The sequence below is a fragment of the Cryptomeria japonica genome, chromosome 4 (assembly GCF_030272615.1).
Source record: "Cryptomeria japonica chromosome 4, Sugi_1.0, whole genome shotgun sequence".
NCBI classification, from domain to species: domain Eukaryota; kingdom Viridiplantae; phylum Streptophyta; class Pinopsida; order Cupressales; family Cupressaceae; genus Cryptomeria; species Cryptomeria japonica.
The window spans coordinates 232644722-232788900 of NC_081408.1; the positions used below are offsets into that span (position 1 = coordinate 232644722).

A 144179-nucleotide genomic window follows, 5' to 3' on the forward strand; every position below is an offset into this window, starting at 1 on the left:
ACAATCATAAGCCTTTAGTACTCATCCACTTTTTCCACACATCCATTCCCTTTTGGAGATACATCATGGACCTTTAATGTAGCTTCCTCGAGGGACTTTGTTATCAAGGATGCTAAAACTTCTTTAGGTAACACACATATGGGCCTTTGTAGTCCACATGCTAGTAATTCTATCTCAGTTCCTTGATCAAGGAAGACAATCACTCGAGCTACACATCATTCAGTCAAGGAACGACACAACTACAATCATAAGGTAAAGCCTCGCACATTTGAGGTGGGTGACTTAGTTCTCAGAAAAAATCCCAAAAATCAGCAAGACAAAGAGAAGAAGGGCAAGTTCGAACCAAATTGGCTTGGTCCTTATATCATCACAATAGTCTATGGTTCAGGTGCATATCAAATTTCAACATCAGAAGGCGAACCTTTGGAGGATCCTATCAACAACATGCACCTTCGCAGGTTTTACACATAGCTCTTCATAATATTCTAATTAAAAAATACAAAAAAAAATCAAAAAATATAAAAAAAGCAAAAATACAAAAAAAAAAATCATTACTTCGTGAAAACCTAGCAAACAGGCGCTTTGTGACACAAAAAAATAAAAAAAATAAAAAAAGTAAAGAAAAACATTTCGTCCAATGGTGAAAACCACTTTGGTAGCGCCCTGGGCAAGTACCATGGCGAAAACCGGGTTACTGGCGCCATGCGTAGAGACATTGCTCCTCCCTCCTTAAGGATTCCATTTCATCCTTTCACTTTGCACACACTCACAACCTATCCATCCATAATAAACTTACCCATTCCCATCATAGCTTGTTATTGATCTACCTAAGATTGGTTAGTCATTCATAATAATCCCTCATTTTCACCCCTTTCCATCCATAATAAATCGGCTCCTATCTGTGGCTAAGGCAAATCCTAAGTCTAGTGATGGGTGTGGAATGGAGCGCATCACATGTTTCAAGGAGTACAGTTTCTTTCAATTTTCTTCAGTCTATCTGCGCACACTCAACAATACAACAACATTTGCATCGCCAATTCGCAATAAAGTTTCATCTTCTCCATAATAAAGTTTCAGTTTCATGGATTCAGTCAGTTTGAGATGAGACACAGCAGCAACAATGGGCTTCAACAAATCAAATCTTTCAATAGACTCAGACAACATTATCGTTCAGTGCTATCTATCTTTTTGTGAAAGTAAACATTGTGACTACAATCAAATAGACTTATACAAGTGACAAGAGACACTAAACTTGAGGACTACAGTGGATGTTGTTGTCGAGTCTTGGTTTTCTTTTGATTTTATCTTTTGGTGACATGTCTTTTATCTTTTCCGGGATGTCTTTGACTAGAGATTTTATCTCCAGGATGTCTTTGACTAGAAAGGCAAGCATGGGGCATCATCACCTATTTTTCTTTGTTGTTTGTGGATTGTCTCTTAGTATGCTATGACTTGTCCAAGGATATGAGGACACTATGAGTCTAGTATGAACTGGGGCATTCTTTGTTTGCGACTATCTTATCTCTATGCAAACGGGTACAATAACTTTCTGGGTCGAACATATGCCTCGATTGTCATAGCCTATTTGCCATAATAACGCTCAATGATGATAACGCACAAGAAGCTCTTTCACTTTCATGACTTATATCTTTCATCCCCCTTTCTTGATTGACCTCCATCGTCCTTCTTGAGTCCATGTAGCCCACTATCACATGTCTGAGTATAATGACATGCCAAAAATATTTGCATTTCATGTAGTTTGCACCTGGATTACCACATATTAGCATTTCATACATACATATAGATATCACAATTGCATCACATCCTGCACACAACACATGTTAGCACATTTTACATTCTCATCATGTAAATAGTTATTTGCATTATCATATTCATCTACATTTCATACATTCACATTGGCATAACATATTAAAAACATAAAGGAAAAAAATATTGCATTTCATCATGTACATATTTGCATCCATATCATAAGCATCACATAGAAACATACATCACATAGGTACACATGCATATAGCTACCACAAGGATGAATCATCTCATATATATAATCATAAGTGTCATGATACAATTATGTCAAAATACATATGGCTACAATCACCCGAAGGTGTCATCATACAAAATAGTACAAAATCGATACATAGGGAGCCCTCTAAGGCTACGATGAACTCCCTCCCTTGGAGCCGGCTGGCCTCGATGGAGTCTGAGCCCTAGAAGGACCTACCCTAAGATCACCTCTCTTGTCCCCTCTATTTGGTGGTGGTGGAGGACCCATGACCCCACCGCTAGACGCCTGTCTCTTGTCTCTCCCTCTATTGGTCATCGCAGTCCGTGATGGTCTACGAAAGCTCCTCGCTCGCTGATCTGGTGGCACCACTCCGTAGTGCAAGTCTCTCCAGTAGGCTATCTCCTCCCCTGCCCATAAAACATAGGCGTATCAGGCCCCTGTGTCCTCTGCTACCTGCCTCCCTGCCCTCAGTGCTATCTTAGCCTCTGTATAACACTAAATAGCCTAATCCCTCTCCTGCTCAGTATCCCTCAACTGTCTCTTGAGCCTAGTTGTCTCCCTCTCTAGATGTTGGATCTCATTTGTCTGTCCCTGACAAATCTCCCTCAAGGATAGTAACTCATCCTCCTCCTCTCCCCCCTCACCCTATCTCTGTGGCTACTCTAGTCTCTATCCCTGTCTAGGAGCTTGTACCTATCTGGGAACCTGTGCTGCTAGCACCTGTAATGGCAATCTACCTCTACCCCTCACTACATGAGCCTCTCTCCTTGGAGCCACTCTCCTCTCTACCATTGCACCCTGCCTCTGCCGTCGACCTCTCCCTCCATCATCCCCACTATCATCCCCATCACCTCCACCATCACCCTCTATCGGCTCCCTCGGATCCATCAGCCGTGGAAACGGATGCTCTGCCTAATATGCAGTATACTTTGCATCTAGCCCTGCATCCTCTACATCTGGCCATATGTCCCAAGGCATGGGAACCATCTCCTGTAGTTGTGTCACTACCTCATCATATGAAAGCAATGGCCCCAAATACACCTGATCCCTCACTGTACGTGCATACATCCCTGAACCCCGTGGCATCGGTTGTATCCTGCTGAACTACCCACATACCCTATCTATAAACTATCACTCAATAACATATGGAGTCCACCCAATCAGATACCTGCTCTGAAATACATAAGACAACTCCACTGTATCATCCTCCAACTCCTCATAGTCCCGGTATGGCCTCCATACCACACTATCTATTTCATCGATAACCAGGCGCTAGTACTCTAGCCTCCCAATCTGTGGCTGAGAAGTAATCGTATCATACAAGTGTACATAACTACGCCCATGTCCTCTACCTCTAAAGTGTATCAGTCGTGTAACCGACAGATGCTCGTATGCCCACACATGTAGCAATGTCACTCCGCATCCCAATCCTGCTGATCCGTGATACACAAACTGATGTAGCTCATAATACAAGTGTGCCAGCAGACACGGTCCCCATGCAAACCTGGTGTGCTATGTCACCAATGTCTCTAGTGTACTCCCCCATCCCACAACCAACCCTCGTGTCACCCTATCCAGACAAAGGAAACCACTGATCACTCCTGCCAGCACCACCGGTAGCGCCAATCTTGTCGTTATCATGGTATCCCAAGCCACATGTCCAGCCCTCATCTCCAGTCCTGGATCCTGAAACACTCATCTCAGTACATCCTTGTCTCCCTCTTGATCATAAGGAACTAACTCCCTAATGATCGGTATCCTCAGTATCCTATATACATCCTCTAAGGTGATTGTCATCTCACCCATCGACAAATGAAAAGTGCATGTCTCTGAGTGCCATCTCTCAGCTAAAGTAGTTAGCAACCCCATGTTTGCCCGAAACTCAGGCACATACGAAATATGTCGCAAGCCCATAGCCTGAACTGCTGCTCTCTCCTCGAGTGTCAGCTCTGCTCGCAAACTCTGAGTCGATGGGAATCTCTCTCGTGACTCCAGCATAGGTAAGTCCTCCTGCAGTCAAGCAAATCAATTGTGTCAATCATAGTAGTACTCCCTGTTCATCACAAAGTACTACTTCCTATTCTAGTGGCACTCCATGTTCATCACAAAGTGTTGCTTTTTATCCTAGTGGTACTCCCTATTCATCATAAAGTACTGCTTTCTATCCTAGTAGTATTCCCTGTTCATCACAAAGTGCTTCTCTTTTTAGTACTCCTTGTTCATCACAAAGTACTGCTTCCTATTCTAGTGGCACTCCCTGTTCATCACAAAGTGTTGCTTTTTATCCTAGTGGCATTCCCTGTTCATCACAAAGTGTTGCTTTGATCCTATCTTTTAGGGCACCTACTTGAGTGTATCCTCTTGAGTAGCTTATCCAATTGACAACGTATGTTCTATCACAAAATTGTCAATTTCAGCCTAATCCGATTGGCAACGTATGTTCTATCACAAAATTGTCAATTTCTATGGTACTCCCTCTTCATCACAAAGTACCTTGATCTATCCTATCCTAGGGCCTCTTCTTGAGTGTATCCTCTTGAGTAGTTTCCTAATTGGCAATGTATGTTCTATCACAAAATTGTTAATCCTAGCCCTATTTGTTATCCTAGTCTTCCCTAGAGGACCTGCTTGAGTGTATCCTCTCAGCAGCTTATCCAATCGACAACGTATGTTCATCACATAATTGCCGATTTGTCCTTAAAGACATAGACACACTCGCATTGAACATAGATGCTATTGCAACCATAGACACACCTAGCACAAACACAGACGCGCCTAGCCTACCCAAACGCGCCTGGCACCAACACAGACGCACCTTGGCGTTTTTGCCCCCGCTTGACATTTTTTTGCGACCTACCTAAAGCGCATTTATTACCCTACCTAGCATGCATTTATGACAACAATTAATGCAACAAAATACAAGGAGGTTTTGTGGTACCTACTGGCTCTTCTGCATCTGCTAGCCTCTGAAATCGGCGAACGCGATCAAATCTATGCACCAATGCCATCGCTAATGACTGTTGACTGCTCTCTGCTTTCTCTGCACTCTAATCTCTTATATGTGTGGATAACAATGAGGATGTTTTCCCTCGTAGTCTATCTTATAGACTACCCTAGCCCTAGTCTCCCGAGTCATTCTTCTTTATCCTGTGACTTTGTCACTCTATCCTCTCCGGTCAGTCCTTTCTAGCCTTTCTTTCTTATCGAGAGATTGTCTGTGATCTCTTCAGACATTTTCATCCAATCTCTCGAGGGGGCATATCATTCCCGTCTTGAGGCAACTTTGTATCAGTTCGTCTTATCTTCTTTGAAACAACGCGACAAACTGCATTGTCTCAAAGAGGGGAAAAATATAGACACCTAGAAATGTCTTGTCTAATTAAATAAATATCTTTATTTGTTTAATTATTTTATCCTAATTCTTCTATTAATTAAATAAATATTTATTTATTTAATTAATTCGTTAACCCTCTTCTAGCCTTATTTCTCATTTAAATAAATACATTTATTTATTTAAATTATCCTTTCCTAAATTAAATAAATAATTTTATTTATTTAATTGATCCCATTTCCTCTATTAATTAAATAAATCTTTATTTATTTAATTAATTCATTAACCTTTTCTACCCATTACACATGTCATTCATCTCTTAATTCCTACACTACCTACCCTCTCATTATTTTCTTATTTCCTCTACCTACCCTCTAATCCTAGCCGACCATTTATCTTTTACACCTCTTAATCTTATCCCTCCATTTTCTATAGTGTCTTCTATATAAGGAGATGCTTCCTTCATTATCAACCCTAATCTATTCTAATCAAGTCTTCTAGCATTCGAACTTTCATATGCGATGAAGCCTACTTGCAACCACATTTCCGTTCTTTGTTGATCTCTTGTGCACATATAAAATCCGAGAGCAAATATATCAAACAAGATCAATGAAGATAGGAAAAATGGAGATCCAAACCCTAGTGGACATGTGATGGTATAATCTTTGTGATTTTATTTGATTTGCATTGTCTTAGGTAATCTTCATATGTTATGGTGGATATTTGTTGTTGTTAGGCTAGGGTTTTTGTGGTTGAATTCATTTAGTCTTTCAATATTGTTCTTATCCACTTTTACCATAAACAAAAGCTATTTGCATGTTTCTTGAATTTTGTGCTTACAAAAAAATTAAAGTTTATTAGATGGATGTAAAATCAACATTTTTGAATGGAGATCTAGAAGAATAAATTTACATAGAGCAACTGGATGGATTTAGATTGATAGTAGATCCAGATATGGTGTGCAGATTGAAGAAGGCTTTGCATCGACTTAAACAGGCACTTAGAGCCTAGTATGCAAGATTGGGTAGGTATTTGCTTCAACAAAATTTCAAGAATGGTACAACATATTGTAATATTTACTTCAAGATTGATGAAGATAAGTAGTTGATTGTTATAGTTTATGTTGATGATATTATATTTGGAGGAAATGATGATCGATGTAAAAAAATTTCTAAGGAGATGTAGAATGAATTTGAGATGTCAATGATTGGCGAGTTGTCTTTCTTTCTTGGGTTGCAAGTTATTCAATCAAAAGATAGTTTTTATTTCCTAGAGCAAGTATGTGAAGGAAATGTTGAAGAAGTTTTGTTTTGATGATTGCAAACCAGTTACAACTCCTTTAACTATTGGATGTGAGTTGAGAAAAGATGACGAGTCTCTAGAAGTTGAATAGAAGAAGCACAAATCAATGATTGGTGGATTGTTGTATTTGACTACGTCTAGACTAGATATCATGCAAGCCGTATGTTTGGTAGCTAGATTTCGGGTGAATCTGAAGATGACACATGAGCAAGTTGTGAAAAGAATTTTTTAGATACTTGAAAGGTACTATGGATTTGGACTTTGGTACAAAAAGGTGGAGATTTTATGTTGAAATCCTATATTGATGTAGATTAGGTTGGAAGTGTTGATGATCAGAAGCGTACTAGTGGTGGTGCATTCTTTTTGGGGGGTAGATTGGTTTCCTAGTTCAGTAAGAAACAAGACTCAGTTTCCCTATCTATTGTTGAAGTAGAGTATATTGTATTGACATCTTGTTGTACTCAGGTGATGTGGATAGACAAACTCTTAAGGATATCAAAGTAACATATGATGAAGTAATTCTTATTTTTTGTGACAATACAAGTGCAATAATTTTTTATCATGCATTTAAGAACAAAGCGTATTTCTATCAGATATCATTACCTAAGAAAGAAAGTAAGAAGGAAGTTTGATCGAAATTCATTTTACGAAAGAGGAGGTTGTAGATATTTTCAGTAATGCATTGACAAAGGATACATTTGAGTTTCTTCATAGGAAGCTTGGGGTCATTGCCCCTCCTTCTTCTAGCTAGGTGCATTATGGGGACAAATCTTTCTAGGAGGAGCTTTCATGCCTATTTCTTTTTCCTAGATTGATGTTGTGGTTGCTCTCAAGAGGAGCAGTGGTGTGTGTAGTGTTGTTATGACCTTTGTCCTTGATGGATAAGGGGGAGAGATTGAGTTAGTTCTAGCAAAGAAATATTGATTGAGCAAATTGAGTTTGGGAGAGATAGTGCATAAATGTGATGTTTATCTTTGGAGATATATTGAGCGATATTATTATTCTTTGAGGTGTAGGTGTAATCAAGTGTTGCCATCCATGACAAAGGGGGAGATTGTTGGAAGTATGCATTGATGTGTTGTGGTTCTCATTGATGTCAATCTTGTTCTAGATTGATCCAAAATGTCTATGGTGCAGAGTTATCTTGCTATGTTATTGGTGCGATTGTTCTATTGGTTGTTTCGAAGGTGTTTGGGTCTAGAATATGTTGTCAATGTTGAGTAGTGTTGTTATATTCAGTTGATATAGTTTCAGTATCATGGATATGATGGTTCTTTTGTCTGGAAACATCTTTGTGTTCTTCTATTGTTGTGGCATTGATCATTGCTAGTTGTGAAATTCTATGTAAGATCTATCCTTTGGTCCAGATATAATTTGTGGAAGTGTGTTTGATATGTTATGGGTCTCACCATAGCATGTGGAGATCTAGATTTGAGTTATTTGCATTGGAGAGTGTGTTTTGACTGTTGATTACTTATATGGATTCATAGTGTGTGGAAATGTTGTTGGTTATGTTCTGGTGATTGCGGATTAGTGAATTGATCTTTGGAAGATGTGTTTTGGTTCTCTCTTTCCCCTAGAGTGGATTAGTGTGTGTATTTTTGTTCGAAAAGTTTATTTTGGTTCAGGATGACTTGGTTTAAGTCTTGATGATCTATCTTGTATATAAGGATGAATGTGATTGAGTTAAGCAAGGTGATGAGGTGTGGAGTGTAGATGCATGATGCGAAGATAGTCAATAAAGTTAGGTGAAGAGCAGAAGAAGAGTTTTTTTCAAATGTTATGCAAGTTGTGTTGAGATTGTGATGGGGATTTGAGACAGAGTGTTGTCAGTTGAGATTAGAGTTGTTTGTTGATGTTGTTTTCTTGATGGAGAGTTCAAGGACAACTTCATGTTCAGGAGATCCTTCTTTTCATATCATTTTATGTATCTTTCCCTAAGTGTAGTTAGCTTCAGGTTTTGCAAGTCCTCTCTGTATCTTTCCCCATGAGAAATTAGCCTTGGTGTGCAAGTTCAGAGCAATGAGCTCTTCTCTTTGTAACCTGATATACAAAGTAGATATATTTTGTGGGTAGGTGCTCATCGTAGTTTTTCCCTGTTTGGATTTTCCACGTATAAATCTTGGTGTTCATGTGTTGGATGTGTGTTGTTGATTAATTGTTTGTTTGGACCGATTCAACCACCCTCCCAGTCTTGACTTGTGTTCAACAATTAAGCCTCTCTATCCAACCACTTTTGATAAAACCTTAGATGGTGTTTAACTAGAAAATACCATCTGGATAGAATTTTTTTTTCTCATAAAAAGCACAACCACCTAACAGATAATTTTTGATAACACATGCTAGGACATGAATCACAACCTTGAAACATCATGTTCCCCTTTTCCACATTTTTTGGTCTAAATTTCATAATTCCTACCATCAACATTCTTCTTGAGCCAAATTTGGTACAAGTTCTTCCCCTTCATCCCCAATACATCTATTTAAGATCCCAAAATTTTCTATAGTATAATTTAGTGTATGCTTCTATTGGGGTTTTGGCTTTCTATTGAGGACGGGCATGTCACAGACCTTTGGTTTAATAGAAGGGGGTAGGTTTTGGAATTGAGGGTTGTGAGTAATGTTCCTTCTTTTAGTCCTTTTTGTAGTTGGGACTAGTGTTATTGGGGGCTCTGATATTGAGTAAAACAATTTCATGTATGGTTGCTAAGAAAGAACTCCCTCATGTGTCCTCTCATCCCTTAAGAGAGTTGCTAGTTCACAATGAGGGAAATGCTTTAGACCTTATTATTTTTGAGGCTTGGATGGAAAGAGCCTTTGAACTCTTGTATTAGTCTCTAGTTGGGAGGTTCTTTGGTCATCAATTAAATACTGAGTTTATTCACAACTAGTTGTCTAGTTATTGGATTAGCCTTGTTCGTGTGATGACCTTGAAGAACATTTTCCTCCTCTTGTCCTTCGAGTCCATCGAAAATCCTTTTTTCTAAAGGTTGTTTTTTGGTTTTGATGCTACTAAGATTAGCATGGTTCCTATATGGGTTTGTCTCTTGTAGCTCCTATTGGAGTCTTGGGATGAAAGTATCATCCCTTGTTGATGCTATTGGTCAATTCATTTCTATTGATGTTATCAAAAAATATAGAACAATTTTTCTTTATGCTAGATTATGTGTTTGTGTTGACATTAAATCAAAGTTACTCGACAAAGTAAAGTTGTGCTCCAGAATGGATGTTTGGGAGAAAGAACTTTTATTTGAGACTTCTTAGTAGGATCACTTCTATAGGGATGATTATTTATCTTGTTTATGTCAAGCCATTCATGATTATGTGCATTCCGATGTGGTCATTAGGGAAGAGGTCTTTCCCTAGCCTCAATGTAATAGAAATAATCTTGATGCTATTAGTAGAGATGCTAAGGCTATTGAGAGCATCGATTCCCATTGTAAGGTCAAGAGGAAACTTACATATGAGAGGATTTCAATTATGTTTCCCACTTCAATTTTTTTTGAGATTGTTCATTCCCCCTCTTCCTATTTGAAGGTGTTTCTTGAAGATGGGATTCAAATTTCATCGAGGCTCATTTGTTGGTTTTTGTGTTCCCTCAGTCTTTGAGGGATTCTTTTGGTTTCATGCTATGACCAAAAGCATCTTTGTATTTTTATTGTTTTCCCCTTTCTCTCTTCTTGTTTTTTGTCATGGGTTCATGCCCTTCTTATTGGCATTTCCAATTGATTCCCCAAGATATCGTATGAATTAGCCAGATTCAATGTTTAGAATCTTGGATTAGTAGCCAATGAACAGGACTCAATTGAAAGATTGATGTCTTCTACAATTTTGGCTCTACAAGGTCAAGTGGATTCTCCCTACAATATTTTATGATCTACTTCATACTATACTCAAATATTAAATCTTACCAGTTGGTTCTCAATGAACATATACCAAGGAAGGCATACTTAACTTTGAATTTGGATCTATTTTTGGATTATTGAGCATTTACCAACAATTGAGAACAAGATTTATAACTTGAACTATTCCTAACAACATGAAAAGCAAATGGATTCTTTCTAATATATTGTTTTTGAACTAGACCTAGACAAATTTCCAGATCGATGCCTATTCTATGGTATGGAGTCCAACTGTAAAGACAAAAGATATTGAACTCTACCAATATAATGAAAATCAATGAAAATGATACACTAATTCTTTACATTAATGATTCCTTTGTGTGAATTTTATAGAATTTTTACTTTCAATCCACAAAATATGCAAATATTTACTGAGAAATGGTCAAAGCATTTAGTTCTTTCCTTGAAAGAAAGTAATAAACTTAACGCACGTTATACTAACATTGTAAAGATGAATCCCAAAAAATCCTTGATATTTATATTCATATAAACTTGTGTACACCCATGGAGACAATTCTGCAAAAAATTCATTCTCTTATTAGAACTTGACTTGATATGTCAATATATAAATGATAGAATTATGTTCTGCAAAATTGTTCTATGAAACTATTTTAAACACTATTCTATGATATTGACCCAAGACAAAATTCATAACCCTTTGCAATGGCCTTGTAATCCCAAACATAAAATAAGGGAGCAACAAGCATCGAGCCATGTACACATGTCAATTTATTCATTTGACAATCCTTAAAGACAAGAGAATATGCTATAGAGCATCTTGGCTAGCACATAAGACATAATGTAAGTTACATCACTTGAATGCAAATTAGAGGATATTGCAGTTGCAAAGTAGGCACAAACTTTGATGTAGATTCATAACCTGATCCAAAATATAACTTATCTTATCAACTCCCTCTTCACTTAATTTTATCTTTATGTTATTATTTTCTCTCATATTATTAAATAAAATAATATATTATATCCCAACCTAGAAGAAGCATACATCCTAGTTTTTCAACCAATGATTTAGCCTTTTGGGTTGTCATTTCTTTCAATCCTTTACAACTTCTTCCCATAATTGTGGAATCAATTGTGCATGCATGGCAGGAGTATATCCTTCACTTGTTGTTGTGTTTCTTCTCCTTTGAATTTTAGGAAAAAATTTCTAAATTCTTGAGTTTTAACAAACTCATCATTTGCAATAAATTTATCACTGGCTTTAACTCTCACATCATTAGACATCTGGTCAGAGAGTTAAAAAGTAATCTCCATTCTATCTTTACGTGGACCAACCACTACAATCAACAACTCCTTCACCAACTCTTCTCCACCTTAGGTTTCCTATCCCTCACTCTTATCCACAAAAAATCTAGCTTTTAGAGTGGGTTGTTGAGAGATTTGACACAAGGGTATCATATTTAGTGGGTCCTCCAGCCTCAAAGCATGTCTTGATGATGATGGGGTACTTGTGGAAAGAGTTGTTATTCTCCTAGCTGACATATTTGACAATAGTTTCCCTTCATTCATAATCATCAATTCAATACTCTTCACTTCATCTTCAACATACATGAAAGTACGTTGATATGAGGAATCGACCTCTATTATTAGTCTCTCTAACCTCCTTTGCACATGACACATATCAGGATAGTTTCTTATTCAATCCTTTGGTAAAAGAATTAATTCTCATAATCACTGAGGCGTTGCAAAAGCTTGGCATTAGGTATGAAATGTTTTAAAATTAATTTTCCTTTCACTTTCAACAAGTGGCAACTTGAAATAATCATGTTTAGTGTTAATAATACTATATCCTTCCTTGATTGTAACTCTAAAATCACCAAGACATAAATTAGCCGACAAGAAAAATGCTTTCCCATTCTTCCTGAAATGTAAATAATCAAATTCACTCATTTATCATACAATCTCCAAGAAAGCAACTTTGTTAGGAACTATTCTTGGCATTATGTGGGGAGTATCTTCAAATCTATACACTCTGATCATTGTGCAAGATTGGTATAAATAACAATCTCCCCAATTGTGATCAAACTTGACCCTTTCTTCATGGTCCTTTGGCCTCAAGAATTTCGTTATTATTCTAGACAACCTCCAATTAGAGGGATGCCCAAGGTCCTTGTAGATATCTTGATAACAAAAAATTCTTCAAAGTACATGTAATTTTCTTGCATGCATCCACTGTCCCAAATGCTCATCCACTCCTAGATTGGGCGTAAATGACCATCCTTATCACATGGTGTGAATCTAAGAGGTGGCAACCAAATACGCTTTTCCCATCCTCTATAAAATAGCATATGACATACAAGAGAATAACACTTAAAGTGGATAATTGGATTGTCCTTCTTTATAGCAACCAAAGCCTTATTCATATTGTCCTAAAAAAATGTAACATAGTCAAATGGCCCACTATTTTCATAACTCTGGACGTTTGCATTAAGCACCATGAAATCAACCAACATACATTTGGGCATTATACCCAAGCACTTGACATACCACATAATGTCTTTTAAAAATAGGCTTCAAACAAATTAGTAGGAAAAGGTGGCTTATCCACATGTAAAAACTTTTGTAGTTTGTCATTTTTCTTGGGTTTGTGGGCTGGGAGCCACTTCCTTTTATAATCAAACTCAAACCTTTAATACTCTCTGTTAAAAGGACCCAAATCAATAGGAATTTCATAGCCCAAAAAACATGGCAAATATAATCCTTTGTGAATTCAAGCATTACATCACCCTCATGTGTGTACATTATTTTATTTTTTGGCACATAATCTTTGACTAGTGCTTTGATCAACTCTACATTCACAAAGAAATTTGGTACCACCAACTTGGCTAACACTAGTCTCCAAAGGTTGCATACTAGGATCTTCTTGTACATCTTTCTATAATGGTACCTAAATAAGGCATAGCCATCAATCAACAATATGCCATCTTTACAACCTCTCTGAATGTCTTCCAATCTATCATGTTGTACATTAATCCCTTGTTGGTGTCTTTATCTTTGTGTAGAGATGGGTATTTGGTCAATTAGATCATCATAGAAGTCCCTATCTTTATTTTTCCTTTTTGCCCTTGCTTGACCTTTAGCAGATCCTTTGGACGAACTAGCCATTATGATACTAGGGTTTAAGATTTCAAGATCTGTACCTAATTTGGTTTTGTAGAAAACCTTAAAGGCTCCTTCTACTTGATTTCACAATTATTGGCAAATTTTGATAAAACTAGGGCTTGAATGATGATAACAATGATTCTCCATAATTTACCCTAAGTGAAAAGAATGGAAGCCCTAATTGTAGGAGGGGAAGCTACAATCCAATTTTTTTTTATTTGCCTTCTTCAATCACCACGAGCTTTGAACTTGCTTTGTGATTCAATTTGTGGTAAAGAACTGGAAAAAACTTGATTATATCTCTTTTAATTGGTACCATAAATGCCAATTCATGCAAGCAATAACACCGTCAATCAAGTCGTTGGATCGTTTGGATTTCAACCGTTGATCAAAAGGATCAACGAATATTGGTAGAGTTTAAATTTTCTTAAGCAATTTGACTCTTTGAAGTCATGTCATATCACTTGCTCATTAGATTGTTGAAACCATTTTGATGTCTTGTCGATGCCTTTAGCTCCAATGATGACTTTCTTCATAGCAAGAGATTCCTTGGTAGCACCATCGCTAGATTGTTGAAACCTTAGGAGGGCTCTATCGAAAGCATAAGCTCTGATGATGATTATAATTTATGCCACATAACATCCATCTAAGATTTGAAGTGTTTTCGTTGGATCACGAAAAGTCCAAAGAAGCTCCATCGACAATGCTAGCTTCAATGAAGAGAAGGATTTCACAAGCATAAAGTTATCGCTAGGTTGTTAGGACTTGAAAAGGACTTCAACAATATCATTAGCTTCTTCAAGATACCAAAAGAAAATGGGCCTACCATCCACTTAGATTTTCCCTTCCTTCATTAGTGAATCATTGGAGCTCAAAAAAGCTTTTCTCAATAGGCCAAGCTCTGTAAAGATATTCATTACCCCTAAAGAGTCATTGCCATATCGACATCGCTAGATCATTGAGGCTTGGAGAAGGTTTTGGTGAAGGAAAGATCTCCATTGATAATGCTACCACGTCACCTTCTTCTCTTTATTGATAGATCATGAGAACAAAAGGATAGTTCCATGGTCACTATAGCTTCGATGATAAATCAAATCACCATTCACCACTTCGCATTGCTAGATCCCTAGAATGCCAAAGGAGCTCCAATGATAGAAAAGATTCCAACAAAGTGCCAAGTTAGAGGGTCACATAAGACATTTCCTTTTGATCGCTGGATCATTGGGGCCTAAACAAAGCTTCATCAATAAAAAAGGTCCCAATGATAAATAAAAAACAAAGATGGAGGGGCTTGCAAGTTAAAACCATCTCTAAAGAACATGGAGAGATATGGTCAACTAGGAAAAGGGGGCCGCCAAGGGGCCACTAGCCATGATCATTAAATCTTTGAAAACAAAAAACTTGGGACTTAGGGAAATTAAGGATGATCGAGAAAATAAACAAGACCTAAGCAACACGAGTGGTCCCAACAATGAATAGAAACCCTTAGGTCATGACTAATGCAAAATTCGTAACCGAGAAATATCAATTAAATGTAAAATATAACATAGAGCCACAAACAATAAAGGGTTTAGAGATTTTCATATTCAAAAGGACAAAATCAGACCTAAAACCTAATCTGTTTTACCAATCCTAACAATTTCCACTTTATCTAATCAACACCTTTATTTTGTCTTAATCTTGAACACGTTGACTATACATCATTGAATATTTTATCTTTTGTGCAAATGTGAGATCTTATATCGTTCCAATTTATAATTAACATAACATAGGTTAGTAATAAGAAAAATAAGGCTCACCATTATGTTTACAGGGCCTAATTGATAACTAATTTATTTTCAAAAGAATTTATCAAAATTGCTCAAATATTTTGAGCATGCTATACTTTAATTATAGAAGAATTGATCAAGGTTATTTAAAGTCACTAGTTTTGAGTTGTATAACTTATGTGTGCTTTTGACTCTACAGGTTTTGCATAAGACCACCCTTCTAAGGTGAGTAGAGTTCAAATTGAGAAGAACTATCTCTTGTCATTTGACATGTTCACTCAACTTTCTCAATTATAGAAATTTACTTTGCTAGAAGATTGACAATAAACCCTAGATGCTTTGAGCAAAATTCTTTAATACACTTGTTAGGCAAAACTAGTGATTGATTGAAAGAGTGAACAACCCCATTCACCCTTCCAACTTGAGCCGACTAAACACATATTTAATGTAATATGCGCCATTTGCTAATATTTAATAACATTTAACATGTTTTTTAGTCATTTACTTATGTATTTCAAATTACTTCATTCTAGAGCATTGGAGCAATTAATAACATCATATTTTGATTTGGTGCAATAAAATAAGTAAAAAAATTGCATACTTATGTTCTTTCTTGCTATTTTGATCTTGTTGAATCATGACTGTTAAACTAGGAAAACTTGCCTCTCCATGATGAATAGTCAATTATTAATATATTTACAAATACCACCAAGCCCTAAGATATTTAGGAAGACCATAAGAAACTACTATAGACAAGATAAATTTAAATATAAAAATGACATTGATTGTTAAGGTTAAGTAGAAGCTAGAACATAAATTTGTGATCATAACTTTGTCTTAATCCTCTAATAAGGAGATCCAAAGAAACAAGAAACTTAAAAAACATTTGAAAAAAAACCAAAAAAACATTGTTTTTAGATGAACCATAACACAAATTCATTAATTAGCATTTGTTCTTTGTTATCACATTTATTTTACCAAAAATGAACAAATACTTATTAATAGACAACCAATTCTCCAACTAATAATTAACCTAAAATAAGTATATTTCTTAATTAGATATTAACCTTAAAAATAATAGTTTTAGTGAACCGTAACGTTCCAAAACATAATTTTGGTCGATTATTCCCTCGATTCCTGAACAACACTTTCAAATTGAATTTTTTGAAGACCACGAGACGTCTATATTTATATATAAATCTTATCCTGTGAGAGTCTGTCGTAAGCTCATCATGGACTGTTTGCGCTGCTTGAATTATCCCTGCCCGGCATATTCCGCGTTAAACTCTCCCACCCTTACAAAAACCTTCACGTATTCCTTAAGGCCTTATGCAAAATCCTCCACTGTACGCTGCGAAATGGATCCCCATCAAAGAGCTGCTGCACACAGACAGCAGCTATTCAATCGCATTGCCTCAAATTATGACTATGTAAGTTTTAATTTGTTCAAATTGTCAGACATTTAGCATTATGGGAAGTATATAGCATACATATGTAGCTGATGGACGTGGATGATATAACCAGTTGAATGATCTGCTAAGCCTCGGACAGCATGGAGTGTGGAAGCGAATGGCCGTTTCGTGGAGTGGGTATGCCACATTGTGCCCTGTTTTAGATTGTTTTACTTTAGTTTTTTAAATTAAATCACAAATAGGCTCAAGATTAAATCATCTATTCCATACGAAATTGTTCTAGTGGAAGCGGGGCTTTTCCTATCAAAGCGACAGCTATGGTCCAGCTACTAAGTTATCTAAGAAGAGTAGAAAACATGAAGATACATGGTTGGTCAAAAATAGTAGCCGAAGAGAAGCTAGAGAGAAGGAAGAATACATGGATGAAGTAAAACATTAAATTGATGAATAAATGGGATATTAGCATAAGAGACTGTCCAAATAACAATAAGGAAATAAAAAAGTACATGTAAGGAAAGTTTAGAGAAGGCATGTGGACAAGACAACTTAGGAGGAAAAATAAATATTATATCAAACATTTCAATCTTACACATCACCATACACAAAAGAATTACATAGGAATGGATATAAAATGGAAAGCAAAAATGTTAATTGCTCAGATTAGAACTAGTTCATATCAACTTAGATGTGAAACGGGAAGATATATGATACCTAAAGAGGAGAGGGCAGATAGAAAATGTAGATATTGCACCCAAGGGGTAGTGGAGACATAATGACATTACATCATGGAATGCCCAGCTTACAAGAATATCCAGATCCACTACATTGACATGCTAAATGTAAACACCTTGAGCAATCTATTTGAAGAAGAAAAGATAACAAGAGTTGCAAATTTCTCGATCAAGTTACATAGTTTAAGATCCAAGATGCAAAAGGAAAAGGAAAAGGAGTTTTAACAGACACAACTATTTGGTTTTTGCATACTCTTCTTTGCTGGCTACCTGTGGGTCCCATAGGCTGTTTGGCCTCATGGGCATTATTAAAAGCATTCATTCATTCTGACTCTTCATTTTCATTTTGTGACCGGGCTAAAAAAAGGTAGCCGTATCCTCTGGCCTATCCTTTTCAGGTACAACATTGTCAACTAGTACTAGTAGCATCTTTGAACAACTTCTGACCTCTGCAGACGATATGATTTTACCAAGCTTAGCCAAAAATTCAGCAAGGATTGTTGCCTTGGGGTGTAGGGTACTATTATCCTCCAACCCTTGTTCTCCAAGGTTACTCTTCTCAAGGTTAAAATGACCGGAATTTGGGCAACAAAAAATCTTTTTAAAATGATGCTAGGAGACCCTGCCCCAGCATTATAAGCACATCAGATTTGACCTGAGACAACTACTCAAATGAAAATATGGAAAATTTACAACAAAATTGGATCACATATACAGTTTCACTAGGATAGGTGGTCAGTTACTAGTAAGAAAGATGGCCACAGCTATTAACATGTCATTTTTTGAAAAAAATGGTAGTTGGATACATGTAGATGACAAAAAAGTATTGAGCATACATGATAAACATCAAGTTTTCACATTCCATTAGATTTCCTAGAAGCAATTTTTCTCCAAGTTTCAGGAAGGAGATACAGAGCATCAAAATTTTTCCTAAATTTTCTAGGAATGGCAAATATTTCTCTGAATTTTGGGGATGGGAAGGGGATGACTTGTAAACTAATAATAAAAATATTGAGCAGGAATAAGGACATCATCATTACCAAGGCAGGCAAAGGGAATGCCATGGTGATCATAAACAAATGTCATGAGAAAAATGAAGCAAGCCATCAATCAATCTTCCCTAGATGAAAACACTAAAAACATCTCATTCTGAATAAGACGATCACCTCTAGAATTTATGGCACACCTAAAATCCATAATCATAGATGATAGCACTAAAAACATCTCATTCTGAATAAGACGATCACCTCTAGAATTTATGTCACACCAAAAATTCATAATCATGATGGCCCATTTTTTACATCACCTACTCTTCAAATCAAAAACCTGCAGCCTTTCTCTCCAAGAAAACTACCTCACTTATAGGAAAGACAAGCTCCGTTGTCAAAGATTCCTCACATTTTGTTCAGTTCATCAAGGACAAAAGGGTTAGTGACAATGATATTCTTGTTAGTTTTGATGTTTTTTAATTCACCAAGGTCCTACATGATGCAGCTATAGAAATTCAAGACATGTTGAGACAGCTTCCTTGGTGGAGTTGTAGTTAAGGCCTACTTTTTTCACTTTTTAGGAAGTTGCCTGCAAACAATCCAATGCTGTTGTGTAATGTCCCTTATATTATATATATATATATATATATATATATATTCACTTTATGGATTACTTTAAACATTTCAGTACATTATTATTATTATTCACAAATTAATATTAAAAATGATTATAGACAGATTATTATTAATATGTGCACCACATATTATTATTAATAGAATTAATTTATTAATATGTGCATTACCTATATCAAACATGTTTATTAGAAAAGCACTGATCAAATTACCAAAGCATTAGGCTGTGTTTAAGAATAACAAATTTTAATTAGAAAAGGCACGACTCAAGGAGGAATCATATCCTTTAGGAAGGGTCATAGCCAGTCAAAGAAATCAAATACCTTTGACCACCTTACTCCAGCAAGACACACACGGGAAGTAAGGAGAAGAGAATACGGGAATATTAAGGAAGGGAAGGAAGTCTGACTGTTATCATCAGTCATCACACAGCACAGCTAATATTACTAACACAGGGAAATAGTAAGAGAGGAGAATACGGGAGAAAGAAGAGGTCAGCAGTCGTATTGACTGGGAAAACTCTACGGTATGAATGTGTAGATTGGTAATGATTTCATAAGATGCTGTTCAGTATTTTTGGTACAATTCAGTATGGTTAAAACCATAGTTGAATTACTTGCGATTCGGCTTGACTCGCCAAGTCCCTGGGAAAAAAACTCGGGGAAAACTCGGGAAAACTCGGCGAAAAACTCGGCAACTTAAAAACACACTTAAACTTAGTAAAAAATGCATTTTTTTTTGCAAAATTTATGAGAAGATGCATCCAATGAGTCAATAAATGATAACACAAAAGAAACAAGCTGATTCTAGATATATTTAAATGCAAAGTGTACAAAATCGCATCCTCATGAGGAATGCTGATGGCTGGAAGCAAAATAGTAAATAGTTTTTGTAAAACCAAAAGTAAATACATCATTACAAATTACAATTACAACTTCCTCTTCCTAGCTCTAGCTAAAAGCCTAAAACCATTTACTATTCCTCTTCCTCTGCCTAGTTTTGAGGGTGAGAAAAAGAGGGGTAGAGAGATAGGTCTAGATCTTGGTGGAGATCTACAAACGCACAATATTTGAAATTTCATCATTCATATTGATAGTTTCAAACTTTCAACTCTAAAATGTATAATACCAAGATTTCTTCAATGCTAATTATGTTGTTATATGGAGCCTAATCAAACTCGGAGGTTAAATTTTCCCTACTTCCATCAACGCAGTTTCCCCCTATATTTTTCGATGGGGGTTTGGGGGCAGCGCCCCTTGCATGCTCTCTGTCGCGATACAGGGCGGGGTCGAGGGGCAGCGCCCCGTGAGGCCAAAAATACTTTTATTATTTTATAAAGGTGTCGGGTGTTATAAAGTATAAGAAAGGAAAAAGACATATTGAAATGCCACTTATACTTAAATGTTATATTTCATGTGTATATTTTGATGAAGAGAATGAAACTGACTTGAAAAAACAAAAAATGATAATTTTTTGACATGTTTGGGCCTCTTTTTTTAGTCTAGTCGAGTTTTTTTAAAGAAACTCACCGAGTCTTTGCTGCAAGTTAAAGTCAGAAAAACTCATAGAGCTCAAAAACTCGGCGAGTTTTTGAAACTCGCCGAGTACTCTGCGAGTGTGCCATCTATGGTTAAAACAAATAACATTACTAATAAAATGTAATTGATACAACTCAATAGTGATACTGCTAATACAATCTAATATTACTAATATAATTCAATATTAATACTACTAATACAATTAACATTAGTACAATTTAATATTATTAACCTAGCACGGAGAATACAAGCGCTGCGATTTGGTATGGATGAATTAATATTATATATATATATATATATCTCACCAATATTCATGCACTTAAATTATAAATTATTATTGTTTTTCTAATGTTCATATAATTATAACTTATTCCCTTTGCATCCATGTACTTTATATTTTGTAACATATTTTATGTATACTTATAATGAGAATAATGCTCGAAGATCGTGATGTATAATTTGTATGTTTTATCATTGTTTGCAATTGTGATAGAAGGAAGGGACAAAATAGGGGGAATGGTGAGAGATTCCTCACTAGGCACAACGCCTCGTAAAGATGCTCAAGGACCATTGGTTAAGGACCACGGGGCCACCTCATGATGATGGTTAAGGACCATTGGTTAAGGACCACATGAGGCCAAGGAGGATAAGGTCCTAACCTTGGGCCTAGGGTTGAGGGTCAAAGGCACCCTATTGTAGTTTCCCTACTATCTCCACATTGATCAATTGTTGAAGTGAATCAATCATAAGAGATGAGAGGTTGATATGATGGAGTGGAACGGTGTAAAGCCCTCACTAGGTATGCCACCTCGTTATGATGGTTAAGGACCATCGGTTAAGGACCACATGAAGCCACAGAGGATAAGGTCTTGCTATTGGGCCTAGGGTAGAGGATGCTTGGGGCACCTCATTATGTCTTCCAACTCAACCATCGTTATGGTTGAGTTTCCATGTAATTGTTGATATTGGTTGTGTAGATCAATATATGCATATCCTAGCCCTAGAATTAAATATATTTCATAAGTTATATCTGCATTGTTGCCTATTCTCATTGTGGGTTTCGAAAAATAGGTTTATCTTATCTTATTCTTAAATGAAAATTATTTTCCTAATTATGTTTGCCCTTGTTTTATTTTGGATTTGTGAATTTAGGGTAAAGTAGAAGGTGACCCCAAAAAGGGGACATTACATGTTGTCATGGGGTCACTGACTTCTCTTGTTGCAGCCAACGCTTTCATTGAACATGTCAAAGAAACAACCTTTGACTCCTTGCCCTTTAGACCTAGGTGGTGGAAACACTATGTATATGATACCAACATTTGCTGGCAACATGGTTTGAACAAATTAGAAGAGTTGCATTCTTACTTAAACATCCTTATGGAAAGCATCAAGTTTACTAAAGAACTTGAACTAGATAACAAACTCCCTTTCCTTGACATTCTTCTCATTAGAAAACTAGATGGTTCTTTTGTTCACCAAGTTAATTAAAAAGCCACATACAGAGAGCTCTACCTACATGCATCTTCCCATCACCACCCTACTCAAAAAGCAGGTGTCCTCAAAACTATTGCTTCTAAATATATGATGAGGAATACATTGATCATGAGTTGCCCATTTGACCGGAGATTTCAAACTGAATGGGTACAAGACTGAACACATTTCTAGAGCTATTAAACAAACCAAAACTTGCACTGTACCTTGTTAGTGTTTTACTTTGTCTTTTGCAAGGCAACTCAAAAAAACTCTGTACAAGGGTAACTTCTTTTCAAATCAGGAGAAGAAGCTCTGTGTTATCTAATTAAATCTAAAACTAAGTTAAATTGACCCAAGGCTAAAAACTATAAATGTATTTTTGCAAACTTGTTTTTTAATTATTTCCTGTTTATAGCATTGATGTTGATATTGATGAAATTAACTTCTTCGCTGAGGTGTTCTTATTTTGAATTTTTGGCCTATGTGACGAAATTCACATTCTAAATTTGTGACTGAATGTACTCTGAATCAACTGTTTGAAAAATAGCATGAAGTTTGAATAATAGCAAGTTAGTGCCATATTTTCTATTGTGTGATGAATCTGATGATTATTCTTGAGATATCATATGCAAGCTTTTCCTGTGAACTTAATACACGTATCATAGGAAATGCCAATAGATCAGTGAAAATAGTTGATACAACAGATGAGTGTGATTGCTGACATAGTTTAATTAGTAAAAATGAAAAAAATCTGTCAGTGCAAAAGCTGTAGGATTATGAATATCTTGATTCCTTTCCAATGTTTTGATCCTTCAGAGCAAAAGATGGAGATATTGCCCTGGACATCTGTTGTGGGAGTGGTGATTTGACCTTTCTCCTGGCAGAAAAAGTCAGGCATAGAGGAAAGGTATGGTTGACAGAGCTCTTGTTTTGTAGAAATTCACTTGGATTATCTTACTGTTCCTCAAGATTGTGTGGGGATTCTTTATCAGTTTGATTATGGCATTTTGCAAGGACACTCAAACAAAACTTGATATGCTAGAAAGGTACAAGACAAACAAACCAAGTAAGTCTCAATGCTACCTAACTTCTTGAAAAAAGGAGAATAGATAATTTCAGATGAAGTGATCATTTGAAGATAATCATACAAATCATATACTCAGAACGAAAGTAACTGTTTAAGGAATATTTGCAATACAAATTATATTCTATAATCAACAAACTACAATTTGTCTCATGATCACCACTTGTAGACTATGAAATGGCCACACAATGCTCTGAAAAAATATAACGCCGTAGGTCTTTTTAGGCTAGTGGCTAGCAGGACAAAGTTAAACCTCTTGATACTTTTTTTAAGAAACAATTACTAAATGAAGAACATAACTCATGATAGCATAAAGAACTAGCAGACCATAATAATGAAAAGCGTAAGAGTAGAGAGATAAAGAAGACATTCAGTAATTAAAGCACAACTCATGAGATGCATAAAGAACTAACAGGTCATGATGATGGAAATTGTAAGAGTAGACATATTAAGAATTATGAAATCATGGACGCAGATCTGAGAGAACACACATAACATTAACATATCTTGTTGGATATCTTCCTCAATAAAACCTCTATGGAATACACATAACGTCAACATAATTTTCTGGATATCTCCCTCACTGAGACCTCTATGTCCAAATTGAAGTGGATTCCAAATAGAATTTCCTGTGATTATTTATAGCCTTATGAAAGTTGTTTTCCTGTCCTAAATGTGCTATCATAGTTGAATCTTCTCTATATCTCTCATTTCTTCTAAAGAAAGAGCAACACTTAATTATGGAAAGAAGCATATTAATGGAACCTATATTGATATCAAAGTTGTGTTTATACAATAAATGTGGAACAACCCTGTACTTTTTGAGGTGTTGTGAATGTTAATTCAGGCCAAAGAGGATTAAAAAATAACACGAATACTTCACTTTGTCAAGGAATTTGTCTTTTTCAAAATGATTGTATAAAGTTATAAACTCGTCTCAAAAACAAGCCCTATTATAAGCCTAGATCTTTGTATGGATACATATCCCTTCTAATACCAATTACTGATCATAAATGGAACAGATCAATTTGCATGGCAAGGTATATCATATAACCTTTTATATTGACATCCTATTTTTGATCACTTAAATCAAATTCTGTTATAGTAGTATGATCACTGTTCATTTTTTTTAGCATTTGCCTTGCTTCTTTTGTTGAAATATGTGGTTCACATGTGCCTGCAACTTGCATGGACTGTCCATGTCATGACTATCATGAGATTGGCTGGTGTCTCCTACACTCTACACTTGGGGTATACTAGGTTCTAGATCCTACCTTTACTTGGACTGCTCTTTGGTTTGCTAAGTTTCATTTAAGATGAATATCTGTAACTGCCATTCTCTTGGTCCTGATTGGAATTGTCTCATCTATGCATTTTTGACTTATAATGGTCATTTGATTTATGTTTGTCTTTAGTCTTTTGTAGAGTCTCCTATCTGTCACCAATGGTCTTGGTTTTTGCATATGGTGTCCTCTTGGGACTGCCTAGGGATATTTTAGGTTCTCCTAAGAATGTTTTAGTCATTCTTGATGTTTTAGTTACCCATATCATGACTATCATAGGTTTGTCTTGTATCACTTAGGGTCCACCTAGGTTAAATATGTTTTCCCTAGGGTTTGCTTTTCCTTGGGGTCTATTAGTTCTTGCCTAGGCTGAATGTTTGTGAATGTCATGGTTTCCATCTAGCCATGCTTAATGTCATGTGCGTGGTGTTTGTTTGCGTCTACTTAAGGTTGTGTGCCTAATGGTTGCTTGAGTGTACATAAAGCATAGGGACACATGCCCAATTTTTGTGTGGGGCATCCTAAGGTTGGGTGAACTGGATTTTTTCTTGGGCCATATTCTTTGACGTTATTCTTGTATCAGATACTTTGTTTTGTTTGGGTAGTCCTAGTTCTGTCTTATGTGTATGTATTGGACTTCCAAGGGCGATGTGTGGTATTTACTTTGACTCACCCAAGGTCATCTGCTTGGGATTTTCATGACCCCTGCTAGGGTCATGTGCATGTTGTATTTCCAAGGTTCCCAAGGACACATGCTTCACATTTTCTAGGGTTCTTATTAGGACCATGTACTTGACGTTCATTTAGGCCCTCCTAAGGCAATCTGCCCATTGTTTGCCTAGGTTCTCAAGTGGAGGATGCATTCACTTTTTGTACCTAGGTCTTTCTTATGATAAGTGCTCCACCTTAACACTAGACTACAACTTGATGCCCACATTAATACCCCAAGATAGATTTTACTGATTCCTAATATAGTTTTTATTGCACCCTAAGAGATTTATTGCTTTGTAGCTCCTATTATAATGCAACATGTCCTTTTCCCATGACACTTTGTTTATTCTTAGAATTCTTCTTAGCTGGAAACAATACTTTTCAATGTCCATCTATCATTATAGTGCCTCCTTTTTGAATTTCTTCATGGAGTGTAATTAATATGAGAAGAATATCTCTTTTGCAAGCTATGCAACTTCCTTAACTAAAGTTATAAGAGATTTTCATATTTAATATGTTTTGTTTTGTATTTGCTTCTGTTTTTCCCTAAAGCAAACAATTTAGGAGCAAACCACTCATGTAATTGCTACTTTTCAATGTTCATCTATCATTATAGTGCCTCCTTTTTGAATTTCTTCATGGAGTGTAATTATATATGAGAAGAATATCTCTTTTGCAAGCTATGCAACTTCCTTAACTAAAGTTATAAGAGATTTTCATTTTTAATATGTTTAGTTTTGTATTTGCTCCCGTTTTTCCCTAAAGCAAACAATTTAGAAGAAAACCACTCATGTAACTGTTACTTTGCTTTTGTTGGAGGGAAAATGTGCTATTTAATTGGGAGTATCTTTACTATACCTGTGCGACCTCCAAATTTGATACGTTAAAAAGCTAAGGCTTAAGCAATATGTGGCAGGTCAACCCAGGTGGAGGAAGTTGAAGTAGCACTAGAGCATCTACCATAGATATGTCAAGGAGGTTCCTTAAAGTTTAGCCAAATGAGGATAATGTAGACCAGATGACTTAAATAATTGAATTTAAAGAAGGATGAGCCAATTCATATGCAGGTATGAGCAGTGGAAAATTTTGTGATGTAGATTATATCTAGAACAAGGAAGAGGTAATCACCTTCGTGTAACGTAGACATACTTACATGGTCAATTCTACCCACGCTTTGCATGTCCCTTATGACAATCCCTCAATTGCCAATCATGTCACAATCTCTATGCTTAAGATATGAGCAGCAACTTTTCTCATTTTATGTTAGGTAAATTGCTTTGTGACATTTCGCCCAACAGTTTAAGTTGCCTAATCACCGTGTCTTTAGGGTTTAGCATAATTTTGTGACTTAGGATTGTCCTCTCTCATGTTGCATCTTATAGTCTCTTGACTCAATCTTAAGATGCCCTCAGATGCATTTCTTTGAGTGATGGATCCCCATGACCCAATTTTGATCACAGGACTGCACCCCATTTAAAAGGTAGATTCTGTGTCACAACTATGCGTCTGTGGAGAATCTATGATGTGTGATGCTACTACATTAAAGATTCCTAGAAAGGGTCAAAGGGCCACAAAACTCTGTATGGTTGGTGTCCTTTCAGTATCACAATGGCTAGGTCCTTGCTTTCCAGGTCTTTCCCACCTTTTTTTGGGGAGGATGAATCCATACTCTTCCTGGTTTTATTCCAGATACTTTTTATTTAACTTATTCTTTACCTGCCATTCACATATGTTATCACAATGCTTTATGATCAGCTTGCAACCTTTTTGTACTCAACAAAACCTATATCCAAGCATGGACAGTGTCAGATCTGATTGTTCTTTTTTTGAACTCAATATATCATTCTGCAGCTTTGCATCAATCATCCATACATACTGCAATTTCATAAAGCGAAAGACAACTGCATTCTTATTCTTCTGCTCCTAGCCTCAAGGGTCGTAGGGCTTCCTCCTTGATCTTATCTCATTCTGCACCAAAGCTACACTAGCTTTTCATTGTCCTTCTCCGTACCATTCTTCACTTATGATCTTGGACTGTCTAGTTGGTTATAGTGGTAGGGGATTGCTAGGAGCTCTTAAACATCCATTTTCTGAATCAGCTACATTGTTCTTCTCTCTTTCATGACTCAGCCATGTTATCTAGGATTCAGAGATGTGGTCTTAATCCACTTTGATTTTTGAGAGCATTATTGTTGGTAGAATTAGCTTTCAGGTAGATCTTCTCAAAGCTAATAGCATTGCTTTCTATTTTTTCAAATTTCTTTTGGGTTGAGTGTTGCTTGTATCCACTGCATCTCAGGATTTCTGAATTCTGAAACTACATTGTATTGAGTGATCACTTGGTATTTATAAATTGAAAAGGTGTATTTTCTTTTCTTGCTTTCTAAAAATTAAAAGAAAAGGAAAAGAAAATAGATGGGAAATACATTTTAGGTAGGCGAGGGTTTAATTATATTTATCTGCCTTTTTCTATCTTATTTTATTTTGTGAAAACACATAAAGGACTCTCTTTGGTTGGAAATTGACAGCTTTGTGAAGCCAAGGATCCTTCATACACCAAAAAGAAAAGCCTATGTTCATATAACAATACCAAAACTATAATCTGAGGCCAAACCCTAGCCTCTTTATGTGTTTTTTCTGTTTCCCATCTAATCTTGGGTTGGCCGGTTTTGATTTAGGTCCTGTCCAGTGCATCTGGTGGAGTTCTTTCTAGGACTTGCTTATTTTTTAGCCCCTATTCTCTTTAGCATAAGAGGTCTTGTTTTAAAACTCTATTTTTTACATTACAGATTGCAGTTATAAAACTTACACCTGAGCAACCCCCCACCCCTATTTAATGTGATGATTTTGATGAAGTTCACATATCTAAAGAAATTAGCACCTCTTTTCTTGCTCTCTATTGTGTGATAAATGCTGTACTGTCAGTGCCTATGAATTCTAATTTCTATCTAAAATAATTACTACAGATAAATTAGTATAAATATAGCACTGTTAATGTCAGGAGTTGATAACTATTTAGAATTGGCTCAGAAGCTTTCGCTTGTTATGTTTTCTGATGATACCGTCAATATAGTCAGTTCCATGAATTTTTTACTCCCTCATGCTGCCAAGATTTTCAGTCCTAGAATTTTAGCTGGAGGACTACACATTCACCGTTGTGATTCAAACCACATTTTGATTGGTTCTCTTTGATATATATTTTTAATGAGATTGACTCGCAACTCTCCCTGAAATGGATTGGTTACATCTGTTGCCACTTCTGCAGGGCAATAGCAGCTGAGATTTTTCAATTCTAGACATTGGATTCTTGTGATGCTGGATCGAGATTTCATATTTTTTAGTGGAGATGATCAGATTTACAGATACCTCAAACATGATATTTTGGGTGAGCGTTAGAGATGAGAGTGACTCAATCGATGGTCAGCCTTTGAGTTGATCTTTGATTGGAGAGTGTCTGCAATGATGGTTGGTGTTTGTACCCATATGAATTATCATATTGTGTGGCTAAAACTTCATTTTTTGAGAGCAAGTTATATTTCAAAACTTGTTTTGTTTGCCTTTAGTGCAAATGTTGTTTTTGTTGTCTTTCTCTATGCCCTTATAGAGACAATTGAAAATAAGTTCTATTATGCATTTGTCACATCGAAGGAAAGGCAGGAATTTTAAACGTTCAAAATCTTCAAGCAACATAAATCAATGGGCCAAGGATAGAAAATACAGATTTTTGGTAAAATGAAATTTGGTGACCAAGGACATAAGAATAGGTGTTTAAGTGCAAAGATCTGCATACACCTTCCAAGAGCACCTAGTTGAATAAAATGTAGACTTACAAGGTGAAGTTTGCATGAGAGTAGTTGAGCATGCATCATAAAGGAAAAGGGATAGATTTATTTTGCGTTGAGTTCTGCAACTATACCTGTTTTGCTAAGTTGAGCACCAAGTTTGTGAAACGTGCAAATACATAGTGAGGATGGTGTCAACATGAAGAAATCAGTTTGTCGAAAATGAAAAATTGCATAGGCTTTTAGAGGCATGCACCTTTGAGTGTGTAGGAAAAGGTTTTGAAAATCAGAAATCCGCAATGTGCATAATAATGGCTAAACATGCACCCTTCAATAACAGACCCAAGCTTTCAAGATCCAAAGAATGAGTAGAGAGTATTGTTGTGCACCTATCTAGGGCATAAAAAAACAAATTTTGTTTGTCAAGATTGCACCCTAACAGATATGTGTGTGGGAGAATATGGGAATCAAATAAGTTTTGTTTACCAAAATCATGATCATGCATGAAGTTCACACCTAACCATGGGAAAACAGACTTTTGCATGTTCAATTTGTGCACAGCATACAAGTGTGTCCTTGTATATAGGAAATGTTGACAAAATTTCAAAGTGAAATTCTAAGTACAGATGCATGTGCGTAGATAAAGAAAACAAAATTTTGAAATAAAATTCGTAAGTGTAGTGCATAGGGGCAAGCCCATATAAGGGTGCGACTGCATTTTAAATTTTTAAATCAAGTGAGAAATTTTATTCATAAAGGTGCACCATTGTAAAGGGGAAGATATGCTAATTGGGGCATGCTAATAAATGGCTGACTAGACTTGTTTAAACAGAAAAAACAAATCTATGTTTGGAGGACATGACACTACGAGGTATCATCATTCTTAACTACATGAGGAATTGGAAGGTAACTTGGGTATGGATATTGATAATTTCAGTTGAGGGTTATTTCCTTGTTAGGAAATGCTTTGAGTTGCATCATTCTTGCATGAAATTTTGTCTTGAGTTTTGGAGTTGGCCAACAAGTAGAACATTTCATACTTTATCTGAGTTGATGAATGGTATTGCATGCCTTTCATTTTTAGTTGGAGATGCAGTTTCTTCATCAGATGCATTGATTCTTGGAGACTTTAACATTTCAGATTTTGAAGAGTTTCCTATCTATGTTTTTGAGCTTGCTGGAATTTTCAGAACAGCAGCAAGTAAAGGAGGTTTCAAGCTTGCTACTCATGTAGCTCTGAAGAAAGGACCTAAACATGACATCTACATGTTTGACAATCCATCCTTTGGATTGAGTGATGTTATATATTATACTAATCTTTCTTTGGGGTTGGTTTTGAAGACAACAATTGCTACTTGCACCTTAGTTGCTGATGCTTTCATGGATGGGCCACAAGGGATTACCCAAAAAGTCACAAACTTCCGTGACGTGCATGTTGATTTGGATAGCACTTCGAGTTATGTCGTGTACTTTTCTAGGTATGTTGGAGATCATTCTTGGTTTGGTATTCATGCTTGGGTTCCTCAACAAGGATTTATGTAGCTTATTGGGAAAGGTAGTATGATCTTTTGAGGTATAAGGATGAAAATTCAGTATTGATAATGCTGTTTTTTTCCTTACTTCTCCGTGTTTTCCTTCTCGCATCATGAGTTCTTTCTATTAAGCGAAACATATTTGCTATCTCTGCAATCCTTGCTTTGACTTATATCTTTAGGAAAAGTTCTCACCATTAGCTTCTTGGCTCAAGTTTGAGGAAAACTTGTTGGAAACATCGAGGAAATCTAATATAGAGCAATAGTAGTCTATCTTTCCAGAGGGATCAATCCTTGTCAATCTTGCCGTAGATCAGGCATGTTATATTTTCTTCCAGTTTGAATTGAAAATGAAAGTATTGATTTCTGTTATGGTTCTGTTAATAATGATATGAAAGATTGAATGTGTTTTCATTATCAAATAGTGCATTATATGTAAGATTATTTCCTTCTTTTAAGAAAGATTGGGAGCAGAACGAAAAGCTGTTTGCATACCCTATTAATGGTATGACATAGCAGTGATTTTGTGGACTCTAAATTAATAAAAACTTATTCATAAGTTATTCACATAACTGCTCTGCAGATCATACTTGCTGCATCAAAGTTTTACATAATGTTTAGTCATTTGATTGAGAGTACTAATCGTAACATTGAACAGAGTTTTTTCTGTTCATCCTCTAAGTCAGATTGTGAGACAAAGACGGAGTTATCATTAAGTAGGAACTGGTCTTAAGATACAAGATGGAGATGCCGATCTAAATTTAGTAATGAACTGCTCTATAATTTAAAAGTAATTCGATGGGAATCTTTTCTCTATTTTCAATTAATGTGTTTTTAGTAGAATCCTTGTTGATCATGGGTCAGTTGAGTCGGATTTAAAACAGAGGCTGTACTTTATGTGTCATTTATTCTTAAGGTCATTTAGCTTGTTGATGATAGCTGTCAAGATAATAAGGTTTAATTGTACCTATTGTTGAGAAGCCTATACATGAAAATGAATTCAAGTATGAACAAGCCGAGTAAGGGTGGTGAAGTTTGACAACACTTGTGTGCATGTCAAGGTGACGCTAATTGAAGCATCCGTTAGTTCACAAGAACCAGATACACCTACTAGTCAATGGTCATACTAGTTAGGGGTACCTATAGTGTGTGACCGACTAGGTACAAGTAGGTTCTAAACACCAGACTCAGATGGCAAGATAGCAACTAGGTCTAGACCTTAGTTTTCTACCCTCGTGAAGAGTAGGGTCACTTCTAGTTGGAAGGTGTGTGGGAGACTTCTAGTTCTATAGTTGGGTGGAAAAGCCCTTGATGATGCTCTCCCTCTTCTAGACTATGGCGAGGCTTGTTACAAAGTTATCAGAAGGAAGTTTAATGAATTGTTATTTTTGAACTTTTATCTTTTCCATGATAGAGTAAATTATTTATGGAAATGTCTTTCTTGTTAATAGAAAATGAACTATAATTCTTTATTTAATATCCCCATTTTCATGAGCATCATAGTTCGAGGGAGTAGAGGGTCGAGTTTGGGAGTTTTGGAGCTCTTCAAGCGGCTGTTGTAAGTGTTTATCTCACCAGATCTTTTAGTTGTTCTGAGGCATTGATATTTAGAGGTTTCTGGTTCCGTTTTAAGGGACTTACTATTTATAGTAAGTCAGTGGATGTTAGAGAGGGACCCTTACTATTTTTAGTAAGGCATCTAGATTGACAGTGGGAGCAATGGGCTAGCCAGTGATGAAGTCAAAATCATTAAATAATGGTTATTAATGGAGTTATGACATTTAATTATTATTAAAGTGTTATTTTAATAATAATTAATTATTTTAAGGGAATATTATATTGACTTCATGTGACTTTATAATTAAAGGGGATTTAATATCATAAAGTCAAATTATAAAGTGAGAGCATTTAATGATTTTATTTGACGTTATTACAAAAGGACATTTAATGATTATAAAGTCAAATTATAAAGTGCATATGAGGAATAATATAAAGTTCCAATTTCAAGGGAGATATAAATGATTATTAACATATATACTTTATATTTTATTTTTTTTTGCACCAAATGAAGGGATCAACCCTTTTGAAAAGTTATTATAAACTTTTATTAAAACTCTAAAGTGGTTTAGAAAAGGGAATTAAAGGCATTTAAGAGTTGAGAGGATATAAAAGGTTTCAAATTGCAAATCAAACTCATTATTGATGACCATTTGTCTTTGCTTTTGGGTGTTGTGCATTAAGACCTAGGGTTCAGGCAACTTCAACATTGGAGAACGAAATCTCTTCAGTGTTTATGCAATCTTGAGGCTGTGAAAGACCAGCTGAATCATTGCTTGACTGTGGGCTTCATATAGAGGTCTAGTTGGTGCTTCATTGGACAAGATTTACATTTCTTTCAGAATCTTCAAGGGGTTTTCAAAGAATATCTTTTGCAAATTTAAATATATTGGAAGAAGACATTGTTGAAGATCTTCATTATTGCTGCTGCAATATCCCCTGCTGTTGTATGACTGAATATGCAAGGAATATTGCCAAACAATTTTGTGGACCTGCTGTTCTGATTTTTCAGATTGTATTACCTGCGTGTTATGCGGTTGTGGACAGCTGTATAATTCTGCATGTTATGCAGCCCTTGAAGAATTTCGTCAAACACTTGACATATGACTGAAACAAAACTTCATATTACTCCTATGGTTGTTTGCTGCTGAAAGAGTGTATGTTTGCTTGTTTATTCATATAGATGCAATGCAATACGCTGAAGATCAAATTGGCTAATGAAACAACAAAGGACCCATACAATTTATCACATACAACTAATTGTCATTGCGTCAAACATATGGCAGGCATCTAGTTTGAAACTTAACATACACTGATTTGATTGATGTAGGAAAGCATATAAGAAACTATCATGGAATAATATACCTCAAATGCATCTTAATTTGGAATGGTGATTTCAACAAACACTTGTCATGCATGTTTCAGAATAGGCAACTGATTATTGAATAATGCTTTTCATAACATCTGGATTACAATTTTATTCTTTTGGAGAAGCCAAACAACTTAATAACTTCTTGGACAATTGACTTATGAAACCCTATTAATGGCTGCCTTAAAGTCTGAACACTAGTACTCAGAAAATCATTGTTATTGCTATCAAACATTGATCAAAAACCTGATTTGAAGATGCCAGATTGGAGAGTATCCCTCAGCGAGTATTGAGGAATTTCTTGAAGATTTTTGGAGGCTCCAAGGATGAAATCGCCCTACTAGTAGCTGGCCGCCTTATGCCCTTAAGTTGCAGGTTCCGGGTAAAATAAAATAGATTGTCTTCAACTCCCAAAGAGGTATAAAAATGATTGTCTCGAACTCCCTAAACCAACGCACTAATGCCCACAAAATTCTGATTATCTAGCAGAGAGGAATGAGTGAAAATGTGAGAACTGATAAGTCTGATCAAGCTTTATGACAGACCTGATATAGTCCTCAGAAAGTGCTTTCCATCTCCACAAAATGCTTCAAGGAATTCGCCTAAAGTGACTATTGAAGAAGCAAGCAATACCAAATGGAGAGGGAGTTGCCTTTAGCCAAATCGTGGCCTTCTCCTAGCCGCCCCTATCCTGATATCTGAGAAATTACCGAGACAAGAACTTAGTGAATGGTAGTGCAAATCAGTTCCAAATAGAAAAATTGTTGAAGACACTTGATGCCGGAAATGTCTCCAATATGAACCCAAGTGAAACTGGCCCTTGGCCACCAATGTAGCACAAATGAGATGACTGAAGTATCAGCTCTTCAATGCAACCCCTCGACAGATCTTTCACTCCCTCAGTTATGCTATCAATGGGAGTTTTCGTTCCCAAAGACAAAAGATCTGTAGAAACCCTCGTCACCACAAACTCCACAAAACATATATCAATTCCTCGCTGATTAGAAGCTGAGATAAACCTCCTTTTATACTTTTTCAATCCATCATCCAGAAGCTTCTAGAAATAATAATAATTAATATTATTTCACTTAAGTGACTTTATGATATAATATTAAATTAAATCACTTTATTAAATTAATTAAATATAAAGTCATCTTTGAATTTTTAATTTATTTGATAACTTTATAAATAATTAACTTAATACCATTTATTAAAATAATTAATTAAGCTATCCATAAAAATAATAATAATTTGGACAACTTAACTAACTAAATTAATTAATTACTCTTACTCCAAAAATGGGGACATTACAATTGCTACGACTTAATATCAAAAGTTCATGCTAGAGCAAGGGCGGCTGCATGAGAGGCACAATTTGGCTTCAAGGAGACTCCATTCTTTGCACAAGGATCTGCCACATCTTCATCAATCATAAGAACTCCTTACATCAGGTTCTTTCATGTTTTTCTAGTGTAGTTGGCATCATTTTTCAGTTGTATTTGTTGCCATTCTTAAGTAGCTGTAGATGCACATTTATCTCAGTTTGGTACTTTGTCATTTCAGTTTGTAAGCAATCTCATTGCATTCTAATATTATTGTAGTCACAAGGAGTTTGAATGTCAAGAGTTGTCTCTCTCATATTTAGTTTGCATGCCAACTGTTTGTATTAATGTCTAGCTGTTGTAGGTGCATATTTACATTGTGTGAGTCATCTGTATGCATTCAAAAAAACAAAAAGAATTGCATTTGCATTATGGTTCTTTTCCTAGACATCTTAGTAACCATTTGAAAGCATTTAAATCACATTTGACATCATTTCAAGCAATCATTATTAGACTGAAACATAGAAACAACAAGTAAAGAGGTCGTATGCAAAGTGTTTGACGATATTCCTTGAGCCTCTAATCAGCATTTTGAGGTCAGAACAGGCAAAGGATATTACACTTTAACTGCTCTTTTATAGTTAAACTACTTTTTCAGTTGAATTAGTTAGTTTTGATATTCCGATGAAAAGTAGTTAGTTATTATTCTTTTTCAGTTGAAGTTGAAGTTTGTTGCAAACTCATTTATGAAATGATAAGTTAGCTCCCTGTTTCCTTTATTATTAGCTAGTGGTTGTTACATATGGTATTAGAACTATCTGGTTCGACATTGAACCTCAGACTGGCCACCTGAAATAATAGAAAACTGAAACTAGTCCGCTGGCGCTGGTGTTTCATAGGATGTGGATCCAACGAATTCCACGAAAGAAGGTTCGCGACCCAGCGTATGCCCGTTTATGAAAACTCAGACTTAAACACACTTACGCATGTTGTACCTTACTATTTGGTACTGAAACTCTAGCTGAAGTCATTAAAGGACTTTGAAGAGAGGCAAGAGTGGACAACCTCTAGCAAGGAGGCAGTTAAAGCTTCCATTCTTAAAGAAACTGAAATGGAAAACAAACTAGTGATTGAGAATCCTTCACTGAAAGTAGTAGCTTAGCTAGAAAAATCCAAAGGCTGTCGTATACCCACTCCAGGATATAGACTTGTTCCCTATTCTGAATTTAGTGATCAGGAAAGAACCTATCACGGGAAGTGATAGTGACTCTTAATTAGAGAACCATTTTTGTAATTCTTAAAAATGTAAAACATGTTGTCCTCATTTTTGTTTCCAAAAATGAAGGACCACTACGGGGAAATTTTTATGAAAAAATGAAAATTTTTACTCTATGGCACGCTTCTCGAGGCATAATTTCGACTAATCTTTGGATTGGCTTAACCCTCAGTTCATTTTCGAACTACGTTTCGAATTTCGTCCAATTTTGGGTTCGTTTGCTATGCCTTTCTTTCAATTTCGGGTTTTAAAACCTAGACTGCAGGTGGAGAATTTTCTTCAAACTGCAAGTTTTAATGATATTCATTGTTTTGGTCTTTGTAGGGGAATTTTTGACCAATTACATGTGCACTTTTAGAGATTTTTTAGGGAGGAAAGGCATTTTTGCTTCTACCCTATTTTCATGCAATCATGAACATCTTTCATGCCAAATGGAGGTTATATTGACTGGTTTTTGGAGCTAAATCAGCAAAAACGTGGTTCTTTTAATCCACATTTTGGGCGTTTTTTACTCCATAAATCTGCAGTCTCCTTAAGCGTTTTGCCTTTTTCTACCTAGGTGTGGAGGGTGAGAGGATTTTCGCACCATTTAATGATGCCATTGGAGTTTGTAATGGTGGCCACGTGATTCCCTTTGGCAACGGTTTTCAACCTTTGGTAACGTTTTCAAACATTTGGCATCATTGCTTCTTCTTCCTCCTTAGGTGTTTTGCTCTAATAAACTTGGATGCACACTCTCATTAGCATTTTGGTCCTCCAAGTTTGAGATTGCTGCTATATTTATCAGTTTGGGGTATTTTTACAAAAAACGTGATAAGGGTTTGACATCCCAGATTGCTCCTTTTCACCGGTTTTGCTTCTTCATTTCAAGAATTGTTGCTTTATTGGAGAAGCATTTTGCATTTTTAAGAAAGTTATGTTCTCTTTCCTTTCTTCCCTTCATTTTATTATTTTCTTGTTTTCTTTATTTTTCGTTATTAGTTGCATTTTTGGCATGTGATGTTCTTCCCCTAAAAATTGGTTTTTGTGAAAGAAATCTTCCCCTTAATATGCAATTGTTCAATTGCATTGTTCTTCCCAAAATTCCCTCTTAACTTGTATTCGGGATTTTTAATCTCGATTACAAGTTCGTTGGAAATTCTTGTTCTTCCCCTACGGTTTAAGGAATTTAATCATTTTTGGTTAAAATTCCAAGCTTGAAAAGTGTGAAATACCCCTCCCTTGCAAATTCGGGTTTTAAAAACCGGATTACATGTTGAAAAGTTCTTCCCATTTTCATGAAAATGACTTTTCCGGATATTCCCATTTCTATCCATTCATGTTCTCCATATCCGTACTTTCCATTTCCATCATTTCCCGCAAGTCAAAATCTCATTTTTTGTCCATTTCTCCATTTTCGAATTTACAAGTGTACTTGTATTCGGGTTTTAAAACCCCGATTGCATGTATGTCTTTTCCAACTTGTATACTTGCAAAAATTCTCCCAAGATCCGAAATTGGTCAAAGTCAAGATTTTCCCATTTCTACATATCTCCCCTCTTCCTCTCACAAAACCATGAAATTCAGAAATCAAAGTTTTACCCATTTGAAGAAGGAAGAATGATATTTGCAGCTGACTATGATGTTGCCTTAACTCTTTTAAGTCTTCATCACAACATTCCAGGTTCACAATCAATGTCAGATTTGCCGGCATCTCCAACTCCAAAGAAAATGAAATACAAATATGACAAATACCAGAATGAGGTTGCAACTTCCCAGGTTTCTTCTCCTTTGGATCGCATCAGGGACACGGAAATAGGGCACATTGATATGGCATAATTCATCAACAGGGTAGAAGATCCACAGGATAACAACTTGTAGTGGCTGTTGGACAGCCATATCCATCATGCATCTTCTTTCCTAGTGGCTGCCTTAGAACCTGAGTTTGTTCTTGCATGCGCCCATCATTTTGACAAAGCGTCAAGAGTCATCAAAAATGATGATGGTGAAGCTATAATTCATCTTGATGCGGATACAATCGAGAAGGTCTTCAAAATACCTCCTGCACCTGTTTATATGGAAATCACCAAAGAAAGTGCAGCAGAGTATTATGTGAAAAGGGAAAAAGATTGCAAGCGACACATCAATAGGTGGATCCAAGAGCCACGTCCTTCCTTCTCAAGATGGGCAAAGTTGTACCGTTGTGATTTCAAGTGGGAGATAGGAGACACCATCACTCTTCTCAGCAAGATGTTAGGCCTTGAGCACTCCAATGTCTTTGAGCCATGGATGTATCAGTTAATTATGTTCATACGGCAGTCGCATCACATTTCATGGGGTGAAATCATCAGCGATGCTTTGTGTGAACAACTTGCAGCAGTTCCTACCACTATGACCTTCTTCATGAATTCTTATTTGGTATATTTAGCAGCGTCACTTAGACACTTTCCAGGTCTTTCTACCAAGGGTGATCGCTCGCTTATACCAGTTTGGGAATAGTATGACCAGTTGCCATTGAAACCCAGCAAACTGCATTTCAGAAGAGTCCAAGATGCATGCTTCCGATATTTCATGTGTCAGTTTGACATGGATCTCAGGAACAAAAGAGTATCAGATGAGGCATGGGTCAAGGTGTCTGAGTATGGGTGTTTATTCCTGCAATTTCCCACCTTCACCTATATGAGGATTGGATGCTATGATGGTCAGCCATACATGCTTCCAAGATACCCAACTGATAAGATAATTCTTATGGAGTTGGGAAGATAGATCATGGCTGTTCATACTTTTCTGTCTGCTAGACACAAGGTTGGAATGGGGATCTCTAGCACAAACCCATTGAAAATTGGTCGATACTCCCTTGTCACATCTGTGAAGGCTAAGGCCATGGAGGCTGAATTGTAGGAAATCAAGCTTAAGAGGTTCAAACCTAGAGCTGATTTTGATTATAGAGGTATGAAGGAGAAGATCAAGAAATCCTTTGTGCATGTTCATCGCATTGAAGACATCTGGGTAGATCTCCGCACGGAAGCCGAAGTTCTGAAGATGGATTATTGCAGGCTCACTGTTGAGCAAATTGTTGACTTGAACTTGGCAGATATCCCACAAGGGATGATCGATGACGGGCATATACTTGATTCTGAATACACTTCACGAAGGGTTGAGGAAGCTCCACTTCCTTTGATCCAATGGTCTCACAAGGAGTGCGTCTCCATCCTTGACAGATTTCAACCTATCTTGGCCAACACTAACGCATGGCTGAAAAGTAATGCTGTTAGACTTATCAAAATCAAGGTTGGTAAAGAAGATGATTCTATAGGGCCTCTTTGACGGAAGTCTGAGATTCAGATTGATAACAAGGAGGGTGCTTCATCTTCAGGCACAAGGATCAAGTTACGAGTTAGTCGTGCAGTAGTGCTTCCTCCTGAGGAGACGACTACTCGTGAGAAGGAGAAATCACGGTTCCAGGTTCGGGTGATCGATCTGGATAATCTGGAAGAGGGGCAGCAATCTGACGATGCGCCTAAGTCTCCAGTTTCAGACTCGCCTCACGAGGTCATTCCTCCAATTTCCATTGAGATGCCTCTTTCTCCTCCTGATTTGCTCGTAGATGAGTCTCCTCAGAATGCCGTTCCCATTTCAGCATACGAGCCTTCTCCTGATCGACAACGAGAAAGTGTGTTGAAAGTTCCTGAAGATAATCCCACTTGCATTCAGTTATCAGAAATTGATACTTCCACTTCTGGTTTTGAAGAATTCATGAGGCAATCTTCATGTCCATTGGTAACTGAGCAAACCGTGGTCGCTATTCAAACAGATATTCCTCCCAGGGTGACCACGGTAATTCAAACAGAAACTGCTTCTCCTTTGCCTACGACTGCTACTGGAAGTGAATTGATGACTTTGCCTCCATGGCTTAGTTCTTTCACTCCGAAAAGGAAGAAGCAAGAGATCTCACCTGATGCCTTTGACTACCAGCAATTCAAACAGTCCAGATCCAAAGTTGCTAAGAAGGCAAAGACTATCTCTAGGGTAACTATTGATAGCAACAAGATGAAAGTAGCTGAAATTGTGGAACCTATTGTGGATAAACCACTTGATGAAATGTCAGCTGCTGATTATAAGGTTACAAGGGTAGAATTGGGCAAGCAAACACATGAGGTCATTAAACATGATGCTCGGTTTTCTGTTGCTTCATTAGTGCAAAGGTGTGACGATCTTCTTGCAAAGAAAGACAAGCTAGAAGAAGAAAACCGACAGCTCATGGCAGCCATTCATAAAATCACAAAACCTGCTACTAAAGGGAGTAACTCTATAGGTTCTTCTGGTTCCCAAGAATCGATTCGTGGAGTGGAAAGGGCTGCTCAGAAAGTAGAAGCACTGGAATCCTGGGTTGATCAACTTCATGATCAATGTATACAAGTGGTAAAAGACATTTTTCAAATAATGTCTAAGTCGGAAACCATTGAGGAGAAACTGGATCAGACTTCTAACACTTTCAAAAAGAATCTGGAAAGTGTTGAGAAAAGTCTAGCAATCTGGCGTACCATGCCCCAACAACAGCTGAGTATTTTGCAGGAGCACGCCATCATCTCTTCCAGGGTCATGTACTTGGAATTTGAGGAACTCATGGAAAACAAGACCCTTGTTCTTAAATCCCTCATTGAGGAGATCAGTGATGCAAGGAGATTCCGGGATGAAGTCTATCGAGGTATTGTCTCACATTGTGAAAGGGCCTCTTGCAATATAGTAAGTCAGGATGGAGAGTTGATTCCAGAAGAAGAAGTTCTTGCTGATTTACAGATGAGGATTCATAATGAATGGAGGAGCAAACAATTCTCGGCAGCTTCAATTCAAGCATTGATGAAACACCAAGCCTTTTTGCATGAGATCCAGTCTATCCTGGATAAAGACAATTCCGCGCTCCTCCGCTGTCACGACACTTTTGTGAAGACTATGGTTGTTGCTAAGAAAACCCATGAACCGAATCCCGAGGAACTACAAGCGAGCGTCCGAAAATTTCAAGGATTCGTGTCTTCACAAAATACAACTTTAGTGTTTTTCAACACTTAGTTGGATTTTCCCTCTTTTTGTAATCTTTAGCTGTAATTTTGTTTTGACAAGTTACATGTAAAAGTATTTTTTGTAAAATGCAAGTTACACATTACTTGCACTTTTGTAATTACATGTAAGGCAACTACAAGTTGTGTCCGATTAGGACTGTAGTTGGAATAAGTCTTAGTTAGTTAGAGTAACTCTTAGTTAGTTAATGAAGTCTCAGTTATTTATTGAATGAGTCTTGGTGGTTGAGAGAATCTCTCAAAATTAGTTAGGATCCTCCCACCTTTTTCTCAAGGCTCCTCTTCTATAAATACTTGAGAGGTCCATTGTAATTAGGATCTTTTGGAAAGCAAGCAAAAACTCTGCCAAATTTACAGCAAGAAGTTTTTGAGCTTATGTATGTGGATTGAAAGTTTTTGAAGAATAATAAAGAAGGATTACTCAAGTTTTGAGTCTTTGAGCTACATGTTTGAGTTTGAATCTTTTATTTCTTCTATGCCAAGTGTTTCTAAAGGAGCTTAGTCCAATCTGATTTGAAGTATTTGAGCTGCAAGTAGAGAAAATTAATTAAAATAGGAAACTCTCTTGAAAGAGCAGCAAGTCTTTGAGCTTGCGTCCATTCTTGAGAAAAATTATTGTTTGATAAGAAATAGCAGCAAGTCTTTGAGCTTGCATTAGTTCTTGTCTTAGTGTTGAAAGAATAGATTATTCCAGTCTTTGAGCTGTTATCTTTTATTTGTTGTAAAATTTAGTATAGCAAAGGGTAGATAGGACTTCCAATAGTCAAGTCTTTGAGCTTGATATTGCTGTCCCGTCCCGAAGGAAGTGACGGAAGTCTTTGCGCTTTCAAGAAACTTCATTTCCTTTCTCTTATTTCACTTGAAAGTGGTTACTGCTGTTATTCAATCGCTATCCTTTTTTGTGAAGAGAAAAGGATATTGTCTTTCTTGAAAAAAGAAGAAAGATTGCTGTTCCATCCCATTTTATTTTCCAAGTTGTAGTTAGATAGGGGGAGCCTTCCCTTATTTAGGAGAGTTTTTACTCATGTGCTGTGGTTGAAACCACAATTTTGTATATTTCCCCAAGTGTACAAAATTTTCAACCAACAAAACATTTTTGGTTTGAGCAATATAAGTTGAAATTTTGGTTGTGTATGCATTATGAGATGTATGTTGATATGGAATAATGTTCTAAATTAAAAAAAAAAATCTCTAATAAAGAAATCTTACTAAACTTTAGGTAGATTAAACCAAGAATATGGATAAATCTAGAACTGACCATGGAGGATCGGAGGAAGCCACGTTCCTATGGCCAAGATGAACTAGCTTTTGATTATCATGAATGAAATTCAAGCTGGGCTTATTAACCTCGAAAGAAGAATTGCATAACAAGTAAAAAAAGATGAGGAATATGGTACCCAGTCATGGGGAACTTCAATGGGAAAGAGGATACTAGGTTGAGTGAATAGCAAGAACACTCGAAAGCCTTAAACATGAATGGCAAGAAAACTAGTTAGCAAATGAACTCTCTAACAACATGAAAAAGATTAAACCACCAAAATTTGAAGGCTCTGTGTTTAGGGACACTACTGAAGCATGGCTCACGGAGATGGAGAAATACTTCGAAATCCGAAACTACTCCGATAACTCTAAGGCAGCCTTGGGGGCCTATCAATTGTCAGGAGAGGCAGCAACATGGTGGGAGAACATAAAGGCGGAACTAGGATTAAAGATAATTGATATCACCTGGGAGCAGTTTGTAGGAGTCTTTAGGCAAAGATGGCTTCCATAGTTGTTTTAAGATCAAAAGTTGCTAGATTTTCAAAACCTAAGTGTTGACGTGGCTAAAATCGCGGGACTTCGACTCTCTCCAATCAACGCAAAATAGAATGCTAAGTATCCTATCCTCTCTTGAGATAAGGAAATCCCTAATGCTGTTTTAATTGATCAATGGGGATGACCTCACGGTTTCGATTGTCGGGTCTTGACTGCAGGATAGCTCAACAGTTGATGTGTTTTGCTGGAAACACAAAGGGGACTTATGGTTAGACAAAATTGGTTTTACACAGGCTCCCTAAGATCTTACAATTTGATTTCATCTGATTTACCTTTAACATGATGCTGCTTTAGTTTTGACTTGCGGGTTTAAAAAAAGGAAAAAAAGGGATAAGGATAGAGGGTAATAAGAACAGCTAGCTAACTTAACTAAGACAACATATTGAGACACATAGACGGAAATCTTAAAATAACCAGAAATTACTTTGCCAGCAAACGAGCACAACTAGGTAAAAACCGATGCAATCATCTAGGAACTTTAAATTTTCAAGTTGCTGAATATAAATGCTGGATTTTCACGCCCATTCAATTCAAATTTAACAACCGAACTTAGCATAAAATTGGGCTTAGACTAACCATACAGAGGGAATAACAATCAGTCATTCCTTAATGGTATGAACCAAGATTTCCATCAAATATATATCTAAACAAGCTGTCTGAAAATTAAATACATTTGCAGAAATTTAAAAGGGGTGGAGAAGAGGACCATGCACTCACAGTAAAATGACACAGCTTTAACATCCATTAAAATCTGTATAAATTTTTGCCATATATTTTGTAACAAACTTTAACTTCTTTTCCCAAAATAAAGGAGAAACCAACTCCTTTATATAGAGTTTCAAAATGGATGAATGGCCAAGATTAAACTTAAACAAGTGGGCCAAATTCATCCCTTAAAACAAGGCTGCCCATACCTATAAATGGAAAGAAAAATATCAACACCAACCATAAAGTAACTAATAACTACCAACTACCAAACATAAAGCTGCTCCAAAAAGTGCACTTGCACGGAGCTCAAAAATTTACAATGGCTTTGGTAGTTGGAAAGAAACTTTATGGTCGAAAAAGTGCACTTAGAATTTGAAAGAAACAAATATTTTCAAGAAAGCACTTTTTCCTTCCCCGCTGTAGACTCTTTTTCCAAAAATTCAGCTTTGTCATGCAAGTACTCCCTCCAGATGTCCCGATTTGCTGCATGCTCTACTCGAACGTAATCCTGAAATCTCATGCACAGTTGGAACAGTACCATGTTGGGTGCAATAGGAGGATGGCGTATGTTGTATTGCATACCCTCTAGGTGGCGATCTACATGTTTCAATCCATCACTCCAGACCGACCGATGAGTTTCAAAACCCAATATGTCCGTACGCAGCACATTGGCAAATTCCAGGTCCTCTATGGAGTACGTGACCTTATCAATTCTCAGTCTATCGACTATCCTCCCACCTTGGTTGTACCTCATTATCTATCATACTACTCTTCCAGCCAGGGACCATTGATCTAAGGATCCTTTCACCAAGATCCTTCATGTTTGACAAAATTTCCTTGCACTCATCCTGCTCTTTATTTATGGTATCTTTCATATCATTTTTCATGCTGGCAGTCCAGTACCACTCTTTGAAAGTACTGATGTTGTAGGGATCCGGGATAGTATGCAACGTGGGAATCTAAGTGTGGGTCCAGAAAAGAGCTCTCATGAGGGGGAGAACCACACCAACCACCTCATGGACCTTGAAACATTCCCTCTTTACTTCAAACATCTTGACACGAATGGTCTCTCGGTTGTGGGCCATTTTCCGCACATCTTTGATGGTCTGCTCTCCCTTTTCTTTAATGTCCCGAATCCATTCCCTGATGGCCTTGGCAGTATCATGCACTCCTTCAAATTCAGTTGTAGTTTTTTGTGCTAGTGCCAATGGGGGATCATGGGATTCATCAGCATGCTGCAGCGGTCTCAACAGGTGATCTATGTACCCCTCAACTTGCTCAGCACGAGCCTGGTACATATCTCTTTCAGTGGTCATTTCGTCGAGCTGTTTGAGCATATTCTGCATAGAATCCTTGAATTCTTCCCTCTCCTGCTCTTTGGTGGCTCGCCCTATTGGGATAGTCGTCATGTTGTAATCAGCCAATGCAATCTGATTTGCTGGTTTGTCTGTAGGTGGGGTAGCAATATGAATCGTGCGGTTCCTTTGCTCGTTTTGGGTAATCCTAGAGTAAGTCTTTGGCTTTTTCCTGCCTTTGGATTTGATTTCTCCTATTCGAGAGAAGATGTCCTCCAGGTTAATTGGTGGCTTGACAACCGCTTTCCGCTGTGCACGAGCTATTAACCAATCCTGAGGGATGGTCTGTCTGGATGTAATTGCCAGATTCTCACTTTGTTCTTTGAAGGCCTCAGCTGACTCGTTGCCTATCTGTAACTGATCAGGCATAGGAGGAATGGGTGTAGTATCTAATCCTTTACTCACGGCTGAGTTCTCCCCCACCTCACTGAGCAACTGCTGGGTATCCTCTAGTAATGGCTGCTCTTCAGTTCTGCTGGGTTCTTGAGTTGCATCTTCTTTCTGTTCTCCCTCAACCGTGGTGTCATTTTTGTTGCCGCCCTCCTGCTGCAACTCATGCGTGCTCTCTTGCATGAGCTCATGTTTACCAATCCCTTGATCAGGTGCAAAATCTCCCTCCTCGACCTGATTTCCAGGTTCATCCAAGCCAATGATCTTCACCTCTACCTCTTGCTCATTTTGTGTTTGAGGATTATTTGCCTCAAGCGCAACAGGATTATTTTGTGAAGGTGGAGTGGGTATGTAATCAAGTTCAACCACATCATTCTTTGAACTGGGGTCCTTGGATGAGGAAGTAACCTCGAGCCTCCTGATTGGGATCTTTTCTCTTCTTGTTCTTTTCGATGTTTGAGTCCCTCTATTGGTCCTTGCTTTCTTTCTCTTCTTTTCAGGTTTCTTAACCTCTCCCTTTGGCGCGCTTGAGGTTCCTTCGTCCTCTGAAGACTGGGAATCGAGACTACCCATCAAATTGTATGTGAATTGGGTTCCTTCATGGGTTAGTCTCTCAATTTGTTGGGATAACTAGTTATCTGTGTACCTTCTTGGACCTTCCATGACTGCTTCAAAATCTGTGATTGGGTCTTGAGTCCAATCAATGGCTATCAGAAGGTCCTGGACTGCCTCAAATTCTCGGACTTGTAAGCAATTTCCATAGTCTGTCACTTGATCTGGGACCTGGCGGTACTCAGAAAGCCGCAGTTGTTGAACACTCAACCTAGAATATTCCCGCCGACGGACCTCAAAGTCATCAAAACAATTGCTCCAATAGTCCTCTATCGATGCCTTGGCCCTGTAATGCTTTTCGTAGGCCTTTTTTCCCAATCCCTCATGATCAAAGCATTTCCTAGGGAAATGTTACTGTAAGCAATAGGATGCCAATTCAGCAAATGACTCTTCAGCTTGCACCGAAGTTTTGAAGTGCGCATCAAGATTACCCAAAATCATGGGGAAGGTGAACCCCGATTGCTTTTTGTCTTTGAGTAAGCTGCTTGCTGGGTGTGCCTGCCTTGATACCTCCATGAGGACTACTCTGTCTAATGGATACCGCGGAAGCCGGAGTGGTGTTCCCTCAAAGCTTGCTATTCTGATGTAGGTGAACCTGGGGAACTGGATGAACCATACACCGTACTTCCGGATCAGGGTGGTAGCTTGTTTTGACAGCCCTATATGCAATCCTCCTTGCATTAATCTAACCAGGCGCATTGTAAAAGCGTCATTAACATGCTTGTACTGACCAATTGCGTATGCGATGTTATTCTTGTCTCTTTGGGCAATGTCATAGTAATGCAATTGAGGGTAGCAGTCGTATACCTTCACCTGACTCGGCCTGTTCCCAATCTCACCTTTCTTAATTAATCCCATTAGCGGCTGGTGTCGAGAAAACATGTAGACCAAGTAGGAAGTCATGGCAAAGTACTTTTTTTCTTCAAGCTCAACCAGCTGTGTATGAATATTGTCGCTGATGATCTGAGCCCAGTCGGACTTAGACTTCCCAGCGAAGACTTGCTCAGTGAAGTAGAACATCCATTCCTCGAAGAGATTGGATTGAGGAAGTCCCATGACCTGGCTGAGTAAGGTAACCATATAACCATACTCATTGTGAAAATCACTTCTGGGGGTCTTTTTACTGATTCTAGTGCTTGGGGGTCTTCTCTCATTGAACCATTCCTCGTTTATCAATTTTTTGCACTTAGCTGGATTCATGTCATAAACAACCCGAGCCTTATCGATAGTTGTGGCAATGGGATCATCGGGAAACGGGATATCAAATGCTTCCCCAAGGGCTTTAGGGGTGAAGTCAGCTAGTATCATCCCCTTCAATACCACTAATTTGGTTTCCGACTGATAATGTTTAGCAACCTCAACCACTAATTCATAATTCTGCACGACCGGAGGGAAACCAACTGCCTGAGCAATACTACTCTCAATCATCCGTCTGGGCTTGCCATAGGCGTTCGGAGAGTACACTCTGTTCCTGAAATCCTAAATATCAATATGTCCCAGGTCCGTGTCTCTCTATGTTTTCCCACACACTCTAGACATTTGACTCCTTGACTCCTCCTCCTTGGTACTAGTACTTCATTTTTTCAACCTTGTGAGGAATGTCAGCGTTGGAAATCAGGGATGTTCCAGTTGCGCCATGTGCTTTTGAGGACTCTGTCGCCGATTTAGGCATCTATCCTGCGCAACTAGACACGGATTACGAGACGAGATTAAGGTAACAAAAACGGGTTAGCAAAACCAGAAGATGGCGTTAGCACCAAAATCATTAAGCAGTCAGATAATTTAGTACTTGAAAGCTCTTAAAACATGCCATTTAGTCAATTCAAATTCTGCGTGCTTTTAACGATCGGGATACTGAAACTTGGTCGGTCGGTTTGAGCAACTGGTTTAAGCAAATTCGAAATGTTGCTCTTTATGCTACTGATTTGGAAAAAAGGTTTCAGTTTTAAAAGTGCTTTATTTTCAAACTTGTTTCTCCATTAGATAGTAAAGGGAGATTCACATTTCAGGGGCGCTTGAGCGATGCTCCAATGTTTTAGTTTAGGTTTGAAACCTCTAATGTTTGCCTAAGTTCGAAATATTAATCTGAAGGCCGATTTTGGCAGTTTGGCTGATTGTTTCGTAGGCTTAAGTTTAGTTTTATAACTTACTTTGCAAGTTAACCGTAGGTAAAAGAAATATGATCATTCTCCATTTGAAGGGCGAACTTTAACTTACCTGGTAGTTTATTAGAGAGGTTTTAACTACAAACGACCAAACTTGGCGTTGGAGAGAAACCCTGGCTTTGTAGAAATAGGTAAACTCGCCCTCCTCTTGTAAAATGCGAATCGCTCCCCAAGCTCTCCCTTTATGCAACAAAACTCGCGTGGTTTAACCTTCTTATCATCTTCGGCATAATGGGTCTCTTGGAATTTATTTCGGCCTGAAAGAGGTTTAAATGGTGCGACATGGACACTTGAAGATTTTTCGGGCTCTAAGCCGATTTCACAAACCCTATCGCCCTTACTGGATTGCGGGCCCCTTAGTCGTTTTGTGCGAATTTGATTCCTTGAATGATTTTGGGTTGCAAGGAGATTTTTTGAACTTGTGATTTTGCTTGATGAGATTTTCGGGCGTATGAACCCTTTGGTGCGATTTTGAAGATATTTTCACGCGACTTTGGTTTGATAACTTTTCGGCTCAATGGAGTGATATGCGTGATTTCGGCTCATGGAGCCATTTCTCGACTTCGGCCTGAGAGTAACTTTTGCAAACTTGAACTCATCAAGTTTTTTGGGCCGAATATGTATATCGTGCGATTTTGGAGGTCTGAAGATTTTCGGTTTGTTTGATCGATTTGCAGAATGTAATTTTCGCTTTAGCTTTTCGGCCTATTAAGCCAATTTTCAAACTTGCTTTAAGTTTATCTTCTGTGAATTGCAATTTTCGGGGTTGGAGTTTGCAATTTGGTCATTTGAGCCGATTTTGAAGTTTATGACTTATCATTGGCTTAGAGGCCAATTTTGGTGAAATTCACGATTTTGGCCTAATGTCTCCTCTCTTTACTTTTTCAGCTTACTAGTGGATTTTGTCAGCTTTGGACATTTTCGGCCTAAAAGGACATTTCACGAGTTTAGTTTTTTCTTCGGCCAAAAGACCTATATTGTGCGATTCTTCATTCTATTAACTTGTGCTTTTTCGGGCCAAAGGGTATTTTCGGCCAATGAATCAATATTGCGAATTTGATTTGAAATTTTCTTCTTCATGCCCAATTTTAGAGCTCTTAAGTGGTTTTTGGGCTAAAGGGCCATTTTGTGAGTTTTTCTTTTTTTTTGGCCTAAAAGGCCATTTTGCAAACTTAAGCTATTTACCTCCTTTCACTTTTCGGCCTAAAAGGCCATTTTGTGCTATTTAGTTTTTTTGGGCTAGGAGGCAATTTGTGAGCCTTTTTACCTTTTCGGCTTCTAAACCGATTTTGCAAGTCTTTTGTTATTTCGGCTTCGAAGGGAGTTTTGCGAACTTTCTCACGTTCTGGCCTTATAGGCCGATTTTCAAATTTTAGGTGATTTTCGGCCCTCATGCCGATTTTACCAACTTTGTCTTACGTTTTAGTCTTTCAAGCTGAATTTGAAAAACGTTATGCTCGCTCACCCTATTATCACTTTGCAATTCTGTCAAGAGGTACATTTTGGTTTTGCCTCGGACATTCTTGCTTTAGACTTTAAGCTTACTGATGAGCGATATCGATTTGACAATACTAGGCTCTTCATTTATCTTCCCCTTTGCAAACGAAATTGCGATCAACCTCCGAGGCAAATTTCCTGCATCTCCTTAATACCTCAAATTCCTAATTGCTGCATCTTCTCTGCAAATTACCGGAACTCCCTACTTAGGACCTGAGCGAGGACGAGATGAGAAAACATTGAAAGGGGGACCCTGTCGACGACGGGGAGTGTGTGCATGGCATAGCACTAAGACAAGGAGAGTTATTTGTTAATGAATTCTGCGAATAGTTCACTAGATTGCTTAAGTACATACCTCAAATTCAACAAGATGAGACTTTTCGCATTTGGAAGTTTGTCATGGGACTTAATCATCAGATAGGAGGAGCAATATACGTGCTTATACCACGAACTATGGATGAGGCTTATGAAAAGGTTGTTAGGTAGGAACAGAGGTTGAAGAGAAATGACTCCTACTAAGATAGAAATTGCAAGAAGGTTAATTGGAACCAATCATCCTAGAACTTCAAGAAGAAGGGATTCAAAGGAAACAAACTGGACATTAAGAAGGATAGAAAAGGTTTCAATAAACATAGGAAGGATAGAGATTTTACAAACAAGGGAACAAAAAAGAGAGGACCACTTGGAGAATGCTTCACTTGTGGTGGAGATCATTATGCAAATCAGTGCCCAACTAAGAACCAAGGCAGTCAGAAACAACGAAATCCCTTAACCCCTCAGCAAACAACATTTCAGCAAAGGATTCATGCAGTAGTGGATAACAAGCAAGCAAAATACCAGATTATAGCTATTGAGATGATAGGTATGCTTTACTCAAATTTCACATCTGTTCTAATAAACATCGACACCATTGAATGTTTTATATGTCCTAAATTGCTAAGTAGGTTTCCTATGAGAATTAGTTTTATGGCTAAAACCTGGACTGTAGAATATGCCAATCAAACAAGAGCTTGGGTAGAGCAGTGTCTATTTAAAGCTAGGGTTGAAATACTAGGGTTCACTATGGAGGTCGATCTATATGTGGCACTTGTCGCTTCCTACAATGTGATCTTTGGAATGAATTGGTTATGGGAGCATAGGGCTAAGGTAGATTGTTTCTCTAAAATGGTGGAATGTTTAGATGACTTGGGAAATAGAGTGCATATTTAGGGAATTGAGCATGGAATTAGGGTGTGGCAAATCTTCGCTATACAATTGAAATGAAGCAATAAGAAAGGGTGTCGGATGTTTGTGGCCAAGATGGAAGAGATTAGGGAATTTAAAGAGGCTATGTACCATGACGACATGATGATGTTTGAAATAGACATGCATAATGAAGAAAAGGGTGTGGGAATGGAATGGAAGGAGGAAACTTTTGCTAAGAAATACCCTTACCTCCATGACTATCAGGATGTTTTTTCGAAAGAGTTGCCAAGATTACCACTTAAGAGAGTATTTGACTTTTCCATAGACTTAGTACTAGGAGTTGAGCTTGTGTCCAAGGTCCCATATCGCATGACAATCGTTAGGTTGATGGAGTTAAAGGCTCAATTGCAGGAGCTTATCAGTAAGGGATTAATCTGACCTAGGGTATCATCTTGGGGAGCTCCTGTGATTTTTGTGAGGAAGAAGAGGGGACTTTATTTCTATGCATTGATTATCGTAAAATAAGGTCACCATTGTGACCTTTTCACACCTCGCCCCATTGCCAATGGGGATCCCCTCTTTTTTGCCAGTGGTTTTAGGTCTCAGGCAATCTAGCAACAGTCAAGTCTCCCATTAGGTCAGATTGAAATTGTCGTAGCTCTCAATGCTTAAGTAATGGATAGAGGTCAAGATGATCACTGAATGATGCTTCATAGTGCAACCTTCAAGTCAGGTCAAGGTGTATGTCTTAGGTGTGATGAATAGTCAAACAAGCAGGTGGACACCCTTAGTTTAGAATGTAGAAGCGAGGATCAATCAAAAAGTGATGATCAATCAACTCAGTTGAAGTGCTTGATGAAGATGATTCAAGGTCTAAGTGATGATGAAGAGAAAGAAAACACCAAGTCAACCCTATAAACAAGTTACTTTACACTTGGTGAAATCAATAAGTGATGGGGTTGAAGTTAGTTGTCTATGACTCACCAAAATCCACGACCTTGAAGACCTTGGTGATGGTGCTAAATCAAAGTGGTGATGATTGAGTTTACCCCTTGAATCCTCCATGTATACAAGCAAAGGCATTGAAATGATAAACCTAGACAAACGATAAAGCAATCAACTTGAAGTACAAGTCATTGAGTTTGTCCTTGAGTCACCAAAATCCACGACATGGAAATCCCCGACCTAAGGAAATCCATGACTTAGGAGTTAGGAGGTCATGGAAGGCAATGATGAAGGTAAGTTGCAAGGTCCCAATGTCTTGATGGGTGATAATGAAAATGTCTTGGAGTGAATTGGATGAAGAAATCTTGATGTTAAGGGTGAATGATGACGATCAATCCATGACTTGAGCATATCCATGAGTTGCTAAAATCAACGACTCAAGGGTAGATGGCAAGATTTGTCCATGTTGAAGGTGAATGACAATGATCAATCCATGACTTGAGCACATCCATGAGTTGCTAAAATCCACGACTCAAGCATGAAGATGGCAAGATTGATCCATGAAGTGAAGGTGCAACGATGAACTTACTCCATCCTTGACTTTGAGAATGAAGATCAACAACATGGTAAAGGCGAAGTGATTGACTAAGTGTTGGAGTTGGCAAGCTTGAATGATAATGATGACTATCACTTGCAAGAATCCACGACCCTCCAAAATCCATGAATTAGAGAAATCCACGATTTGGAGGTGGATGTAAGTTTATCCTTGAGTTGATAAAATTCATGACTTGATGAGGATGTTTCCAACATGATGGTGTTTTAAACGACTAAGCTTGATGAAGAGGTGAAGTGATCAAGGTATCCACAACTTAGAAGAAGGAAAGCAAATCATTCATGGGTCTACAAAGTCCACGACCCTAGGAAATCCCTAATGGGCGAAAATCCACTTGCAACCAAAATTCACGCCCTCCTAGAATCCACAACCATGAGGAGGAAGTTGAAGGTGTGCATAACAATGTGGGAAATTAATTAGATTTTGCAAAATCGCCTCTTATTTAATAAAACGGTTCAATTTCCAAGAGTTTGAATTTGAAAAGGCAAATGTGAAAAGTCGGCCTCTTGGGGAAGACGAATGGCCAAGAGTCATGAGTCGACTATAAAGAGAGGTGATGATCATTTTATTTGATCATCAATTCTTGTGATTTTTCGCTTCATTAAGCAGTGATTTCATTCATCAACTCAAGCGATTTTTCCTTTCTTCAATTAGCAATGAATCCTTCAATCAACAGTTAGCGAGCCTGAAGTATTAAGGAGAGGACGAATTCCATATTATAGCAGCGATTTTTGATCATAACAAAGTGAATTCAACGAATTTCATCTCAACAATTAGCATCCAAGCGAGTTTCATTAGCATTTTTGAGCATCAACTTCATTTGAACATCAATTAGGGCTCATACTAGGTGAAACATGGCAGCCCCAAAGTTCGGAGGAGTTTCAAGGCAAACTCTCATCAAGGAAGACTCGAAGGAGTACTGCTGGAGTCGAGGATTTTGTCACTATGGATTAACGTCGGAGATACAAACCTAGGCAAGTTCGACATGAAGAAGTTCCAAGGACCTCTTTATAAGAGCAAACCCTTCAGAGTATCAAAGAAGATGCTCAAGAATGGAATTGTGCAAGCAACTGGCTTTGCTCTAGCTATCCAGTGCAATGAGATGATAGTAGAATGTGCCAAGCACTACAATGTCAACACTAGACAGATAGAGGCACCTGACGACAGGGTCCTAACATACCTATTAGACACGGCCATCAATGAAGCATTCAACATACCTAATCACAAGAGTGTGATATACAAGAATAAGGAGCATAAATGGTCTATGATGACAACCCAGAGAAATACTTGGGCATCATCAACAAATATTGGATATCAAAGTATAGATCCCATCCTTCCAAGATGCCTAATAAACTCCACCGAGTGGACTTAAAGGAAGAATATGGCGACTTGATCACGTTGCTCAACTGAATCATGGGGAGTCCTCAAGTCTCTTATTTTGAGACTTGGATGTTCTACTATGTGGAAGTAGTCACAACAGATGAAGAAATGGTCAATTGGGCAAGGATCATAAGCAATAATATTGATCAGTAGCTGAGGAGGCTAGAGTGCACCAAACAATTCTACATGAGTTCCCACATAGTCTAATCACTTGCAAGGGCTTATGGATATGAAGGATTAACATACAAAGGTTTGGTTGGAAGCAAAGAAGGAGAGACAAGAGTGTGTGAGTGTTACACACAACTGCTCTTCCATAACAAGGCGCACTTCAGAAGAGTGAATGATGCCTTCTCCATGCACATAGTTAGGACATTGCAAGGTGGCATCCATTAGAGACTATCCCTGCAAGCGAAGGAATCAGTGAAGAAGTATGGAGCTTGGTTCATCCAATATCCCAAGTTCACATACATAAGAGTTCAAGGATGTTCATCACCACCATATAAGCTTCCCAGGTATACTACAGATAAGATGGTATTGTTGGAACTCTTGAAGCAATTGGTCACTTATGATAAAATTCAAAAAATAGACATAAAGATGGAATTTCCTTTCCCATCTCAGTTGGATAGTCAGTGGAAGTATGCCTATCAATACAAGCCGCAGAGAAGTCAGAAGAGGAGATGAAGTTCTATCCCCTTGTTATCTATCCTCCATCCTTTGATCCATATGATAATATAAGGAGGATCAATGAAAGTAGGTACAAGCACAGGCCACACCTTGAGGACTATTGGATGAATGCCAAGGATGACTTTGAGGTTAGAAGGAAGATGTTTTCTAGGTTGCCTATTGAGATCATAAGGACTTGCAGAGTATCCCTATCCCTGATCAAGTGCAAGATGATGGAAGGTGCCTCTAGTGTGCCTACGAGCAAGAAAGAGACATGGGGAACAAACTTCTAGATGAAAGTTTGTTATGGTCCTATGTGGCATTGAATTTTCTCACTGGAGGATTTGTCATTGTTGTTTGTGCCAAGAAAGTTGTTCCTTTCTCATTGGCTAATATTTAAGGAGATGCAATAATTAGGTATTTTGTTGTAACAATCCTAATGAGGGTTTAGGTGGCATAATCTCGACCCTTGATTTTAGATTGATATTGGCCATTCATCTGTATTGAGATTTCTATAAAAGCTCAACTCATTTCATTTGTAACTAAGAAAATCATTGAAGTGTTGGTGACTTATTGTGTTTGGAGTATTTGCATGTTTCTTCATCCTTTCAAAGATAGAATAGATTTGCTTCAAGTATTTTAGATGAATGAAAGATCATTGTGGATGATTAATGGTGAAATTTGCATGTTCATACTACTTGTATTTTATTGATCGCCAAGTACTTTGCGTGGTCAATTGAACTCTTTATATAAGCTTAACTTTGATTGCTACTCACTCATTGATATGCATCACATTGATGGTGTCTATGCCGTTGGTGGTAATTTGAACATCATTTACTTACCTTAGAAGATCGCACTAGCTTTGTGGAGTTGTTATTTGCATGATAAAGCAAAGCCTAGTAGAGTCTCACTATGTCATTCACTATATCTTGCATTCGTAGGTTTAGTTTAGCATTCCTCAAACCTTTAATCCTTTTTTACTTTTTTATCAAACAAACATTAGTAGTAGTAAGCAAAGGATGTAATTGGAGATCATTCAAAAGTATAAATCAGACTGGACTCTTTGAGTATTTCCTTGCTTTGAGTGATTACCTCCTAAGAACAACTACACAAGTCCCCTTAGATAACCAGCAATCACATCAACCATTGAGACTATCCACACGTCAAGATCAGACAGTATAAACCTTGGAGTCATCTCAAGTGATCCTTTCACTCAGCATTTGAGAAGATTTTGTTCAAGAGACTATAGAGTATTAAATACTTTATTCTGTATTCAAAGTGTCATAAAACTCACATCAACAGTCACCTTTAGAAACAAGTACCCCTTATCGAGAATTGATGACTTATTTGACCAGATGAGAGGGGCCGTAGTCTTTTCCAAAATAGATTTGCAATCAGGCTATCATCAATTGAGATTGAAGGAATATGATATTCATAAGACAACATTTAGAACAAGGTATGGGCACTATGAATTTATTGTTTTACCATTTGGGCTCACCAATGCCCCGACAACATTCATGAATTTGATGAAGGATGTGTTTAGGGACTGCTTGGACAAATTTGTGTTAGTATTTTTGGATGATATTCTAATTTATTCGAGGAATGAGGAGGAACATCTACAACATTTGCAAATAGTTCTATAGTGGTTACAAGAAAATAAGCTTTATGGAAAGTTATCCAAATGCACCTTCTTTCAGAATGAAGTGCAATATCTAGGACATATCATTTTAGCTAAGGGAATAGTAGTAGATCCGACAAAGATAAAAGCCATAGTAGATTGGCTAGTTCTAAGGAATGTACAGGAAGTGAAAAGCTTTATGGGATTGGCAGGATACTACAAAAAGTTTGTGATGAATTTTTCTTGAATAGCACATCCTATCACTATCCTTCAAAGAAGGGAAAAGATTTGAATGGACGGAAAAATATCAAAAAGCTTTTGAATATCTGAAAGAAAAGCTAACAACTGTACCAATTTTGAAAGTGCCAGATCCTGAAGGCCATTTTATAGTAATTACAGATGCATTTGAAGAAGGGCTGGGTAGGGTCCTTATGCAAGATGAGAAGGTAATTGCTTATGAGTCTAGGAAATTAAAGAATTTTGAGCAAAACTACACACCCCATGATCTAGAATTTGCAGCCATTGTACATGCTCTACATAGGTGGCGACATTACTTAATGGGGAAAACATTTGAGCTTAAATTAGATCACCAAGGATTAAAATACATATTCACCCAACCTAATTTAAATGCTCACTAGAGAAGATAGTTGGAGCTAATCTTTGATTATGATTTTGAGATTAGTTATATTAAGGGTAAGGAAAACAAAGTAGCAAATGCCTTGAGTCGTCAAAGACATTTGTCATCTATAATAACTGTGAACACGGATTTCAGAGCTTGAGTCTTGCAGAATCTTGAAGGAGATGATTATTACAATAAAGTTTGAGAGGCCCTATGAGTCAACTCTCAAGATCCCAGATATGAAGGTTTCAACATTCGAGTTAGACAGACTTTCGAGGAAGAGTGTATGTTCTAAACTCTCTTGAATTAAGGAAATAAGTTTGGAAGGAGGTTCATTCGGCACCATACTCTCGACATCCTGGTGTGATGAAGATGTTGGGAAATATTAAACCTCTATATTATTGGAAAGAGATGAAGAATGATGCTGCAAGATTTGTGGCAAGATGTTTTGAATATCAGAAGGTGAAAGCAGAACACCAGCAACCAGTGGAATTATTGCAGCCTCATGCCATTCCAGATTGGAAATGGCAGATCATCAACATGGATTTTGTTCAAGGTTTACGAATGACAAGAAATAAACATAATGCAATCTTAGTGGTGGTGGATAGACTCATCAAGGTAGCACATTTTATACTAGGACAAGATGTCTGAGAATAAATGTCCCCCTTCTATGCGATCACTTCCTAACTCGGTTAAGCCTAAGTCTCTTCCAACTTCTTCTCAACTAGTTGCTATTGCATCTTTTGCTCCTTTGGTCCCTCCAAGTGATCTTGATGAACCTCATTGTTAACAGGAAAAACAAGCAAGTGTTCATTACTCCTTTGATGGACCCATCACTTATTCCAACACTTCCTAGCATTCTACTTGCAGAGCCTTTTGATATGCTCAACACAAAGGACATATCTAGTTCTGCTCTCGCTGCGCATCCAACGTCATAACATAGTCTTCAATAGAGCTTATTGAGATTTCTCAAGTCTCCCACGGTTGATGTGAACATTCCCTATCTACCAGGTAAGCACTAGTTTGAGCAAGGCTCTCTTCTATCTTTCCATAAAAAGAAAACAAGTCTGCCTTCTCCACCTCCTACGATTCTTTCTTCTTCTATTCAAGTCATGGAAGAAGCTCCAACTTTCCCCATTCTTGTCATTGCAACCGCCCCCCCCAAGAGGTCAACAATGATGTTCTTGTCATTGTAGCTCCCCCATTTGATTTGCCACACCCCTCTTTTGAGAGGTGTATGTTTGAATCATTGGAGGATATTTAAGCTTTGTCAACCATATTTACAAGATTGTTGACACACAACTTGCAGGAGGTACAGGATAATGATGTTTTGGTAGCTTCATCCTTGGCTCTTGTTGTAGGTGAGATGGCTAATGCTACATTGGTGATACGTTTACAAGCTCAACCTCCCTCTCCCTACGATCAAGATTGGTCAGTTGATGATTTGTTTGAGGAAATCCTCTGGAGCAGTATCCTTCTTATTTATAGGACGTAGAGTTTGTTTGTTTGTTTGTGCTCCCTTGTGATTGCATGTTTATGTTTATTTGTTACTTGGAGGACCCATAATACTCTTGTAGGTACATGTATACATGGAAGAAAATTTGTTGTTAATTCTTCTGTGTCTCATCATTCTTCTATATGTTGTGATTTGACTTTCTTTGCTTTTGGGGATGAAAGTGTTGAGGCATTTAGGCCTCTTCCATGTTGACCCAAATTTTTATTTGTTTTCATGTACTTCTTCCTTTGTACTTGTTCTTCCACTACTTCTGGGAGTGATGTTAGTTCACTAATCGTATTACATATATATCTATTATTATTATTGAATTATACTAACTCAAGTTCATTGGATTCCTTCATATTCTTTTATAGTTAGTGATGTGAATTTTATGTGCCATTCTTTTTAAGTGATAATGTTCCATGAAAATGCATCTTGTCGTGTATCTCATGACACGACATCTTGCTTTGGTCTGTCTCCTCCTTAGGATAACACTTCTTAGAGTCATGCAAATTATTTTAAAGGGGGGGCTATCATATTACATTGCACATTCACTTTTGTATGCTAAAATCTGCCCAATCATTTGAAGCAGTTCGATCACATATGAACTACCTAGCAAGTGGCAGCTTGCTAGACTATTGGTTTCCATATGTTTTTTCTTTGCTGTGATTGTCCTGCAATGCAGCTTGCAACAATCATGGTCTAATTGAATCATCGTTTGTTCTCTAGCATAACACAGCTTGTAGACATACTTGTTAGGGTCTTTAGTTTTTCTAAATTTTTGTTTGCTCTCTGCCAGTTTTGCTTAACATGGTTGTCTGCAACTAACATGTTTGTGGTAAATTTACAGCATATCATATCTATTTTATGCAAGATATCTTAGCTCTTGTACGAGTCCCTTCCCTAGGGGCAAGTCCATGTGGATTGAAGACTCTGCATCCTCTACATATCTTGGTTAAAATTTTCTTAAGTTAATATCATTCTACTTTAGCTTGTTTATGCAATATAGTGTATGTGCTTGCTAAAGTGAGGGCAATTGTAGTGCCAAAAATTTCTTATCCCTGCAATTTCACACTACTCAAAACCTCCCTTTAGCCTAAGAAAAGACAATTTTGTAATTATGCTATGAACTTGTCAAAATGCTATTATTTTAGTAGATCTGTAATGTTCTAGAGCTGGCCACCCATATTGAGGGTCCTGTTGGTGTCTGTTTTATCATCTACCAAACATTAGGATAGGATACCCGAAGGTATTCTATCCTCTCCTGAGAAATCACTACTGATTCCAAGGTCTATATGTGCGAACAAGCGACTTTAGTGGAATAGCTTCTTGGGTAGTGTATGCTGAAATTTTCAAGGGGGACTTACATTTGACAAGTATTCTTAAACTGCTGGACTTAGATGGATTTAGCACTTTTAGGCTCTTCTTTTTTTTGGGGGTTTTCTGGGATTTAGACTTTCAAAAGAAAGGGAAAAAGAGATAGGGTTTAGGGAGACTAATCTAATCCTACGAATTCTGGAGACGGTATCAATTGGATGCTTTTGAGAAACCAAACCTTGCTTCGCCACACTAGGGACAACTACACAAGGCCGGTACAATCTTCAATGGGTTGTGCTTATGATCGAGATGTTGGGATGCACAGGGGATGGGCTTAGACTAACTTTGCATGGTAGAATGGAAATCATCCATTTACCAAAAGTATGAGCGAAAATACACCATCAATTGATACTTATCAAATCCTTCATTCAAATTAACAACAATGAAAGCAAATCTAAATTAATTTTAACTAAGTGTTGAGGCAATTGAAACCATGCAAATCATTCAAATAATAGAGATTACAAAGCAGCGCACATGCAATATATTATCTGGAAATGACCTTAAGCAACAATACATCAAAAACCTCACCCTTTTCAAATGAGGAGAGGCAACCTTATATAGTTTCTCAAAAATAACTGAATGGCCGAGATCAAACAGTGATCAAGGGCCAAGACTGAAAGTCCTAAACCCTAATTAGGGTTTCCCGAAATACTATCAATTCAAGCAAATGAAAGAGTGACAAGTGGCGCAGCTGCTAATTTTACTGAGGTGAGTGGCCACTTTCCTCTTTTAGAGATTCAACGTATCTGGACACCACGAGCTTGACCTCCTCCATGGTGACACTTGGCAAACTGCCAATTTGGAAGTCGATGAGATCCACATCGTCGGCGCACGTAGCAAGGATGCCTTCCCACTCTACTGCCTGGGTGAGGAAGTTGTCATCGATGGAGAGGAAGTTTGCAATCTTAGAAAGATCACCTTTGTCAATCATCCTTGAATCTCAGAAGAAGCTTGTCTGAATTTTGGCTCTTAGGTTCTCTACTTGTAAATGCTTCTCCCTTAGGCTTTCCTTCTGCCAGATCTCTGACGCCACCCGGAATACCCTGCCCAAGATCTCTCTAACCCTTGCCTCTGTCTCAAAACACTTGATCTCGGATTTCTTTAGGACTTTGATCCGAGTGACTAGAGCATAGTACCACGTGCCGAAGTCGTACCTGTCTCTTGTCTGTATGATGCCTGCATCCACTAAGCTCTTCTTTGACATGCCTCGGATAACCTTTAGGTGAGGGAGTATTTCATTCTGAATTTCATCCACTTCTTCCCAATTGGATGATAGATCCTGGATACGATCAATCAACAAAGAAGTTGCCTCATGTGCTGATACTAAGTTTTCTACCAGGGTGTCAGCACGTATCACAGCATTTGAAATCCACTCCTTTTCTTGAGTGTACGATCCCTTCATCTCATCATAGTCCTTCATTGATCCCTGCTGAAGAGGCTGTGGTGGAGTAGCTGGGACTTCATGGTTGAGCGGGTTGGTAAGATGGAGAACATACTTCCTCCACTGTTGGTTTTCTTCCTCCACTTTCTTTCTCTTTTCTTTCTCATGAGCCAGCCTTGTCTTTAGAACATTATAGGAGTCGTCAAAATATTGGACCTCCTGGTCTTGGGTAGGCTTACCCATCTCTATGGTGGTGATCTTGTAGTCATCTGTGGTGACATTGTCCCTAGTCTTCCCTTCTTTGGGCACTGCTATCTGGACTGTCCTGAATCTGGCACTGTCTCTCTGAATCAGGGAGAACTTCCTGGCTGGCTTGGGCGGTTTAGCTGTGGTGGGCTCATTCACCTTCTCCAGGAATGCTGCGGTAGCCTCCTCGGTTGAGTGGACCTCCTTGGGAACCTTGGCCTTTATTCTTGCTCTCAGCCAATCAGGAATGGTTGATTGTTCTAGAGTATTCCGATCAAACTCATCGTCTGCTTCTCCTGGGTTTGCTGGTATGCTGTCCAAGAAAATTATAGGGGCTTCATCCTGCCCTCTGTCTGGAGTTCGGAAGACCTTCTCCACCGCCTCCTCAGTTGGCTGAGAAAGAACTCTTACTTCATCATCACTCACATAGATATTCATCTCTTGTTCCCCAATTGTACTCTGACCAGGTGCAATGGAAGCAACACTTAGGATGGAGTGACTTTCGCTGGATTCTCTTCTCTCACCTACAACCCTTTTCCCTGTGCATTTTGTGGAGCTTCCACCCAACTCCTTTCTCTTTCGAGATCCAACACTTTCCGAATTCCGAGCATCACCGGCGGAGGTACAAGGGTGGACGGACAGAGTATCATCCACTCCCATTAATTCATAAGTTAGAACCATACCTTTGACCTTTAACTGTTTTGTCTTTTCCGATGCCCACCACCTTGAGTATTCAACTACTGACCTCATGAGGTCTGCTAGGTCTGATTTTTCTCCCTCTGTCCAATCTATCAAGACCAAAGGTTCATTCTTCATCTTCTCAAAACCCGGCTGCTGAAGTTCTAGGCTTTCTTCCACCTGATAGGTAACTTTGAACACTTCCGTTGCTCTCACCATACTTAAAGGAATTCTTGACCAGAACCTTTTCCGGATCTTGAAACTATCGGCTGCATTAGCCCAGTAGTCTTCCAGATCTAGTCTATGCTCAAACGTTGTCCCTTCGATCTTCTTTATCCTCTGGAATGGATCGAAATCTTTTCTTGCCTTGTATTGGTAAAAGGGATACTAGGCCAGTTCTTTCTCAGCGGTAGCTGTAGCTTGTGATGATGGACATGTTTCCAGCCCATTACCAATTGTAAGTGAGGATGTGCCTGCCTTCTTCTGCTTATCCCTTTGAATCACTATATACTCCTCCAATTGTCTCACAACCTCGAGCAACACCACTCGGTTGGTAGGGTAAGCTAGAAGCTTGTATGGAGGACCAGAGAATCCTTGAATTTGGAGGTAAGTGAACTTTGGATATTGGATGTACCAACACTTGAACCGACCGATGAAGTCCATATACTCTTGAGAGAGCCTCTGGTGAAGTCCACCTTGAAGGGTCCGGGTAATGTGCATCAGGAAGGCATCATTCACCCTTTTGAAATGGAACTTTTCCTCCATATGGAGTTGGGGATAGCAATCATATATTGGGAATTGGTTCTCCTTGTTCCCAACTTCTCCTCTGCAAGTGAGACCTTTGTACCTGTAGGTCCTGGCTAAAGAATAGAACGAGTAAGAACTCGTGAAGAAAGTCCTATTTGCCTCCAGATTCCTTAGCTGGTTGTCTAAACTGTTGCTGATCATACGGGCCCAGTCTATCATTTTTACTCCATTGATTATTTCATTAATGAAATAATACATCCAGGGTTCGAGTGGAGCTCCCTGAGGATTTCCTATTATTCTATTGAGCAAGACGATCAGGTCTCCAATGTCCTCCTTGAAGTATGCTCGTACTAGGCTCTTTCTCTGGAGTGTAGAGGCGCCTTTCCTCGGCTTGTCTAACCAGGAATGATTAACTATGGCATCATATTCTTCCAAGTGATCATGGTACAAACTGTCAGCTTCATCCTTGGTCATATATATTGTGTTGTGGTACTCAGGGATCTTGAAGGCCTCTCTGATGGCCTCATCCCTGACATTTGCCAACACTCTTCCATTAGGTGCAACATTATCCTTACTGATGGGGTTGTAGTGTTTGGCACATTCAACTACCGGTTCATTGCACTGCATGGTGGGGAGGAAACCGGCAGCGTGCATGATACCACTCTTCATCATCTTCCGCGCAATGATGGTAGGCACAAGGTTGTCCAGACCAAACATTCGCTTCTTAAACTCCCTTAGATTGATGTGTCCGAGGTTGGTGTCGCTGATGTTCTTCCACTTGGAAGTCATCCTTGACTCTGGAGGAGCATCTTTATCTACTTGGAACTTCATGGTGCTCAAGACCTACAGATAAATGATAAAAACTTTAAGTTAGAAAAAATTCTGCAGAATTTCGAAAAAAATAACGGGGCCGCGAAATGGTTAGTGTTGGAAAATTTTCCATTTTTTTTTACTCTCATTACTTAGCCACCAAAAAAGTTGAATTTTCACCTCCAGACCCTCAGCCTGGAAGCTGGTTGAAGTCACGATCAAGTGTTAAAACTTTCGAAATTTTTTTATACTTAGCCAAAAAAAGTTGAATTTTCACCTCCAGACCTTCAGCCTTGAAGCTGGTTGAAGTCATCATCAAGTGTTAAAACTTTCGAAAATTTTTTATACTTAGCCAAAAAAAAGTTGAATTTTCTTTCTCCAAAATCATTTATTAAATTCTAGAAAAAATATCCAGAAAATTCACAATTTTAATTTTACCTCTGACTTGGCTAGGCTTTTCTCCAAAATATTGAGAAAATTCAGAAAAGATGCCTTTATCCAGAAATCTGTAAGCCTTCTGCCAAAATATTATCCGACTTCTAGCAATATCTAGAATTTCCTCCAGATTATCTTCAAACTGACATACTTTACTAGGCTCTCCTTAGTAATTTTGAACTTCTTGGTGTAATAATGAATTTGATAATGAAGTATTTGTAGACAAGTTTTAAGAAAAACCCCTAAAATCATCCAACTCATACTCTTCTAATTCTTAAAAAAAACTTTCCATTTTAATTTAAGTTTGAAGATATTCATTAATCCTCCAATATTCCCTTTCAAAAAAAACTTTCCATTTTGAATTAATATCTTAATAAATTTTTAATATTCCCTCAATATTCTCAAAAAAAAACATTCCATTTTGGATTTATTTTGAGGATTTTTTATTTATTTAGATATTTCTTCATTTTGGATTTAATTTTGAAATTTCTGTGGATTTTGTGACATCATGTTGACTTTGTTTGACCTTCCATGTGTAGGTTGATTTTTTGAATTTTATTTCCATTTTTTTTTTTTGGCGAATTTAGCCAACCTCTCCAAGTATGGCGGACTTTGATGTTGACTCCTTCATGGCTTCCTTCATGGCTGGGCGAACTTTGGAGTTACCTCCTTCATGGCCTCTTGTATGCCTTGGGCGGACTTTAAAACTTGCACCTCCATGGTCTCCTAAGGTGGGCGGACTTTAGGCCTAGCGCCTTCATGGTCTCCTAAGGCTTGGGCGGACTTTAACCCATGCTCCTCCTTGGTTGGGCGGACTTTGACTTGCCTCCTTCATGGCTCCTAAGCCTTGGGCGGACTTTAACCCATGCTCCTCCTTGGTTGGGCGGACTTTGACTTGCCTCCTTCATGGCTCCTAAGCCTTGGGTAGACTTTAACTTGCCTCCTTTATGGCTCCTAAGCCTTGGGCGGACTTTAATCCATGCTCCTCCTTGGTTGGGCGGACTTTGACTTGCCTCCTTCATGGCTCCTAAGCCTTGGGCGGACTTTAACCCATGCTCCTCCTTGGTCTCCTTTACCTTGGGCGGACTTTGGAGTAGCCTCCTACGTGACCTCGAAACTCATGGCGGACTTTAGACAAGGCACCCACATAGCCTCCATCTCCCTTCGTGACGGGGTTTGAACTTGCAGAAACACTTCAAAACCCTTGTTAGCTAGACTTAGAAGAATTTTTGAAAGAAATTTCAAAATTTCACAGTTTAATCTAATTTAATCGGATTAACTTGAAATTTGAAATCCGTGCTTAGGTGGATAATCTGAAAAAGCAAAAAGCCTAAAATATAGGGATTTTAGATTTTTAGGTCAAAACTTGGAATTTTCAAATTCCGGTCGGAGCTGGTCGATGGTGCAAGTGTAAACCCTAGGTTTGCATCCCGGAAAAAGCAAAAAGCCTAAAATATGGGGATTCAACTTTTTTAGGTCAAAACTTGGAATTTTTGAATTCTGGTTGAAGCTGGTCGATGGTGCAAGTGTAAACCCTAGGTTTGCATCCCGGAAAAAGCAAAAAGCCTAAAATATAGGGATTCAACTTTTTTAGGTCAAAACTTGGAATTTTCGAATTCTGGTCGAAGCTGGTCGATGGTGCAAGTGTAAACCCTAGGTTTGCATCCCAGAAAAAGCAAAAAGTAGATATCCCTAAAAAATAGGAAAAACTTTATAGCCATACCGGGGATCGGGCTAAAAATGCCAAAAATGAAACTTCCTAAAAAATAGGAAAAAGCAAAAAAGCAAACTTTCTAAAAATAGAAAGTTGTCCAAATTTGTCCAAATCAATTGCGATCTTCGTCCTTTGGCCTCTCTAAGCACTCTGGTGGTGTTCACACTTTGGAATCACATAACTTGCAAAAACTAACTTTCAATCGTCAGGGCCTGAAATGCTCTGAACTGGACAAGGCTTGGTGAAACTGCAGCAAAAGGTCACAGGACACTAACAAAATCCTAGAAAGCAGGAAAAGAGAGGGTCCCCATTTGCAATGGGGCGATGTGTGAAAAAGGTCACAACAGGTCCCACATGTGGCATTCAAGGAGTCCTTTCTGGTGTTTAGGAGGGTATATTGGCATTTTAATTTGAGGTGATCTGGTGTAAAGGTAGATTGTTGCTGGTGGAAGGAGTTTGGAATCTTCACTAGTCATTTCCATGCTTTGTGAATGCCCAGATAACTTTAGCAGGCTCATTTGTAACTTCTGAGCATATATCAGATTTTATTTGTGTGGTTTCCAGGCATAAATAAATTGTCATACAAATCTGGGGATAACTTGGTTCACAACAAAATTAACTGCCTTTTACATGTTTCATATGTATTTACTTACTTTTGAAGGGGACTTCCTCATAAATTTAGTTAAATCATATAACAACCATATTACATTATATTCGACTTCTATGTGGGGAGAGGAGGACTCCAGGATATTAAATAGAACGAGAGCAAATTCTATGTCGAATCAAATTATAGGAAGGAATAATTCCTTTTCCAAAGAAGCATTTCAAATTTCGAATAAGATGGAAGGATTGTACAAAAAGAATAGAGGTTTGGTTGTCACTTATCCTTTCTTTTATAAAAGGATCTTTTGCATATCCAAAAGAATCGGGCAAGGCAATGCTATTTCCTTTAGTTGTATTGGGAATATTTACTCTGTTTGTTAGATTGATAGGAGTTCCTTTTTTTCGAAGCGGAATGAGGTATGACATATTCTCTCAATGGTTTACTTCATCGATGGCCCCTTTTGATAAGAAACATCCGGAGAATTGGTCTGAATTTTTCATAGACGCAATCCCCTCAGTTGGTATAGCATTTCTTAGTATATTGATTGCCTGTATTCTATATACACCTATTTACTTCTTATCATAGGATGTATATCATAAAACAAATCCTCATATGAAGATTATTATGGACCAATCGATTAATATTATATATAATTGGTCTTTTTATCGAGCTTATATAGACATATATTATGACATAATCTTGATTAGAGGTATACGAGGATTAGCTGAAACAAGTCATTCATTTGATCAATGGGCAATTGATGGAATCCCAAATGGAGTAGGTTTTTAAGGTCTTTTTGTAGGAGAGGGAATGAGATGCTTAGGAGGGGGACGTATATCTTCGTATATATTTTTTTCCTTATTTTGTATATTAATATCTATATTAATATATTACTATTCATTTTCATAATGAAGATTTTCATTCTATTCATAGAAAACTACAATATATATATATTGTGCTCTTTATCAGAATTGATGTCTATAACAACATCCTTTTTCAATATCGTTCCCTGGATTTATTTTTAAAATAATAAAACATTGTTAATTGATATTCTTTGTGAATGAATATGATTCAGTTATTTCATCAACTGGTTTACATGGAACAAATAGATATAGAGATAAAAAAAATGAAAGATTATTAAAAAACTTATTGAAATGCTTGCAAACACAAATAGGTGAGTCATTGATCCGATGAAGGTATGATTGCTGAGATCCATTTTCATACTTTACCACTTTCCAATACTTCATTTACCAAAAGAAAATTCCTGAGCGGATCGAATAAGATTTCACATATCTTATTAACTAGCCCATGATTCAAAGGCTGTACAGTCTGCATAAGGTAGAAAGATGAAAGGCCTACTTGATGGAAATCAATTCGAGAGAATTGATAAACGTATTTTCAGAAAACTGCTAGTAACAAATCACCTTAGCTCGCTCATAATTTTAAATAAATGAGCGAGCTAGCCTTGGGTTTTAGATTATTCCCAATCTACATGGGGATGTTGGTAACGTTGCTGGGATAAAATTATCAATGAAATTCAAAAATGTTTCAAAAAAATGTGTTGGAGCAAATAGAGGGTTACTCCAATTCAGCTCTAGAAATTGGATAGTTTTTTTACTCTTTTTATGGTCTGATCTCTGTTATCGACAATATCTTATTCATAATTTGAAACAATAATTTGCTATTTGTTCATAAAAAAAAGTGCTCGAAGAAAAGAGCTCTCCTCAAATAGGATTTGAACCTACGACCAATCAGTTAACAACCAACCGCTTTACCACTGAGCTATTGAGGAATAATGAAGGTATGAAGTTTCTATATATTTTTGAAATGAAACAACCTATAACAAGTGCATCAATTATTGAAAAATTCAATGCAAAGGTTTATTCAAAACACCTCCACCTTCTTATGCCTATTCTAGGCTATATTATAAGCATAATAGGTTATGATAGCAATCCCTCCTTTGTTTCTCCAGAGACGGCTGTCAATCACCATCACAATCTTATTCGCTGCCCCCCCTCCTCCATCTGAGATATATATTGATAGATCGATACGGTGCTGTAGAGCTGCCAGTGAGCTAAGTATATTGCACTTTGTCCAAAGTCCAACAAAGACCTCTCTATCCCCGGCCTACTGGTTACCCTATAGCAACTTCTCCTTTCTTTTTAAACCGTGAAACAGAGCGGATATAGTAGCACTCGAAACTGCAATTCGTAAATAGATGACCCTAATTTGAATAAGCAAGCGTCTTAATGAATGAGTAAGAGCCCTTGGTTCTTACCAATATGCCTGGCATCAATGAGAAAGAGTTATAGAAGGTCATACACAAGTAACTGTTCTCTATATTGAACATATGAAAAATAGTAGTATACGCGGTGTAGGGACCTTTATAGTAAACCACAAATTTAGCTATTGGTATTCACAGTTCTCTTACTAGTTCGGGAGCAGTCATAGTAATTTGAGAATTTTATTCTTTGGAACTATTATAGATACTCATAGTCTTTCTAGAGTGGACTGTTGTGGGCGAGGAGGCATAGCCACGTGCTCTAATCCTCTGAGCTACAGGCCCCGTCTCCACCAGATAACAAATATTGCATTTCGCAGTGTGGAATGGGAAAAAAAGAATGCCGGGGTTGGGTTTATTTTTAAAAAGAAGTAAGCTTTTTTATTATTTGGCATCAAGCTATTTTTCCACAGGGCTTCCCCTGCAGTATCGTCACTGCAGTAAAGTTTAACCGCCAAGTTCAGGATGGATTGGTGTGGTTCCCCTATGTTTATTGTTGGAGGTGATCCCATTTTGCTATCACTGCCTAGGGAAAGGCTAATTTTCTGAGGGAAAGCCATGTATTAACACATATAATGGCTGTCATAAAATCTGCACTTGTAACAGACCTGCAAATAATTTCATTTGGCCACGTAACTGAGGTATTACATTGATCAATGATTGAAATTATTTGATTTTGATGTTTGGTATTGCTATTTCAATTTGGGGTTATGTTAATGTTGTTCTTCCAGGCTATCCATTGTGCTATGAATGAATAAACAAATCAGATTAGTCTTATTTGCAAGCATTTTCAGTTGTTCCAGCAAGTAATTTTGTGTGGCAAAAATCCATTTTTGAAAAAACAAAAAAAATCAGGGGTATCAATTACAACTTTTCTGTTATAGATGCATGCCACTTGTCTAGGCAATCAGTCCGGGTGCCTTCTATTACTGTTTTAAAAACTCTGGGATATAAATGCTTCTCAAAAGAATTGTTTTTTAATTGCAGATATGCAAAGTATGCTTAAGCTAAATTTCTTATAGGTACTGGGAAATTTTTTAAATGCTTTTCAATTTTAACTTCAGCTCAAAAATATCTAGGTGACAGGTCTTGACTTTGCAGATGAGCAACTGATAATTGCATCAGAACGGCAGAGAGATTCCTGGAAATCTTGCTACAGAAACATTGAGTGAGTACATTTACGAATGTCAAGGTTATGACTGTGCAGATGAATTTATCTAGGTTTTAATAATTATGTAATGTTCCATACCTCTCTTTCCTGCATTTCTTTCCAGAATTACAGCAAATGCTACTATATTTTATTCCTCTACTTGGGCAACTTTCAATATTCATTATTTTTGGTTTCTTCGATTTATAAGTTTTGGTTAGTTGCAGCCTAATGCACGCTATATTTTTTGTGCTCAATGTAAAATAGGTGGATTCAAGGTGATGCATTGAATCTACCATTTGCAGATTCGTCCTTCAATGCCGTGACTGTTGGATATGGATTGCGTAATGTTGTGGATATTACTCAAGTTTTGAGTGAGATTTATCGTGTACTAAAGAAGGGTGACTGCATTCCTTATGTTCAATAGTTTTATACTTATCATGGGCTAAATGGTAAGATATTTAACCATTTTTTTCTGGGAATTGCAGGTTCCACTGTTTCTATTTTGGATTTCAATAGGAATTCAAATAGTTCTTCTAGCCTCGTACAGGTTGGTTTGTTTTTATATTTGGCATGCTTATCCTGTAAAAATCACAACCTTCAGGGGAAGGATTTAATTTTTTAGCACTTTGTTGTTGAAATGGACTCCAAGGAACTTATTTTGATATCGGTACTTTGCTAGGATTGGATTCTTGACAACGAACTTATTTTGATATCGGTACTTTGCTAGGATTGGATTCTTGACAACGTTGTTGTTCCAGTTGCAAATAGATATGGACTTGGAGATGAGTATGCATACTTGAAGACCTCAATTGCTACATTTCCCACAGGTATACCAACACTTTCATTAGGAGATTGTTGAATGGAAAGTGCCGGCTCTTTCTGTTGTAATTAAACTTCTTGTTTCTGTCTGAGGCATGAGGGCATAACTGGTGAAAATGCTGAAATATCCCAACTCTAGAAACACTGTCAGTGTTAAAACGTTACATCTGGCCATTTCTAATTCATGTTTTATAGGCATGCATCCTTAGTTCTAAATCTTTACCTTTAGTAGTGTTTATTTCAGAACTAGCTTTGGTGCTTCAAAGCACCAGAAACTTGAGCAATGTCAAATTGTTGGGTTCTCCAATGATTGGTCAAATAATGACTTCGATATTCTGAAGATCCTAAAACTTAGGAGGCTGTTATTGGAGATGAGGAATGGCTAAAGATCTCCCAGAAGCTGCCACTGATCAAAACAGAATGAGATATCCCCCTTCCCTGATAGAGGTAAATGAATTAGGAAAGAAATTACACTGGTTTATGACACAGTTTGGAATAACAAGCCTCAGAGGAGAGAATACATGGTGTAATTTATCCTCACACCTGCTAGATACTACTCTCTAAAAGAGAGTGAAGTCTGGCAATTTCCCTTTTTCTTGCCCTAGCCATCTACATAATTGCCAATATTATTATGCAGATATGAGGTAATGGAGCAGCCAAGTTGTAGCACACATAACCATCGGAGAGCTATTTCTCTAATGGGTAGCTCATGGATTGAGGTTCATGTTAGTTAAGGGTTCAACTTCTCTAATTAGTTCCATTAGATGCGTGGATGCTCATATTGTTGTAAGGGCATCATGGATTATGGATTTCTTCTATTTAGTAGGGACAGAGTATCATATCAGGTTTGGCTCTATCATGAAGAACTCTTGGAACGGTTTTCTTCCTTGTGTAACAGTATATGGTGTAAGCCTATCTCTAAAAGTTTCCTAGTTTTGAGTAGTGAATATTCGGATACATTATTACTTTCCATGCATCTCATGTGATGTGTTTTTGTTTTAGTTCAACATTAAATTATATATCAATATTTGGTTTTTAGCCATTAAGGCAAAACCAGAGAGTAGTTATTGAGACAACTGAGCATTCCACCTTGCTAGTTGGTGTTTGCAATAATTGTAACAAACAAGCTAGTAAAGTTTTTATTTATTTTGGTTTTTGCATTTGGATAAACAAACTATTATGTGTGTTCTTGGATGGATAGGCAAGGGTAAGAACAAAAAAGACATGCTCCCCAATATGGGAAATTGATCTCATTAAGTTTTTCTTTATTTTTGTTTCTGGATTTGGATAAACAGACCATTGTGTGTGTTCTTGGATGAATAGGAAAGAATAAGAACAAAAAAGATGTGCCACCCAATGTGGGAAATCGATCTCATGGGCAATGAGATCCACCAAAACAGAAGAAAAGATGGAGCAAGGTAAGGAACATGCCATGGTTTGACAATATAGTTGACAACTTGGGTCTAAACAAGTGGGGATTACTAGTTGTTGCAAGGTTTTAACGAGTGTGTTTCTTGAAGCATCTTTTACTAATCAATACTATCCTTGATAAAATAGCAATTTTTGGAAATTCCATGATGCATTGATTCCCAAGTGTGTGATGTGAATGGACAATCACCCTCAAAGATGTGTATTGTGTCCTATGCTTACCTCTTATTGGGTATATTGTTAAATTGGAGGAAGTGACTTAGAATTTGCAATAGAAAACAAGAGGTACATGTTTTAGTCTTATTTAGAGATTTTAGATGATTAAAGGGGTGAATTCAACTTGAGTGCTAGGAAATGCTATATAGGCAAAAATGCCACTTGTTAGAAAGGTAATGGCATGTATTGTAGTTGGTTAAATCATGAGTGATAAAGAAACCAACACTATAAAGTTTGGGTTTCACACATTGTTTTTGATTTGATAAGCGGGGATTTTGAAATGGCCTTGATCCCTTTTACAAAGGAAAAGATGAAGTATTAAGCCTAACAAAACACCAAGGAACTACATAGAACAACAATTGGCAACATGAAACACGACAAAACAAAACCAAACAAAAGCCCTGCCCAAGGATAGGGTAGATTCACCCAAATTAACCTACCCAAATCAAGGTGGTTTAAAAAATGTTCCAAAGAGCTTTGTTTTAACTCAAAATTAGGGTCCATCTCCCCTAATCTGGATTTCTTAAGACAAAGAGAAGAGATGATATCATTGGCGTTACCTTCCTCCAACTCCTTCATAGAACAATCCATAGAGGAATTCCTTTTAATATCAACTTTTTGCACCTCTTGAATAGAAGGAACAATAGACTCCATGGAAACAGGGATTTGATCCTTCATTTTCATGACGTCATTGGCATTACTTCCTCCAACTCCTTCATAGAACAGTCCATAGGGGATTCCTTTTAATATCAACTTTCTACACCTCTTGAATAGAAGGAACAACAGACTCCATGGAAACAAGGATTTTGATTCTTCATTTTCCAAACAAAGTGTTGTTTCTTGTTTTTTAAGCAAGTTATTGAGGTGTGAACCACTTTACCACAACAATGGCAAATAATTGGAGAGTCCTCAAACTCAATCTATTACACCCACTTTCCCAATTTAGAGGTAAGGGTAGGGAGCACCTGATTTTTCTCCACATAAACACAAAATCTAGCAAATAACAACCATTTCTTGAGTTTGGAGATTTGATCTGTAGGACAATATTGCCCAAAAGGGTTGGCAATAATCATAAAAAATGTTTTCAATCCAAAACTCCAATGGTAAGCCAGGCGAATGGACCCAAACAGGAAACACGAGATTTTCCTTTAGAGGGTTAAAACAAGGATACCAACTTCAAATGCAAAGACCATTCATGCCCAAAAACCAAGGACCATCATGCAAAATCCTAAAACAATCCTCCTCACATGAAAAGGAAAAAAGAAATAAAGCATTCAACATTGTAGTTTCCTCAACCTAGCCACTAGACTTCTAGATCTGAAGGATCCAACTACACACAGTATGAATATTGGGGTGATTACCATAGAAAATCTCATCGATAAGCTCAATAACAGAGCCAAAGTTGGTCATTAGTGAGATCTGGTGCATCGGCAAGAGCCGATAGAGATTTACACGACGACTCGAGCCAAAGATGGTCATCGGTGAGATCTAGGGCATTGGCGAGAGGAGAGAGAAATCTCCACGATGACCCGATAAAGCGCGAGGGTTGACCAAAGTTGACTCATTGACCAAAGAAGAATCTGTAGACGTGGCAAGTATAATGCTACAAAATGGTAGTTGGACACCAAATCAAATCTGATTGCTGAAGATTTGAATCTGAAGAAGGAAAAAGAGTGCATTTTAATGTTGATGGCTATAGAGATGGAAGATCAATTGTGTTAGTGGCTCGAGGAGATTTGAAATCTTTAGTCGGTAGGAAATCAAAGCAAATGTATAGGTGAAGTTACTAGATATAGTAATCAAAATGTAGAGATTTGAACCAGAAGATGGACAGGGTGCATTCAATGATGGTGACAAAGAATGGCATGGTAGGTGGACGATCAAATCGTTTTTCTGCTCGAGGAGAGTGAATCTAGATAGATGGCAGGAAATTGCGTGTGCAAGTAGATGACTATCACTCACATAGTTTGATTGAGTGTAGAGTGTTGAGAAAAGTGGGAAATTGCGTGCGCAGAGAGTGGTAAGGGAGAGTGAGAAGGCACATAGAGAAGAGAGAAAGGGGCGTAGAAGAGAGAACTACGAAGTGCATAACATAGTGTGCATGTGTGTGCATAACGTAGTGGGTGGAAGAGAGTAGGTGTGTGTGCATCTGAAGAACATAAAAGCTCAGCAAAAAGAGTTGCAGATTTAGAACACAAAAGAGTTGATAGCATAGAGAGTGTGTGTAAAGAGTGCATTTAAAATATGGTGAAGAGATACACACAGAGTAAAGAGATACACACAAAGTGATCAAGAGTGAGGCCTGTTGAAGGCAGAGACACTGTGACGAGGATAGAGACTACTTGCAGACAGTGAATGATTGAAGACTCAGAGAAGAGATCGTGGATGAAGTAGTAGAGGCAGACATCAAAGGTGTAGACAATAACAAAGGGTTACAAAACTTCATTTGTAATGAGGTACTTTAAATGTAAACAAAATTTATGTTCATTGTATGTCATTTGAGTTAGTGCTCAGATCAGGGGTTGGTGCCCATAAAAGTTGTAACCAAAATGTTTTATTGTGAGGCTAGATTAGAGCAGTAGACTCTAGCAGCTTTTCTCCTCGAGGTTTTTCCCCGCCGTGGGTTTTTCTCGTATATCTAGTGTTATGTGTGTATGCTTTCCTTGTGCATGTGTTTTTGATCTATCTGCATTTTAATTATTAGTGTTGGATTGATTAGAAAGTAAAATTTTAATTATTACTGATTCACCCCCTGTCTCAGTGGTCTATTTGTGTTCCTTCAATGATGTCTTGTTTAGATGGACACTCTAATGATAATTTTAGGTTTTCTTATTAAAAAGATGATTGAGTCTGAATTAAAATACTATTATTAAATCATATCCCTATTTGTCCATACCTTACAGGAAATAGAAAAATGTTATGTATCTTCAATTAATTGCTTCATTCTTTGCAATTCCAAATCTGGATACTCAAGTATATCTATGTCTTGCCATGTAGCATTTTTCGTTTGGAGATTCTTCCAGCACGCTAGGTACTTTGTGATACTCATGTTCCTCAACTTCTCTATGATTTAAATTAAGGCTCTAGGAACCAAGTTTAGCTTCCCTTGATTATCTAAGCGAGACAACTTTGTTGAAGGATTGATGTTGAAGAGGGTTAAAACTAAGAAGCCAAGATTCAATGGATCTAATGTAAATAAATGAAAGATCCCCGATGGATCTCTTTTACCAATCTGCTGTAATTTTTATTTATTTAAATTGATTTTTCCTGCTTATTAATATTTTCTTTCAGAAATAGACAGAAGTTGTAGAAGGGTTGAATTCTTTTTGTATTTTGATGATTTTTCAACAAGTAAATAATGAAGTACAAGTACATGAACAAAGTACTGAAAATGAAGTTCATATACAGCCAAAACAAATTCGATTCAAGGCAGATTTTTGAATATAAAATCAAATATTTGACCAGATGAAGATTTCCAATAATTTCAGGAAGATTACAATCAGGAATAATTCCAACCTAGATGCTGAAAGAGTAACATAACTAGGAATGAAGTTGTGGCAAGATTCCAGCCCTCCAAGTGCTGCACGTGGGAAAGAAAGTGGCTGCCAGGTACAGCCGTACGGCTGCCAAGTACACCCAACTGGTTAGAAACCCCAAACCCCACGCTGAACTCTGTCAGAATTGCTGAACCTCCAGAAAGAATGCCGTACAATCTCCAAGATGCTAATAGCTGCAAACAAATCCAAACCACTGTATTGGGGGCTACGTCCCAAACAGGCAAGGCATTGGGGTTGGCGTCCCAGATGCTGAAAAGCTCTTCCAGAGCCAAATCTCAAATCCAAGATGTAAAATGTGTAAAAGATAATCATAGAATGAAGCTCCTATCCCCTTATAACCCCTCTCAATTGCAAATCGAACCCTAATTGTCTCCAAGTGGCGTGGTCTAGTGGAAATGTTATAATTTCTTATTTTAAAGTGGTCATGTTACTAGAAAATGACCTTTTTCCCCATAGACAGAAATCCGCTCACTGAATTGCCCTGAGACCAAAGAGAAAGATTTAAAGAATTTCAAGATCTTTCCAACGAGCTATCACACAATAGGATGCGCATCCAGATGAGACCAAAAATCCCCTTATTACTCCAAAATGGCTGACAACTTAGCCTTATTTAATTATTAAACGCTAACTTAGGAAATATTAAAAATATAACCCAAATAGCCACAAAATGCCCAACTGACATTACAAACCCTAAAATCATCTTGTCACCTGTCTGTGACTGAAGTCGGAAATCAAGGATTCACTGGTAGTCTCATCCCTAAAATCTAGGGATGTTCCTAAAATTTAGGAAACAAGCCCAATCTCTTTGAAACTGAAACCATCTAAAAGGTCATGAATAACCTCACGACTGGCAACTGTCACGACCTCCTAAAATTTAGGGATACCCCCTAAAATCTAGGAACTGCTCCAAACTGGCTCCAAACTGCCTGTAAAGCCAAAATCCAATCACTATATGCACTGAATGAGTCCCAATCAACCTCTGCTAGCCTACGAGACTCCAATGATAGGCCAACTCCTCCGTCTCCGATGTCCACTCTAGAAAGGGGACATGACAATAAATCAATTAAAACACAAAATAAAACCATTATACCTTCTTCCTCCGATTGAACTTGATGAAGTAAAGGCACCCTTGTTTCTCTACTTGATTCGCTCCTTTGATGGTGGATTGTGGATTGCTCTCCAATTGCACAACAAGTGATTAAAGATGGAGAGTGAGAGATGGATGGATGCTCAAATAAGGATTATGGATGCAAATATAGCTATAGTATGGATGCACAAATGAAGATTATAGAGCTATTAGGCCAGCATAAGATTACTTGAATTGGAGATATGAAATGAAGGGGAGGAGATCCCGATTTATAGATTTGAGGCCAAAATGGAGGGCCAAGATTGATTTCAAAATGAAGAGTTGAGATTGATTTGAAATGGAGAGGATTGAGAGGATAAGGTGTGGGATTCCAAAGGCATTTTTTGTCTCCACATCTCTCAAGGTACATGGGGAAGAGTTCCCCAAGTACATTGGGAAGAGAAAAGGAATTAAAAATTCCAAAATAAGAGGATGTGTGGGAAGACTAAATGGATAAAGGAATTAAAAATTCCTTGGGAAGAGGCGTTGGTGTCTGTTTTATCACCTACCAAATATTAGAATAGGATACCCGAAGGCATTCTATCCTCTCCTGAAAAATTACTACTGATTCCAAGGTCTATGTGCGAACAAGCAACTTTAGTGGAATAGCTTCTTGGGTAGTGTATGCTGAAAATCTCAAGGGGGACTTACGTTAACAAATGTCTTGAACTGTTGGACTTAGATGGATTTAGCAATTTTAGGCTCTTTTTTTTTTTTTTGATTTTCGGGGTTTAGACTTTCAAAAAGGAGAAAAGAGGTAGGGTTTAGGAGAGCTAATCTAATCCTACAAACTCCGGAGACGGTATCAACTGGGTGCTCTCAGGAAACCAAACTTTGCTTCACCACACTAGGGACAACTACACAAAGCCGGTGCAATCTTCAATGGATTGTGCTTATGGTTAATACATTGGGATGCACAGAGGATGGGCTCAAACTAACTTTGCATAGTAAAATGGAAATCATCCATTTACCAAAAGTATGAGTGGAGATACACCATCAATTGACACTTATCAAATCCTTCATTCAAATTAACAACAATGAAAGCAAATATAGAATAATTTTAACTAAGTGTTGAGGAAATTGAAACCATGCAAATCATTCAAACAATAGCGATTACAAAGCAAGCGCACATGCAATATATTATTTGGAAATGACCTTACGCAACAATACATCAAAAACCTCACACTCTCCAAATGAGAGGAGGCAACCTTATATAGTTTTCAAGAAAAAATGAAAGGTCGAGATCAAATAGTGATCAAGGGCCCAGATTGAAAGCTACAAACCCTAATTAGGGTTTCCCTAAACTAACTACCCTCGACCAATGAGAAAATTACATTTGGGACACTTGTCCTCCTTGCTAAAAATGAACCATCAATGAAAATAGAAGGTTGTTGCATTGCGAAGTGTGCCCTTCTAGAAGCTTTTGGATAAGTCAGGTTCATTGAACCTAGACATATTGACTTGGAACGATTTGATTGGTTGGAATATGACGAGGCGCCACCTCAACGTGTTGGAGTCTTCCTTGAATTCTCCAATTTGTGTCAAGAAACTGTCTGAGTATGGAAATTTGATTCCTTCTTGTCACCATTTGATTCTGCTTGGGAGTTTGTCTTTTTTTAATTTCTTCAGGAGATGAAATCCTTCAAGAAGTTGGAAATTTAATTTAACTTTTCCATATTTTCACCAAGTCTGAGAAATTTTTCTTTCTTGATGCCTTGAGATTCTTTCAAGCACCTCGAATTTGGAGAAGAAATCTCTTCACGAAGTATTTCTCATACTTAGCCAAATTTTGGCCCTCTCTATACTCGGACGAACCTTGCTTGTGGTCCTGTCTTCAATTTTGAATTTGACTTGAAACTCCATTTGTGTTTTCTGTGACGATCCTGCCTTCAGCTGCCAATTTATGTTGCGCGGGAGGAGGGTAAAAGCTCTAGATAACCCCTTGCAAATATGAAATGATGGGATCAAGCTGTTTAGACATTCCTTGTGATCATGTCCTCCCTCTCAATACCCTGAAATTTGGAGAAGGATTTCTCCCTGCCTTCATCATAATTGAGCAAATTGGATTTTTCCCTGTGAAACATTTCCCATACTTAGCCAAATTTTGGCTATCTTCACGCCCGGATGAACCTTGCCCGTGAACTTGTCCTCAATCCTCCGTTTGGCTTGAAACTCCAGCTGCGATCTCTATGATGATCCCACTTCTATTTCCTCCTGCGACCTGTAAAACCAAAGGAAAATAAGTTAGAAATCTATCTTGGATTAAAGAAAATTGAGGCTGTGAACGACTAAGTGTTTGGAGATTTTATTTCATTTTCATACTTAGCCACAAAAATGGATTTTTGTAATATAAATTCTTCAATCCTAAGGATGATTCTGATCACAATCCAACACCAAGTGTTATAACTTCAAAAACTCTCTTTTACTTAGTCAATAAAATGATTTTCCTTCACTAAGAATTCGAATAAATCCACTAAAATCATTTCAATGACTCTGAAAAACTCAGAAAATGCACAAATCTGCATCGTAAATTCAACTTCACCTTCGATGGGGAGAAAAGAAAAAGACAAGAAGACAGAAAGATTTTTAGAAAAACTCAGAAAATCCAAATGATCTGCCTCCTATTAGCTGGTTATACTCCAAAATCTGCGGATTCTTTGACAACAAGCTCACCCAACTGCAAGCAATATCAAGATTTTCTCCAGATGAACTCCAATCTGCAAACACTTCACTATGCTCTCCTTAAGAATTTCGAACTTCTTGGTGTAAAAATGAAGTTACAAATGATGTATTTGTAAATGAAGTTGAATTCCCAATTAGAAACACGCAAAATCATCCAACTCACGTTTCTAAATCTAACTCAGATCTTGGGAAAGTGTTTTCATCTTCTTTAGTTCGAAAATCCTTTACTTGTGCAAGTTTCTAAATTGTTTTTAGTCCATAAATTCGAACTATGCTTACAATTTAGCATCTTCCAAAAAGTTTCTAATCTGGAACTCAGTCTGAAAATCCTTTTGATTTGCAAATATCTTCTTTCCAATTTTAATTTTGAGTTTCCATTTTGACTTTTCAACTCGATGATCTTTGAAAATCTCTTTTTCCAACTTTCTAATTTGATTGGGAGTTCGATTTTTGGGAAGATTTGATGACATCACTCACATTTTTGTTGACTTTGTTTGACTTCCAAGAGTAGGGCGGAGTTTTGAGGCTTCAACTTCATGCTTGGGCGGAGTTTTCATCTTCTAACATGATGCTTGGGCGGAGTTTTATGACTTCTATCATCATGTTTGTTTGCTTGCCTTAAACTTCATTCATCCCATTCATAGGGTGGACTTTTGGAGGCTCTCTCCTTGGGCGGACTTCACTCACTTTGAAAATACCTTGCATGTCCAAGTGTAGGGCGGACTTCTACTTGGCACCAAGTATCACTTCATACTTAGCTAAATTTATGTCATCAATTCTCTTTCATATTGCATCATATTAATCTCTCCATTTATTGACTTCCAATCTTCATGTTGCCATCATTGATGTCTCTTACATAGGGCGGAGGTTTTAGGCTCTTTGACACCACACTTGGAAGTGTTTACTAGGTAGTGCGGACTTTCTATGACATCTCCACCATAGGGTGGAGTTTGAAGGCATCACCTTGGCGGACTTTTGGCTACCTTCTCAAGGCATGGCAGAGTTTTATACTCCCTCCAAATGGCAGAGTTTTGGAAGGACACCAAGGAGGGCGGAGTTTTATACTCCCTCCAAATGGCAGAGTTTTGGAAGGACACCAAGGAAGGCGGAGTTTTGTGCCCTCTCTTCATGGCCTCATCACCAAGGCGGACTTTGAAAGGTATCTCCAAGGGCGGACTTTAGGCACCTCTCCCAGGGCAAACTTTTGAAGGTCTTCCTTGGGTGGAGTTTTGAGCTCCCTATTCTTGGCAGACTTTAGACACCTCTCAACATGGCGGACTTTTGGAGAGACCTCAACCAAGGCAGAGTTTTAGGCTTCCACCAAGGAGGGCGGACTTTGGAAGACCTCTTCAAATATGGTGGACTTTGAGCACCTCTCCATCATGGGGCGGAGTTTAGAGCTCTCTCTTCAAGGCGGACTTTTGAAGGCTCTCAAGAGGGCAGATTATATATGAAATATAACATTTAAGTATAAGTGGTATTTCATATATATTGTCAGGATGTTTGAGAGTGGTTTCAGATCTCTAGGACTTATAATGCAAAATCTAGTTTTTGGAGGATTCTCCAATTTTCCAGACTTAGTCAAATTTCAGGATCAGGATGACATTCCAGACAGCCAAATTTTCGGAGGATTGGGATGACATTCCAGACTTAGATGATTTTTTGAGTTGATTACCCTTTGAATGCGCCATGACCCCCTAAAATATAGGAACTTAGCTTTTTGGGTCAAAATTTGAAAATTTTTGATCATAATCAGAGCAAGCCAATGCCACCAGTGCAAACCCTAGGTCCCCATTCTGAAAAAGCAAAAAACAGGCATCCCTAAAAAATAGGGAAAACTTTCTAAAAATAGCCATACCGGGGATTGGGCTAAAAATGCCAAAAACGAAACTTCCTAAAAAATAGGAAAAAGAAAAAAAACAAACTTTCTAAAAATAGAAAGTTGTTCAAATTCGTCCAAATCAATTGCGATCTTTGTCCTTTGGCCTTTCTAGGCACTTTGATGGTATCCGGACTCTGGAATCACTTGGTTTGCAAAAACTAACTTTCAATCCTTAGGACTTGAACTATTTGAAACTGAGCAAGGCTTGGCAAAACTGAAGTGGAAGGCCACGAGACACTAACAAAAACCCTAGAAAGCAGAAAAAGAGAGGGTCCCCATTTGCAATGGAGCGATGTGTGGAAAAGGTCACAACAAGAGGATGCATGGGGAGATTCAAAGAATTTGAATTTCCTTGAAAGGATCAAGGTGATTAGGAATGTGCAAATGATTAAGGAGATTGATTAGGTGGCTTAATAAGTGATTAGAGTGCAAGTGGGAAAGTTAGGAGGATGTGACACGAGGAGAGAGAATGAGTGGAGGAATTTAAAATTAGGAAATAATGATAAGCAGGCTTCTAGAAGAATTAATTAGGCTAAGTGAGGATTAGGAGAAGCGATTTGTAGGAATCACATGATCAACTTAGTTAATTGAAATTTATTAATTAAGTAGGGTTTAAATGATATTTGAAATGATTTTTAAGAAGAAAGGGAAACAATTAATTTATTGATAAATTAATTATAAGGTTATAATGATAAAATTGATTAAATAAGATTTAATCAATTTTAAGAGGAAGAGAACTAACATAATTAATTAAATTAATTATGTGGAAAGGTATACATTAAATAAATATTAATTTAATTAATTTTAGGCATCTTCATTTTGCCCCCCTTTGATATAGCATCATAAAGTGATGTTATATCAAAGAAGAATAAAACATAGTGGATGGAAAGGATAAGGACTAGTAGCATGATGCTCTAGTCATAGGTGAGATGAGGAAGGATGACTAGTGGTATGCCCCCTCGAGAGGATAGGTGGGTTCTAAGAACGCGGGTGTGCTCTCGAAATGGATTATAGGACTAGAGAATTGGGAATGAAATGATGTAAAGAGGATAAGGATGATGAAGGGGGAATGAATGAATTGGAGTCTCCAAGATAAATGGATGAAATGAGATGAATGAATGAGAGGAAGTAAATGGATGGGATTTCTTGTTGTGTAGATGTGGAGAGCAATCCTAGTTTTGATTTTGCAACGAACTATCTACACCACTAACTATAGAAGTCAAGATGTTGTGAATATCCGATGCGTGGATGTAATGTCCCCTTCTCAGTAAGGAGTAATCAGGGGTCCATTGGCCTATTTCGGAGACCCGTACGCTGATTGGAATGAGGAATTAGGGTTTCCCATTTTCTAGGAGGATTCTTCACAGTTTTTAGGGATGCTTTGGTTGGAGTTTGGCAGAATGAGCAAGGGATTCCTTCTGGGTTTTTCGAGAGCTTCATGGTGGTCTAACATGCATTCTGTTTTGGAGTGATTTCTGAACTTACTATTTTTAGTAAGTTGGTGGTAGTTGACTGTATTTTAAGGTTTTTTGGGTTTTCCAAGCTCTCTCACAGGGTTCGACGAGCATGTCTTTCGGAGATGTTTTCATGACTTACTATTTTTAGTAAGTGTTAGTTAAGGCAGTGTTATTTTTGGTAGTCTTAGATAGAGCTTCAATCGAGTTCAGATTAGTGTTTTCCTGCACCTTCGTTCACATGTTTGATTTGGCAGCAATTAGTCGTTGATTTTTAATTGCTAATTAAATATTATTACTTTATTCTAAAGTTTAAAATATAATTATTTTGACTGATTATATTTTTGAAGGAATGACCGAGGAAGGAAAATATTATGTTATTTGTCCAAAGTCACATTTTGTTTCCCTTAGCTGATGGTGTAAAAAATGAAGGTGTTTATGCTTTGTAATGTTGATATTATAACATGGCGATTTTCCTTGGGAAAAAGTTCGATCAGGGAGTGTGGAAAGTGGACGCCATACTTGGAGGGGGATGTGAAATGAAATGCAAATGAATGAAAGGTAATTTGGGCGCCATTTCAGGTGAATTTGAGTTTCAAAAATCTATAAACACAAGGGATGGGCTCCTCATTTGTTATCTATGAAGAAATTATAATGAAGTGCTGCCGAAATTTGGAATGAAGCTTCGGGGAATGCATACCTCCTAGCTGCCGCTTGATTTCTTGCTTGCAATACAATAACTAGTCGAGCTTGTTACCTCTCTTCATTCAGAGGAGTGGATTGGAGAATAATGTTGTAGAATTTTGTGTCAGTTTCAGATGTTTGGTGTGTTTTCTTGAGTGTTCATGTTGCTGGTCACGGTGTATGCTGAAGGTGTTTTTTGCTCGTGGCTCCTTGTGTGCTTGACGTGTGGTTTTGGGTATTGGCTCCATCTCTTTCTATGCCTTGGGTGATAAATTTCACCATTTTGCGGATCTTGAAAAGCTGTTTTGGATTTTATGTAGCAAGTCAAACTCTCCAGCAGAGCCGTCCCCTTTCCTTGGCTGCCTTGGGTTGCATGCTGTATGTTTGTGGTGTTCGCGGTGCAGGTTTGAGGTTCTATTTGTGTTGTCTATGTTATATCTTTCATTTGCTTTTGGTTTGGTGCAATTTGGAGTTGATTTGGGGAAGTTGTGAGCATTTTAGTGTGTCCGTAACTTGTTGGTCTGCGTATTTTCAGTGTGTTATTGTTAATTTCAGAATTTGAAGTTGGGTGTGTGAAGAGCTTTCTTGGTGTGCCTTGAGCTTTTGGTGTTGGGAGTTGAATTTGGGGCATGTAAGTTCATTGGTGTGGAAAGAAGGAACTTGGTTATTATTTGTAGTTGTGGGTTTTCCATTCTTTACTTTTATGATTCATATTGTAATGCTGGTAGTAGTACTAACAACAGTTCCTATTGTTCTTTCTTGTCCCACTGCATAAGTGGAAGAGGCTGGCCATGCCGCCTATCTTGGAATAGTGATTTCTCTTAGTTTGTAATCCATATTATGCATTGTAAGCTGGTTAGTAGTACTAACAACCATATGATTGGATTATTGCTTTAAGTCCCACTGCATAAGTGGAAGAGGCTAGCTTTGCCGCCTATTCTGGATATTGTAATACTGTCCTCCCGCTGCATAAGCGGTAGAGTTGATTTGAATTTCATTTCTAGTCCTCCCGCCAAACAAGGGGTTGAGTGATTGCATTCTTTAGTTCTTTGGCTTGTCCTTGGCTGGTTTACTGCCAAGTGATTGCATTGTTTCAATATCCCGCTATATAAGCGGAAGGGGCTGGCTTGCCGCTCGAAGATTGTAATCATTTTCAGTTATTGGCATCTAATGATCCCCTCGACACTAGATGCTCTCACCCTCCCAGATTGGGCTCTCGGTGATCAGAAAGTGGAGGGTTACTTTCAGTAACATTTGGTTTTCATTTCCTAGCATTAACAAGTGTTTTGTTGAATGTAACTTTGGGATAAAATCGGAAAAATTAAGAGGGATATTACAGTGGACTAGACTCTCAGACAATAGGTATCTCAATGCACATAGGTTCACAAACATTGATGATGGTGTAGATGCGAGGTTGTAGGATTGTACAAGAGAAACCATCAAACACGCCATTCCACAAAAACTATGCCCCATTATACACCAACCAAGACATACCAAGATATAGGATGATCAAGGCAGCCTTGAACTGGTTTAGTCCCTAGACAAAAGATAAAAATCAAAGTGAAAAGCTCAATCATGCAAACAACATGCAAATGACCAATTGATATCTCTTGCCAAGAGTAGGACATGGATTTGGATAGATTGCCGAACATGGGAAGGATATATCCCAATGGGCAGGTGATGGATTTGGATAAACTGCTAGACATGGGAAGGATGCATCTGATGGGTGGGATTTGGATAGATTGATGGGAGGCAACAGATAAGCTGGTTGTGTAGGGTCTACAAATGAGAGGATTTCCACTTGGATTTGATTAGCACAGTATGGATGGGTGTTTGGATTACACACAAGTCAATATAAGCTCAGATAGATGGGAAAAGCTCAGTTTGATGGGGATTATAAATGGATTGGATAAGATGGAAGAGAGATAAATGATTGGATAGGATTGGATGGGATGGGAAATATGATTGGATATGACAAGATTGGATTGTGGGTATAGGGTAAATGGATGGGGACCAATGACAAGGGGGAACCCAGGTTTGGTAAGAGGATGGATGGAGGAAGCGATTGCTTGGATAGGAGATGCAAGGATTAAGTAGATGGATAGTGATAGGATATGAAGGATTAAACGATGAAAGATAGGTGAATGGGGGTCCAAGACCTATGTTGCAAAGGAGGAAATGCCCCGCTAAAGGTAGTGCAATTAAGGATGGAAGGATGGTGGATAAAGATGTATGAGATGGAAGGATAAAGTGCAAGGGATATGGATGGAGGAGGAATTAACGCTTGCATTTTCCAAAGCATGCATGGATATTATTTTGCCTCTATCTTGATCAAGATCAAAGGTATGGATTGAAGGATGAATTTGGATAGGATGAGATGGAGGAAATGGATAGAATAGTCAAGATCAAAGATAGGGAAGGAGTACGGACTTAGATAAGATGTGGATTGAAGATAAGGGATATGGATGATGTGAATAGTAGGATGGCCTAGATGAAACTTGCCTCCAAGTGTAGAGCGCAAGAGGATGAGGGGATTACACATGATGCTTGTTCACCAAGTTTTCATCATGGTACTTACCCAAAGCGCCACAAGATGTCATTTTCACCATTGGATGGATTTTTTTTTTTAATTTTAATTTTAATGTATTTATTTATTTTTTTGATTTTTTGAATTTTTTGGAATAGTTTGGATGGATAAGGATGAGGATAAGTGGATGCAGCCAAGTAGATGTGTGAAAGGGAGATGGAGGAAGGACTCAAGCATCAAGTTCCATTGAAGGTATCCCTTAAAGATGTGATATATTGGACCACGATAACTGTAGCTAGCTCATAGATGTTGGTAGAAATAGATGGGGATATGGAATGGATGGAAGATGGAGGGGGATAAGGATTTATGCAAAAGCTTGAATTAAAGGGATGGGATTATGGAAAATGGATGTTGGATAATGGATGGGGTTTTGAAAGTCTTGTGGATAAATGGATGGGGATGTTGGGAAGATCAACATTAGCACACCTTAAGGGTGGTGAAGTTGGAGAGGAGGGGGTTTTGAATTAGACGGAGGATCAAATGTGGATTTTGGGACATAAGGACCCAAAATAGATGAAGGGGATGATGGACGTGAGATATTGGATTTTAGGCATAGGGCCTAAAATGGATTTTGAAGATGAGGGACTTTTAGATGGAGGATTGGAGGACTTATAAGTGAAGGAAGCTTTTGGATTAGCAAGTTTGGATGCCAATTTGGATTTCTCTTTGAAATGCATTTCTTCTGTGAGTAGTTTGGGAATCCACATGGTTTTTGATTTTTGCTCTGTGGGCCTTTGTGGCCTTTTGGATTTTTCTTTCTTCTTTTGGATCATACTTTTCTTTTCTTGAGCATGTCTTTTTGAGGGGACATGTTGATCCTTGGATTTTTGTCCCTATGCATTTTAGATTTGGCATCCAAATTGTTTCCAATAGCAATGGTATGGGTGCATGAGGATGGATGACTTAGATATTTTATAGATGGGATGACAGAGGGAAAATGTTGGAATGAATTAAAGGATGTGTGCCTTTGTTGATCTTGCTTAGGGATCATTTGAGGTGATGGAGTGACGATGGAGGGATGTGAGGACCCAAAATGGATGGAAGGGGTGGAGGGTCTAGCTTTGGAACATAAGGACCGAAACCGGATGTGGATGAGGAACGAATGGACTTTAGGACATAAGGCCCCAAAATGGATGTGGAAGATGGGGGATGGTGTGATTTTGATTTATACGAAGGGATTTTGGATTTAGGAGGAATAGAAGATATACCAACATCTTGAGCATTAGCTTTGTATCCAAGGCCATATGAACTTTCATTTTCTTTGGCTTGAAAGGGTTCCAATATGCCTTGTTCATGGAGGCCTAACCCTTTGCCTTGATAATTCATTTTTTCGCAAATTCTTTTTCCAATGGGATACTTATTATTTCGGAAACAAGATGCGAGTCCATTTTGAGGGGGATGGGATGTGGAAGGGATTGTAATCTCTTGGAGGAAACCGAAGTGGATGAAGGTGGAATAGCCAAGTTGATAGGTATGAGACTCATGGACAACTTGGATAGGGGTGATGGGATCTTGTGTAGGATTGGGATCTTGTGGGGGATTAGGATCATGTGGGGGATTAAGATCATGTGGAATACTTTGATCTTGGCTTGGGATGGGATCACGTGGTGAAGTGGGAGGGATTATTGGATCTTGAGATGGAAGGAGAGCATTGGATGGAGGGATTATTTCCACTTGAGAGGGGGTGGAGAGAATGGGATCATGAGATGGAGTGGAGGGGATGGGATGATGAGATGGAATGGAGGGTAGACATGGATTTTGAGATGGAGCGACATCATCAGATGGAGGGATGCTTTGATCTTGAGATGGAGAGAAATCTATGCTTACATGCTTTGGAACAAGCTCGTGACATGTTGGGGGTTGGGGGGATGTTGTGATGGAGGAGGAGGTGGATTCTTTGACTTGGATAGATGGGGGGATGGGAGTACCTTGATTTGGAGAGGATACAAGTGGATGGAGGACTTGGGGGGTGGCGGGGGGGGGGGAACTTTGTTTTGAGGTGGGGATTTTGTCTCGTTTGCTAGCATTTCCTGGATAAAATTGTGGAGAAAGGACTTGGAGGATGGAAATGCGGTGGATTTCGAAGGGTTAGGATAATGTGAAGGTAGGATTCGATGGAAGATTGGACTGGGATGTGGATGGGGGAGGAGATGGAGGTATAAATATTGGATCGGAGGGGTATGTGGATAGGGGGAAAGATGAGGACATACATATTGGATGGGTGAGGTATGTGGGTGAGGGATAATATGATGGCATGGATGGGGAATAAGGTGGATTTCCCTTGTCAAAGGTAGGGGAAGGATAAGGAATGTGAGATGAATTGGGATTGACTTGGTAAGTGGGTTGGGGTGGGAGACATGAGTAGGTGGAAGTTGGATAGCATTGAGGCATGCATGAGTTGGATGGGCATGGTTGATAGGGTGATCCTTGAACTTCCATAACCATTTCTTCAAACCAACCCATGATGTTTGAATGTGGATTTTGGGTAGCCAACTTTTCTTTTTGTGATGGTGTGTAGACCATGCAAGGGTAACCTCAAAATGATGAGAATGGGAAGACAATTTGGAATTGGATGGATAGACTTGATTTGAGAAAAAAGATGAGATGATGTTAGATGAAGATGAGGATTAGGACTTAGCAAATTCGGATTGGATTGAGGATTGTTTGGATTCGATTTGATTTGCTTGGATTGGATTGGGTTTGATTTGATTTGATTTGATTGGATTGGGTTTGATTTGATTTGATTGGATTGGATTGGCATGTGAATTAGGACAAGATTGATTTGGATTAAGATGAGACCTTAGCCCTTGGATTAGGACTTAGATGGGAATCGATGATGTTAACCACAAAGCAAGGTGACAACCAAGCTAGGTAAAATTCATACCCTTGGATTAAGATGCAATTGATAAAGCCTTCTTCTACTTAGGATAGCCTTACGTTCCTAAGCAAAAGAGGGTAAAAGGATTAGGGTTTTGATTAACCCAAAATGATTAAGCAAAGGTACTTGGGGGCGATTCTTTCCCAAGCACAAAAGCTAATTGATGATTGATTAAAGATAAAGGTCTAAGTCAAACTTTCACAAAGTGTCGACCTTAGGATAAGGTTGATTGTTTGATTGGATAATTGATTGATTGGATTGATTAGGATTGATTGGGAATTTGGAGATTTGATTAGGTTAATTTGCTAAGTCCTTAAGGATGGAATGAAAATGATTATGGAAGAATGGATTGATGAAAGGTAGAAGAAGGGGAAGGCTACCCAACACTAGATTGATGATTGGCCAAAGATATTGGTTGGGGATTGATGATCATTTGGATGGATGAAAATGGATTGGAGGTTTGACTCAATCGGAGATGTCGAAATAGAGGTTTGATAGTGACAAAGTGAAGATTGAAGGGTTTGGTCAAATTTGGGAATGTTTAGGAGGTTACCTACTCTTGGCAAGGGAAATCAAACAATGACAAGCACATTGGCCAAGGCAACACTTTATGATAAGCATGAAAGTGATTGGGGGCCTAGATTAGCGCAAACAAAATTTTATTGGTTTTGCACAAAATGAAGACATGCATCAAACATAAAAATTAGGTTGGAAAGTGGAAACCACTTGATAGGCCCCTCAATAAAATACCTCCAACAAGCGGACATATAGGGATTATGGTAGCACTGGCTCCACACCACGACACACACTTCTTGGGCATACCAGATTCCCTTACCCCAAAGATCCAATATTATATAGGGAATTCCTGTCTCATCTTGTGGTGGTACATGAGGAGTAACTTCGGGGTATGATCCACATTCCCTGCACTATCAAATGTAAGATTTTGGCTACTACGATTGGTTTCTAGTAGTACTCCGAGGGATCACCAATTCAACGACGGATTCTCAAAGCAAGCCACTTAAGGCTCTAATTGAGTTTATTGGTGTAGGGAGGGCCCCCACATACGTCAAATTCACTTAGCACCTCAGCCGCCTGACCAACTTATTTATATAGCAGCTCAGAAAACCCGCTCGAAGTCGTGCCGGGAGAGTTGATATCCTTGACGTGTCCCAATTCGAGATACTCTTATGGAGTGATGAAATCCCCAATCAAGAAATACCCCTCAACTACAAAAATAAAAAGAGGGTGTTGTTGGTCGCTCTTTCTCTTACACTCCAGGTCCATGAAGGCAAGGGGAGAGGATACTTGAGTGCAACGGTGGGTCTACCCAACACTAAGTGTGCAAGCGCACCAAACACATAAGACACTTGTTCATTTTAAGCCCACATGTTCATGGTTTTCTAACTAGAATGCAAAAAACAATCTAAACTACTGGAAAATAAGTGTCTTGGACAAGCGTGCTGCAACAAAAATAGTTAGTAGTCTTAAGATAATGCCTCGGACAAACGGAATGGACTTGCAAAACTCAAAATTATATCAATAGCCCCAAAAATAACCGTATGGATACAATGAAGGCGTTGATCCACAGGTGCAGACATTGTAGCGTCTGCGTAAACGTTGAAGTAACTGTGTGCACCTAAACAACAAAAAAGTGGGAAATGCTACTTCAAATTTTAAATTCAAATTTTCGGTTTGAATTTTACCTTCTGCGCAGACGTTGATGCGTAGGCGTAGGCGTCAAAATACAAAATTAAATGCTAACAGAGTTGAAAATTTGAAATTCGAGTGGGATGTCTAGCTTAGCGGAGGCACTGAACCAGAGCATAGACGTTGATGCGTTTGCACAGGCGTTGATCTGCCTAAAACCCGAAAAAAATTAAGCTAAACACCTAAAATTGTCGAAAAACAGAAATAGAAACTCACCTAGCTTTGTTTTTGTTCTTTTTTAATTCCTTTTTGAATGTTTTTGTAAATTTTAAGCCCTAAAAACAGAAATAAACACTAAAATGAAGCTCTTAAATTATAGTGTCAATAGTTACTGCGGAGATGTTGAAGGCCACGCAGAGACGTTAAACCATAAAACCTGCAAAAAAGGCGGGTTAAATTTTCAAATTTGAAGTGTAGATGTTGTTCCTTGGCGGAGACGACGGAACAGCTAGGCGGAAATGTCGAAGGGTAGGTGGAAACGTTGAAGCATCAACCTGCGAGCTAAAATCACAAAAAACTTGACAAAAGGTTAATAAAAAGGGATGTGGGTCCCACCAGGCGTGCCAAAATGAAGAGGGTTAAAACTAGGAAGGCAAGATTCAATGGTTATAATGTAAATAAATCAATCAAAACACAAAATAAAACCATTATACCTTTTTCCTCTGTTTGAGCTTGATGAAGTAGAGGCACCCTTGTTGCTCTACTTGATTTGCTCTTTTGATGGTGGATTGTGGATTGCTCTCCAATTGCACGACAAGTGATTAAAGATGGGGAGTGAAAGATGGATGGATGCTCAAATAAGGATTATGGATGCAAATATAGCTATAGTATGGATGCACAAATGAAGATTCTAGAGCTATTAGGCCAGCATGAGATTACTTGAATTGGAGATATGAAATGAAGGGGAGGAGACTCCAATTTATAGATTTGAGGAGGCCAAAATGGAGGGCCAAGATTGATTTCAAAATGAAGGGTTGAGATTGATTTGAAATTGAGAGAATTGAGAGGACAAGGTGTGGGATTCCAAAGGCATTTCTTGTCTCCACACCTTTCAAGGTACATGGGAAAGAGTTCTCCAAATACATTGGGAAGAGGAAAGGAATTAAAAATTCCAAAATAAGAGGATGTGTGAGAAGACTAAATGGATAAAGAAATTAAAAATTCCTTGGGAAGAGGATGCATGGGGAGATTCAAAGAATTTGAATTTTCTTGAAAGGATCAAGGTGATTAAGATATGTGCAAATGATTAAGGAGATTGATTAGGTGGCTTAATGAGTGATTAGAGGGCAAGTGGGAAAGTTAGGAGGATGTGACATGAGGAGAGAGAATGCGTGGAGGAATTTAAAATTAGGAAATAATGATAAGCAGGCTTCTAGAAGAATTAATTAGGCTAAGTGAGGATTAGGAGAAGTGATTTGTAGGAATCACATGATCAGTTTAGTTAATTGAAATTAATTAAGTAAGTAGGGTTTAAATGATATTTGAAATGATTTTTAAGAAGAAAGGGAAATAATTAATTTATTGATAAATTAATTATAAGGTTATAATGATAAAATTGATTAAATAAGATTTAATCAATTTTAAGAGGAAGAGGACTAACACAATTAATTAAACTAATTATGTGGAAAGGCATAAATTAATTAAATATTAATTTAATTAATTTTAGGCATCTATAGATGTGTTGCTCAAGTGCCCTTTTGAGTCCTAAAATATGGAAACATTATGAATCCTATTGTGCTTCTTGTTAAATTGTCATTGATTTCATTAACTAACAAAGAGATTGTTGATAATAACTTGATATGATCAAGGGGGTTGATAACTAACAAAGAGAGCATTGATCATCTTCTGAATGCACAACAATAAAGTATAAAGAACAGTGTTTAAATCAGTGGTGATCACTATATTAATAAGTGGCAAGTAGCGATCATGATAATGCAGCAATCACTGTACATACATCAGCGATTATATTGAAGTTCAGAATTGATTATATTGGAGATATTGAAGGCAGTGTGGTTGATTAAAGGCTTGTTATCTATCTATCTATAAATTGTTTAAAATAAACAATAATGAAAGCAGCGATTAGAACTGTTTGCAATAAACATCAAACATCGCCCACATAAAGCAGCATTGGGATTTGTTTATCAGCGAACTAATTAGAAGTTTTGTTTGATTGTTAATTAGACATCAGTTGCAATTATGGAGAGCAGTGATTAGTAAAGATAATCATAATTTGCAAGGGGTGCGATTTGTTTCCAATAAAAAAAATGTTCATCTAAAAGACATAACCTTTTGAAAGTTTATCTATTCATCAAGTTGCCCTTCTTGACGAGTCTATAAAAAAGATTGCGAAGTGCTTTTGAGAGGTGTCTGTGACTTTGTAGTGTGCAAGATAAGTAAACATATCTAATATAGACCAGCAGGCTGATGTGAAGAAGGAAGTGAGTACAAAGCCAAAAGGAATACAATATACAAATATATGAAGAGATTTTGAGAATTAAAGGATTATAAGAGCAGGTCATGAGCACTTGATTTGCAGATTTTGTGAAAGAATTGGGGAGAATAAGTGAGAATTTAAAGACAAAGTTGATAGCAGATTTATGAATAATATTGTAGCAAATTTATGATCAGCATTACAGCAAAATTTTAAGAAGAAGTTTATATTGAGGTTGGTGCCTCAAATTGGTGAGGTTGGTGCCTCATATTGGAGAGGGTGGTGTCTCATATTATAGGGATTGGTGCCTCCAGTAGGTTGGTGCTTGCAAAGTTTGTAGAGACAAGATTATATAAAGCAATATTTTTGTCGTGGTTTTCTCTTGCAAGGGTTTCCAGTAAATTATGTTCTCATTGTTTTTCTTGTTACTAGATCTTGCATATGTGTGAATATTGATTAAGCTTCGAAGTAATTAAATAAGTTTAAAAAAGATTATTGTTGTATTGATTCACTCGCCCGCCCTCTAGTATAACCGTGTGCTCATCATTTTTGACAAGTTCAACTCATAGGTGACTTCACTGACTCTCCTCATGATCATCATGTATGGTCCATAGAACTTGGCTTGACCTTTTTGGATCTGTTTTTGGATGTAAAATTGCTTGTATGGATGCAACGGCAACCTCAGGAAATCCAAATCTCCAACCTTGAATGTCCTCTCTATGTGGTTTTGATTGACATAGAGTTTTTGTTTATTTTGAGCTTGTTGAAGATGATCCTGGAGTGATTTTAATTTGTCTTGACTATGCTTGATTAAGTCATTTGTGGCCAGTACCTTGTTGCATTTAAACATCAAATCGACATAGGCTAGAGCATTATAACTATATCGTACCATAATTAGTGACATACTTGTAGAGATATGGTAGGCAGTGTTGTAGCAATATTCTCCAAAATGCAACCATATGGCTCATGTTGTATGCTGATCCGAATTTAATTCCTCAAATACCTTTTGACTCATTTCTTCACTATTTCTATTTGTCCATTAGTTCGAGTTTGTACATGTCAACTAAAATAGCTCATGCAAAAAAAACTAAGTAATCTACTATCCCAATTACTCACAATATTTTTATGTAATCCATGTAATCTAAACACCTTTTTGAAAAAAAACTTAGCCACTTGGGGAGCCTTGAACTCCAAAGAAATAGCAAATAAATGTGCATAATTAGTCTATGTATAACAACATAAATATAATATTTTTCATGTACCTTAGGAAGACCTGTGATGAAATCCATATATTTGCTTTCCCATTTTTGGTTTGGGACAGACAAGAGCTGCAACAAACTTGTCGGAAGAGTATGCTTTGTTTTGTTGGCAAGTGATGCACTCTCTAATATGCTTCAAGACACCCTTCTTAAGTCTTTTCCAAGAGAACCTTTCCATGATTTGTTGGTAAGTCCTATAATATTCAGAATGTCTTGCTAATGGTGTCCCATGGAAGGCTTTCAAAATCTTTTACGTTATTTGGATTTTGGAGTTGGGAAGATTCTGTCTTTGTGGAATTTAAAACCTATTTTTACTTTATATTTGTCATCCTTCATTGTCTTGTCAAGGAGTTTATTAGTGAATGCTTTCTTAACACACTCAACCATTATAGTAGCCACCCAATCAATAGAAGTAATAAAAATGGAACATAAAATATGCATCTTGGATAATGCATCATCTACAACATTGTTCTTATTGTTAACATATTTTATATCAAATTCATAGGCTTAAAGTTTACTTACCCACTTTGTTGCCTATTTATTCAAATCTCTTTGGCTAAAGAAAACTTCAAACTATTGTGATTGGTCTTGATCGTGAATTTGCCACAAACAAGATATTAAATGAATTTGGCCAGGGCATGCATGATGGCCAACACCTCTTTGTCATAAGTCAAAAACGAATTTTCTATTTCTTTTAGCTTTTGGGTGTAAAATGCTATGGGATGCCTATTTTGCATCAAGACATTTCAAATCTCTTCTCTTGAAGCATCTGACTGTAACACAAAAAGGAAGTGAGAAATTAGAAGTAGCCAACACTGGGAATCAACTCACTATCTTCTTGAGCTTATCAAAATCTTGGTATCGTGAATTTGACCACAAGAAGGCTCCCTTTGTCAAATCTGCCAATGCTCAACTAACCATGAGAAGCGCTTAATAGACCTCTTGTAGTCATTGCAAAAGGCCAAAGAAGCTTCTCAACTATTTCAAACTTTTAGGATGGGGCCAATCTAGAATTGCTTGTATTTTCTATTGATTCACTTGAACACCCTTGGCACTAATTATGTGCTTAAGTACAAGATTTTTGTTGTTTTAAACTCACATTTGGACTCCTTGGTGAAGACATATTGCTTTTTAGAATGCCAAATACCTCATCAAGATACCTCAAGAGATCCTCCCATTTCTTTCTATATAAAAGAATGTCATCAAATAATACTAGCACAAATATTCTCAATTGATTAATGGATACCGGCTTCATACAATAGTGAAAGGTGACTAGCTCTTATATCAAGCCAAAAGGCATGACCAAAAACACATAGTGCCCATAATGACATCTAAGATGTTGTTTTATGAACATCCTCCTCTTGTACCTTGATTTGATGTACTCTAAATGAAGATCAACTTAGGAGGAGTAAACATCCTCATGAAGCTCATCTATCAATTCATTGATCTTAGGAGTGGGAGACTTGTTCTTGATTGTCTTCTTGTTGAGAGCTCTATAGTCAATATGCATCCTTCTTAACCAAAACCATTGACGATGCAAAGGGGCTAGAGCTTGGCCTAATGCGCTGCATGTCTAAGAGCTCTTTGATTGCTTTCTCTATCTCTTCCTTGTGTCTTTGGGGGTGGCGATAGGTAGTAGTAATGATAGGCTTGGACCCTATCTCAAGCTGTATTATATGTTGAAAGTTGAAACCCTATATCCAGTGGTAATCCTAGAGTTATTTCATCAAAAAATGCACTCTACTTATTCAAAATAGATTGAATATCAACATGATAAGATTTATCACCTATGAAGTATTTCATGGTTGTTACCAAATATTGTGCTGCCCAAGCTAGTTGTCCCTTATGGAATTTACCTTTCCATTCTCTTAGCCAAGACAACTCTTGGGTATTTGCAATACATCAAAGCACTACTTCCTTACTTTTTGATTTGAATTTCAGCTCCATATTTGGATGGTTTGTCTACATTCCCCAAGGGAATATAACCACTACACTCCTAATACCATTTTTGTCTCGCCTAGGACAACCACATAGAACTCATTGTGCATTTGGTGTCTACCCAGAGTGTTGTCGAGTCATTGTATCCTATTGTTGCAAGGAATGTTATAACTATTTTGTAAAATGACATTAAATCTTTTGAAGCCCTTTGTTTCCAAACCTTTCTTGGATACCAAACCCTCATGTATGAAGTTGTTTGTGGCCCCATTGTCGATCAACATTATAATTTTTTGCTTGATGTAAATAACCCGCTAATTCTAAAAGGATAGTACTTAGGAGCATTGGAAAGTTTGACAAGGCTACCTCTAGAATTTCTTCTTCTTCATTCTCTTCTGATTCTTTTTCTTCAATCTTTGGTTTAGGATCCTCTAATTCTTTATTGGACAACAACTCTATGTAATGTACTTGCATCGCGATTGGGTTCTCATGGTCCCTTGCAAAACAAAGCACAATTTCTTCCTCTGTGCTTGTTCTTGGATTCATCTTGTTTGTCAATTCTTTTTATTATGTCCTTCAAATGGGAGCTTCCTTTTGAAATTATTTCTTTTGAGATCTAAAAATTGGTGCTTAAATCTCTTTCAGATTTTGTATTCTTTGTTTGTGATGAAATTCAGTGTATGAAATTCAGTTGCAGTGATATTAAGACCTAGAGTTGGTTGGTGGAAGGTAAGTGTTGAAATTCTAATGCATGCATAGTATAAAAGGTATGCAAGCAATCCTATGATTCTTTCTTTTGTTACCATTAACCATTAGCTAGAGCAAGACAATATTCTGATTTGATTATCATTATTCATTAAAGATACTTGCTTCATGATTAGTAAGTATGCTAAAAAAAACTTCAACACTTCCTTTGGATAAGATATGTAAACATGCCTGCATATTGGTGAGTAGGTAGATGAAATGCTACCACAACTGCAATGCCAAAACCACGAAGATGATAGAACATCTACTGTATTATGATTCCCTCCTGGTGAACATGGATTCAAAGCTATGAAAACAAAGCTGAGAAAGAATGCAGTATCCTTCGCAACTGATGTTTTTTTTCTAAATCCCCAAATGATGGACGAGCGGAAAGGCAAAGTAACCTCCCCTTTGAAAAAAATGAGCTCAACAAAAGATAAACAATGCAATTGAGAAACTGCTCCAAGAAAATGTTTCATCCGTTGCAACGGAAGGAGCAAGAACCAGCTCACATTTGAGGTGGCGATGAGGTGTCAATACCCCTCCCAAATGGATATAATCAAGGCAAGGCATCGACTTAGCCAGACAAATAATTCATTTTAAAAACTTATTATTTCTCCTTATTTTAATATATAGATGTATCCTCATTATGTGCCATGTATCATACATATATTTATCTTTATATATGTATGTATATTTGTACATTTTTCCATATTAGTTGGATGTATGTATACATGTACACACACACACACACACATATATATATATCATATCATATCTGAGTGTACATTTATGTATTAAATTAGTGAGATTATCTATTTAAAAATAGTTATGATCCATTTTATTTCTTTATTAAATTATTATACCAAGGAACAACAATACCCGTTAACTCCAAAAGACAGTCAAAGGAAAAGACCAACTACCTACCGACTGACAAGATGAAACAACCACCCTATATGCCAAGGTGATGATCAACTTCTAACGACCTTTCACCAGGTTCAAGGTTCAATTGCAAGTTCGATCAATCCCGATGCACACATATCTGAGTATACATTTATGTATTAAATTAGTCAGACTATCAATTTAAAAATAGTTATGATCCATTTTATTTCTATATAAAATTATTATACCAAGGAACAACAATACCGGTTAACTCCAAAAGACAATTAAAGGAAAAGCCCAACTACCTACTGACTGACAAGATGGAACCACCACCCTATATGCCAAGGTGACAATCAACTTCTAACGACCTTACACTAGGTTCAAGGTTCAAGGTTCAATCGCAAGTTCGATCAGTCCCAAAGTCCACATACCTCTCCTTGATGATACTCTCCCTCCCTTCAGAGGCGTTGCTAATCTTGCATCCACTTGGTAACATAAAAATGGCTAGACTATTCTTATCTTCTCAGTATTCACAAATATATGAAATAACATTGTCAATATTAATCATTAATGTCCATAATACAGCTTAATAAAGAATTCACATCCACATATGCAGTAATAAAACGTAGATGATATAATGATCACAATTGCATTTTTTATTAGCAACCTATATTGAAAAGAAGGATGTAACAATTTGCATTCCCCAAAATTTTAATTTAAATATGTAAGGCACATGAATGGATGAAAAATGTATAATGTATTTTTGGCATTGGAGAATAGTAGGAATGCATTGAAAATGGTAATCTACCATGATTGATAGTTTATTAGGGTGAAATAGTATTTAAAATACTTATAACTTGATGCTCATATACTAAGTGAATAAAAAATAAATATTGCTTTTACATGATTTTGACCTCAGGAATCCCTGAAACCTCGTTTTCTTGTTATGATGTGATAAGAACTTAGATGCTTTAAAAGCCCTATTCATGATATTGGCAAGTTTAACGAAGGTCAAGGTGAACGTAGTTTTTTAAGGTCACGTCCAAGAAAGACATTATTGTTTTCCATTTACTGTTATATATTGTTCACCTAGGGTAAATATCATATATCTAGTTATTTATATAAATGCATAGAAATCTCAATTTCCTTTCCCGAAACAGCAGTCATTTAACTTACTATATGTCTAAAATTTATGCAGAAGTTTTTGAAGTGGGCAGTCTTTTAAAATGACTGTTAAATCGATTTGCTCCAGAGTTGAATCTGATGCATGGGCAATTGGTATTATCTATTTACCAGTTATCATAAGTAAGAAAATACATACAGCTAAAGGGACAAATTATCTGTTTTCAGTTATGTAGGTATGCATCTATGATAAAGGTATAACTATTCTTCTTATTGTGCATTGTGCTTTACATTGTGGAGCTATTAATTCCTGAGCCCCTTTTTGCAGTAGTTTATTACCATTTGTCTTTTTAATTTTTCTTTTAAATTATCAGTGAGATTTGAACTGAGGATTTGAATGCAATATCAAAACTTCACCAATTGATTATAAGATGGATGCTACTTCGTGGCTATAGGGGCCTAGATAGGACTTTGGACATGCAATGCTTTATGTAAGGAAAACAAAGTTGATTGGAGATGTGGGGGTATTTGTACTCGTACAGTGACGGGAATGGGAACATCATTTTAAATTAGGTCATGGAGTAAATGATCAAGGATATGACTATAACATATATAAATGTAGTCTCCAGAAATTGTTTGTATGGGGATGGGGACACAGTCCAAGTTCCTAAAATGGAGTTTCCTGGTAAGTATGAGGGAAAGCTAAGAAGGATTTGAGAGTGTATATCAGGAGAGATTACTTTTATCATTAACTCATACAAAGTTCTAAAAAAGTTGACCAATCATTGATTTTCCATTGACAAGACAAACCAATTAATAATATAATATTTTTTCAGTTTTAGAAATATAATTGTAAATAGAAAGAATAAGTAACCTTTCTTTACATCTCAATGATTTACTCTGATATATACGTTCCTAGAAAGAGCTTGCCTTGCATTGTATTTGTTTTCTTGAATGGTAGATATGTTTGTTAGATATTTCCTATACCACATGCCACACAATTAGGACTGGTAAAGAATAGAAGTCATGCAGCTCGTGATTTTTACTACTTCATTAGATCAAGTTGAACTACATTATGTCATTTTGAATGTTCTTTCTTTATACAAACTAAGTAATTAATGCAAGTTAAATGGGATCACAGTTATTCTACCATATAATAGCTAAACACAAATTTGTGAGCATAAATGAAGAATATTTGATTTTATCCTTTCTATCAAATTAGCTCTAAATTGTTGCGGATTACCTATAAATAAGTTTCTTCGTAAATTATAATTTAAATCAAGAAATGAAGGATAAATTTTCGGTCATAGGAAAATGTTTAAGAAGTCAAATGTAGTTTAACATAAGGGCAATATAATGAGAGACAATGCTCAATTTTTTACCATTTCCCTGTTCTCATTTCAATATAATGACATACAATGTACATTATGTGGAGTTGCAGGCAAACAACAAGAGAAGTTAGCTTTAGAAGTTGGATTTTCAAGGGCAAGGCACTTTGAAATCGGAGGAGGGTTAATGGGCGTTTTAGTGGCCACACACTAGTTCTATGCTCTACTGCAATGCACATTTCTTGGTATATGATAGGACCATGTTTTTTAATTGAACCAGACAAAGTCGGTTGCACTCAGCTGGCAAGTGGGTGGTATATCCAAAATTGTTTGGATCATTATGTGCACACGAGATAGGAGCTGGTGCCAAAGGTTCAATAACTGAATCAACAAAAAATGCAATATACTAATCAGCCAGGCAGCATTGCTGATTTTTTAATCCTATGATTGATTTACATTGTTCTCCAAAGAACACATTTTTTCATTTTTGTATATTAGGGTTCCATATCAATTTGTAAAATTGTGCATCAGCTCTCAAAACCCCTTAAAATATGATGGAATGCTTTACCATTTTAAAATGTGAATATTGTTGAATTATACAACATGAAGACAAATCTGGTTAAGGAGATTTTTGATGCTGAATCATGTGAGAACATGCAAGTCTTTGTCATCTCATTTCAAAATCACAATCTACAATATAAATGGGAAACCTTTTGGGTAACCATGGGCAAGAGTTAAAGGAAATTGTGCTCTCTTAATAAAATATAAAATAAATAAACTATGAAATAAATAATTATTTGTTGTAATTTTTGGAAAATTAGCATTTTTCAAAAGAAAACTTGTTTTATGTGGTTTGGCCAATTTCAAATGCATATTCAAAATTATGTTTACTTATTTATGTTTCTCATTTTTAAGACACTTCAATTATACATGTAGGCAACTCAAGGACTTATAAAACCTTATTGCTATGAATAGTATAGTTCATAGAGTTGGAGGAATAAGTTTATTATTTTCGAGGGACAATTGTGAAAAGAATAAGTTATTAGCATAGAAACGAGACTCAGACTCGGCAAAAAAATTGGCGAGTCCCTGGAGAGTCTCGAATCCTTGAGACTCGGCTAGGGTCACTCGGCTCGGGACTCGCTAGGACTTGGAGAGTCTTGGCGAGTCCTGAAACTATGGTTATTAGTTAAAAATATTTATTGTTATAAGTTAAAAATATTTATTATGTTTAAGAGTGAATTTCAATAATAATATGTTAATTAAATTTAAAATTGGCTTATTTGTTACCATGAATAACATGTTCTTTGCAAATAGGCAGTATTTATATTTTGTTAAAAATAGTATTACATCTGTTTTCTAAAAATGTTGGAAAAATGGATATAATAATAAATTTATAGTGTATTTTTGTACTAATCTTTTTTTTGTTTGGAAATTTGAATGAAAAATAGAAGCTTCAAAGTAAAATGATGAATATTGATTAATTGTGAATTGGTCTATATTGAGTATTGTTTATTCAAATTAGTGCTCTTGAAAGCAAGATCTCAAACTACAAAATGATGATTTGCAGCCTAAATAATTCTCTTATATCTTTCAAAATAAAATTTTCAGAATTAAAATTAATACACTAAATGGATAACTACATATGAAATTAAAAAAAAAAACAATAGAGCACAAAAGGGAAAATCCAAGACAAAATATATTTTTTATTGATTCAAACCATGGCCTTTTATAGAGGCAATATAGTAATAGTATTTGAATTCTTTCCTTGTTGAAATGTTAGACTTCTTCTTAGCAAGCAATGTACTTTCCTCAATATGTGAATGACTATTTTAACTATACTTCCTTCATCAATCAAAGAAGAAATTACAAACTGGGATTCATTTTGTTCAAAGGGAAAACGATATGATCAAAATTTGAAGGCATACTACTTAGTAAGATTGTCTTAGCATCGTCATCATTGCCTTGGAGTTCACACTTGCAAGTTGATTAAGGAGGGAATGAATCGTACTAATATGTTGAATAATATTATCTCCTTTCATCTTCAACCCAAACAAGTTTTGTTTTATAAACATTTTAGCGAGGGAATGAAACATATTAATATGTTGAACAATATTATCTCCTTTCATCTTCAACCCAAACAAGTTTTGTTTTATAGGCATTTCAGCAAGGAGGGAAAGAAACGTACTAATATGTTGAACAATATTATCTCCTTTCATCTTGAACCCAAACAAGTTTTGTTTTATAGACATTTTAGCACTTGAAGCCTATGAACCAAATAAAGAATTAAGGGCATCTCATATCTCCTTTGATGTTTTTGTTAGATTAATGTGATGTGAATATGCATTAGATAACCCAAGACCAATCAATATTGTAGACTTACTATCTTTAGCCATCCATTTTGTTTTGATTAAGGAAAAAATAGGTTTTGAGGGGACCCAAAACCCCTTACAACAAGTTTTGAAGGGACCTGAAACCCTTGGATTTTGCATGGATCTAGATCCAAAAAAAGAATGATGCTACAAGAATCAACAAAGACTACCAGCAACCCACTCTCAGCTTAACAAAAGAAGACATTGAAGAGCCAGCTAAAAAGAGGAGGCCAAAGCCATCCTCCACAACAATCAAACACCAAAAGATGTCAAAACAAGAAAGTCCAAGGGTTTTATCAAGGCTCCCTTAACCTTCACCTGATACAAAGGGTTTTTCTAGGCACCCATAACCTGAACAATGAATTTCGATAGAGATCCCAAAACCATAATAACTAGAATCTTGAAGATAAGCAACATCAAGGAACAATTTGGAACTAGGGGGTTTTGAAAGGCTCCCCAAACCTTCATATTGGGTTTTGACTTGGTTCCCAAAACCAACAGGTTGAAACCAACAAAGTCAACCCAACTGAAAATCAACTCCCTACTTGCATAACTCCTTACCACCTCAATATGAAGGAGATCCGCCTCAATAGGAATTGAAGGGAGTTGTACCACCAATTGAACCAACCAAACACCGATCAACCCCACCAAGCATCACCTCTCATCTTTTTCAGCAAAAACCATCTCCACCTTAGTAGATGATAGCACCACCTCAATAGGAATATCCAAAGAAGACTAAAGATACTGAAATAGCAAAACCAAGCAGCCCAACTTGGTACTCTTCACCACCATTCGAAAGACCAAAGCCAATACTAAAGAAGGGGTAAAATGAGCCCTCTTATAATCAATACCAGTAGGAAGAGCCCACCTCCGTAGGGCCAAAGAGTAGAGCCACAAAAGAAAATACATGAAAGAAAAACATTTACACAAAAAAGAACATGGAAATCAAAAGATGGATCCCATAGAAATACATACTGGGGTCAAAGGTAAACCCCACCACAAAGAAGCCCCATAAAAATCCCTCCAATAGACAATGTTGAAAAAGACCAACAAGGAGGGCCAGAGATAGTAGAAAGGGGATAGCCAAACCTCGAACATGGCATAATCACAAATAAAAAAGAAATGGGAGCAACCACCCCCAAACAGGGGACTAGAGGAAAAAACGGGGAGGCAAGCTAGGCCCATCTCAACCACAGATCCCCTTGCATCCACCTCATTTGCAACACTACTAGCATCTTCCTTGCTTGAAAGCCAAACCCGCGTACATCCTTCGCTGATGTAATGGCACAGACCCCAGCTCCTGCACTTCAACAAGCCCTCACACACCTCCCACAGGGCCAACAGACAAGAGAAAAGGAAAGAGTAGAGGGTTGGAAAGCACGAGAACCATGCCTCCCCCCATCCGCCATGCCAAACACCAACGAAATGCTTCCACCCGCTCGAAACTCCCCAACATGCACTACCATTCGTACCAAGGGGAGTCAGACAGAGACGGGGCACATCCTCTTCATCGTCATCATTGTCCTTTGACTCCTCTACAACCTCCCCCGAAACCTTAGCTCCTCCCCTGCTTCTGCTCCCACTCCTGCTTCTGCTCCTCATTTCAAAATCATTTTTCTGATATTGAAATATCCATTTTGTTGCTTGATCTACATTTTGTGGATTTTTAACCAGTGTTCTACAGGGATGCGTCCCCCCTCTTTTTGGCCGCGTCTCGGAGACGGGGGGACGGGGATGCTACATCTCTCGCATTCTCGCCACCGCCACCCAAGCGCCACCGGAGACGTCTCCTTGGGACGTCTTCACGTCTCCTTGGGAGACGTCTGGGCGTGTCCCCATCCCTCGAGAGACGTTTGGCGTCTCCCGTCACCCCCACGTATATGCAATGTTTAAAATTAATTTTTTTTAAAAAAGTGAGTTTTGTCATTTTGTCTTTGACTCTAGTCTCTTTTGTAATGCTATTGCTATTAGTATTTGTATTTGGCTACTCATTGTAATGATGAATCATGTAATCATCTTTATTATTAATATATTATAGACTTTGCAATGGCATCAGATATTCATATTTTCCTTTTTTGATATAATAGAAATCTCCAATTTGACAATTTCATTTGTCAAATTTTATTTAGCAATTAGTAATTAGCATTGAAGAAATCTTGGTATTTAGATTTAGTATTTCAAATTTCCTATAGTTTCATTTGAAATGTAATTCTTATACTGTTATACTGTCATACATCTTTTCAAAACTAGTTTTATAAGTACTATATGTATATGTATAACTATATCAGCACCACCACCCCGCCGTCCCCTGTCGTCCCCCTGCCGTCCTCAAACTTAGGCCCTTGGTCCCCCATCCCGGAAACCCGTCCCCCATCCCCAACGCCGATGGAACACTGTTTTTAACAATTCCACTCACAATGATCAATAACTGTGTTTTTATCCGTCAAGTATGAAAATCACTCTCTTCAAATTTAGCTAACAGAAACTAATTTCTCCATTTAGACAACCTTATTAATCGAAAAGATCAATACTGTTCAAAAATGACAAAATCCTTTATTTATCTCTTATGTGGACTTTTGCCCTTCCTGATTTGCATCAACAGCAAAATGTATGCTGGTAAGACCTTTTCAATCAATGGTTAAAGCACTATGCTTTCAAACGCCTTCACACCATTTCTCATCTATCTCTATACTCTTAACGCACTTTAAAAACTTGTCTTACAGATCTAACAAGCACTTTATAATAGCAACCAATCAACAGAAGAAAAATAACTTCTTACTCAAGAAAAAAAAAGATTCAAGAGCAACTCTAAGATGAAATTGGCATCAATAGGCGGCCTCTATCAATGGCTGGATTTGTTTTCTTGGATTCAAACAACTATATCTATTCCTCCTCCGAGATAATTCTCATGGATACAACATGAAATGAGCTACTCATTGAAACGCAAGCTATATCACTGTACACCCGTACCTACTTTAAATAATAAAGATGTTGATATTTTTTTTTCACGAACTGTAATGCAGAATAACGCTGATCAAAGTTAGAAAAAAACTAGAACTTACTAAGTCAGGCAAATCAAATGGCAACTAATCGTTGTCATCTACAGGTCTACGCCCATGTCTCATATACTCGCCTTCCTATACCATATGACATCGCAAAAGGGAAAATCCAAAACAGAACATATCTTATTGATTCAAACCATGGCCTTTTATAGAGGGAATGAATTGCACAACTGATAATAGTTGCTACAACGGTTTTTTAATCTAAACTAAAGTAACTGTTAATGTATTATGCGGGAAAATCTAAAACAAAATATATCTTATTGATTCAAACCATGGCTTTTTATCCCATGGGGCTGTTTATGATGGTCTTTTATCCCATGTTCCCATGCAACTGCTTATGATGGTCTTTTATCCCATGTCCCCATGCAATTGTTTATGATTAAGGGAAAATGATAAATTGACATCTTTCCCTATGAATATCGATATTGATAGATTCGTAGTTGAATTTTTTACCATTAATGATTGAATTTATATATATATATATAATGGTCTGATAAATGGCATAAAAAATTGACGATTTTAATAAACAAATGACTCTCCTTTGTTTGAAACTCATGCAAGAATTTTAATACATTTTTTAAATTCTTTTTCCACTGCTTATGTGAAATTTGCACCTTGCTTCTACCTCGATAGCACATATTATAGCTTATTAAAGCATAATGAAGGCTTTGGTTAGCTAACCAAAATATTCTATTCTATTTTTGCTTGCATTATTTCACTAGACGATAAGATTTCTAATATTCTCTCTTTTATTTCTATAAAGAACGTGAACATAACGGTTGCTCCTAATTTCAATGAAGTCTTACAAAGTTATATGTGGAAATCATTTTGTTCATTGTTTTATTTATGTTCTTCTTTTAGGCTGCTCCAGTTAACTTGCGTCTTTCAGATACAAATTTATCGTTATTTATGAATGCCAATAAATATATCAGTCTCTAGAATCAAAACCAAGCAATGAAATACTTAGCAATTAATTTTTATTAAATGGTTATTAAATATTTAATTATTTCAAATTATTTTTTATAATAATTGAAAGAAAAATCTTAAAAAATATTATTTATAATTTTTTATTAATATTTGGATCATTCTTAATAATTTATCATTTAGCTAAGAGAAAAAGATAATCAAATTGTAGAAATAGTCAAATGTAAAGAGCCAAAATATATCAATAAAGATCCGAAAACAAATGAAAAAAGAAGAGGGGATTCAAAAATTAAACAATTAAAATGAAATTAGATAGAAGATTCTTTTAAAAATTTCCCTTATCTTTGTTCATTGGTTTTTGTGTCTTGTTTTTTTTTTTTTGATTGGTAAACGACATCCTAATTGCCTCGAGAGTTTGAAAATATAAACATGCAATAACGACCTTATTGCCTCAAAAGTCTAATAGTATCGACATTGATACTACATAAAAGTCTTAAAAAACTAGACAAAATTCTTCATCTAAAAGCAAAAAAAATCATATCTACTTTGGCCATGCATCAAATGTCGACCCTATGCTTGATCTCCAGATTAGACACAACCCCTTCCTCGCGGACGACCCCTATCGCTACCAGAAACAACCGACCGCCCACGACCTTTCCCTCTTGAGGTGCATCACTACGCTCTCCTCTTGCAGGCAGACCATCTTGCTCTACTTTTGGAGGAAGGAAGCCATTTAATTTGGCAAAATCGCGAAATTCATGCTCCTTGTCTTTATTCTTAGGATTATCACCTTGCAGTTTCCATTTGAGAAACCTAACTACCATGGCTACAAAGGAACCGTGTTGTAAAAGAGCAGGGCCTTTAAGGTCTAGGAGGAAAGGGTAATAGTTGATAGTTTCTCTCGAAACTGAGAGAAGGATCATATCCCTTGATTGGGGAAGCCCAGTGCCAAGGATGACGTATTTAAGGACCGAATCCAGACCCACTGACATGTCTTCTTCGAACAGTTGAGAAGTCAAGGCGAGCACCTCCTCCTTAGGAACTTGGTTATCGAGCAATGAAGCCACAAATCTGGAAGAGATATGAGAATTATCTCTTAGATATTCCTTTCTGCTCAAGTGACCATGACTCAGAATCAATTTGACCGCTAAAATTACCAACGGTTCCGAATTTCGGAGAAGCCTTTTTAGTCTCTGGTCCGAAATTGGCTTAAAGGAAACTTGGTAGCATGAACAGGACAACGAAACTGGAGTATCCACCCCAAAACAAGAAATTGGATGAGGAAAAACTTTTACTATGAATCCAAAGGGTTTTGCCATTTTAACCAGATTCCAGAGGAACACGTTTTCTTGCCAGCTAAAAGAAAGCGAGGGAGGCGAAAGACAACTTAACAAAACAAGGTAGCTGAAAAAATCCTTGGCTTAGTAAAAAATAACTGCTTCCGACATTCTTTGTCATACCAATCATCTTTAATGAGAAGCGCCTTGAGAAATAAAGCCCGAGGGAAAAGGTAGCGACAAGTCATTTACCAAAGTTTAGGTTTTAATAAAGAGGACCTCTGAACTTTCCCACGAAGCTAGCTCGAGCTCTTCAAATCATGATGGCAACATCCTCTTCACCTTTTGGAGAGTATATGATTGATTGTGGTGACCTCAACAATCCTTCTTGGGACATGCCAAATCCAAACATTTAATGATGTCAGAGGCATCCAACATTATAGAAATTTTCTCCATTTATTTAGCAGATGACTCATCGAGATTAGCTGTGAATAGGCTAAGGGAATAAAGCAACTTCCACATTACCCTCAGAAGGACGAGTAGGTGGCATGATTAAAAAAGAAGATAGTCATTGAGAGGTATAGCAAATCAAAACATTCAAATTCAAATTTGAAAATCCAAATGGCAAACCGTTGAAAAAACAATATTTGTTACCATTGAAAATAGTCCTTGGTTAAATCACTAAGATCATTCAATGTTTAATTCATTTGCCTACCAACTAAGAGCAATCCCATCAGAAGCAACCTTGGAGAGGACACCCGCATCAGTGTTAGCTTCCCTATAGATGTGCTTACAGGAAAATCTTTCAAATGTAGACAGTGTCACTAAGATTTTTTCAAGCAAATCTTTTAGCCTCCAATTTGGAGAGATTGTAGATCTAACTACGTTGATGGTGTGAATCCCCTTCAATTTCTAATTTCTTGATTCTTCTTTTTGAGCACTCCATGAGACTTAGTAAAAGAGCCTTGAATTCTGCAATATTATTAGTGTTTGGAGGAATAGGCGCAACTAGCTTCCCTTTAACAACTCCTTTGAAGTCTCTAATAACACATCCAATTCCAGAAGCATCTGGGTTCTCTTTTGAAGCCCCATCAAAATTTAATTTTAACCATCTAGCTTTGGGAGGGATCCAGACTACATTGGCTTTGTCATTGCTTTTCTTCCCTAAAAATGAAGAGATTTTTATGCCATTCCATCTTAACCTGGCTCTGTCATCCCAGTCAGTAAAATCTTATTCAATTCTAGAGAGAGGGCTAGTTTGCTATTAATATTCTCAACAATAGAGGCCTTAAATGAGGAGATGATTGATTCTAATTTCCTCGCTTTGTTATCAAAGATTCTTCTATTATTCTCTTTCCAGATTTCCCAAACTAGACAGGAGGGAGTCATTTTCCATAGGGAGCTCAGGATGCCATCTTTGGTTCTAACTGGCCACCCTTGAAAACGTGAAATTATATCATTTGGAAGGGCTGCGATCTAGCCAAGTTTAGCACATAACCACCTCCAACACTTTGCTAAAAAGGGACAATTTAGGAGAAAGTGGTCAACTGATTCCTCATGGGCTTTATAAAGAATGCATCTAGAAGGCCCCTCGAAACCCATCTTTCTGAATTTCCCTGCTATAAGAATTTTCTTTTTAGCAAGTAACCAAGCAAAGATGCTAGCTTTAGGAATGATCTTACTACTCCAAAAGAGTTTATGTGCGATTCCCAGATCCTCAGAGGCTCCTTGATTGGAAAGGATGTTATAACCTTCCTTGTCATTGTAATGACCTGGTTTTGATGGAGTCCAAATCAATACATCTACTCCCTCTCTGAAAACCAGTTGCTTGTCCTTAATGGCCTCAAGAAGTTGTTCTAATTCATTGGGGGGAAGGGGAAGACCATCCATTTTCTTCTAGCGCCAACCAGGAAAAGAGTTTTCCCTTTGAAATTCTACATAGTCCTTGACATTAGCCCCACAGTGTTGTCTAAGCCAGGGCCTTGTGGATGGAACAAAAATGAGAGAATCTAAGCTTGGATATCCTCCCCAGGAGTTTTCTTGGAATAAGCTCGATGAACCATCATGAACATCCCAAGAGACAAAATTTGCTATTAGATTCTTGCACTTAAGAATGAAATTCCATATTTAAGATCCTTTAGGAGGGTTACTAACACGCAAAAGATTTGAAGATTCCCCAACTGCTACATATTTAGTATGCATCATTCTTACCCATCTTGCTTTGGGGTCCGTGAGCATTTTCCAGACTAATTTAGCCCCTAAAGCCTAATTTTAAGTCTGAACGTTACGAATACCAAGCCCCTCTAATGACGGGTTTGCAAATTTTATCCCAAGCAACAAGTGCAATTTTGTGCTTTTCTTCCATATTCTGCTAGAAAAAGTTCATTTTTTGTATGATGACGGAATTCATACCTACAGAAAGAGCTAAAAATGACAATAGATATATAAGAAGAGCTGAGATTACTACCTGAAGCATTATTAGCCTGCCAACCCTGGAAAGCCACTTCCCTTTCCAAGAGTTAACGTTCTGATCCAATTTTAACTTTAGAGGATCCCAAAGGTTCGAATTCTTGAAACCCCTATCAATGGGAATACATAGGTACGTGCAAGGTAGAGTGCCCTTCTTGCAGTTAAAGATTTTAAGGATCCCACTTTTTGAGGATAGTGGGGTGGAAAAGAAAAAGATATCTGATTTATTCTTGTTGATTACTTGGCCTAAAGATTCTCCATAGGAGAACAAAATTTCTTGGATTTGAGCAGCTTCCTTAGATTTTGCTGCACCAAGAAGGAGGTTGTCATCAACAAATTGCTGATGAGTAGCTACAAAGTTTGTGGTGATCTTGATACCTTCCAACTCCTTTCTAGAATGTTTATCTTTAATGGCTCTTCCCAATGCTTCTGCCATTATGATGAAATGGAAAGGAGAGATTAGGTCACCTTGCCTTAAGCCCTTTGAGGATGAGAAGAAGCCCTCTGGTTTCCCATTTATGAGAATTGAAAATCTTGGAGAGGATATGCATTCAAAGACCCAATTGACCCACTGCTTACTAAAGCCAAAAGCCTGTAGGATTTTGCATAAAAAATGATTTCAATATCATACCTGGTCTATTCATACTTTGAAGAGTATGAATTACCTCTTGAGCCACAATTACCCCATCTAAAATTGAGCATCTTGGGACAAACCCAGTTTGCTCTCCAGAGATAATACTATCCATAAGGGGTTTCAATTTGTTCATCATCACCTTTGAGAGAATTTTGCAGATTGTGTTGCATAGCGAGATTGGTCTAAAATCCTCTAATCGGACTACTTTCCCTTTCTTCAGAACAAGGGCTATAAAAGTATTATTAATTTCCTTTAGGATATTACCCGAATTTCTTGAGGATTCTAGCGCTTCCACTAGATCATTCCCTATAATCTCCCAACATTTCTTAAAGAAGCCAGTTGGGAAGCTATCCAACACTAGGTCCTTGTCAGAGGGGAGTTGGTTTAAGGCAATTGATAGCTCCATTGAAAAGTTTTCATTGAGCTTCCTATTTTGTTCATCTGAAATCACTTTTGGAATCAATGAAAGAAACTTGCTTTGTTCTCTTAAACCAGAGTCTTCTACGTTATTGAGTAGGTTAGAGAAGAATTGAAAAATCTCCTTTATTATGACCCGTGGGTCCTCAATGAAGCAGTTTCCTTGAACCTCCGGCTTAGAGATTTTATTTATGCTTCTCCTAATCCTCGCTATATTATGGAAATACTTTGTATTCTTATCCCCAGCTTGGAGCTAGCTCTCTCTTGATTTTTATTTCCAGAAGATTTCCTCTTTGGAAAGGATATCCTTGTACTCCGCCAACAAATGCTTCTCCTTGACAAACATGGGCTGCGACATACCCTCCTTAATAACATCTTCATTCAAAGCTTCTAGTTGAGCTTCCAAGTCCCTTTTGACAGCAAAAATGTTCCTAAAATGAACAACATTCCTTTCTAACAGTTTCTTTTTAACATATTTTAATTTGGACACAAAATAGAAAAGCTTAGAGCCTTCATAGCTAGCTTCTTTCCACCATTGATCAATAAGATTTAGGAAATTGGGGTCCTTCATCCACATATTCTCAATTCTAAAAGGTAGTTTTGAGAATTTCAGGTCACTATTAAGGGTAAGAAGAAGCAGATAATGATCAGAGACCGAACAGGGTAAAACATCGCATTCCAAAGAAAAGGGAAAGGATGAAAGATCACCCAACCAGAAAAATCTATCTATTTTCTCTGCTATATTGCTGAACCCTAGTCTCTGATTATTCCAAGTGAAGATGTTGTCACCTGATTCAATCTCAAGAAGACCAATTCTGTCAATCTAGTCATTAAAATCTTGTTGAGTTCTACCAAGCCTCAAGATCCCGCCTCTTTTATCCTTGAAGCTTCTGATGGCATTGAAATTCCCTCTTATGAGAAGATGTTGATCCTGATTATGAGAAATCACCTCGTCCAGATCCGACCAGAGGGCATGTTTAAAAGAAGGGGAAACAAGCCCGTAGACATTAATCAACAAAAGGAACATTTGATAATAAATGCATGGATTTCACGAGTAACCAATTTCTGTTGGAAGTTATTCCCTCAATCTGAAGAAAGGAAGGTTTCTAGACTATGAGCAAACCCCTCGAAGCCCCTTTTGTAGATACTGCCACTTGCTTACTATCAAGGTATTGATGACCAAGCCCTGCACTAAAGGATTCCACTTGCTGACAATCAAGTTTTGTTTCTTATAGCATTACAATCTCTGGATTGATCAAAAGAATTCTTCTTTTGATCAAGCACCTCTTGTTAGGGGCATTTAGGCCCCTAACATTCCACATTAGGATTTTCATTTTTGTTCAGGAAGGCAAGTTCCCTTCCTTACTTTCAAAAGATCATTGATCTTGATTTGTCCATCAGTTTCACCATCATGGGCAAGGTGCTCAGTGAAGGATTTCCTTTCTCTCTTTGGAGAGAGAAGGCCAAAATCGGGCTTTTCTTTGCCAACAATCAATTGTTTAATTCCCACTATCCTTTTTTCTTTGACTTTGGAATAAAGGGCTGCAAGGGGGGTCTCCATAACTAGGTCTGGATCATCATCTTCATCCATATAATCATTTAGAAGATTATGTGTATTAGGATCTAGACTCGTGTCAAAGAAGGGAGCCTGCTTAAAAGGGGACCCAACAAAAGGATCTAGAGACTCTAAAGAAAGATCAACAAGTTTTGTCTTCATAGGAGGTCTACTAAGAGGAGAAGAAAAAGTCGCTTGGGTAGCCTCGCATGAATGACTCTTTGGGATTGATTTCAGAGGAGAAACATCAAGGGAACTTGCTTTTGAGGCCTCAAAGCCTTGGAGGGGGAATCTTTGGAAGCATTCAACTCTTGAATAATATCCTCTTTGAGAATCTTTGTCTTAGAAAGAAGATTAGATAAAACTATATCCTTTTCCTTATAAGAGGCTATAAGACTAGAATTTCCACCCGCCAGCAACCTTCTGGCACAATGTCCTTTTTTGGAAGCCTTTCTAGATTTAGAGAGGAAAACATTAAACGCACTCCGATTTAGGATTAATTACTTTCTAAGCCCATAAGGCCTCCTGGAGGCATTAAGAACATTTGAGTTTATGGTGGGAAAGAATGAGTTGTGCATCATCAGATTGCTCCTGCGAAGGAACGCCCATGACCATCCTGGGAGAAGATTTCAGAAGTGCTTGCCCATGTAGATGCTGGTTTTTTGCTATAAGATCCCGTTGAATGATGCCATCAGAAGCTGCTTGACCATTCTGATTCTGGGTATCCACAGATGGATTCTGGAGAGGAATGCCATCTGAATTTGAGCGAGAAATGAACTCCTTTGGCTGAAATATCACCAATCTCTTGACTTTTTGTTTCCATCTACCAACCTCAGAAACTATTTCCAGTTCTCCATAAAAGTCCAGTTCCAGATCTATTTCTACATAGACATTAGCAACATCCCTTTGTTTCCCATTTAAGAATAAGAAATCCTCTTCTATGCCAACCAGGGAGCCTAACACATCTCCTATCTTCAAGAGGGGCCTCCACACACCAAAATTCAAAGGGGAGCCCAACTAAACTTAGCCAAATTGAAGATTTTTTGATCTTGTAATTTAGAGCAGGCCTAGAATTTGACCTGTCAAATGATTTTTTTTTGACGGTTTGGTTGTTTTGATGACTTTCATTTGACGTTTTTAGAAAAATATTAGTTGTCAAAAAAACTACTTTATGACAAAATCTTAAATTTTATGTATTAGGATAAGTTTCTAAATTTATCTTGAAGACAATCTTATTAAAAATATGTAAAAAATTAAATTTACTAAGTTTCTAAATTCATATAAAAATATACAAACTATTCTTAAAAATTATATTAAAATATTTTAAAATTGATTCAATTATCACAAGTTTAAATTCATATAAGAATTTACAAACTATTCTAAAAAATCATATTAAAATATTTTAAAATTGATTCAATTATACAAGTTTCCAAATTCATATAATAAAATAGAAACTATCCTAAAAAAATATATTAAAATATTTTTTAAATTAGAAACAATAATATCTTATCATTTTAAAATATTCTCAATAAATTTGTATTTTTATAAAAAACATTCTAAAATAATATATATCAATATTACAAATTATAATACTATATAATATATATTATCTATTATAATTTTTTACAGTTTATTAATTATTTGAAATGTCATATATACGTCTTTACAAAAATATAACATATCAATACATACGATCTAATAATTTTTTGGACTGATCCAAAAATGAAAAAACGACCATTTACCCTGTCAAATTCCAGGCTGATTTAGAGGATCAAAACTTGGCTTCCAATCAATCAAATGAAAGGTTGACCCAAGATAGGAGATAGGGCTACCATGGGTTATACTCTTTTTAGGCTGGAATCCATACATGCTATGAAGAAAGAGTCATTTTGTAGAGGACAGACAACAACCATACCATGAAAGGAGCGTAACCACCAATCCACAATTTATTGATTGTCACCCCAATACCACACCATTTAGCAAAGAGAGCATTTTCCTTGAGACGCCCAATCGTAGGGTTCATAGTAGCAGATGGCAGAACAAAAAGCTTTTAGCCAAGACCTCCTTCTTCGAATCTGTAAACGGTCGTTTTGTTCCAAGCGCGAGTGGTTTCACAGAGGGGAAACGCTTCCTACCCACATTCTGACCTTTCTTTCTGAATCCTTCCGTGCCTTCAGCGGAAGGATAAGCCTTGGACAGAGAGGCATTTCCTTCAAGAGAATCCTGATCCTTTCTCCTTGGACCGAAGAAACTACGACTTTGCATGCCCTTAAAAATATTCTGAAACTTGCAAGGACCATTTGCACGGTGGAGAGTGGAAGAGTGCGACTCCACCAAGCGATTCACACGATGAGTGTTATGAGACTGCAACTCTAGCGGAGGAAGAGCACCCTGAATGCTGTTATAAGACTTTTTAGACCAAAGGCTTTTGCTATTCGGAAGGGGAATTCAATTCGCCCTGGTAGCCACATTGTTTGGCCAAGGAAAATGTCCATTCAAGCCCCTTTGGTCCCTTGAGTACGACTGCAGACTTTTACCCGACTTACGAAGTTGAAATTCCTGTTCCTGAACGCATCCACCATTTTTCTAGAAGTGCAAAACTTAAAAAATGGGGTAGGATATGATTTACTGTGAGAAAATGCACTAGATCAGATGTCCAACAACGCTTATGTTGTTTGTGTGGCCTATAAATTCATGGGCGATTTGTTATAAACTCATGGCCCCTTATGGCCTCTGTATTGTATACAATATAAGCTGCAATTTTCTTGTGGTTAAAGTGGCTTGGTTTTTGTGTCTTCAATGACGTGTCTTGGCTCTTTATATTAGACTACTTTTGCAATGCGATAATATTTTGCTTTCATCCTATTAATGGATCACAATGTGTAATTTGAATTGTTGATATGACATAATTATACAATTAATTTTTACCATCACTTATTGATTTTTAAAATTTCAAAGACAGTATAAAATGCATCAATAATGATATAATGAATAGCTTGTAATATATATTCAATACATAGCTACATAATTTATAATAGACATATTCTATCTACCATACAACACCATTGTAGGAAAGATATCAATTTTATATAAAATGTTCTAATGACAAGTTTATTAAGACAAGCCCCAAAATCTCATAATAACTAGGTAATCGCACAATAATGGGTTACAAAATCCTGATTTTTGCTTGAAATCACATATTTTTTAGAAAATATAATGATTTATGCCTTGAGAGGTCACAATTGAAGGAATTAATTGAAGAGGGTTTTATATCAAACCCTCTTAACCAAATACCCTTGGATAAATCCCTCGTCTTAAATCATACTTGCAATGGGGTCTCCTTTGCACCTACCAAAATGTTGACGAAAAATCACTTTTACTTTACCTTTTCGGGGTCAAATGAATTCATTTAAAAGCTACGTTTGTAAGTATGCAGTCTTTATTACAATCTTTCCAAAAAGTATACTTTTGAACATATTTAATTTCATTAATATATTTATTTTTTATTTCTTCTTAATGTAGGTTTTTTTATCGAACATTAAGGTCTTTGTTTCACACATATGGACAAACAAGAAAATAGAACTTTTTTTGAAAAATAATATTTTTTCCTATGCATTGCTATCCTCTTTTCAATGAAAAAAAGAAGTTAATTCAAATACATGCAAAAAAAGTTGTCCATGATGACATACACCTCTGTCCGAATCACAATTATTTTGACTTAAAAGATTAACTAAAAAAAATGTGCAACAAAAAATTATGAAAAAATATTCATACACTAGTTATTAGTGTGACAAATCTATATTAAAAAAAAATAGAATTAAAAATTTTCCATTTATAAAAAATGTTATGCATGATGACATAAATGCCACTTCTGAAAAAATGCTAATTATTATTAAAAATAATTTATTAAAATTTACATAAATATATGCACAATTTGTTTCTAATTTTATTTAAAAAAAATTTAGAATCTACACAAAAATGTCACAAATTGGTACTTTGCCTCATCTTCATATTTAGAAAATGTTTGGTGCAAAATATTGATTTCAATGTCAAGTCTAGTCAAAAAGTGTAACCAATTATTGTGGGATCACCCAACTTACAGATAAAGTTGGGATTTTATATTGTCAACTTGCACGAAGAAAACATAATTCAACAAAATACATTGTCTAGTAATTGTGAGCTTGTAACAAATTGACAAAAAATTCAAGGATGAGAAGCATGATATATAAGATTTAGAATGTCTATCATAAAAGAGAATGGTGTATTTTGAAGAGAATGCATTCCATTTTAAAGCCTTCAATTCTTGCTAAAGAGGGCATTGACAAAATTTAGAGGTGAAAGCAAAATTATGGTCAACCTAAGAAAAATAAAACTAAAACTCAAACACACACACACACACACATACTTGTGTGTGTGTTAGTTACAAAGAGGTTTAGGGTTCGCAACCATCATGGTGAAGTAATCTCCACATCATTTGAAATCTATATTGTAATATTTTAGTTTTCTTAATGTTTGGTATCCACTTCATCTATAGTTGATTGTAGAATAAACATTAGATTTATTCTTTCTTATACAACTTATCCAAACTCGTAAAATCAGGAGCGAGAGGAGGGACTAGTTCTTCCTTTCACATATAGCATTAATTTTATACCCTTGAATGACCATCTAATGAGCATCTACCTTTAGATTATTCATACTTGTCTAAGGGCTTGATCATCGTAAGCTTAATTTTAGTTATGGATTGTAAGGTATTGTTTGGACCAAGCATGATAGTTTGAATACCAACTAGATGGGAATATTTGAGTGTATCGATCTTGTGGTAGATTATCCTTGGTGTCTCACAGTCTACATAATATTGTGAACAAAATCCGCTTTTCCCATTCTTTCTTCTAAGCTTAAAAGAGATACACAGACACATTTTAGAAGTTGTTTCATTGATTTCTTTCACATAAGTTCTCATCTCATAATCAAGAGCTTTTCTTTTGGGGTAAAAGTACAAAATTGGGTCACATTTTAGGCCAACTAAATATTGTCGGCTGAACAAGTTTTGGTTGAGGGGGTTTCGGCTAAAACCACATGGCTTAGTCGTGGAGCCTTCATGGTAGTATCTTTTGGCCGGATAAGTTTTGGTCAAAACCTTTTCGATAAAAAAAAAGTCAACTGAGTGATTGAAAATAAAATATTAATAAAGGGGGTCCCAAGCATTTTTCTCGAGATCCACTAGAAATCTCTTTGGATGAAATATTCTTGCACCATCCTATGCGACAGAAAGCTTTGCAACCTGCGACTAACCTGTCACCAAGAATTTCTTGTAGGCATGATCAGGCTCCCAACATACATTTCTATATAGTTAGCTTAAATTATTTTGTAATTTTAATTTTTAAAATTGATTTAGGGGTTGTTTTGTATTTGTAGTGTCACAAATTGCACCTAGTGCATTTATGGCAATGATTTATGATTAGAATTTAACCATTTTGACATCATGGATCTTAAAGATGGAACAATGCTAGCCATCCCCAAGCTCAATTAGAGGCTATTTTGGTTTGATGACAACGCAATGCGTAGACGTTTGCGTGACACACTAACATCCTAATATCTTGAATTCGAATTGGCATATTCCGCATTAGACCCTTGGCGATGCATGTCCCTTGGCTAGTGTGCGTCCGAAATGGTCACTCCCACTTTGGTTGAAAAACAAAACCCTCCATTCTTCCTCATTTCCATAAGAACTCACTCTTGGCTCTCTTGCTTTGAATCTCTAAGTGAAGTTATGTCAAAATACACTCTTAAATCAACAATAGCTTGGTCTTCTCTTGCAATACAATTACGCTATATGACACTCTTTCCTCTTTCTTATCTATTGTATCTCTATATAAATAAATAAATTTGGCTACATGACACCCTTTCCTCTTTCTTATCTATTGTATCTCTATATAATCATCTTGTTCAAGCTTTGAATTTATTTATTATCTAAGTGCATCTGTATCATTTATTTTTTGTTATAGGGGTTTCCTCCACTTAAGTGGGGATCGTTTCTATTGTATCTTTTATCTTATAATAGGGGATTTCCTACATTAGCGGGGTTTGTTTCTATTACATCATTTATATTTATAATAGGGGTTTTCCTCCATTAGTGGGGTTTGTTTCTATTGTATTGTTATTTGTCTTTTATCGAAATCTATCTATCTCTCTATCCGTGGATGTAGAAACACCAAAACTGGGGTTTGACTAAGTCAAGCCCCTATATCACCCTAACAATTTTCTTTTGTTTGAATGTGTTGAGGCGACAAATAGATTGAAAGGTGCAAAGTAGGTTTAAGACTCTCTTGTAGTTTTCTGGTTCTTTGTCCATACAAACGACAACACAGTGTGCAAATGTCCACGCAACGCGTTGGCATCCTAAGTATGAGACTCGAGCAAACCGTTGGTAAACTTTGTATTTTGTTGATAATTTATTTCTCTATAATTAGAGTCATTTTTAGTATTGCATGTACTTGTGTTATTTCTACATTAGTGTAGTCTTCTTTTGTTATTGTTGTATCTTCTCGGCTTAGAAACCCAGTTTAGTGAGGTAGTGAAGGTTGGTTTTCTCCTTAAGGTTTATCACTTTGAGGGTAGCAAATTCCCTCCTCTACATATTGGTGAACCTGACATGAATGACTCATGTTAGATCTTTTTATTTTAGAACTTGATGCATTCAATAAGGCATTCTCCAAAGATGATTTTATGTATTGGATAATGCCTTGAATGATTTCCTAGAGGCATCCCCTTTTGATCAAAATTCTTCCAAGATCAACCCATGTGTAGGTTCTTCTTCCTTGGGTGGTGAAAAGTCTGTAATTGTTATCGTAGTCTCTGTCGCTCAAAAGCCTTAGAGACTAACTATTTATGTGACGACCACTAGCCCATCACCGAAGAAGGTTAAATCTATATATGGTATATCTTTTGAAATAAATTCTCCTAATTTATTTACAAGGTATACTTAGTCTTGGAATGCTTCTTATAATGCTATTTCATATATCTATAACACAAGAAGGAATCAGATAAATGTAGCTCAAGAAACTACCTCTTTGCCACCTTCTCAACGTGATCTTCCTCAAGCACCTAAACCTGTAGTTAAGAAACCCACAAATTATGATCTAGTAGAGCAACTTCATGTTATCCTGATAATATCTCATAGTGGGATTTTCTCTAGACAACTCTGGTGTACAAAGGCATGCTTCAAGAAGCTCTTCAAAAGATCTTATTACCTTCTTCTACTAACCTGGTGGATGTCAATGCATTGATGGGTCATATTCATGCGGACACATTGAATATTACATTTTATCCACATGAACTTCCACCCTTAGAAGTGAGGAATCTTGCAGATCTTTTGATGATAATTGTATACATCAATGGTGTAGGTATTAGGTGGACTCTTCTTGATATTAGTTTGATGCTCAATGTTTGTAATCTAGACTTATTACAAAAAATCAAAGTGGATCCTAATTCTCTTCCAACATCTTCTCTCTTTATTCGAGGATTTAATAACATTGGTAAAATTATTTTGGGCACTGTTATTTTGCCCTTGAAGATTGGGCTAGTTACTCTTCCTACCTTGTTGTATGTTAGGCCAAGACCACTTCCTTACAATCTCCTTTTGGGTAGACCATGGCTACATGCTTTAGAAGAAGTTTCATCCACTCTTCATGGTTCCGTTAAATTTGTCACAAATAATTAGGTGGTCACGATCAAGGCTGACCTCAACGCTATGCATTTATGTCAAATGGTAGCAGTTGATCAGACTTTGGTCTCTCCATCCTTTCAAAGTTATATTTTATCACTGTTAGGGTTCCCACAGATACTGAGAGTGGGGGGGTGAATTAGTATCTGATCGGTAATGAAATTTTCTTAAAACTGAATATGCAGAACATAAAGTAACAGTATACCGGTATGCAAGAATTAATGTAAATAATAGAATAAAAAACATCCACATGAAAAGAACACCATAACACAAGATGTTTAACGAGGAAACCCGATATGGGAAAAACCTCGGTGGGATTTGTGACCCACAATATTCACTTACTGGCCAATAAGAGAATATTACTTACAATAGGGGCTTGCACATGCAGGAAGGGCAACTGCCTAGAGCACACTTCTCAATAAGAAGTCACACTGACTTACAATGAGGATTTACACAAATCCAATATTCTGTACTGCTTTACAATAGCATCTTCAATGCCAGATTCAGTATTGGTTCTTGCTCTGTTCTTTTGCATATACCCTTGATCTACAATTCGCATATTAGGTCTGCTTTATAATTTTCTTTATGCTTCCTACCATATCCTACAAATGTCTACAATGATCTCTTTTATATACAAGAGTCATTTTACAATTTGCCAAGTCAGCTTATAATAAATAAACAAAATATTACATATCAAAAATCCTGTCGGCCTCTATGTCGGTATACATATTTTCTTCTATGCCGGTGCCGGTGTAGAGTGATCTTGCTGATGCCGGTGCACTGTCTTGCTTGAATAATGTTTTGCCGGTATAATGTCTTGCCGGTGTCATAGGATTGCAAGGTTGCCTGTGTAATGCTTTTGCCGGTATAATGTCTTGCCGGTGCCATAGGATTGCAAGGTTGCCATCAATGACAAAACCTTCAATCACACACAATGTCTCATTGGAGTGTCCATATGCCAACAATCACTATCTTCTAAAGTGATGGATTTTGATTCCATGGCTTCTCCCAAAGAAGACGCCTCAAAGAAAAAAGTTGAACCCAAAATAAAATCATCTAATAAACAAGGTTCTTCTAAAGAGCTCGAAATTAAAGAGGAATTGTCTAACAAACATGATCCTCCCAAGGTAGATCCTCCTAATGTGGAAAGCCTTGAATCTACCCTTGTTTCAATATTCTTCTCCATCTAAGGTGAATGCATGCCTAGGTGATGACTGGGGATCTTTGGATTTCATTGACACCTATGTTGGTGAATACAAAGTTAACCATGTCTACTTGAAGGTTCCTAAAATCTTGTTTGATATGAGTACTAAGGATTATTATGCATCCATCAATCTAGTTGATACTTATCACGTAGACCACCTTTTCTATACTAACCCCTCAACCTCTAATGAGCTACGAGATATCTATGACCAAAGGTTTAGCCTAGTTTTGAAATATGGTTATGGAGGTAGAGTTTGTAGACATAATGAGTAGGGTATTCAGGTTCCACTAGAGTTTGGACCCCATCATCACAACACAAAACTTGGATACCGACCTACCTCTTGTAAAGATAAACCATGGTTGACTACCATCATGATTTTTACTGAGCCTCTTTCTCTTAAGCTTGTTCATCTTTAATATGTTGATTTTGATGATAAATCCAATGAAGTTCCCTTAGATACTTTTTCTTCAGAAGAAGCCTTAGAGGAATTATTGGGTGTATATTTCGATTTACCGTCTCACCACCATAAACATCAATTCCCATATTGCTTGAATATTCAAGCATACTTTGGGAAATCCATTCTTAGAACAAACAAAGAGGTATCTCTATTTCACGATGGAGAAATTCTTCCATTCCTCATTCAGAAGATTGTAGTATGCTCCTTAGAGTAGAAAATACTAATGTCTTTATAGATCCTATATCTTCAGAGAAGGTGATTAAGATTGGTAAATGCCTTTCTTTGAAAGAAACCAAGTCTCACTTAGATCTTCTATGTTAGTATGCTGATGTCTTTTCCCATTCATACGAAGACATGCTAGGCATAAATGAGTCTATAGCAATCCATAACATTGTCTTGGCTTTACATGCTAGGCCTATTAAACAAAAAATCCATAAGATGAATCCTAGGGTTTCCTTGCTAGTTATGACCAAGATAGAGAAGCTTTTAAAAGTTGGCTTTATGCATCCTATTGACTACTCCCCTTGGATCTCGAATATTGTCCTCATTAGTAAGCCTAATGAGTGTATTCATATTTTCCTTGATTTTTGTGATCTCAATAAGGCTTCCCTTAAGAATGACTTTCCCCTTCCAAAAATTGATATGACAGTTGATTCGATCGTAGGTCATGCCTTGCTCTCTTTCATGGATGACTTCTCGAGTTATAATAAAATCCTTAGTAATCTGGAAGATCAATAAAAAACTACTTTTACTACACCTTGGGGTACCTTTTGCTATGTGGTCATGCCATTTGGGTTGAAGAATGTAGGAGAAACCTATTAGTGGGCAATGACTTTGATCTTTCATGATTTCATTCACAAGATCTTAGAAGATTATGTCAATGATATTCTGGCTAAATCCTTAACCCACCCGGATCATGTTAACAATATTCATCTTATTTTTGAAAGGCTTCAAATTTATAAGATGAGACTAAACCCCCTTAAGTGTGTTTTCAGGGTTGATTCCAAAAAATACTAGGATTTATTGTCTCTCACCATGGGATTGAAGTTGATATGAATAAGATTGATGTGATTATTAACATGCCTCCACCTAGAAACATTTCACAACTACGTAGCTTAAAAGGGATGATTTAGGTGATTCACAGATTTGTCTCTCACTGATTGTACCCTTCCATTTGTACATTTACTGAAGAAAAACGTGTAGTTTAAATGGGATGTTGAATGCCAAAATGCTTTTGATTCCATCAAGAACTATTTGGATAACCTTCCTATTTTAATGTCGGCTATGCAAGATAGACACTTTCTTTTGTATAAATCAGCACCTTCTCATGCTTTGGTGGCCTTATTAACCCAATACGATGATGATGGAAAATAAAGAGATGTCTATTACATTAGCCACATTATTGTGGACTACGAGGCTCGATTTTTTGTCATAGAAAACAATGTTTGTCTCTTGTTTTTGAACCCAAAAGTTGAGGCACTATTTGATTCATGCAGAAAATTGAGTGGTTGTTAAGAATGATCTCCTTAAGAATCTTTTCATTAGAATCAATCTCTCTAGGAGGTTAGCAAAATGGGTTATGTTACTTTTTGAATTTGATCTTAAGTTCATAACTCAAAAGTCCATTAAGGGTCAACCTGTCGCTGATCATTTGGAAACGCTCCCTCAACTAAATCATTTCCTACTCTCAATTTATTCATTGATGAAGATGTATTCACTCTTGAGCATGAACTTATTTGGGAAATGTATTTTGATGGATCAAGATGTCAGAAAAGTTCAAGAGAAGGTGTAGTTTTAATCTCACCTAAAGGAAAGCATGTTCCTCTCCTTTTGACTTGAATTTCATTGTACAAATAACATCACCGAGAATCAAGCCCTTATTGTTGGCTTGTGTGTTGTGATTGCTTCAAATGTTATGCACATTTGTATTCATGGAGATTTTGATCTTATTGTGAATCAAATTATGAGAGCATATTGAGCTAAATAATCTAAATTATCCCAATATAGAGATATTGCTCTAGCTCTTAAGCATTTTTCTTCATATACCATAGATAGTATATCTAGGAGAGAGAATCGACACACAGATGCACTAGCAAGCACAACCTCCCTTGTACACCCTGACTATAACACATACAAGTGTCAGTTTGTGGTACAAGTCCTTTGCTCTCCTATTGTTTATGATCAACCTGAGCTTGATAGTCTTATTTGTGCTCACATAGATTCAGATGAATGGTTCTCCTATATCTACAATTATCTAAAATCTAGAATTTTTCTTGATAATGGTAATAAGAATACTTGCATTATAATCTAGAAACTTTTATCTCGTTACATCATTTTGTCTAATATTCTATATCGTAGATATTATAATGGTCTTGTTCTTAGATGTTTGACTAAAGCAAAGATACCCCTTGCCGTCCAAGAATCTCATTCAGGCTCTGGTGGTGGGCATTTTGGTGGTAAATATTGAGGTCACAAATTGATACATATGGGTTATTATTGGTAAACAATTAAACAATATTCCTTTGATTTTGTCAAGAAATTCCCTTGGTCTCAACAACATAGTAATCTCATTTGGGCTCCTGCACAGGAACTCCAAGCTCAAGCTTCTCCTTGGCCTTTTCAAACTATGGGATTGGATATTATTAGCAAAATATCTTCCCATTCTTCTAAAGGATACACCTTCATCATTACAACTATAAATTACTTCACAAAATGGGTTAGGGTTGTACCACTAAGATCCACTATGGTGGAGTCAAATTTGAACTTTCTTTTTACTAATATCATCTCTCGCTTTGGACTACCTTCCACTATTGTCTCGGATAATAGTAACATCCTTTAAAGTAAGGAGGTGAAAAAATTCCTTGGAAAGTTCCACATTCAACATCGATTCTCTACACTTTATTATCCTCAATCTAATGATCAAGTTGAAACCTTGAACAAGACCATTGAGCATATCTTGCAAAATATGGTTAATAAGCATGACAAAGATTGGAACATACAACTAGTTTATGCATTGTGGGTCTATCGCACTGTAAGTATTCACATGACTATTATAGTAACAACTTATAACCTTGTGTATGGTGTTGATGCTATTATGCCTTTAGAGTTGGAAATTCCTTCTTTGTGGGTTTCCCTTAAAGGATTAGATGATGAGGACACTTACCATACTCAGCGTCTCAACTAGCTAGAACTGCTTAATGAGCATCGCTTGAAGGCCCTTCAACATCTTCAATACTATCAGAAGACTTTATCAAAACAGTATATCAAAATATCCTTTCCTAAAATTTCAATGTGGGTGACCTTGTTCTTTATGAGAATCAGAGAAATGCGAATCCGCCACCTGACCAAAAGAGAAAGTTCAACCCTAATTGGTTTGGTCATTACATTGCCACCTCTGTTTATGGTTCTGGTGCTTATGGTCTATCTGAAATGGATGATGTTGGATTTGTGTGAATATTGTCATTGATGTCAAACCCGGTGATCTAGTTAGGACTGGATGTGGTGTAAGCAATTTTGGTATTATAGGTTGAGAATTAGTGGAAGATATGTATGTATGTATGTGATATGAAGTAGTTAGGTACACATGATCTATTGGAGTCATTTTTGGAAGATCATATTCCTCAAAATCTTGTGTTATGGTTATCATGGTTTGTATCTAGTTCTAGTATCAGTTATATCAGCCATATCGGTTATATTTGTTACATGCTTCTATGTTCTAGAATCTGTGGTAGTTGTATCTTGAAGTTAGGAGTTGTGTGCTTGGAGTTTGTGCTAATGGGTTCAATAGACCTTTGTTTTGTTTTGGTAATTGAGGCATGCATTTTGGTAAATGAAGTATGTGAAGGAAGTGTGTAGTAGTTTGGTGAAGGCCAACTTGTTTATCTTATTTCTGGTCGAGGCATGTTTTGAATAATGTATTGATCTGAGTAGTGTATTATTGGGCAAATCACTAAGTACTTTTATGACATAATATATTAGTGTATATATAGAAGATGTGAGAATGTGGAAAAGCAGTAGTTGTGTGACAATTGAAAAAGAGCAGAACTTGTGTGTGACTAATGAGAGAGAGTGTGTGTGTGGTATTCAATAGAGTATGCTTGTGATGTGTAGTATAATATGAAGTGTGCAAGTGACAGAGTTAGTGTAGCGTCCTAAAATTGTGACACTTGCAATTTCAACTGCATTTCGGTCTTCACGATGGTGACGCAACACGGAACCTGAATGGAGACCCCGAAACTTGTCCACGACACCAAAAACTGCATTTTCTTGCACCCTGGCCTGATCCTCCTTTGCACCCTGCTGTCCCGGGAGGTGGGACCAGAGCGCCCAGCGCCCTGGTCCCCCAGGACCATGGTGCCCAGTGCCCTGGTCCCTGGCCCTATTCTGGGCCCAGTCTCCTATGAGACTTCGGGTCTTTTTGTTTGCGAAATGGAAAATATCATTTCCTGGTCGGCCTAAGGTCGGGAAAATCAGTCTATCTGCCCTAATTGACAAGTATATAAACTACATTTTCTCTCCCATTTTGGGTAGATGAAAAGAAGAAGGACATATGTGTACAAGCGTGGAAACAACATTCAAGCATTCAAGCATTCAAGCATTCAAGCATTCCTTCAAGCAATTGATCATTCTAAGTCTCCATTCAAGGCTAAGTGTTGCATTCAAGACAAGGATTCAACCATTGAAGAGGAGATCACTTACTACATACTACTACAACATACAACAAACAACAACATCTATACCTTCGCACATAAGGATACAAACATCCTTACAACAAGGTATTAGTACTTGTTTTACATTACAGTCATTTACATTTACAGCATTTCTCATTTCTTGGTTAATTCCAAAACCGGGTTTTGACCTAAAGGCAAACCCCTAATCCCTAACCCCCCCAATCGTCTTCGCTTTTCTGTGTGTAGGTTGCAGGTACGCGGCTGAAATTGAAGATCTGGAATCCTTGCGCAGAGACGAACAGATCCCCCTTCGTTTTGCGGATTTTTCGGAGGACCGTGTGCACACCGGGTGCCATCGTCCCGTCAACTTTTGCTCAAATTTGCAGGATAGCGCCGTATCGACATTTTACTGCTAATTCCAGGTCCGCAGCTTCATCCTATATCCCTATCTCAGTTTATAAGCGAATCTTTCTCACTTTCTATGCATTCCTAGCTTGATCATTCTATGCACATTCTTTACAAAAGAGGGTAGCCTTGCTGTCTTAACCCCTGAAACTCATTTAGAATCCAATCTTGCATTGTGTGGGATTGGATCTTGTGGGTTTCAACCCCTCTTTTGAATGTAAAGTCTCCCTAAGTGAAAACCATCAACCCTAGCGACCTCCCTTCTCTCTCCTTGGAGTTGGAAGAGGGGAGAGCAACTAGGGTTCGATCGATTTTCCGCTTTATAGTTAGTATGTGAGAAGTATATGTTATGAGTGGTATATGAGAGAAGGTGTGTGAAGAGGAGTTAGAGTGTAGACAATGTTGCAGTAATCCTTTACCAAATCTGCTGCAAGTAGTTGGTTCGACAAAGTGATGCAGTGATCCCTTACTAGACTTGTTGTAGGCGATTGTGGATAGTAGTACAATGATCCCTTACCAGATCTGCTATGAGTTTTGTGAGTTGTTATTTGAGCTTAATCTGGAACTAACCTCATGCATTAGGAGATGCAATTTTCCTCAGTTCACTTATTTCTATTGCAGTGAGCATTCCAATAGTGCGTCGTCTTTGTAATATGGCAGTGAACCACCCATTTTGTAAATACCATATAACTAGTTATATTATTTTGAGAGTTAAGCCTCTTTGTGGTTTTTCCCATTTGGGTTTTCTACGTATAAAATCCAGTGTTCAATTTGTGGTTATGTTATTTGTTTATTTTGCATTTTCTATTCCATGTTGATATATTTAATTGATGAAATTGATATATCAGTAAAAGTTTTGATTAGAGTGGGAATACTGATTCACCTTGCCTCTTAGTATTCTGGTCCATTCATCCAATTCAACAAATGATACACTGCTCAAAGAGCCCATGAATGCTATGCATTTGCAATGATACTATGCATAAAACTATCCACGTGTCATGAGCATGGTGCTTAGCTCTTCCTCAGAACATTTTTCTATGACATTTCTTCATCAACACACTCATATTCTATGTGTGTTATTATATATTCATCCTTGTGTTTGACTCCTTTTAGTAGGTGTTAAACATATGTGTGAATTTTTATTCTAGGCATCTATCTATATCATCAAATTATGTTAGATCATCATGTCATTTAATTAAGCATACATATATCATGTGCGAAATTAAATCATGAAGCTATCTAATCCCATCATACATCACATAATAATACACATAGCATACACAAAATAAAAAAGTGCATATCCATAGAAAGAGAAACATGTGGACATTAAATCAAGACCTCATATATATATCAATGTACAATTTATCACATCACTACAAAAACATGTGATGGCTGCATACATCTCAAAAGAATATTGTACATCGCTATCAACAACAAATATATATAATATTAATTTGACTCAGGATCCTCTTGGGGCATGAGTTCCTGAGCCTACTAGTGTTGGTGGGTCCTGATCCTTATGTGATGGCTGATAGATAGAGGTGGATTGTGATCTAGCTATAGAGGCGCTCCATGTTTGAAGACCTCTCAAGTCTCCTCATAGATTTTCTATGGTATCCTTCTATGTCATAAGCTCCTCCCTGAGGATGGCCTCCTTCCTCCTCATAACATCAATATCTACCACGAGCTGACAAACCCTAGGGTGGTCAAGATCACCAATTGAACTTGCTAGGCAACATCAACTTGTCTTTGGAGGTCATCAACTTAGCTTTGTGAGGAATCACATGCCCTCTCGACACTCTCAACCTATGTCACCCAAGGACAATCCAAAGTTCTAGCTAGGCCCGGTCTCTTTGCCCCATCATAGTGGCCAACTGAGCTGCCAATTGCACCCACTCTATTTAGCCCTCCTCATAGGTTGTCCTGAGTCATGCTACAGGCTCAAATAGATGGACATGTCTCGTTGCTAATTGGAGAGGCCAGTAGACATCTAGGAATGGTTCTTGGATTTAGACATTGGGAATGATCTCAACGAGTGACTAAAATATGAAGCTCGACCACTTGGTGATGCCCTCTGCAATCATAAAATAGATCAATGTTAGCATCCATATGACAAGCACATAGATATACATATATCATCTATATCAAAAGCACCTATCTACATCATATATCAAAATCACATGTATATGTGAATCACCCCACTACTAATCAGGGTCTTGAGGAGGCATAATGTTAGACAATCCTCCTCTAGATCCCGATGCCCCTGTTGGTGATATTCATGATGGTGTGATCACTAGTGGCCTTGATGATGGAGACGAAGCCCATGGACCTATAGGTGCTTTGGCTGGACTGAGGCTAGCTACCCGCTACCTCTGTCATGGTCTCTCCTACTACTCCTTCTCCTCTTGCTGCTCATCCCCTTTGAGGGCCTTGACATATCCCTCTAGTGCATTTGTAGGGAAGATAGGAGCTAGAATCTCAACACTCCACTAGTTGGTGAAGCCCACTATGATGCCAACACCATCTATATTAAGCTATGGATGGATACTAAGATCGTCACTCCCCTCTAGGTTGTCCTTGATGTCATCAATTGCCAGTTGAGAGATGTCATAAGGCTGAATGACACTCCTCACTAATCAAATATATGTGGGCATAATGAGGGACATGATTTTCACCTATCCAAACAGGTGCATGCATCGATGCCTGTAGTATGGCATGAGAATGTGGTCCTATTGACTAAGGATGAATCGATTGTTATACATGCATAGGAGATGGGTCCAATTTGTGGTCCACACTGCCATGCTTTAGTATGGCTGCCAGACGAAGTTGTCGATGTCGAGTCATTCTAGGATGACTCTCTAGTATCCTAGATCACCTATCCTCCATTCGCCTAATTGTAGTGGATACACATGGGCTCAAGTCATGTCTAAGGACATTGAACATGGAAATTTGATTGGCCTAGTGCAAGTGATATGCTCAAATGCCAAATTTTGAAGCAACATGCACGTGGTAAGGCTCTGAAACTCATGATGCACATATTTTCCTAGGTCATGGTATTGATGAGTGAGCATGTTGTGCCCCCATGCATACATTGTCCCTTGCTACTCCATCTCTTGGACTAGGGCAACAAATATTGCTACAAGTTTCGAGCCACATCTTTTTATAATCACTCTTAGGGATAATGTCTTAATCAATATGTTTCAGATGAGAGTTATCGATTGCCGACCCTATCCGAGTGCACATAAGTAGATATGCTTGGTCAAATCAATAACCCGACTGAGGCCCCACTCCTGTACCTCACATAACTTATGAGTAGAGGATACCACTGGTGAAACTCAACTCCCCCATATAAGCAGACACATGATCCGATACACGTCCACCAATGTCACAGTCATCTCTCCCATGGGCAAGTGAAATGACATCGTATCTACGTCCCACCTCTCCATCAATGCTTGGAGAATTAGAGCATGAAATATAAACTTTGGCATTTGGTAAGTCTACCAGAGTCCTACCCTGCATAATCATGTCTGATTCACTGCTAGTAGCTCACTCACACAATCATGTAGCAAGCTCATAGATGGCTGAATGTATGCTCGTAGGCCTCGAGCAAACATTGCGTCAACAAGAAATCCATTTCAATTATCTATCTCGAATAAACAAAAGTCAAATTCTCATCTATTCTTTTCTTAAATCATATAGGATGCTTGGATGCCCATGTTGCTGATGTTCCTGGTGTAAGGAAACTTGTAGCCATCTTTATGATAATTTCCACATAAACCATTAAAGATTTCAATCAAATCAACACATAGAAGTCATGTGCAAAGAATAGACAACATACCCATGAAAATGTGACACAAGATATATCCTAGGAAAAACCTCATGAGGGAAAAACCCAGCCCCCAAAAGCATCATCCACCATGTATTATCAGCAATGCGTCCGTTACAATGCAATTTTGGAAAGCCTTAAAAAACCTGGCCATAACCAAGCACTCCATGTGACCAAGCATGAATCCACACATCCCATTCCATTCTTCCTCCCTTCACAAATGCTAACCTAGCTAACTGACCAACCCAAGCAACTACCCTTGTGGTTTCTTTTATAAACACAAGCTCCCACAAAACCAACAAGTGGTATTACATCAAAACCATGTTTCCAAAACCATGTGACAATAAAATATAATATTTTTCCTACCTACCCTTGATCCACATTTAATATTGGTACTTCATCATAATTACATTCCCCAATATTAAATAAATACAATATAATAATACCAATGTGTCAATACAACTCATCAAGTGGTTACAAGAATATTCCAAGGGAATCTCTACATGTTGCATGTACATCTAGGTGCTCCTATGTGCAACAATATAATATAATTCCATGTCAACCTCATACAATAATAAAATAATACAACAATGAAATATTATTATGCAAGGTGTACAACACCATTTTCCCAACATTCTCCCACTTGTTGTATACATTGCATAAGGGTCAAGAAGTAATCCATCACATGAACAAGAGACTGATCTCTCCATGCATATATACCATCATGGAATCCAAGTGCTCCATCAAGATACCTGCAAAAAGAAACAAAGTGACCACCATCTCATACATGAATGCTCCCACCCTCCATCATTCTATTTCCACTAGACATGAAGAGGCCATCCAAAGAGAAAGCCACACAATCTGTTGCAACAAATGATAAGTCCTGCACCAATTGATATCTGAACACAAACACTTATTCAAAGGTATCCAATGCAAAGGTAGCTATTTACATAGCTGAAATAACACTCACAACAAGTGCTATTACATCAACTATACATGCCTCCAAGGCATACAAACCAAGTGAATAACATCTCATCAACATATGCAACCTATAACGTGCAACCATAATCCCCAAGTGCAATACCTGCCACTTATGTACACCAAGGAACTCCTTCTGCATAGGTAATGTCAATATCAGAAATGAATCCACTAATAACATATCATAGAAGTGTAACCATGTAGTATCAAGAACATCCACATCAATATGAACGTCATGTAAATTGATAACCTGCAAGTATCACTCTCACACGATGTCTCCAACATTCTCCCATGTTCTCCACACCAACAAAAGAAAGAGATAAAGAAACCTCCATGTCATCTCCCACATGACATATCATAAACACAAACCAGTGAACACATAGCTCCAAACAACCTCAAATCCAATGTAATGTGAAAACAAACATCCAGGAAGATAACCAAGACCAAAGAGAGAAATACTACAAATCAAAACTTGTAGCATGTCCTTCTACATACATCTGCAAATGCCAATTGTGTCAAGTATGATCTCCTCGATAAAACCCCAATAAGAATAGCATAACAACACCCAAACCCATTCAGTCCCTTGGACCAAACAAATATATATAACATGTAATCAACATGGATGCAAGCCTCTCATAGACAAGAAGATCAAACTAAATATCCATTCCCAATCCCAAGGGAATATGCCTAGTAAACCATCTCCCAAACTCAATAACAATGAATGCCATCACAATAATAACGCAAATGCATAAGGAGATAACCAATTCCAAACATCTCAAACTAAATCCTCTAGAACTAACCATCTATCCATAGCTCAAGATCCATATCTATGAAAGATAAGCATAAAACATAATGCACTGGAAAAGAAACAATGGGCAATACCTCTCAAGTAGTAAACCACCGAGTAAACCAAGAGTGGGGAATGAGAATGCTCATCAAGCTATCCAAGTCATCATGACTCATTTAAGAACAATCTCCTCTCAAGTCCATACCAGGTGAATGCTCCTCGAACTTTCTACTAAAACCATCAACCATCACAAAACATATCTCTAATCACAAGAGAATATCAACATCACCTATGTCTCCAAGTATCCATTAGTACATGTAACCAATCAATCCATGCCAAACTCCAAATGCTGCATAGCACCATCATGAAGTAATCAAGCAAATGATCATGTACCCAATACAAAGAGAACTACCAAAATCAATGCCAAATCTCCAATCGCAGAATCAGGAACATAAACATGAAAACATGATCTAACCATCTCCTCTAAAGAGATAACATGCTCCATATGAACATATCAAATAACAATATCATGCCAAAACTCTAAGCATGCAATCAAGAGTGTACCATGACATAATATCGACCATCCTATCAAACAAGGATAACATATCAACTGAAATCGTAAACCACACCTCAACCAAGGACTCCTTGAGCCCTCAAGATGTAAACATCCTTAAATATCATGAAGATTGCCATTTTCTACAAGTGTACCCATAAATGTGAAATACCCTTCTGCATCAACAGGATCTAAGGCATCCTCCAAGCATTTGCACACTAAGAAGATCACCCACCACCCAATGGTGAATATGCATCACTGCTACAAGCTCCCATTGAACCGTGATACCAAGCTCTCCATAGCATTGCGATAACCATCTCCTAAATGAAGATCATCTAGGTCTACACACACACAATTGAAATGTCAACACTATCAAGTAAACCATGAAATCCATCTCAAGAACATACAAAACCACCAACAAACAATCAAGAACCAATCCTACACCGCACATCATCACTGTCAAAAGCTCCCACTGAAAGTGTAAACAAGCTATCCATGACATCATGCTAAAACCATCCTCTAACATGAGAATCAACCAAAGCCATCTAACAATCAAAGAACTCAATGTGTGCATCATGAGCTCCCAAAAGTCAAAGTAACCATGATCCTCAAACAAGAAGATACACCACCATAACCAATAAAGAATCCAAATTAGAATATCATCAATCAAAGCACTTGCAAATCCAATCATGTCATGCCAAAGCCCCTAAACACAAGGAACAACATAGGTCCTCCACCATGATAGTACCTGGTAACAACATCTCTCCTCCTCAACATGATAACAAATCAACGAACCAATGACTAAGCCAAGCCACCAAATATGAACATGCATAAACAATGAAAGATTTATGGGCTTATACAACCCATATCCAAGTTGTAGGTGCAATCCTCTAAGTAAAGACAACTCACAAAACTACACAACTTGTAGACTAGCTGATAAAACATACATACCCTAACCAAACTGATATCCATTTCATTATAAGAGCAATATAAGATACAACACTGAGTATACAATGACATCAAATCCAAATCTCCAATATGTAACATGTCATAAACTCATAATGTCACCTTAGTCAAAATAACCCATTAAAAGACCAGATTTAAATATCAGCAAATAAATCATGTCAAACCTACTCCAAATTTGAACCAAAGTGTAGTGCTCTCCAAAAGCTTTCTATTGACTATTCAAAGTCCAAATTCCGACCTCATATGCTTAAGTTATGACCTCTCAAATCCATAAAAGTAACTGTCACTTCCAGCTGACATTTCATTGTCCAAACAACAAAATCTAGAAAAACTAATCATTTCACAATGAAGCACACTGAACCATATTTCCAACGACTATAAGAAGTCGAAAAACCGACACCATAGGCCCAAGTTATGCTCTGTGAAAGAAAACAACCAATTAGGCTAAGTGCAAGTCAACTAGATCCCAAAATAATTTTGCCAATATGCCATATAAAATCATTTTTCATTTTTCCCAATATGCCAATCAAAAATAATTTTTCCATTTTTAACAATTGGGTCAGCCAATGGCCAAACCCATACAAATTTCATGGCATATAAAATTATATATTGGTAGATATTTTATAATTTCAAAGTTTTTATATATAAAAAACTTTATAAAAACAATTTTTTTTTTTTCCTCATTTTTTTGATGGATTTATTAAATTGTTTGTTAAATTTTTATGTGGGAAGTCCCACCACCGTGGTGGACCCCCATAGAGGAACCCACCGCCGATGGGAGGGACTCCCCCTACCACGATAGTGGTACCACCATCGATAGTGGTACCACTGTCGGTGGTACCTGCTGACACACAGAGGGGTGTGGGAGGTACGGCGTCTGCGAACCCCGCCCCCCCCCTCTACAATGTTTTTAATTTTTTTTTTCAAATAACTTTTCCAAAATCCCCTCTACCATTTTTTTTGATTTTTTAAATTTTGTAGGAATTTTTTTTATAATTTTGACGGGGTAATAATTTTTTTTTATTTTCTGCAAACTGGTAAAAGATTGACAAACGTCAAACTGTGACATCCGCAAATTATTATTATTTAATTGCAACCAGAATAGGTTGAATTATATATTATTATTCGTCTCTTGGCCAACCTGAATCCATCCATGAGGTCCATTTTGTCCCACATGACCATTTGTGAAAGATCAACCCCAAAACCCTCATATAAAATCACAACCAAGGAAACCCATTTGATCCATCATTTTGCCAACCCCAAATATGCCAACAACCCATCATAACAACAAACCCAAAAACCTCAGATCTGCAATAAACAACCTGCAAAACCTTCATATCTTGCATTGTCTTTCATTTTGACACGCATTCATGGATTCAACCTAGGGTTATAACACCATAAAAAACCATAGCTTTGATACCAATTGTAAGGAAACTTGCAACCATCTTTATGACAGTTTCCACATAACCCATTAAATATTTCAATCAAATCAACACATAGAAGCCATATGCAAAGAATAGACAACATACCTATGAAAATGCGATAGAAGATATATCTTGGGAAAACCCTCATGAGAGAAAAACCCAACCTACAATTTATGTTAGATCACAAAATCACCTAATGCTTACTAAGGAAGGTGATGAAATTCGTGGGTAGCTGTATGCCCCCCCTCTTTGGACTTGCTTATTCGTGAAGTGAAATAGGGTATCATGTTTTCCACAACGAATTGTGATAAAGATCATGATGAAGAAAGTTCACAACAAGGCTTGATTACCTTTCCAAGCATATTATGGAACTAACACAGAGTGAGAGGGAAAACTCATGATTCCAACGCCACCGATGATGCGAGAATCGAAGCTTCCTAGCTCAAAATATGATAGAGTGAAGAAAAAGTGCAAAAATTAGGGTTTTAACTTAAAAAAATAAAGTCAAAAAGTGCATAATACATAAATATTAAAGTGACACCTTCATTTGTCACTTTCTAACTTTTGGTCACTATTCACAATAGAGGAGCCCACATACAAGCCATCATGCCTCGATGCTGACCTGAGCGACCTAAGCGGATGGAGATCTTGCGCCAGTCCGTACTCGTCGGTTGTTCGTTCGACGAGGTGAGTTGACTTTCCATTGATTGCATTTGACTTTTTCATGTTTTCATATTTTTCAAAATTGATGATGTCATCGCCTAGTTCGAGCCGGTGCCCACCCTTTGGACACCTAGGGGTCTTAGGGCACCCTAGTCCTCCTAGGGTGCCATGGTCCCAAGGGGTCACCATGGTCCTAGTAGGGCGTGATGGTCCTTGTATGGTGCCCTGGTCCACTTAGGGTGCCTTGGTCCCTATTCGGGGCGACCAATGACGACACAAGATCACCCGATGAATGCTAGAAATGCTAGAATGATTGCATTGATTAGATGATGACAAATGATTGATCAATTACTGATGAGAGATTGCTTTGCATTTTATAGACACTACCGTACATCTGCGAGAATACCGTCGGTCTCACATTTCAGAGCCTTTGGGAGCAGATCTTAAGGTTGACAACAGGAGAGGGATTTTCTACATGCAGTGGGTTTGTCGGATGTGATGGCCATGTCGGCCATCCGATTCCATTCTATTATGCTGATGGCACTGATGGAGAGGTGGGATGTAGATACCTTAACATTCTCACTACCTATGGGGGAGATGACGGTCACCCTAGAGGATGTATACCGCATTCTGCGCCTACCCATTAGAGGAGAGACTGTTAGATATCGATCGAACCACACAGAGAAGAATTACAGGAGAAAGCAGGTATATATTGTGGGGAGAGTGATACACAATGAGACGAGGGGTCACATTATGGTCAACTAGCTCCTATAACCTACAGGTGAGGTTCCATTGGTGAGACAACTCATGATTGCGACCCTTGCATTAGTTGTGTGCCCTAATGGGCGCGACATACATATGTATAGAGGACTCATCTATGCCCTATGAGCCATGGAGAGACACATGAGAGTACACTCTTGAGGTCAGAGTATGCTTGCACATCTCTATCACGACCTTGGAGAGTATGTGTTCGGACAGGGATGTAGCCTTATGACATCCACACTACTACAGGTGTGGATGTTTGAGCATATTACATGCACTAGACCTAGTGGATCCCCCATAGAGCTAGTCCCAGAGCAGCTTAGGGTATATGCTTATCCACTTACCCATGAGTGGCAATTCGATGATCTCATGCATTGGGGGTTGAGCATGGATAGATAGATAGGGTAAGATCGTATGGAGGCCCTACCTCAGGATGTCCATGTGATGGTATGATGAAGAATAAGTATCCAGTAGAATAGTGAGAGTGGGGGGGGGGGGGTGAATCAGTATACTGAAAAACTAATAATAAGTTCCCAAACTCAAATTCACTCACACATAGTAAACATATCTCAGTCAAGATCAATATTCATAAGAATACTTGACATTAACGGGTTTGACTGTTATGACAACTTAATAGTAAACAACCTCAATCTTGTAAACATCAACAATGCTTAATCTTAACCCAACATATTGTTAGGTCCCAGAGACAACTGAGAGGGGGGGGGGTGAATCAGTTGTCAAATAAACTTAAACCAAAAGCAACTTAACCAACTTAATGCTTAATACCGGTAAACCAGTCTTTTATGCTGATAGACAGTTTCATCAGTTAATTACATTACCGGTAAAGATTAATACATGAAACAGAAAGACAATAACATCAACAACACATAACACCAATATTTGTACGTGGAAACCCAATAAGGGGAAAAACCACAGTGGGAAATGTTGGGACTCATCAAAATTGAGTCAAAGTTTAGAGGCCCAATTCAAATTTTTGCTTTGCATTTCCAAATAAGTTAGTTTGAATGGCCTAGTTTGCGAGAGGGCAAAATGGAGCTCAATTAATCATGAAGAGGTAAAGCTTTGAATCATGTCCTACACCTTTAATTTCGCTTATTCAATGATGTGCAACTTTTAGAATTCAGTTTGGATCAGTTTAGGATGTACCCATTTCAAGGGGTGAGCTGAAAGTGCATTTTAGGCACAAATGCAGATTTTATTGAGTAGCCTACTTTGAGTGTTTGTATCTTTTTCCCCATTGATCACAAGGAAATTCAAAATGGATTCAATTCTATGCATAAATGTGAGTTAGCCTGCAAAATTTCAAGTCTTGACGAATCCATTTTCTCAGTTTTCATAGCCAAATCAGTTTGTAGTTTGTGTGGTTTGACTAGTCCCTGTTTCGACAGCTAGTCGGAGCCCTGTTTCACACAAGTGTAAAAGTTGCCTTAGTGAGTGTCATGTCAAAAAGTTTGTTCCAGGCTAATGTTGGTATAAATGATGAGCTACATTTCAAATTTCAAGCCTCTGTCAATCCATTTGATCGATTTTCAAAAGGGTTCATTTAGCTATCATTTTCAGTCTTCTGCACTTTCAGTGTTATATCAGTTAATGTAGCCATTTTCATGAGCGCACCATTTGCATCCAGTCAGGATTTTGGTTGAACTGAGAATTCAATGATTTAATATGTACTTCAAGGTACCTGTGTTTCAAATTTGAGGGCCTATGGAGGTCGTTTGGTATTTTTGAGAAAGACGTCATGTGTTGCCAGAACATTGACTTCATCTGGTCTGCAGTGTCAACAAAGCTAGTTGGCCATTTTCGCCGATTAATATCTTTTCACTCGGGACTCATCTTGAGAAACCGCTTGGCAGTGTTCATGCTTGTATATCAGAGTACACACCTGTGAGATGGCGAGATCCAGAAAGGTGTTTTGACAGGCTTGAAAAATACGTCTTCGCGATTAAATGCAAAAATGTGGCGTAATTGCTTGAAGGTTACAAAATTCAGTCTGATGAACCAAAAATGATGCCGATCATTTCCAGAGGTATGGGTAAGGTTCTTGAAGCATTTCAAAGGTCAATTGCATGAAAACAATTTCTTTTTTAGTTGAACCCACTTTGGGGCCCGACCTGGGTCACGCCTGTGCATTAATTTTTTATGGCGAAAATGCTCTTAGTGCATGACTTCATGATGCATAAAGATATGGGATTGCATAGCAATGTTATTATAAATTCTTGTTGAGTGTTCTAGGCCTAGTATGGAAGAGATTGACATGGTCAACAAGACAATGGCAAATGCAAACTGTGGGTGTCCCCCCAAATCCAACACAACAGTCCAATGGAGAAGATTGTTAAAACCTTCAGCAAGTTCATTGGTAACATAAGGTTAGGCGTTGGAGTTTAAAGAGTGAGGAAAATTAGCAAAGCAAGTAAATTCCAGTTAACCTCCTCCCTCACGTGGTCTCCTTCTGGTATCAGCTACAACAAATCAAAGAAGACACTGTTGAAATTCTCCAGCAATGCAATGAGCAGGATGCACATTGACGGTGAAAGATTGAAATTGGAGTTTTAAAAGGGCAATGATTTCAATTGATTTATGATGAAAGCATGACCATTGGTTACTATGGTGAAGGAGTCCAACATAGCTCCCTTTCCTCCCTCACGTGGTGATGGAAGGAGATATTCAGCAAATGAAAACTACAGAGAAATCAAATGCAATCAACACCCTCCCCTCCCATTCTCTCCTTGTTGTGCGTGGCATGGTAAAAGACACTGGTGAAATCTTCCAAACAATGAAAAAAAACAAATGCATGGATGGTGGAGGAGGCATTTAAAAGGTCTTTAAACAAATGTTTTTGCTGGCAGCAACATCCTCCATTACGTGCTCTCCCTTTGGTTACAACAACAACAATGGTTGAAACCATCAAGTAAATGGCAACTGCTGCAGTCTCTTATTCCGCATGTGGCTGTTTGGAGGCCACGTTAAAACACAAGCAAATGCAATTGGCTGGTATAAAGCCATAACCGTCCCCTATGTGCAGTTCATGTGGTATGCAAAGGACCTCCAATGGCACGTGGAGATTGGAGGAGGAGCATGGCAGATCATGTGGTGATGGAGGGGTTGCAGTCAAATAGAAGCAAATAGGTGTTTCCCCCAAATTCAACGATGGCCAACATCCTCTTTTCTGCGTGACATATAAAAGAGGGCATTAATATTAAAAGAAACCAATATGATATCGATTAAAGTTGATCCAAATTCTTGTGGCTTTCATAAATCTCAATCGACAGGTGGAAGGCGTTATAAACTTCATGCAAATGTCTAAGATACACCATTAAAAGTCTCAGACAAAGCTCCAACATGCAGTCCCAGGAAAAATGAATTATCCCACATTTGTTGGGAAGTGGGGTATTTTGATATTTATATCCAAGAACACACTAATGTAATATGTCAAAGCCATCAAGGCTTTTGACAGATGGTGCTGTTGGGCGCCCAAGGCGGACCCCACGCGCGTGGGTGTGGATCCCAAGGCGACTAGAGGTGGCAATTGAGCGGCCACTAGGTGGACCCCACGTAGGCATGCTTCCCGAGGCAAACTGGGCAAATTTTGTAGAGAAGGGCTGGCTTAACCAATTAGCAGGTCCGAGATGATCCGACGAAGCGCGTTGATTCACAGGTTGAAGATGCACGAACGTTAGAGGTTGCAAAATGGTGAAAGGCGAAATGCAAAATGGCAAAGTCCAGGTGGCAATGATGTGGTAGGTAAAGTCTGATAGGTCCCGTCCTGGTGGTGCCTAGGTGGCGATGACGTGGCACTGAGGCGGTGTACATGTGGTGGCCAAGTGGCAGTGACAAAGCGGATGACATGGCGGTGATGAGGTGTCATCCCAAGTGGCATCCAGTCAACCCCATCAGCCAATCAAAGATCACCACGTGGCAAAGCGTCAGGACCAAAAGGGAGGCAAAAATTAAAATTAAAATCAGATTAATGATATAGTTTCAACTATATGAATAATTCAAAAATTTAAATGATGCTGCACATTTGAAGGATTAATTCGCCCAGGGCTGTATTTTTGGAAAAAATATGAAGTATTATATGTTTCCAGAAAGCTCTCAGCATGAAGAATCCAATTATGTAGCAAATTTTGACAAAGATTAGATATTTTGGGAGCAATTTTGATGGGAATGAAATTCAGTTAGAGAGGAGACACTTGGCAATTTCAGTTGCAGATTTGATTTTCTTCCCTCTCCTTCTTATTCTCAATTCTTCTCACTTGTAAGGGTTCCAGAAATTTGGAGAATGGCTCCATATTTTCATGGCTTCCAATTCCGAGTTTTCTTCAAGATTGTAAAGGGCAAGGCTTTTCTTTCAGTAATAGAGTATCTTCTTGCTGTAGATGTTTTGTTGCAGGTCATGTATGTGTAAGGCATATACACAATTTATTGGATTGTCTCTAAGCATTCTCTATTTTCAATAAATCCAGTCTTCAAGGGAGCTTGGGTTTGTCCTCTCAAAGTGGGAGTGTAAGGGTTGTTTTCAGGTACTCTTCAAGGAAGAGTTTAAATTCTATGAGCAATCATTTTGGATTCAAGATAATGTCTAGATATGTATGATCCTCTGTCTGAAATTAGAATGTATTAATGTTAGGCATTAATACAGGGATATCTTTCTTAGTAAATTGGATTTGCAATAGAGGTGTTCATTTTCAGTTTGATGTATGACTCTGTTGCCCTTAGATAAGGCACTGATCTTGCAAATAATTAGGGTTTTTCTCTGAGACTTAAAATAAAAAATCAAAATATCCTTAGTTTATGTTATGTTTTGAAATGTTTCATCTATCTCATACTCAAGCATAGTTGAGTTTTATGTGTAGATCTAGCCCATCTGCAATAAACTACTTGTTTTAGAGCCCTGGTGAGATCTATCTGTTTATGTTGATGCTGTCATAGGTGTGTAATAGGTTTAATTCTAAGCATCAGAGGTATACCCACCTAGGTTTTGCAGAGCCTGAAGAGTAGAAGGATTCATATCCTTGTCATGTTGTCCAAGCCCTGAGATTCTTCATAGATTGAGTTGGCTACTTCATAGATCAATTGCAGTTGTTCTTGGGTTATCACTTTTGGTGAACAATAGAAAACCTTACCCACAATCAGATGATACTACTGCAGATAGTATGTGTATACAAATGGGGTTTGCACATGTAGAAAGGCCAAGCGCCTAGAGCTCACTGCTCAATCACAAATGGGAGTCACACTGACTACAATTGGATGGTTAAATCCAATTAGAACATACTGTTCGAATTTGCATCTTTCTATGCTGGATTTAGTACTGGTGTAGTTCTGATTGCTTTTACAAAAACCTTGCTTCACCTTCTAAATGATGTCTGCGTGTATAGCTCGACTTAATCTCACATATACCTTCACACAATTCTTTTTCGCATTCCACACCCGATCTAACAAATAAGATCTTACATTTATATCATAACCTAAGACCAATTTTAGTAGGTTGGCTCTAAAGGATAATACAATAAAATCAATTTACAAATAAAACAATGTCCAATGCAATAACTGATTCAACATGTCAGCTTAATGCAACTACAACATTAATAAATCTTCTCCATAGTGTGTCGTGCTAATCTGGAATAGATAACCTTGCCAGTGTATAAACTGGACCTATTTGCCGGTAAAACCAAATATATAAACATGAATATGCCAATGAACAAGACTCCAAAACAAAGTGTCAAGATGATGTCTTCGACATAACCAGATGTTTTCTATGCCATTCCAAGTGTCGGTGAACATCATATCTTGTCGGTGTACCAGATACCGGTGACTATGCATAAGTCACTTGCTTGCCGGTGAATGTTGCCGATTCTCCAAAGTGCCAGAGTTGATAAGTGTTAGTAGGTGTTGACATCAATGAAAAAACCATATCAAAATACCAACAATCTCCCCCTTCGACATTGATGGCAACACAAGATGGAAAAAACATCAAAGTGCCAAAACAGAAATGCTAAATACTAACAACCAACAATCTCAAAAAGAGATCATAACCAGAAATCAAAATTCATATATAAACAATCTCTCCCCAAAGTAACAATCTCTCCCCCTGAGAGTGACATGCCCCTGAGAGTGACATCAATTTTTCTTGTGTTTTTCCATATACCAATCTCTCCCCCTTTGACATCAAATGCCAAAGCAATATAAAATATATTTTCAGATACAAAATACCAACCAATTCACTATAACAACTACTCCCCCTGAGAAGTAGCTTTCTCATCAAAGCCGAAGTAAAAGATTTCTTTGTTAATTCTGTCGGTTGATGACGATCATCAACTGTCTAAGTCTCTACCAGTGGGGGTATGACCCCAAGCTGATCTCTTAGATATTCAAAAGTCTCCTTGAGTAGAGGTTTAGTGAAAATATCTGCAATTTGCTCTTTAGTATTCACATAAACCAGTTTTATTTCTTTTGCTTCAACATTATCCCTTAGAAAATTCAATTTGATAGAAACATGTTTAGTTTTAGAATGTAGTATCGGATTCTTAGATATATCAATTGTTGTAGTGTTATCACAATAGATAGTTATAGGTTCCTTACATTTTACTTTTATGTCCTTCAATATTTGTTTAAGCCATAATACCTGTG

The 144179-nt window shown here is 37.4% G+C and overlaps 1 protein-coding gene and 1 non-coding gene across 4 annotated transcripts; one reads left to right on the forward strand and one right to left on the reverse strand.

Moving 5' to 3' along the window:
* Positions 1-16582: 16582 nt before the first annotated feature.
* Positions 16583-101129, forward strand: LOC131027232 (2-phytyl-1,4-beta-naphthoquinone methyltransferase, chloroplastic). 3 transcript variants are annotated; one of them, XM_057957238.2, is made up of 8 exons: positions 16583-16880; positions 16975-17039; positions 23043-23133; positions 69612-69700; positions 69947-70080; positions 70168-70229; positions 70410-70509; positions 100517-101129. In XM_057957238.2, exons 1-8 carry the CDS (start codon positions 16683-16685, stop codon positions 100615-100617), a joined length of 840 nt encoding a protein of 279 aa, XP_057813221.2. In that variant the 5' UTR covers positions 16583-16682; the 3' UTR covers positions 100618-101129. The 3 variants fall into 3 exon arrangements, with proteins under 3 accessions (XP_057813221.2, XP_057813222.2, XP_057813223.2); XM_057957239.2 differs by having other exon boundaries at positions 69947-70053; XM_057957240.2 differs by lacking the exon at positions 100517-101129 and adding an exon at positions 99152-99310.
* On the reverse strand, positions 67972-68043 carry TRNAN-GUU (transfer RNA asparagine (anticodon GUU)). The gene has a single exon. It is a non-coding gene; the product is annotated as a tRNA-Asn (tRNA).
* Positions 101130-144179: the final 43050 nt, after the last annotated feature.

Excerpts from the sequence above, each read along its gene's own strand:
- LOC131027232 (XM_057957238.2), top strand. The coding sequence starts at position 16,683 with ATGGACTGTTTGCGCTGCTTGAATTATCCCTGCCCGGCATATTCCGCG. Across the intron at positions 23,134-69,611 it reads AAGTCAGGCATAGAGGAAAG|GTGACAGGTCTTGACTTTGC; the intron begins GTATGGTTGACA and ends AAAAATATCTAG. Across the intron at positions 70,081-70,167 it reads TTATCGTGTACTAAAGAAGG|GTTCCACTGTTTCTATTTTG; the intron begins GTGACTGCATTC and ends TGGGAATTGCAG.